The sequence below is a fragment of the Cherax quadricarinatus genome, chromosome 50, assembly GCF_038502225.1.
Source record: "Cherax quadricarinatus isolate ZL_2023a chromosome 50, ASM3850222v1, whole genome shotgun sequence".
In the NCBI taxonomy this organism is placed as follows: Eukaryota; Metazoa; Arthropoda; class Malacostraca; order Decapoda; family Parastacidae; genus Cherax; species Cherax quadricarinatus.
The window spans coordinates 21,735,528-21,844,053 of record NC_091341.1 but is presented as its reverse complement, the minus strand read 5'-3'; the positions used below and the strand labels follow the sequence as shown (position 1 = coordinate 21,844,053).

At 42.5% G+C, this 108,526-nt stretch overlaps 4 protein-coding genes and 1 long non-coding RNA gene across 6 annotated transcripts; 3 read left to right on the top strand and 2 right to left on the bottom strand.

The window, feature by feature from the left end:
• Window positions 1-659: 659 nt before the first annotated feature.
• On the top strand, window positions 660-9,158 carry LOC128695427 (DNA repair protein XRCC4). Its single transcript, XM_070095501.1, has 5 exons — window positions 660-1,233; window positions 1,941-2,168; window positions 2,869-2,980; window positions 5,511-5,657; window positions 7,518-9,158. Exons 1-5 carry the CDS (start codon window positions 1,108-1,110, stop codon window positions 8,003-8,005), a joined length of 1,101 nt encoding a protein of 366 aa, XP_069951602.1. The 5' UTR covers window positions 660-1,107; the 3' UTR covers window positions 8,006-9,158.
• A 147-nt stretch (window positions 9,159-9,305) lies between these two features.
• LOC128702047 (uncharacterized) lies at window positions 9,306-55,820 on the bottom strand. 2 transcript variants are annotated; one of them, XR_011393352.1, is made up of 3 exons: window positions 55,656-55,820; window positions 54,924-55,142; window positions 9,306-9,870 (listed from the first exon to the last, which is right to left on the bottom strand). It is a non-coding gene; the product is annotated as an uncharacterized lncRNA (long non-coding RNA). The 2 variants fall into 2 exon arrangements; XR_011393351.1 differs by lacking the exon at window positions 9,306-9,870 and adding an exon at window positions 34,376-34,461.
• LOC138854138 (mucin-3A-like) lies at window positions 38,142-42,670 on the top strand. The gene is made up of 3 exons (XM_070095368.1): window positions 38,142-38,285; window positions 41,101-41,163; window positions 41,343-42,670. Exons 1-3 carry the CDS (start codon window positions 38,142-38,144, stop codon window positions 41,961-41,963), a joined length of 828 nt encoding a protein of 275 aa, XP_069951469.1. The 3' UTR covers window positions 41,964-42,670.
• A 4,026-nt stretch (window positions 55,821-59,846) lies between the features above and the next one.
• Window positions 59,847-62,683, top strand: LOC128701999 (uncharacterized). The gene is made up of 3 exons (XM_053796011.2): window positions 59,847-60,026; window positions 60,221-60,318; window positions 62,374-62,683. Exons 1-3 carry the CDS (start codon window positions 59,984-59,986, stop codon window positions 62,533-62,535), a joined length of 303 nt encoding a protein of 100 aa, XP_053651986.1. The 5' UTR covers window positions 59,847-59,983; the 3' UTR covers window positions 62,536-62,683.
• A 1,001-nt stretch (window positions 62,684-63,684) lies between these two features.
• SPARC (secreted protein, acidic, cysteine-rich) lies at window positions 63,685-100,970 on the bottom strand. The gene is made up of 9 exons (XM_070095500.1): window positions 100,832-100,970; window positions 85,349-85,416; window positions 83,337-83,432; window positions 80,355-80,586; window positions 79,661-79,776; window positions 75,417-75,563; window positions 73,279-73,481; window positions 70,232-70,379; window positions 63,685-64,175 (listed from the first exon to the last, which is right to left on the bottom strand). Exons 2-9 carry the CDS (start codon window positions 85,412-85,414, stop codon window positions 64,125-64,127), a joined length of 1,059 nt encoding a protein of 352 aa, XP_069951601.1. The 5' UTR covers window positions 85,415-85,416; window positions 100,832-100,970; the 3' UTR covers window positions 63,685-64,124.
• Between the last annotated feature and the right edge of the window lie 7,556 nt (window positions 100,971-108,526).

The window sequence follows — 108,526 nt, the reverse complement described above, 5'->3', positions numbered from 1 at the left end:
TTATTCCCATTGAGCTCTTGATCTAAGGAGTTAAAGTTGCCCTCCCATTATATGCATCAAACCTAACTGCCTCCCATTTCCCAGGTACTGGATGCCCCATTGGGAATTTCTGTCTTATGAATCTAGTAATAGAGACCATCCTCTTAATCACAGTGCTTATTTCACTGTTGTAAAGAGAATCAAAAGGGTGACTGAAGAGGTGCTTTAAAACAATGAAAATCTGATATAGTTAATTTTACAGTGTCCAGAATATCTTGCTGCTAATTTTGTCAAGGTTGGGAACCGAAGCAATCATAGTACTAGGGGCAGACAGCACAACTTTGTAGTACCCAGTCAGTAGCCAGGCTTCAAACACCTTTTATTGTACAGCAATAAAGAAATGGAGCAGACTGCCTGCACATGTCAAAGCCAGTCATAGCATGAACCAGTTCAAGAAGAGAGCCAAAAGGTTCCTAATGAATGTAGTGACAGAAAGGAAGAATGGTTTTTTATTTTTTTTAGCTAACACTTATGTAAATATAAATAACTTTTTACCTTATTCCTAGTATTATCCTTTATAGTATGATAATCTATGTAACTGTATTTGTGTTAACCTGAATAAAGTTACTTAATCAGGAAACAAGGCTCAGTGCAACGTAAGCTGTCACTGACCCTTATAACCCACAACAAGGGGAAAAAAAAAACGGACTTCAGCGACAGCATTAATATGCCGACGTGTTTCCTCGGGGAGTAAAGCGCCTGACTGCTGGTGTTTAAACCTGTGGTCCACATGACATAAATTGAGAATTTAATTTTGCAGTTTGTCTCTTTCCGGGAGACACTATATTTCCTTTCTATTCTCACACATATTTGGCCAACATATTTTTCCCTAACCAGGAGGCAAGGCGCAATAAAAGTAAGCTTTGATGGCCCTTAACAATCCCAACAACAAACTAGTAAAAAGCAAAAACATGATTTTTTGGAAACCTCTCAGTAAACTGCAACTATTTTGAAGAAGCAGTGCCCTCCACGTACTTCAAGGCGAAAAGATCCGAAAATCTCATTATCATACAAGTTTCCCAAGGCAGTTCTGCATATATTACTTACAAGATCCAATAAGTTACCACTATGGGTCTCAGGAAGCTGGTCTCTGATGACACTTGTTCTTACATCTATACACAAATACTCAAATCAGCAAATGAAAACCAGTTGAAATTTGTTATAGTGGAGAAGGCAAATTCCTTCATGTTAAAGGTAAACTACTTTAAGTCGTCAGGTTGTTCATAATTAATATTTGTAACTGTTTGTATGCTGATATACATTATTTAGTGTTGGCATTACTATTTGTATGTGTTTAATTGCAAGACCAACAATTATCTACTGTAGATTTAGCAGATGTGTGCCTGTATAAAATCAAATAAATGCTCGTAACTCAGTAGGTGGTGTTCGTGGCTCAGTAAGTAGTAGTATATTAATGCCATTTAATACCATTGAGAGACTGACTACCTCATCTTCTACTGTGTTATGTTTATAATTCTACAGTCTTCATTTATGTCAATATATTGTCTACAAAATCAAGATACCCAGATGTTACACATGTGTTAGTAAGGGGTGTTTGTAACTCATTAGGGAATTCTCACGTTGATAGCATCCTTAGCTCACATTCTGAGGGATTGAGGTTTACTCTCTGGCACGGGTCAAACATTGGGCATGTGTCCTTATGCCTGCTGTCCCTGTTCACCTAGCAGTAAACAGTTACCTGCACGTTAGTCACTGCTGTGGGTCGCATCCTGATTTACTAGCCCTCTGGGTTAATAACCTGAACAAAATTTTGTTCAGTACTAAATGAGCCAGAAATATAAAATAATAATAATAATAAAAATGAAAGTACGTACTGTAATAACAATAATGATAACTGTAAATTTTTCATCAAACTGTTGTTATACAATTATTTATTTCAGCTCACTCCTAGTGACAACTCAGTGATTGAATGGAGTCAGAATCTTAAAAAAACTCCTCAAGAGTACTTGTCCTTCTTAAGCAAGGCTGTCTCATACAACATACGTGCTGATGAACAAAAAGATGTCAAAGAAGACATATTTGCAGTTCAAGAAGAAAACTTGGTGTGGAAGCAATATTTTCCAAAAAAGAATGTTTATTTTAGAACAGGAAAATTTAAACTTGAGAAGGTAAGCTTATTTCAGTTTTATATCCCAGACTCACATATAATGTATTAAAAACATTATGAGTGGGAAACAGAAGCCTGTTCAATGTTTTGCACACTTGTAAGATTACTTGTCTTTTCATTGTTTACTGAAGATGCTAGACGACAAGTAAATCATACAAATTTCTATGTACAATCAATATAAAATGATGAAAGTTTTTCTTTTTCGGGCCACCCTGTCTTGGTGGGAAATGGTCGGTGTGTTAATAAAAAAAGGTGTTAATAATAAAAAAATCAATATAAACTTAACTATATTTTCCTACATATTTCTTAATAGTTCTTAATAATGTACGCGAACTTTCAGTTTATAAGTCCCAGTCGAAGAATGAATCATGGGGACAGTTATCCCAGGAACCATTGTTTGATATAATGGACTTACAGTAGCACTATTCTGTTCACATTTAAATCTTTAATGACAAATATTGTTCTTCACTAAAAGTATCAGTTAGCAATAATAATAAAACATTATCATTTCTGTTTTAGCTTAAAACCAGAATACTTATCTCTTAATGAATGGCACTTTGTAATTATGAGTATTGCAAAGATTTTTCTTTTCTGTAAACAGTAAATGAATACTTTATTATTTTTAGTATCATATGCCTCTTCTATTTCCCCATGATGATGGTGATGATAATGATAATAACATGCCTCTTCATCTTGTGCAGGTGTCCTACGAGGCTGCAGTCAGTGAAACACTGGAGGGAGCTATTCATGACCTGCAATCAAAGTCAAAGAAAATTCACAATCTTAATGATGAACTGGTCGAGAAATCCAAAAGTGTGTAAAGTAGTTTGTTAGCTTTGTTTGCAATAAAATGGCTATAATTTTTTCTGTGAAAATAGCCAGATGAGTTTGCAGTACAGCCTCTCTTCACTTAACGATGTACTCATTTACCAACGACTCGGACTTACGATGGGGTCTCTGACCAGTATGCATACCTAAATATGTAATGTATATTAGAGCTGATTTCCTCTATTCTGTTTATTACAATATACAGTACACTACTGTATTTTTTTTTTTAACAAGTCAGCCGTCTCCCACCGAGGCAGGGTGACCCAAAAAGAAAGAAAATCCCCAAAAAGAAAATACTTTCATCATCATTCAACACTTTCACCTCATTCACACATAATCACTGTTTTTGCAGAGGTGCTCAGAACACAACAGTTTAGAAGCATATACCTATAAAGGTACACAACATATCCCTCCAAACTGCTAATATCCTGAACCCCTCCTTTAGAATGCAGGCATTGTACTTCCCATTCCCAGGACTCAAGTCCGGCTATATAAAAATAACCGGTTTCCCTGAATCCCTTCACTAAATATTACCCTGCTCACACTTCAACAGATCGTCAGGTCCCGAATACCATTCGTCTCCATTCACTCCTATCGAACACACTCATGCACGCCTGCTCGAAGTCCAAGCCCCTCGCCCACAAAACCTCCCTTACCCCTTCCTTCCAACCTTTTCAAAGACAACTCCTACCCCGCCTTCCTTCTCCTACAGATTTAAATGCTCTCCATGTCATTCTACTCTGATCCATTCTCTCTAAATGACCAAACCACCTCAACAACCCCTCTTCAGCCCTCTGTGCTGTATAGTCCTTGTGGCTTAGTGCTTCTTTTTGATTATAATAATAATTCAGCCCTCTGACTAATACTTTTATTAACTCCACACCTTCTCCTAATTTCCACACTCTGAATTTTCTGCATAATATTTACACCACATATTGCCCTTGGACAGGACATCTCCACTGCCTCCAACCGCCTCCTCGCTGCTGCATTCACAACCCAAGCTTCACACCCATATAAGAGTGTTGGTACTACTATACTTTCATACATTCCCTTCTTTGCCTCCATAGATAACGTTTTTTGATTCCACATATACCTCAACGCACCACTCACCTTTTTTCCCTCATCAATTCTATGATTAACCTCATCCTTCATAAATCCATCCGCTGACACGTCAACTCCCAAGTATCTGAAAACATTCACTTCTTCCATACTCCTCCCCAATTTGATATCCAGTTTTTCTTTATCTAAATCATTTGATACCCTCATCAGTTTACTCTTTTCTATGTTCACTTTCAACTTTCTACCTTTACACACACTCCCAAACTCATCCACTAACCTTTGCAATTTTTCTTTAGAATCTCCCATAACCACAGTATCATCAGCAAAAAGTAATTGTGTCAATTCCCATTTTGTATTTGATTCCCCATAATTTAATCCCACCCCTCTCCCGAACACCCTAGCATTTACTTCTTTTACAACCCCATCTATAAATATATTAAACAACCATGGTGACATTACACATCCCTGTCTAAGACCTACTTTTACCGGGAAGTAGTCTCCCTCTCTTCTACACAACCTAACCTGAGCCTCACTATCCTCACTGTATAAACATTTAAAAATATACAAAAATTTTTATAAATGGTGCAAAGGTGACACTAAAAAATATCAAAGATGGTTGACACAAACCCATTACCATTATAGTATGATCCTTGCTTAGCGACAAATTCGTTTACCGACGTGGTCTTAGGAACGGAACTCTCTTGTTAAGTGAGGAGAGTCTGTATTCAGTATTGCATCTGTGTGGACTATTTAAAGATTCATGTTCTCACAGCAGTCAGTAAGCTTTGAAATTAAAATTAGTAACTAGGCTCACAATGCCTGTAGATAAACTTAAGCTCTTTTCCCATGAGTTACTACTGTAGTTCCAGCTCAACTCTGAAAGGAGATACAGTTTGTGCTGTGTTGAGAGGAATATGGTATGGTATATGATTATTATTTTGGTAACTCTGAGGGAGCAGGATTTATTAGTTGTAATTGTTGTCATAATCAGTACATAATTTCATAGAAAATCAAAGGCAGGTAGAGAGGCCAAGCTTATGTTAAAACAAGGTTTCACTTAGTTATGAGGTAGCCTTTTAAAGGCTGTTATAAGCACAGATGAGCAGTATGACCATACCACAGCCAGGAAGGGTAAATAATAGTTGTGATATAATTCTAGCTGGATTACACAGTCCCTGATTCTGAGATGCATCTTTTGGTATTCAAAATGCAGTTCTTGGGGTCTTTTTTCAGGAAATATTCCCAGGCATGCCTCTTAAAGCAAAATATAAAATTTATAACCATTTATCAATCATTTTAAATCTTTAAAAATATTTTCATGCACTATCATGTACGTACAGTACATTCTAAGACTCTTCTGATATGTCACAATATTTATATTATGCAACATTTGCTTTTGAAGTTACCTTCAGAAAATCAAGTTTTATAAGCTTCACACTTCATTTTTTCTCCTTAGAACTAGACGAAGCCATGGATTTAGCAGCAAGAAGTGTAATTGCAAAAGAGGAATTTGAGAAAGAGATTTATGGCAAGTGTGCAGCTATTATAAATGCCAAGAAACTCAGAATACAGCATTTAAAATCAAATCACCCAAGCAGCACAGGTTAGTCCTATTACAACACATTTTGAGAAAACACTTTGATAGAAAACTAAAAAGCAGATAAAAGAGATCTCTATATTTCTGTCTAGTTGCTGAATCAACCAGGCTCTGATGGGTATGTGGGCCAGCAGGCCACCAGCCTGGTTGACCAGACAAGCCTGGTCCAGGGCTAGGACTGAAGAGGTAGAAAAACTCTCAAAACCATCAAGTGTATATTAACCCTTAAACTGTCCAAACGTAGATCTGCGTAGTGCTCCGAGTGTAGATCTACATTTTTTTTTTACATGTGAAAGCATTTAAAATAAAACGTAGATCTACATTCGGAGCACTTCGCACGTGAACGTAGGTCTATGTTTGGACAGTTTAAGGGTTAAAGGTATAAAGTCAACAGATATGCTAATAAGGGTATCTAACTGAGGCCATAATATACAGATCTCACTTACCTGTATATTATTTTATCTTCAAGGTGACCAGCTTGGTAACAGAGAAGTTAACAGTGATCCTATGGACATCTGACCCAGCCCATTATAGAACATAAACTGCACTTTAGAGTTTTCTCCTTAAGGTCTTCAACTACCTCATTCATGATGTTGTGTACTGGCAGTAGAATTACTGTAAGCATTAAATGGAATCTTAAACACATGATATCCACCATTTCACATTGACATCTGTTTCTCATCAGATTTTACCTACTGCAGTTGGTGTTGCAGAGAGTAAAGGAGTACAGATGCATAGGAGTAGGGAAAACCAGACATACTAGGTAAAAAGTGATGACAGTCTATATACATCTAAGTAGTAGGTTGGTAGACAGCAAACGCCCAGGGAGGTACTACCATCCTGCCAAGGGAGTGTGAAACGGAAGCCTGTAATTGTTTTATATGGTGTCTTTTTTCTGTCTCATAAACATGCAAGATTTCAGGTACATCTTGCTACTTCTACTTACACTTAAGTCACACTACACATGCATGTACAAGCGTATATATACACACACCCCTCTGCGTTTTCTTTTTTATTTCCTCTTATCTCTATGGGGAAGTGGAACAGAATTCTTCCTCCATAAGCCATGCATGTCATAAGAGGCGACAAATGCCAGGAGCAAGGGGCTAATAACCCCCTTTTCCTGTATACATTACTATATTCATAAAGAGAAACTTTTGTTTTTCTTTTTGGGCCACCCTGCTTCAGTGGGACACAGCTGGTGCATTGAAAGAAAGAGTCTATATACTGATGTATTACTACTGACAGATTGTTATTCCTATTTGTACTTCATGGAATATCTCAGAGAAATTAGCTTTTCATCCTTTAAAAAGTCTTAATGTTAGGAACATTTTTTCTCTGTAGTTTTTTAACATGCTGGCCATCTCTCACCGAGGCAGGGTGACTCAAAAAAAAAGAAACATTTGCACCATTCACACTTTCACTGTCTTGCTTGAAAGTACAGTTTCATACACATTTTGATTTTTCTAATTACACCCATAAAATTACATGTAAGACTTGTTGCATCTTGCAACAAGTCTTACATGTAATTATTCTACAAGACATTTGCCTGTTACCTGTGTGTAATTTACCTACGCAAACATTCAGTCCTTTGTGTCTATATCATACTCATTCTCATAGCTTATAGATCAGACTTCATCTGACTTGTCATTATCTTGCACTATAAATATAAGCTTTTTGCCTGGGTATGAGTGATGATCCTCCCAAAACCACTAACAGATATAACTTGAAGAAAACACCAGTAATTTCATAATATGCTGGAATGTATTTTTCATGACAAAATGTATTATGCCACATTTGGAAATATGTATATTGCATTTTAATTGTGGAATGCTGACTATTTCTTGATTTTTCTTATCAATCCAGTAGGCAGACCAGAAGGCCTCGTTAGAGCAACTGAGTATACAGTATCAACTTCTCAACCCTCCAAGAAAGCCAAATATGGGAACAGTGATAGTGATTGTTATGACACAGACACTGATGTTGATGATCCTGATAAAGAAGACATGGATACAGATGAAGAAAACAAAGTCAGCTGCTCAACATCCAAACAGAAACAACAGCCCAAAGGGACTGTGCATGTGACAGGCAAGGGTAAGGAACCAGTGACTGCTGTGAGCTCCCAAGATGATTTCTTTAATGACAGCTTAGAGGCTGAACTTTATCCTTTAGTTACAAGCATTAAAAAGCAAAATATACCCAAAGGGACCAATAAAAATGGTACACATTCCCTAAAAACTTCTCAAGCTAATAAAGGCAAATCATCAGAAGCAGTGAGTTCAAGTGGAAATTTACAGAAGTCTCTTGCAGACCCAGGAAGCTCACAAAAGTCTATAATTGATGAGCTCTTTTAAATATGTCTTTTTATGAACGTTGGGACGTAGCGGTGAAATTGCATTTTTATTCTTTTTACCTTTTATGAACAACATTATTGTTACAATTAGTTACTCACATATTTTATGTAATACTATTTGTGCTTAATGACAAGAGGACTAAGAAAAATATATTAGCTATTTAGAAAAATTGATTACATTGATCATGGTGCCTTTTAAACATGTGCCTTTTAATTGCTTTAATTGTATGCTAGTCAGTCCTTGTACAAAAATCTTAAGCTGTATTTTATGGTTTCACACTGAAAGGGAAGTACTGTATTGGGTTTTTAGATAAATAAAAACTAAGCATGAAAGAAATAATGCACTGCACTTATTTTCGATTACAAACACAAAATGTAATTATTTTGACAGCATTTGAAATAGAGTGTAATGTAGCAGATCACCTGTTATCAGGTGATGGGCTGTCCTGTGTCCAACATTATCTGGCAGTCTTGTGGGAGCTGGCATCTAAACAGATAATGCTGGAAAAAGGAATGTGCAATAAAAAGGGACCATAAAAACTGAGGTGCTCATTTGGAGTTGTTGAAAAATCCGGCACACTCTTTCCCTGAGGATGCTGGGTAATTATTGATGATTTTTTTCTTTTAACAAACCAGCCATATCCCACCGAGGAAAGGTGACTTAAAAAGAAAAACGAAAGTTTCTCTTTTTAAATTTAGTAATGTATACAGGAGAAGGGGTTACTAGCCCCTTGCTTCTGGCAATTATTGATGATCTACTGTATGTGTCATGGATAATTTAAAAGCTTTGATTCTCCCTGTTTTTATGTACACTATATTTTTTTAATGTTTATTGTAGGAGTAATAATGCAATATGAGAGGTGGTAACTAGGATAAACTCTTAGAAAGCACTGACATTAACTTTCTATGCATGAAAGCCAATAATACACAAATTGTTTGTTTTCCCTCACCTGTCTGTTTGTCTGTGCGTCTGTCCTTCCCACCTCAATTCAGCATCGTCAACCATTATTTATTTTTCTTTTCATGTTTTTCTCAGCTCAAGTGTAACTATAGATATATATATTTATGTGCTCATACATGCTAGCGGCTTTCTTTATGCTTAACAGTATTTTCCACATGTAGACTACACGTTGTACACTATGCAAAGAAATAAATACGAACAGTGGACCCCCGGTTAACGATATTTTTTCATTCCAGAAGTATGTTCAGGTGCCAGTACTGACCGAATTTGTTCCCATAAGGAATATTGTGAAGTAGATTAGTCCATTTCAGACCCCGAAACATTCACGTACAAACGCACTTACATAAATACACTTACATAATTGGTCGCATTGGGAGGTGATCGTTAAGCGGGGGTCCACTGTATTTGAACTGGAAGCACTTTGATGCTGGTTAAGGGCTCTTGATTCAAGGAAAGTCCCTTGAAGTGGGAAGGGCCTTGATGCTGATCAAGGGTTGTTGATTCAAGGAATAAAAGCTACCCTCCATTTTATTGGATTTAACCTAATTAGTTTTCATTTCCAAGGTGTTGTATGGCCCCTACAGATTTAGCACTTCCCTATGACTACAATAATAATGATATTAATAAGTTGTAGGAGTGATGGACATATTTATTTTCTAATTTTATGATATTTTATGTATATTGTGATATTAGATTTTGCACACAAACATACACTTGCTGTCGCATTTTGTGATTAAATGTAATACTACTGCAAATTTTAATGTAGATGATATATTGTACTAAGTCTTCAATAAATTAGAATAAAAAAGACAGAACTATGTTACTTGCCTTAATGTAAATTACATCAGAGGGAAGTTTTTTTTTTTTTTTACCACATCGGCTGTTTCCCACCTAAGCAGGGTGACCTGAAAAAGAAGAAACACTTTCATCATCACTCATTCCATCAGTCTTGCCAGAGGCATGCTGATACTAAAGTTCAAAAAGTGCAACATATTTCCATCCATCCTTCAGGGTGCAGGCACTGTACCTCCCACCTCCAGGACTCAAGTCTGGAAGTATCAAATATCATTGGCCATAAGTATCTGAACCATAAATCAGTTTTATACATAGCCCTTTTCTTAAGTTGTCTACTTGAAACCTTGTGGCCCCATCATCACTAAAGTCCACCAATATTTCTACTTCGAGTGGAATTAACTGAATCCGTGAATACCTCCCATTTATAAAAAAAAATTACTACCGTTTCAAAAACATAAAAGCACTTTACTTATTTTCTTCTTCTTTCTGTCAACACACGGCCGTATCCCACCGAGGTGGGGTGGCCCAAAAGGAAAAATGAAAGTTTCTCCTTTTACATTTAGTAATATATATAGGAGAAGAGGTTACTAGCCCCTTGCTCCCGGCATTTTAGTCGCCTCTTACAACACGCATGGCTTACGGAGGAAGAATTCTGTTCCACTTCCCCATGGAGATAAGAGGAAATAAATAAGAATAAGAACTAGAAAGAAAATAGAAAACCCAGTGTGTGTATATATGTGCTTGTACATGTATGTGTAGTGTGACCTAAGTGTAATAATAATGTAATATTATTAGTAACATGTGGCAGGCTCACATGCAGTATGTGGCAGGCTCACATGTGGTATGTGGCAGGCTCACTTGCAGTATGTTGTGAGTGCAACTGAAACAGAACCCTAATGGAGACATGGTCTAGTGAGCTACCACAAATATGGATTTCTCTTACCACATTGGCTCTCTCTCACCGAGGAAGGGTGACCCAAAAATAAAACCCATTCACTATCATTCATCGGATCACTCTCTTGCCAGTAGTGAGCTGACATCACAATTCCAATGAACCTCTGAACTGCTGGTCATGGGCCAGGCCTCAGAGGTGTTGACCCCCGGAACAACCTCCAGGTATCTTTACATTTCCTTCAGAGTTCAGGTACTGCTCTTCTCAAATCCAGGAATTGAGTATGGGTAACTGGTTTCCCTGGCTTCACTTTCTAATGGCACATCAAGCCAAAAAAACATTTGTCCCCACTCATTCTGGTTTAACATGCTCATTAAGCTTACTGGATGTTTACTGCTTATGCTCCTAGCCTCAAAGCCTCCATTACCTCCTCCTTCCAACCATTATTGGATTGGCCCCTTCCCCTCCTTTCTCCCACCCTTGATTTATACACTCTCTTCATCACTACTCTACTCCATCCTCTTTAAATAGCCAAACTACATCAATCCCTCCTGTATATAATTAACATGATGATAATACTAATAATAATAATTCTCCATGGGGGACTGGAGAAGAATCCTTCCTCCATAAGCCATGCCTATCATAAGAGGAGACTAAAATGTGCCTTTTAATTGGAGGGAGGGGGTAAAGGAGGTTTTGTGTGCAAGGGGCTTGGACATCCAGCACATTTGTGTGATCATGTTTGATAGGAGTGGAGGCAAGTGGTTTTTGAAACGATGTGCTGTTGGAATGTGAGCAAGGTCACATTTAGTGAAGGAATTCAAGGAAACCAGTCAGGTACTGGGCTGCAGGTGCACTGACCCCCGGAACACCGTCCAGATAGACTCCAGGTAGCTGGACTCGAGTTCTGAAGGTGGGAAGTACAGAGTCTGCACTCTAAAGGAGGGGTGCGGATATTTGCTGTTTGGAGGGACATCCGAACTATTGTATCTGTGTGCCTCTGGCAAGATAGTGATAGTTTGAATGATGATGAAAGTGTTTCTTTTTCAAGTCACCCTACCTCGGTGGGAGACGGCCAGTATGTTTAAGAAAAATTATTATTACTGATAATAATATGGAAGTCTATACATACAGGTACTGAAATATTTGGGAGTGGACAATTAACAGATGAGTATATGAAAGACAATGTGAACCACAGAATAGACTAGGGGGGAAAAAAAAAAAGGTGGATATTGCATTGAGGCATCTGTGGAAACAAAGAATTTCATCCATGGAGGTATATATATGGGAGTGAAGCATGTCAATCACTCAAAAGTCATCTGTATACAGAACTATATAGTAAGTCCTCACTTAACATCAATTTGTTATAACAATAAGAAAAAACTGCTTCCTAGCCAGAGCCACTGTCTGTGTGGAATTTGCATGTTCATTTTTAAACTGCCTGGTAGTGGAAGGTGCTCCTTACAATTTTAGTTTTGCAAACATGTATTCTTTGATTTAACCCTGTTGTAATTAGTGCTAAAGATGCATTGTGCACCCCTGATGTATACATTAATTAGCCTTTAAGAATAAGAAGTTTATTTTGACATGATACATGGTTGTAAAGAGGAATATAATAGTTGGGTTTACATGCCAAAAGCCCCTTTGTATGCAGAGCATTTTGGGCAAACCTTAAAATGAACTTAAGATTAATGAGGTAATAACAGTTCATATGGTCATTATATTATTATTATTATTATAATCAAAAAGAAGCGCTAAACCAGATCATTAGATGAGTTACTATGAGTACAAGAGAACAGAATATTCTATTAGGTAATGCTATATGGCTTTAATAAGTCTAGTGGAGAATAATTACACTGTTGAATTAGTTTATAAAGATTACAATTTAAAGCAATTTACAATATGATGTATTACAATTTAGTACTATTTGCAACTGAAATTTAGGCATCATAATTCTGAAGTAAGTGGTTGAGCAATCTTCAGCACAATATGTAGTAATGTAATTGAAACAATTTAGAGTTGAGAAGTCTTAAATTTTTATTTTTTTTTTTTTTTTTTTTGAGTAGCTTTTGAGCAACTAGTAGGTTTGAGGTACAGTTTGTCTGGTTAATTTGGGGTGATTTCTATGTAGGACCTTAAACTGATTTGCAAACAGGGGTCCTTTAGGGAGTTCTGGCATTGAATTCCAGATCTTCAGGCCCTTTACATGCATAGCATTTTTGCATATGGAGAGATGGATACGAGGGATATCGAAGAGTGATTTGTATCCCGTATTATGGCTGTATGTTCTGTTATAGTTATCAAGTAGTAGTCTGAGAGGAGGGTTTATATTTGAGTGTAGTGTTTTGTGTGTGTATTTGTTGTTTTAGGTTCACCGGTCTTGTCCTGGCCCAGGTCCTTTCCAGATGGTGACCCAGTGGTGTGCATGTAGTAGGCACAATAACAAGTGTGGATGTTTTGTATATTAAGCAAGTTAAGACTCTTGAAAAAGTGGTGGTGGTGTGTTGTCTAATGCAGGAGTTAGTAATCAATTGCACTGCAGATTTTTGCTGGGTTATTAAAGATTTAAGGTGATTTGCTGTGGTTGAGCCCCATGTACGAATACCATAGGTGAGGTAAGGGTAAATGAGAGTGGTACAGAGCAAGAAGAGCTGATTGGGGTACACGGTACTGTATCTTTGAAAGGATGCCTACTGTTTTGGAGACTTCCTTGGAAATTTTGTGTGTGTGTGTGTCTGAAATTTGATTATTATTATTATAATCAAAAAGAAGCGCTAAGCCACAAGGGCTATACAGCGTCTGAAATTTGAGACTACAGTCAAGGTGGATTATTATTATATTATTATTATAATCAAAAAGAAGCGCTAAGCCACAAGGGCTATACAGCGCTGCAGGGTAGGGAAGGAAGCAAGGGAATTGGATGGCAGGAGGGAGGGGGGATGATCAGCAGGTTACAGAAAACAGCGGGGCAGGGGATAGTACGGGGGTAGAGGGTAGCAAGAGATACAAGTAGAAAGGGCTGAAAGTATCAGAATTTGTGAAGTAAGTCAGTCGTTGTCAAAAAGTCAATAAGAGAGTCCGGATGAAAGGTGGGTCCATCAGCGAGAAGGGAAGGTAAAGAGAGAGCAGCGGGGCGAAGACGACGACAGAGGTAAATTCTGCGTGCTCGTTGATAAAGTGGGCAGTCCAACAGAATGTGGCTGACTGATAATGGAGCTTGGCAATTCTCACAGAGAGGAGCAAGACGCCTCTCCATGAGATATCCATGAGTAAGACGAGTATGGCCAATGCGAAGACGGGAGAGAGTAGTCTCCCAACCTCGACACTGGTGATAAGAAGACGGCCAGTAACCTATACTCGGTTTAATAGACTGAAGTTTGTTGCCGAGCATAGTAGACCAACGTTGTTGCCAACGGGTGTGAAGGTGGGAAGATATTACAGCAAAATAGTCCGTACATGGAATACCTCTGTAAGAAACTGGTAGGTCATGTACTGCTGACCGCGCAGCAGTGTCTGCCTGTTCATTGCCCTGTACGTCAACATGACCAGGGACCCAACAAAAAACAATATCTTTATGCTTAGTAAAGATGCGGCGTAGCCAAAGTTGGATACGGAGGACTAAGGGGTGAGGTGTATCAAATTTTTGTATAGCCTGTAAAGCACTAAGGGAGTCTGAGACAACCACAAATGATGACACAGGCATAGATGCAATACGGATAAGTGCTGTAAGGATGGCATATAATTCAGCAGTAAAAATACTAGCTGAAGATAGTAAATGCCCTTGTACGACGCTGTCCGGAAACACTGCTGCGAATCCTACGCCGTCAGAAGACTTAGAGCCATCTGTGTACACAGCAATGGCATGAGAATGAGAGTGAAAGTGGTCAAGAAAAAGAGAGCGGGAAGCGACCGTAGACAGTTGGGCTTTCGAGCAAGGGAGGGAGAAAGAACAGACTCGAACAACTGGAACTTCCCAGGGGGGTAGGGAAAAGTGAGATGCTACATGTACATAGAAAGGTGGTAGTTGAAGAGAAGACAAGAGCGAATGAAGGCGAAGAGAGAAGGGACGGAGTAAGCAGGGGCGGCGAACAAATAAAGAATGTCTACTAATATCAGTGACCATTCTATAAATGGAAGGATTGCGGAGATCATGAGAGCGTACATAGTAGCGCAGGCAATGGGCATCACGGCGATCGGATAAGGATGGAACGTTCGCTTCTGCATAGAGGCTTTCGACAGGGGAAGAGCGAAAAGCACCAAGGCATAAACGTAATCCTTGGTGATGAATGGGGTTAAGGCTAGAGAGAGTAGCAGGAGATGCCGCTGAATAGATCTGGTCACCATAATCAAGTTTCGATAAAATAAGGGTGGAATGTAGGTGAAGGAGGGTTCGACGATCAGCTCCCCACGAAAGATGAGCAAGGGTTTTAAGAAGGTTCAGCCGGCTGTGACAAGTTGCCTTCAGAGAGGTAATGTGAGGTTTCCAGGATAACCTACGATCAAAGAGGAGGCCCAGAAACTTGACTGTATCACGTTCAGGGATACGTGAGCCATAGAGGTACAAAGGATGATCAGAGATGACAGAGCGTCTAGTGAAAGTGATTTGGTGGGTTTTAGTGCTGGAAAATTTAAACCCATGTGTGGTGGCCCAATTGGAAACACGGTCGACTGCATGCTGGAGAGAAACTGTAAGGAGGTGACAGTCAGCGCCTGCACAGGCAATAGCAAAGTCATCAACATAGAGTGATGACCAAATATTTGATGGAAGACTAGAGGCCAAATCATTAATAGCAAGGAGAAAAAGTGTTGTGCTCAGAACACATCCCTGGGGGACACCTTCAGCTTGGACAAAGTCCGGGGAGAGCACATTATTAACCCGAACACGGAAATGCCTGTCAGTTAAAAAGTTCTTAAGGAAGGATGGTAGATTGCCTCGAAGGCCTAAGGAGTGGGCTTGGGCTAAAATATTATACCTCCAAGTTGTGTCATATGCCTTCTCAAGGTCAAAAAATATGGCAATAACTGAGTGGTTATTCGCAAAGGCATTACGAACATACGTATCCAAGCGCAGTAAGGGGTCTATGGTAGAACGTCCCTTACGAAAGCCATATTGACGAGTGGAGAGACTGTTGTGTGTCTCTAAATACCACACTAAACGTCTATTTACTAGACGTTCCATTACTTTGCAAACTGCACTGGTAAGAGCAATGGGACGATAGTGGGAGGTTTCATGTCCCGTAGTGCCTGGTTTGCGGAAAGGGAGAACAATGGCGGATTTCCACAGCTGTGGAAGAACTCCTTGTGACCAAATAAGATTGTAAAGGTGTAATAGGACTGCAAGGGCTGACTGATGTAAATGTTGTAGCATACGAATATGAATGTCGTCGGGCCCAGCTGCCGATGATCGACAAGCTGAGAGTGTTGCCTCCAGTTCTTGAAGTGTAAAAGGCACATTATACTGTTCTTCTCTGAGAGAAGAAAAGTCCAAGGGTGCTAACTCTCTGGCAGACTTTGAGGAAAGAAATGAGGGGCATAGATGGAGTCCCTGAGAAATACGGACCAGATGATTGCCAATTTCATTGGCAACATCTAGTGGGTTTGCTATATCAACACCGGCAACCCGCAGAACAGGAGCCGGGTCAGGAGAATATTTACCACTCAGTTTTCGTACTTTTTTCCAGACTGCACTCATAGAGGAAGCAGAGGTGATGGTGGAGACATAATCTCGCCAGCAAGTGCGTTTAGCGTCACGGATGACACGGCGAGCGATCGCACGCTTCTGTTTAAAATCAAGGAGTCGCTCTGTGGTTCTATTGTACCGGTACCTGCCCCATGCAGCGCGTTTCAAACGTACTGCACGAGCACAAGCAGGAGACCACCAAGGCACGCATTTCTGAGAATGCCTGCTCGAAGTTTGGGGTATAGAATGAGAAGCTGCGGTGAAAACGGAGGACGAGAAGAGGTATAAAAGCTCATCGATGGAGGACGAAGAAGGAACCTCTTTAAAAACAGTCAGGTGTGAGTAAAGGTTCCAATTTGCCCGATTAAATTGCCAGCGTGGGGTGCGAAGAGGTGGCGAATATGAAGGGGAAGTAAGAATGATTGGGAAATGATCACTGTCATGTAAGTCCGGGAGAACAGACCAAGTAAAGTCTAATGCGGCGGAGGAAGAGCAAACTGAGAGATCGATGCAAGAGAGAGTATGAGTCCGAGGATCAAAATGGGTGTGAGTACCTGTATTTAAAACATGGAGGGGGTGGGTGGCAAGAAAAGCCTCTAACTGAATTCCACGGGAATCACAGTGAGACCCTCCCCAGAGGAAATGGTGGGCATTAAAATCACCAAGTAACAGAATCGGTGGCGGTAATGACGAAACAAGGAAGGCAAAATCCGGAATAGATAATGCCCGAGAAGGAGAGAGATATAAAGAACAGAGCGTATACCACCTATGTAAGTGGATACGGGCTGCTGTGTAATGCAGCGAAGTATGAACAAATAGCTGATGGTACGGAATATCAGTGCGGAGAAGAAGGGCACTTTCATTAAAGGTCCCATCAGGAAAAGGATCTGAAGAATACAATAAATTATAGCCTGAGATGTGAGAAATAACAGCAGAGTGTAATTTTGGTTCCTGTAAGCAAACACCAACAGGGGCAAACTGGGAGAGTAACATCTGAAGCTCACCCCGATTACCCCTGAGGCCGCGTATATTCCACTGTAAAAAGGCCATGATTGGCAATGATAAAGATACTTGAAATCCGCAGGTAAGGGTTCCTACGGACTAGAAGGGTTAGAAAAGTCCACATGCGGAGGCAGTGGAAAATGTTCAAGCAGCGAAGGAACGGTGCGCTGTGAAGAAAGGAGTTGCGCAGATGGAGCAGAGGAGAGAGGAAGAGCGGAAGGTGGATCAGTGTCCATTGATGGTTTGGTCTCTGCAATATATTCAGAGATTGCTTCAAGTGTTTCGGAATTCAGAGATGTCGTATGGGAGACAATATTGGGAATGGTAGGGGGAGGATGAGTAAAGATTGGAACTGTATTGGACTGTACCAAGGTAGGGGGGGGCGAAAGGGTGGAGGGAACTGGAGAAGCGTGGCAGGGGACAGAAGAGACAGGAACCTGGGAGGTGGCAGAAGAGGAAGAAACTTGGGAGGGAACAGGGGAGGAAGGTACATTACGAGGAGGAGGGTGAACCTCTGCACTTGTAACTGAGCCAGTGAGAGGGGAAGAACTAGGGACAGAGACAGGGAGGGTAAAGTGAGGAGGTGGAAGATGGGTAGGAGGTGTTACCGGACCTTTTTTTGACTTTTGAGAAGTAGAGGGACGATTGGGAAGAGGTGTCGTACGAGGTCTCGTCGATACTGAGGCTTGTAAGAGAGAACTCGAAGAAGCGAGATTAGACTGAGGCGTTGAAGTAGGGACGTCTGAGCCGAGGACAGCAAAAGGATTAGATACAGGAGTGATTATGGGAGAGGTAACCACAGAGGTGGGTGTAGAAGATGGGATACCAGAAGTGGGGGGACGTTTTGAAACACGGGAATAAGAAACACGTGGGAGTCTCCCTTGGAGGCGGAGATGAGAAACTGCCATGGCATAAGGGAGACCTTCTGTCTCTTTGAGGTAACGGATTTCCCGCTCGTTTAAATAGACCTGACAACGGCGAGAGTACGAAGGGTGAGCCTCATGACAGTTAAGGCAAGAGGGAGATCGATTGCAAGACGTATTAGAATGGTCATCGGCACCACAGACTGGGCATTCGGCGATAGATCTGCAATATTTCGCTGGATGGCCAAATCGCCAGCAATTTCTACACTGTTGTGGTGTAGGGATCACCTTTCGAACTTGTAACCGATGTCCTGCTATATAAACGGAGGATGGGAGTTCTCGGCTGTCAAAAGTTAAACGAGCCACATTGCTAGGGTATCGTCTCCGCCCACGGGCAGGAAGAACGTAAGTGTCTACCTTGAGGATTGGGAGATCTTGGAGTTCCAGCTGTTCTAGAATGTCGGTGCCACATGTCTGGAAATTTTGTTGAACTATGGTATGGGGCAGAATAACGGTACCACTACAAGAATTGAGGGAATGATGTTTTTCAAGGGTGACAGGAACAGTATCTATATGGGTAAGACGAGAGAGCTCACGAGCCTGGGTAGCATTCTGTACGGTAATGATGCGCGTACCGCTCTTAAGAGCATGAAAAGAAATATCTTTACCAACATGGCGTAGGAGTGCCTTGCCAATACTATGGTCAGAAAGATAGGCAGTAGAGGAAGTTGGTCGTAAAGTGAAGAATTTAGTCCACTGTTCAGTCTGAAACTGAGCGTGGAAAGGTAGTGAAGGACGTGTCGATCGTTTCTGAGAAGAACGAGAAGGTGAAGGTGGAGAAGTATCATCAGCAGGTAATTGTCGTTGACGTTTAGGCGTGGGACCAGAGTTGGTCCGACGTGGAACGGGTCGGCGATTTGAAAATTGCCGCACCGTAGAGGGAGAGGCCGGAAGCATAGTCAGAGGAGAGCGAAGGTCTGATAAATCGAAGGAGTCAGTCGAGGCCTCAGTACCTGAAGCGGGTGAGGAAACAGCACCGGCAATAGGTACAGAGGCATGAGGAATGTCTGAAGAGTGGTCCAAAGACGAGGCGGGGTCAGAACGGGGTGCGGTATCAAGAAGGGGCCCGGGGGTACCAGGTTCATGGACTAGGGCTGCCATGGTTAGGTTACTTCTTTCTTTTTGTTTTTAAGAAAAAAAAAGAAAGAAGAAAAGAAAATAAAAATAAAAAAAAGAAAAAAAAAGGGGGGACCGGGGAGGGATAGTTCCTAGGAGGGATGAAAGGGCCAGAAATCTCCCTCCGCGCCCAAGAGGACTCGACACCGCTAGTAGCGCAGATGCAGCATGGAACCCGTGCCATACCCTACCCTTCATGCCAGTAAACCAGCAATCTGGGATAGCAACCTCACATCTGCCGAGCTACCTCGGTGGACAAAAGAGAGGGCGGCCGGATATCCGCCACAAAGCATACCTCCTTCAGCCACCACCCCCGGAATCCGAAAGGTGGCTTCCAGAGCTACACCCGTCGCCCAAAAGACACCCAAAGCTACTCCGGGATACCGGAGAGGGATCGGGACATCCCTAGGCAATCCAGATTCCACGGCAAACTACGCCACCGCCAAGAAACCTCAACGGAATGGGATGGACCCCGGTGTCCTTTCTCCTACCTAGGAACTAGCGCGCCTGTGGGAGAAATCCCAAAGGACAAAAAGAGGAAGGGCAAAAGGGAGGAGTGGGGAGGAGGAGGAGGAAAGGAAAAAGGGGAGGATGGGGAGGATGGGATAGGGGAGGGGAGATTGGGGGGTAATTAGGTTCGGTCTGAGGAAGAAGACCGATAGGTCTAATTCCTCAGACCAAGAGCCTCTTCACCACGCCAAGGAGCCCCCCTTGAAGAGGATTATTATTATAATCAAGGGGAAAGCGCTAAACCCGGAGGATTATACAGCGCCTGGGGGGGGGATGTGGAAGGCATTCAGGCTTAATTCGGGGAACTGGAGCACAGATCCAATTCCCTAAATCAAGAACCCCTCACCAACATCAAGGAACCTTCCTTGAGGGGCAGTCAAGGTGGAAACCTAGAAATTTGCCATCTGTCTGTTTAGAAATGGTTGAACCATTTATCAATATGTTTAGTTGGTAAAATTAGCTTCATTATGTCTTTTACTTAAAGTTGCAGTTTCCAAGAACCTGTCAATGACATTAAGTGAGAATTTACTATACTCCACTTTATAAAGTTGTTTTCCTTGTTTGTTCTAGGATCACTCCAGTTTACCTCCCATTCCCAAGCACTGCATGACCTCTATGGGTTTAGCACTTCCCTGTGAATATAATGACAGTTTTCATAATTCACAACAATTTCTTTCACCCGTGTTGTCTAATACTGAATAGCATACTGGTTTAGCACTTTCCATGAACAAAATAACAATGGCTCATACTACCTAAAGGTAGCTCCTATACCCTGGTAATTTAGTAATTTTAATAAGGAGGGAGAAAAATCTCAGTGCTTGGAGAATAGTAGGCATTCATATTCTATTTAAGGAGAAGCCAGAGTCCAGGTCCTTGGATCAAGAGCCCCTCACTGGCATCAAGGCACCACTGACGGATTTCTATGGTAAGAGATAATGACCTTTATTGATGCAGTGGCCACAGAGGTAGTTGTATCATTGATAATCAATACGGAAAAGTCAATGAGGATGACACATGCAAGTTTGGTTCCTTTAGTGATGAAAAGTTTTTTGCCTGTAAGTTTATTTAGGCACAGATACACATAAGTACAATTATCATATATAGTAACATGTAAATTACTCAGGATAACCCAAAAACTGTCAGACAGCAGCTTATTTCTATTGGGGGACCTTATATCTTGTTCCCCAGGATGCAACCTACACCAGTCAACTAACACCCAGGTACCTAATTACTGGTACATGAATAGGGAGAGTAGGTGTAAGGAAAGATTCAACATTTCCACCCATGTCTGGGATCAGACCCTAGACACTCATTATAATAAAAAAAAAAGTGCTGAACCTGCAAGGGTCCTGCACACTCAGTGTAAGGCGAGAGCGTTGTCAACCGAGCCACGGTACACGAAATGTAGAAACAACGCACGTAATGGAGATGTAGATATGATTCAGTTAGTCTTCTTCCCCAAAATACTATGTATCCCATTATCCTATGGGCCTTCAGGCTACTGCACGTTTTATACAGTAATTTTCAAATAAATCTTTGTACATTTATATTCTTCTTGGGTAAGGGACATAAACAGCTTACCCAGTATCTAGTCCTGCCTTCCCATGGATGTTTAGAGAAGAGATTTTATTAAAAGCTGGGCCATGAGAAAAAAGAAATAATAATAATTTGATTTCAGCATGATACATGTTTGTACAAAGGAGTATAAGTGTACATGTCGAAAGCCCCTTTATATGCAGAGCATTTTGGGCAAACTTAAATTAACTTAAGATTAATAAGGCAATAACAGTGCAGTATTATTATTATTATAATCAAAAAGAAGCGCTAAGCCACAAGGGCTATACAGCGCTGCAGGGTAGGGAAGGAAGCAAGGGAATTGGATGGCAGGAGGGAGGGGGGATGATCAGCAGGTTACAGAAAACAGCGGGGCAGGGGATAGTACGGGGGTAGAGGGTAGCAAGAGATACAAGTAGAAAGGGCTGAAAGTATCAGAATTTGTGAAGTAAGTCAGTCGTTGTCAAAAAGTCAATAAGAGAGTCCGGATGAAAGGTGGGTCCATCAGCGAGAAGGGAAGGTAAAGAAAGAGCAGCGGGGCGAAGACGACGACAGAGGTAAATTCTGCGTGCTCGTTGATAAAGTGGGCAGTCCAACAGAATGTGGCTGACTGATAATGGAGCTTGGCAATTCTCACAGAGAGGAGCAAGACGCCTCTCCATGAGATATCCATGAGTAAGACGAGTATGGCCAATGCGAAGACGGGAGAGAGTAGTCTCCCAACCTCGACACTGGTGATAAGAAGACGGCCAGTAACCTATACTCGGTTTAATAGACTGAAGTTTGTTGCCGAGCATAGTAGACCAACGTTGTTGCCAACGGGTGTGAAGGTGGGAAGATATTACAGCAAAATAGTCCGTACATGGAATACCTCTATAAGAAACTGGTAGGTCATGTACTGCTGACCGCGCAGCAGTGTCTGCCTGTTCATTGCCCTGTACGTCAACATGACCAGGGACCCAACAAAAAACAATATCTTTATGCTTAGTAAAGATGCGGCGTAGCCAAAGTTGGATACGGAGGACTAAGGGGTGAGGTGTATCAAATTTTTGTATAGCCTGTAAAGCACTAAGGGAGTCTGAGACAACCACAAATGATGACACAGGCATAGATGCAATACGGATAAGTGCTGTAAGGATGGCATATAATTCACCAGTAAAAATACTAGCTGAAGATAGTAAATGCCCTTGTACGATGCTGTCCGGAAACACTGCTGCGAATCCTACGCCGTCAGAAGACTTAGAGCCATCTGTGTACACAGCAATGGCATGAGAATGAGAGTGAAAGTGGTCAAGAAAAAGAGAGCGGGAAGCGACCGTAGACAGTTGGGCTTTCGAGCAAGGGAGGGAGAAAGAACAGACTCGAACAACTGGAACTTCCCAGGGGGGTAGGGAAAAGTGAGATGCTACATGTACATAGAAAGGTGGTAGTTGAAGAGAAGACAAGAGCGAATGAAGGCGAAGAGAGAAGGGACGGAGTAAGCAGGGGCGGCGAACAAATAAAGAATGTCTACTAATATCAGTGACCATTCTATAAATGGAAGGATTGCGGAGATCATGAGAGCGTACATAGTAGCGCAGGCAATGGGCATCACGGCGATCGGATAAGGATGGAACGTTCGCTTCTGCATAGAGGCTTTCGACAGGGGAAGAGCGAAAAGCACCAAGGCATAAACGTAATCCTTGGTGATGAATGGGGTTAAGGCTAGAGAGAGTAGCAGGAGATGCCGCTGAATAGATCTGGTCACCATAATCAAGTTTCGATAAAATAAGGGTGGAATGTAGGTGAAGGAGGGTTCGACGATCAGCTCCCCACGAAAGATGAGCAAGGGTTTTAAGAAGGTTCAGCCGGCTGTGACAAGTTGCCTTCAGAGAGGTAATGTGAGGTTTCCAGGATAACCTACGATCAAAGAGGAGGCCCAGAAACTTGACTGTATCACGTTCAGGGATACGTGAGCCATAGAGGTACAAAGGATGATCAGAGATGACAGAGCGTCTAGTGAAAGTGATTTGGTGGGTTTTAGTGCTGGAAAATTTAAACCCATGTGTGGTGGCCCAATTGGAAACACGGTCGACTGCATGCTGGAGAGAAACTGTAAGGAGGTGACAGTCAGCGCCTGCACAGGCAATAGCGAAGTCATCAACATAGAGTGATGACCAAATATTTGATGGAAGACTAGAGGCCAAATCATTAATAACAAGGAGAAAAAGTGTTGTGCTCAGAACACATCCCTGGGGGACACCTTCAGCTTGGACAAAGTCCGGGGAGAGCACATTATTAACCCGAACACGGAAATGCCTGTCAGTTAAAAAGTTCTTAAGGAAGGATGGTAGATTGCCTCGAAGGCCTAAGGAGTGGGCTTGGGCTAAAATATTATACCTCCAAGTTGTGTCATATGCCTTCTCAAGGTCAAAAAATATGGCAATAACTGAGTGGTTATTCGCAAAGGCATTACGAACATACGTATCCAAGCGCAGTAAGGGGTCTATGGTAGAACGTCCCTTACGAAAGCCATATTGACGAGTGGAGAGACTGTTGTGTGTCTCTAAATACCACACTAAACGTCTATTTACTAGACGTTCCATTACTTTGCAAACTGCACTGGTAAGAGCAATGGGACGATAGTGGGAGGTTTCATGTCCCGTAGTGCCTGGTTTGCGGAAAGGGAGAACAATGGCGGATTTCCACAGCTGTGGAAGAACTCCTTGTGACCAAATAAGATTGTAAAGGCGTAATAGGACTGCAAGGGCTGACTGATGTAAATGTTGTAGCATACGAATATGAATGTCGTCGGGCCCAGCTGCCGATGATCGACAAGCTGAGAGTGTTGCCTCCAGTTCTTGAAGTGTAAAAGGCACATTATACTGTTCTTCTCTGAGAGAAGAAAAGTCCAAGGGTGCTAACTCTCTGGCAGACTTTGAGGAAAGAAATGAGGGGCATAGATGGAGTCCCTGAGAAATACGGACCAGATGATTGCCAATTTCATTGGCAACATCTAGTGGGTTTGCTATATCAACACCGGCAACCCGCAGAACAGGAGCCGGGTCAGGAGAATATTTACCACTCAGTTTTCGTACTTTTTTCCAGACTGCACTCATAGAGGAAGCAGAGGTGATGGTGGAGACATAATCTCGCCAGCAAGTGCGTTTAGCGTCACGGATGACACGGCGAGAGATCGCACGCTTCTGTTTAAAATCAAGGAGTCGCTCTGTGGTTCTATTGTACCGGTACCTGCCCCATGCAGCGCGTTTCAAACGTACTGCACGAGCACAAGCAGGAGACCACCAAGGCACGCATTTCTGAGAATGCCTGCCCGAAGTTTGGGGTATAGAATGAGAAGCTGCGGTGAAAACGGAGGACGAGAAGAGGTGTAAAAGCTCATCGATGGAGGACGAAGAAGGAACCTCTTTAAAAACAGTCAGGTGTGAGTAAAGGTTCCAATTTGCCCGATTAAATTGCCAGCGTGGGGTGCGAAGAGGTGGCGAATATGAAGGGGAAGTAAGAATGATTGGGAAATGATCACTGTCATGTAAGTCCGGGAGAACAGACCAAGTAAAGTCTAATGCGGTGGAGGAAGAGCAAACTGAGAGATCGATGCAAGAGAGAGTATGAGTCCGAGGATCAAAATGGGTGTGAGTACCTGTATTTAAAACATGGAGGGGGTGGGTGGCAAGAAAAGCCTCTAACTGAATTCCACGGGAATCACAGTGAGACCCTCCCCAGAGGAAATGGTGGGCATTAAAATCACCAAGTAACAGAATCGGTGGCGGTAATGACGAAACAAGGAAGGCAAAATCCGGAATAGATAATGCCCGAGAAGGAGAGAGATATAAAGAACAGAGCGTATACCACCTATGTAAGTGGATACGGGCTGCTGTGTAATGCAGCGAAGTATGAACAAATAGCTGATGGTACGGAATATCAGTGCGGAGAAGAAGGGCACTTTCATTAAAGGTCCCATCAGGAAAAGGATCTGAAGAATACAATAAATTATAGCCTGAGATGTGAGAAATAACAGCAGAGTGTAATTTTGGTTCCTGTAAGCAAACACCAACAGGGGCAAACTGGGAGAGTAACATCTGAAGCTCACCCCGATTACCCCTGAGGCCGCGTATATTCCACTGTAAAAAGGCCATGATTGGCAATGATAAAGATACTTGAAATCCGCAGGTAAGGGTTCCTACGGACTAGAAGGGTTAGAAAAGTCCACATGCGGAGGCAGTGGAAAATGTTCAAGCAGCGAAGGAACGGTGCGCTGTGAAGAAAGGAGTTGCGCAGATGGAGCAGAGGAGAGAGAAAGAGCGGAAGGTGGATCAGTGTCCATTGATGGTTTGGTCTCTGCAATATATTCAGAGATTGCTTCAAGTGTTTCGGAATTCAGAGATGTCGTATGGGAGACAATATTGGGAATGGTAGGGGGAGGATGAGTAAAGATTGGAACTGTATTGGACTGTACCAAGGTAGGGGGGGGCGAAAGGGTGGAGGGAACTGGAGAAGCGTGGCAGGGGACAGAAGAGACAGGAACCTGGGAGGTGGCAGAAGAGGAAGAAACTTGGGAGGGAACAGGGGAGGAAGGTACATTACGAGGAGGAGGGTGAACCTCTGCACTTGTAACTGAGCCAGTGAGAGGGGAAGAACTAGGGACAGAGACAGGGAGGGTAAAATGAGGAGGTGGAAGATGGGTAGGAGGTGTTACCGGACCTTTTTTTGACTTTTGAGAAGTAGAGGGACGATTGGGAAGAGGTGTCTGTTGTGATAGAAACACAGGCCTTATCTCTAGGCTTTATTGAACATAGAATCTTCATAGTACTTCTGCAACAACAAAATATAATGACTAGTACATCTAATAATGGCTTCTACAGGGATGGTGATGTCTTGCATATGTCAAGAGAAAAGTTATAACTACAGGCCACATATTTAAACTCACCATGTAATCTGCATCGCAGATAAATGGATAAAGTATAAGAGAATCACACACCATGTGTTGGTGCCCATGACCACACCAAACTGTTGTTGTTGTTGTTAAGGGCCCCTAGAGGTGGTGCAGTATTATCCTGCTGCTGCTCCTCACAGGACCAGTATCACTACAATCTCCCCCTTCTAAAATATCAGAGACAGTAATCTCCCAAACTGTTAGGTGGGCGACGTACACGTCCCGACCTTCGTAGCCCTTGAGCCTCTTCACCAGGTTCGATATTTTCCAGCGGGGTTTGATTAACTGCTGGAGCAGAATCCTCTATTTCCATAGGGGTAGTCTCAAGGGGCTTTCCAGGAGAAAACGAAGCATCTTTCACATCTATTGGTGTATCTTGAGATTCCACACTAATAGGGATTTCAACTGGGGCTAAATGTCTTGTAGATACTGTAGTCTCTTCACCATTTTGGTAGCGAATGTGGGCGTAATGTGGATTAGCTTGCAGGAGCTCTACCTCTTCCACTAAAGGATCCGTCTTGTTCATCCTACGGTGACTCTTCAGGAGAACAGGTCCAGGATGACATAACCAAGTGGGCACGGAGGCTCCCGTAGAGGAACGACGTGAATAGTTGAGGAGTCTTTCATGAGGGGTTGCATTAGTAGCTGTGCACAGCAGTGATCTAATAGAGTGAAGAGCATCCGGTAGGACAGTTTGCCAGTGTTGAACAGGTAGATTGCGCGACTTTAATGTCATTGTAACTGCCTTCCATATAGTACCATTGAACCGCTCCACTTGACCATTGCCTTGAGGGTTGTAGCTTGTTGTTCTGCTGCAGGCAATACCTTTGCTAGCCAAAAACTCCTGAAGTTCGTTACTCATGAACGAGGATCCCCTGTCTGAATGGATATAAGCTGGCATACCAAAAATAGAGAACAACTGTGAAAGACAACTAATAACAGTTGAAGCAGCCATATTTGCACAGGGGAATACAAAGGGAAACCTTGAATATTCATCTACTATGTTAAGGAAATACCTATTCTGATTTGTGCTTGGTAGAGGTCCTTTGAAATCTATATTCAATCTTTCGAAAGGCTGGGTGGATTTTATGAGATGAGTCTTCTCTGGCTGATGAAAGTTTGGCTTGCACTCTGCACATACTCTGCATGCTCTGATCACTTGTCGCACATCTTCCACTGAGTAGGGCATGTTCTTTGATTTGACAAAATGGTACAGGCGTGTAACTCCTGGGTGACACAAAGCCTTGTGGAGAGATGAGAGTGATTGCAAATCATGACATGCTGCTCCACAGTGGGACCTAGAGAATGCATCAGGTGAGATGTTCTCTTGACCCGGTCGGTACAGGATATCAAAGTCATAACACGATAGTTCCATCCTCCAGCGTAATATCTTGTCATTCTTTATCCTACTTTTGTGCCTCTTGTCGAACATATACATCACGGACCGTTGGTCAGTCCTTATGGTGAAATGTCTACCAGTTAAATAATGCCTCCAGTGGCGAACTGCTTCTATGATGGCCTGGGCTTCCTTTTCTACAGCAGCATAACATTTCTCTGATCCTTGAAAAGTTCTCGAAAAGAAGGCTACTGGTCGTCCTGCCTGAGATAAGACTGCAGCAATGGCAATGTCAGATGCATCCGTTTCCACTTCGAATGGTAGGGACTCATCAATGGCTTGAACTACTGAGTTTTCAATGTCCTGTTTGAGAGTATGGAAAGCGGCTTCTGCTTCCTTTGTCACAGGAAATGTGGTAGCACTCAATGGGCGGACTTTACTTGAATAGTTGTAGATCCATTGTGAGTAATAAGCAAAGAGACCAAGAGTTCTTCGGAGTGACTTTTTGTCTTGAGGCATTGGAAGTTCCCGTAGAGGTCGTAGTCGTTCAGGGTCTGGGAATATTGAACCTCCTTCCACTACATAACCAAGGATGCTAAGCCTTTTAGTTGAAAAAGTGCACTTTTCCTCATTGTAACTGATATTTTTCTTCTTGGCGGCTTCCAAAAACTTATCAAGGTTTGCATCATGTTCCTCCTGGGTCTTGCCACAAATGGTAACATTATCTAAATACGCGTAAGTTCCCATGAGTTGCTCTTCCTGAATGAGTGAATCCATAATTCGTTGGAAGCAGGCTACCCCATTGGTGACTCCAAAAGGGACTCTGGTAAACTGATACAGGCCATCACTAGCCTGAAACGCTGTGTATGGTTTATCTTCATTCCTTATAGGGACTTGATGATAGGCACTCTGCAGATCAATTGTGCTAAACACGTAGTACTGAGCAATTTTGTTCACTGTATCGTCAATTCGAGGTAGAGGGTACCCATCAAGAAGTGTAAATTTGTTGATTGTCTCAGAGTAATCGATAGCCAGTCTCCGTTTCCTATAACCATCCTTAACAACAACAACCTGTGCACGCCAAGGAGAATCACTCGGTTCTATAATACCCTCCTTCAGCAGCCTCTGAGTTTCTTTCTCAATGAACATCCGATCCTCATAAGAATAGCGGCGTGACTTAGCTGATATAGGATGGCAATCCGCGGTAAGATTTGCAAACAGCTTTGGTGGGTCTACCCTTAAAGTGCTAAGTCCACAGACAACAAGAGGAGGCAGTTCACCTCCATATGTTAAGGTGACACTACCATGCAGCTTCTGAAAGTCCTGACCAAGGATAACATCAGAGCACAGTTGTGGCAGAATAGCTAAATGTACATCTTGATAATCCTTTCCATTAACTCTGAGATTTACCTTACAAAACCCTAAGGTCTGAATAGAGAGAGATGTTGATGCCATGGAAACGGTACCTGATGAGTGATGTAGAGTCAAGGAGAGCCGTTTAACTAAGTCAAGGTTGATGAAACTCTCTGAGCTGCCACTATCAATAAGACCATCTACTTCTGTTCCTTTGATGAATACTTTCACAACTGCCTTTGACAGTGAATTTGGAGTAGCCGCAGAAGTCACTGTTGCTAGAGTCGCATGATCACTGGAATGTGTGGAGGCACTAGCTCTTGTTGATGCATTAGCACGACATACTTTCGCAAAGTGACCTTTCTTGTGGCATTTATGGCACATTGCTTCACGAGCAGGACACTTTGGACGTGGATGTCTTGAAAAACCACAAAAGAAACACACCGTACCTGCTGCTGCTGTCACTGAGGCAGGTTCCACAGTAACTTCATTGCAAGAGTCTTGGTCAGGAATTGCAGCACTTACCACTCGAGAAGGCTGAGCGGTACTGTATACTTCAGAATTCTTCTGGGCTGAATCTAGAGCTCTTGCCTGGTCAAAGGCAGCAGCTAAGTCGAGAGTTTTATTCTCCAATAAACGCTGCCTTATTATTGGTGATTGCAGGCCACTGATAAAAGCATCCCTGATGGACTCTTCACAATACTGAGCAGCTGTCACTGCTTGGAAGTGACAGTCCTTACCTAAGATTTTCAGTGCTTGAAAGTATTCCTCTAAGGACTCATCAATCTGCTGGCGGCGAGTTGCAAGGCGATAGCGTGCAAAGATTTCATTTGTAGGTTTAATATACTGAGACTTGAGGGTTTTGATAGCATCTTCGTAGGTATTACACTCAGAAATAGCCTCATATATCTTAGGTGACACAAAATTGATGAGCAGACTTAGTTTATCTAGATCTTCTTTAGGAAGGGCTCCCAAGAAGTTTTCGAAAGTCTTAAACCAGTGCTTCCATTCCTGAGCAGCCGTTGATAAGCTGGGGTCACAGTCTAGCCTCTCAGGTTTCAGTAAACGCTCCATGTTGTGATGTAGTCTAGCGCAGGATCACCACCAGGTAGCCCAGGATTCTATGTTCAATAAATTGTTGTGATAGAAACACAGGCCTTATCTCTAGGCTTTATTGAACATAGAATCTTCATAGTACTTCTGCAACAACAAAATATAATGACTAGTACATCTAATAATGGCTTCTACAGGGATGGTGATGTCTTGCATATGTCAAGAGAAAAGTTATAACTACAGGCCACATATTTAAACTCACCATGTAATCTGCATCGCAGATAAATGGATAAAGTATAAGAGAATCACACACCATGTGTTGGTGCCCATGACCACACCAAACTGTTGTTGTTGTTGTTAAGGGCCCCTAGAGGTGGTGCAGTATTATCCTGCTGCTGCTCCTCACAGGACCAGTATCACTACACGTACGAGGTCTCGTCGATACTGAGGCTTGTAAGAGAGAACTCGAAGAAGCGAGATTAGACTGAGGCGTTGAAGTAGGGACGTCTGAGCCGAGGACAGCAAAAGGATTAGATACAGGAGTGATTATGGGAGAGGTAACCACAGAGGTGGGTGTAGAAGATGGGATACCAGAAGTGGGGGGACGTTTTGAAACACGGGAATAAGAAACACGTGGGAGTCTCCCTTGGAGGCGGAGATGAGAAACTGCCATGGCATAAGGGAGACCTTCTGTCTCTTTGAGGTAACGGATTTCCCGCTCGTTTAAATAGACCTGACAACGGCGAGAGTACGAAGGGTGAGCCTCATGACAGTTAAGGCAAGAGGGAGATCGATTGCAAGACGTATTAGAATGGTCATCGGCACCACAGACTGGGCATTCGGCGATAGATCTGCAATATTTCGCTGGATGGCCAAATCGCCAGCAATTTCTACACTGTTGTGGTGTAGGGATCACCTTTCGAACTTGTAACCGATGTCCTGCTATATAAACGGAGGATGGGAGTTCTCGGCTGTCAAAAGTTAAACGAGCCACATTGCTAGGGTATCGTCTCCGCCCACGGGCAGGAAGAACGTAAGTGTCTACCTTGAGGATTGGGAGATCTTGGAGTTCCAGCTGTTCTAGAATGTCGGTGCCACATGTCTGGAAATTTTGTTGAACTATGGTATGGGGCAGAATAACGGTACCACTACAAGAATTGAGGGAATGATGTTTTTCAAGGGTGACAGGAACAGTATCTATATGGGTAAGACGAGAGAGCTCACGAGCCTGGGTAGCATTCTGTACGGTAATGATGCGCGTACCGCTCTTAAGAGCATGAAAAGAAATATCTTTACCAACATGGCGTAGGAGTGCCTTGCCAATACTATGGTCAGAAAGATAGGCAGTAGAGGAAGTTGGTCGTAAAGTGAAGAATTTAGTCCACTGTTCAGTCTGAAACTGAGCGTGGAAAGGTAGTGAAGGACGTGTCGATCGTTTCTGAGAAGAACGAGAAGGTGAAGGTGGAGAAGTATCATCAGCAGGTAATTGTCGTTGACGTTTAGGCGTGGGACCAGAGTTGGTCCGACGTGGAACGGGTCGGCGATTTGAAAATTGCCGCACCGTAGAGGGAGAGGCCGGAAGCATAGTCAGAGGAGAGCGAAGGTCTGATAAATCGAAGGAGTCAGTCGAGGCCTCAGTACCTGAAGCGGGTGAGGAAACAGCACCGGCAATAGGTACAGAGGCATGAGGAATGTCTGAAGAGTGGTCCAAAGACGAGGCGGGGTCAGAACGGGGTGCGGTATCAAGAAGGGGCCCGGGGGTACCAGGTTCATGGACTAGGGCTGCCATGGTTAGGTTACTTCTTTCTTTTTGTTTTTAAGAAAAAAAAAGAAAGAAGAAAAGAAAATAAAAATAAAAAAAAGAAAAAAAAAGGGGGGACCGGGGAGGGATAGTTCCTAGGAGGGATGAAAGGGCCAGAAATCTCCCTCCGCGCCCAAGAGGACTCGACACCGCTAGTAGCGCAGATGCAGCATGGAACCCGTGCCATACCCTACCCTTCATGCCAGTAAACCAGCAATCTGGGATAGCAACCTCACATCTGCCGAGCTACCTCGGTGGACAAAAGAGAGGGCGGCCGGATATCCGCCACAAAGCATACCTCCTTCAGCCACCACCCCCGGAATCCGAAAGGTGGCTTCCAGAGCTACACCCGTCGCCCAAAAGACACCCAAAGCTACTCCGGGATACCGGAGAGGGATCGGGACATCCCTAGGCAATCCAGATTCCACGGCAAACTACGCCACCACCAAGAAACCTCAACGGAATGGGATGGACCCCGGTGTCCTTTCTCCTACCCAGGAACTAGCGCGCCTGTGGGAGAAATCCCAAAGGACAAAAAGAGGAAGGGCAAAAGGGAGGAGTGGGGAGGAGGAGGAGGAAAGGAAAAAGGGGAGGATGGGGAGGATGGGATAGGGGAGGGGAGATTGGGGGGTAATTAGGTTCGGTCTGAGGAAGAAGACCGATAGGTCTAATTCCTCAGACCAAGAGCCTCTTCACCACGCCAAGGAGCCCCCCTTGAAGAGGAACAGTGCAGTAAATTTATACATATGGTCATTAGGCGAGTTTATATTGAAGATAAGAGAATTGAATATTCTATTAGTTTATTCTATATGGCTTTAATTGGTTTGGTAGAGAGGAATTACAGTTTTGATTATTAACAAATGTCCCTTCGTTACTAAGTAGGTTTATTTAGGCACATGTACACATACCTGTAGTTTGCCTGAAGAGGGTTTCGGGGGTCAACGCCCCCGCGGCCCGGCCTGAGACCAGGTCTCACGGTGGATCAGGGTCCGATCAATAAGGCTGTTACTACTGGCTGCATGCAAGCTGACGTACGAACCACAGCCTGGTTGGTCAGGTACTGACTTTAAGTGCCTTCTTAAAGACAGCCAGGGGTCTATTGGTAATCCCCCTTATGCAGGCTGGGAGGCAGTTAAACAGTCTTGGACCCCAGACACTTATTGTGTTGTCTCTCAATGTACCCTAAATTTCATCGGGAGAATGTTGCATCTCCTGCCGAGTCTTTTGCTTTCATATGCAGTGATTTTCGTGTGCAGGTTTGGTACCAATCCCTCCAGGACCTTCCAAGTGTATATTATCATGTATCTCTCTCACCTGCATTTCAGAGAATACAGTTCAAGGACCTTCAACCGTTCCCAATAATTTAGGTGCCTTATCGTGCTTATATATGCCATGAAAGTTCTTTGTACACTCTCCAGGTCTGCAATGTCGCCAGCCTTGAAGGGGGCCGTTAGTGTACAGCAGTATTCCAGCCTAGAGAGCACAAGCGATTTGAATTGTACATACCTGGAGTTTACCTGGAGAGAGCTCCGGGGGTCAACGCCCCCGCGGCCCGGTCTGTGACCAGGCCTCCTGGTGGATCAGAGCCTGATCAACCAGGCTGTTACTGCTGGCTGCACGCAAACCAACGTACGAGCCACAGCCCGGCTGATCAGGAACCAACTTTAGGTGCTTGTCCAGTGCCAGCTTGAAGACTGCCAGGGGTCTGTTGGTAATCCCCCTTATGTATGCTGGGAGGCAGTTGAACAGTCTCAGGCCCCTGACACTTATTGTATGGTCTCTTAACGTGCTAGTGACACCCCTGCTTTTCATTGGGGGGATGTTGCATCGTCTGCCAAGTCTTTTGTTTTCGTAGTGAGTGATTTTCGTGTGCAAGTTCGGTAAGATAAGATAAGATAAGATTTCGTTCGGATTTTTAACCCCGGAGGGTTAGCCACCCAGGATAACCCAAGAAAGTCAGTGCGTCATCGAGGACTGTCTAACTTATTTCCATTGGGGTCCTTAATCTTGTCCCCCAGGATGCAACCCACACCAGTCGACTAACACCCAGGTACCTATTTGCTGCTAGGTGAACAGGACAACAGGTGTAAGGAAACGTGTCGAAATGTTTCCACCCGCCGGGAATCGAACCCGGGCCCTCTGTGTGTGAAGCGGGAGCTTTAGCCACCAGGCCAGGTGTATATAATAATGTATCTCTCCCACCTGCATTCCAGGGAATACAGGTTTAGGAACTTCAAGCGCTCCCAGTAATTGAGGTGTTTTATCTCCGTTATGCGCGCCGTGAAGGTTCTCTGTACATTTTCTAGGTCAGCAATTTCACCTGCCTTGAAAGATGCTGTTAGTGTGCAGCGATATTCCAGCCTAGATAGAACAAGTGACCTGAAGAGTGTCATCATGGGCTTGGCATCCCTAGTTTTGAAGGTTCTCATTATCCATCCTGTCATTTTTCTAGCAGATGCGATTGATACGATGTTATGGTCCTTGAAGGTGAGATCCTCCGACATGATCACTCCCAGGTCTTTGACGAATGCGGTGGAGGAAGACCAGACTGAAAGATCGATGCAAGAGAGAGTATGAGTCCGAGGATCAAAATGGGTATGCGTACCTGTATTTAAAACATGGAGGGGGTGGGTGGCAAGAAAAGCCTCTAACTGAATTCCACGGGAATCACAGTGAGACCCCCCCAGAGGAAATGGTGGGCATTAAAATCACCAAGTAACAGAATCGGTGGCGGTAATGACGAAACAAGAAAGGCAATATCCGGAATAGATAATGCCCGAGAAGGAGAGAGTTATAAAGAACAGAGCGTATACCACCTATGCAAGTGGATACGGGCTGCTGTGTAATGCAGCGAAGTATGAACAAATAGCTGATGGTACGGAATATCAGTGCGTAGAAGAAGGACACTTTCATTAAAGGTCCCATCAGGAAAAGGATCTGAAGAATACAATAAATTATAGCCTGAGATGGGAGAGATAACAGCAGAGTGTAATTTTGGTTCCTGTAAGCAAACACCAACAGGGGCAAACTGGGAGAGTAACATCTGAAGCTCACCCCGATTACCCCTGAGGCCGCGTATATTCCACTGTAAATAGGCCATGATTGGCAATGATAAAGATACTTGAAATCTGCAGGTAAGGGTTCCTACGGACTAGAGGGGTTAGAAAAGTCCACATGTGGAGGCAGTGGAAAACGTTCAAGCAGCGAAGGAACGGTGCGCTGTGAAGAAAGGAGTTGCGCAGATAGAGGAGAGGAGAGAGAAGGAACAGAGGGTGGATCAGTGTCCATTGGTGGTTTGGTCTCTGCAATATATTCAGAGATTGCTTCAAGTGTTTCGGAATTCAGAGACGTCATATGGGAGACAATATTGGAAATGGTAGGGGGAGGATGAGTAAAGATTGGAATTGTATTGGACTGTACCAAGGTAGGGGGGGGCCAAAGGGTGGAGGGAACTGGAGAAGCGTGGAAGGGGATAGAAGAGGCAGAAACCTGGGAGGTGGCAGAAGAGGAAGAAACCTGGGAGGGAACAGGGGAGGAAGGTACAGTACGAGGAGGAGGGTGAACCTCTACACTTGTAACAGAGCCAGTGAGAGGGGGAGAACCAGGGACAGAGACAGGGAGGGTAAAATGAGGAGGTGGAAGATGGGTAGGAGGTGTTAACGGACCTTTTTTTGACTTTTGAGAAGTAGAGGGACGATTGGGAGGAGGTGTCATACGAGATCTCGTCGTTACTGAGGCTTGTGAGAGAGAACACGAAGAAGCGAGATCAGACTGAGGCGTTGAAGTAGGGACGTCTGAGCCGAGGACAGCAAAAGGATTAGATACAGGAGTGACTATGGGAGAGGTAACCACAGAGGTGGGTGTAGAAGATGGGATACCAGAAGTGGGGGGACGTTTTGAAACACGGGAATAAGAAACACGTGGGAGTCTCCCTTGGAGGCGGAGATGAGAAACTGCCATGGCATAAGGGAGACCTTCTGTCTCTTTGAGGTAACGGATTTCCCGCTCGTTTAAATAGACCTGACAACGGCGAGAGTACGAAGGGTGAGCCTCATGACAGTTAAGGCAAGAGGGAGATCGATTGCAAGACGTATTAGAATGGTCATCGGCACCACAGACTGGGCATTCGGCGATAGATCTGCAATATTTCGCTGGATGGCCAAATCGCCAGCAATTTCTACACTGTTGTGGTGTAGGGATCACCTTTCGAACTTGTAACCGATGTCCTGCTATATAAACGGAGGATGGGAGTTCTCGGCTGTCAAAAGTTAAACGAGCCACATTGCTAGGGTATCGTCTCCGCCCACGGGCAGGAAGAACGTAAGTGTCTACCTTGAGGATTGGGAGATCTTGGAGTTCCAGCTGTTCTAGAATGTCGGTGCCACATGTCTGGAAATTTTGTTGAACTATGGTATGGGGCAGAATAACGGTACCACTACAAGAATTGAGGGAATGATGTTTTTCAAGGGTGACAGGAACAGTATCTATATGGGAAAGACGAGAGAGCTCACGAGCCTGGGTAGCATTCTGTACGGTAATGATGCGCGTACCGCTCTTAAGAGCATGAAAAGAAATATCTTTACCAACATGGCGTAGGAGTGCCTTGCCAATACTATGGTCAGAAAGATAGGCAGTAGAGGAAGTTGGTCGTAAAGTGAAGAATTTAGTCCACTGTTCAGTCTGAAACTGAGCGTGGAAAGGTAGTGAAGGACGTGTCGATCGTTTCTGAGAAGAACGAGAAGGTGAAGGTGGAGAAGTATCATCAGCAGGTAATTGTCGTTGACGTTTAGGCGTGGGACCAGAGTTGGTCCGACGTGGAACGGATCGGCGATTTGAAAATTGCCGCACCGTAGAGGGAGAGGCCGGAAGCATAGTCAGAGGAGAGCGAAGGTCTGATAAATCGAAGGAGTCAGTCGAGGCCTCAGTACCTGAAGCGGGTGAGGAAACAGCACCGGCAATAGGTACAGAGGCATGAGGAATGTCTGAAGAGTGGTCCAAAGACGAGGCGGGGTCAGAACGGGGTGCGGTATCAAGAAGGGGCCCGGGGGTACCAGGTTCATGGACTAGGGCTGCCATGGTTAGGTTACTTCTTTCTTTTTGTTTTTAAGAAAAAAAAAGAAAGAAGAAAAGAAAAGAAAAATAAAAAAAAGAAAAAAAAAGGGGGGACCGGGGAGGGATAGTTCCTAGGAGGAATGAAAGGGCCAGAAATCTCCCTCCGCGCCCAAGAGGACTCGACACCGGTAGTAGCGCAGATGCAGCATGGAACCCGTGCCATACCCTACCCTTCATGCCAGTAAACCAGCAATCTGGGATAGCAACCTCACATCTACCGAGCTACCTCGGTGGACAAAAGAGAGGGCGGCCGGATATCCTCCACAAAGCATACCTCCTTCAGCCACCACCCCCGGAATCCGAAAGGTGGCTTCCAGAGATACACCCGTCGCCCAAAAGACACCCAAAGCTACTCCGGGATACCGGAGAGGGATCGGGACATCCCTAGGCAATCCAGATTCCACGGCAAACTACGCCACCGCCAAGAAACCTCAACGGAATGGGATGGACCCCGGTGTCCTTTCCCCTACCTAGGAACTAGCGCGCCTGTGGGAGAAATCACGAAGGCTAAAAAGAGGAAGGGCAAAAGGGAGGGGTGAGGAGGAGGAGGAGGAATGGAAAAAGGGGAGGATGGGGAGGATGGGATAGGGGAGGGGAGAATGGGGGGTAATTAGGTTCGGTCTGAGGAAGAAGACCGACAGGGCTAATTCCTCAGACCAAGAGCCTCTTCACCACGCCAAGGAGCCCCCCTTGAAGAGGGAGAGTGCCATAGCATATGGGAGGCCTTCTGCCTTTGAGACAATGGATTTCACGCTCATTTAAGTAAACTTGGCAACAAGAGTAAGATGCGCGAACCTCACGACAATTAAGGCAAGAGGGAGGTAGACTACAAGACGCACTGGTATTGTCGTCGGCACCACAGACTGGGCATTCAGCCATGGACCTGCAATATTTTGCTGGATGACCAAAATGCCTGCAATTTCTACACTGTTGCAGTGTAGGGATCACCTTCGAACTTGCAAATGGCGTCCCGCTATATATACAGAGGACGGGAGCTCACGGCAGTCAAAAGCTAAGCGAGCTACACTGCAAGGGTATCATTTCTGCCTGCAGGCAGGGAGGACATAAGTGTCTACTCTGAGGATTGGGAGGTCTTGGAGTTCCAGCTGTGCCAAAATGTCACTGACATGTGTGGAACTTCTGTTGGACAATGGTATGGGACAGAATGATGGTACTACTACAAGAATTGAAAGAATGATGTTTTTCAATAGTTACAGGAATAGTATCGATAGATGTAAGGAGAGAAAGATCGTGAGCTTGGTTAGCATTCTGGACAGTGATGATGCATGTACTACTCTCGAGAGCATGAAAGGATATCTTTCTACCAACATGGCATAGGAGCACCTTGCCAATACTAAGGTTGGAAAGATAGTAGAGGAAGTCGGTTGTAGAGTAAAAAAAAAAAAAAAGAAAAAAAAAAAAAACCAGTCCACTGTGTATTTTGAATCAGCGTGTAAAAGGAATGCGTGACATGCCGGTCTTTTCTGAGTAGAATGAGAAGGAAATGAAGTATCATCTTGGGCATTTAGGTGTGGGACCAGAGTTGGTCCAACGTGGGACGAGCAGGCGATCCGAAAATTGCTGCACCAAACAGGAAGAAACCAGAATCATAGTCAAAGAAGACCAGAGTTCTGACGTACCGAGTCAGTCGAAACCCCGGTACCGGGAGGTGTCGAAACAGCACCAGCAGGAAGTACAGGGGCATTAGAAATGTCCAAAGAGTGGTCAAATAACGAGGCAGGATCAGAACAGGGTGCGGCATCAGGAAGGGGCCCGGGGGGAGCAGGTTCATGGATTGGGAACTCCATGGTTAGGTCACTTTCTTTGTTTTTTAGAAAAAAAGGAAAGAAAAAAAATATAAAAAAGGGGGGGGGGGGAACATGGAGGAATAGCTCCTAGGAGGAATGAAAGGGCCGTAAATCTTCCTCAGCACCGCAAGAAGTGTAGATGCGGTATGGTACCCGTGCCATACCATACCCTTCCTGCCAGTAAACCAGCAATCCAGGACACCAGAGAGGGCAGCCGGACACATGTCACAAAGCATACCTCCTTTGGCCAGCACCCCCAGGAATATGAAAGGTAGCCTCCAGAGATACACCAGTCGCTTAAAAGACAAAGCCACCCCCCCCCCCCCAGGAGACCAGAGGGGGATCAGGACATCCCCAGGTGATCCAGATTCCACGGTAAACTACACCACCGCCAAGGACCCCAATGGACTGGGATGGACCACGGTACCCGTCCCCCTACCTAGGAACTAGAAGACCTGTGGGGAGAATCCCAAAAGGCTGAAAACAGGAAGGGGATAGGAGGAGAGGAGGAAAGGGAAAGGGGGGATGAGGAGGATGGGATAGGGAAAGGGGGATGAGGAGGATGGGATAGGGAAAGGGGGATGAGAAGGATGGGATAGGGAAAGGGGGAATGAGGATGGGCAGGATAGGGGGGACTGGGGGTAATTAGGTTCAGTCTGACTAATGAGACCAAAAGATTAATTCCTCAGACCAAGAGCCTCTTCACCGTGCCAAGGAGCCCCCCCCCCCCCACCTTTGAAGAGGAAGAGATACGTAAAAACTCATGAAGCAGTGACCTAGTAGCGACCAGTGAAGAGGCAGGGCCAGGAGCTATGAATCGACCCCTGCAACCACAATTAGGTGAGTACACACATGCACACCCTGGTCATCTCTGATCTCATAGTCTGGTCATTTACCTCTAAACTGATGCTAATCAGAAATAGTTAAGTTATTCAAAGGGAGGGGGTGGGGGCACCCTTTTTTTCTATTTTGTGTGGGGGGGGGGTGATTAATAAAATTAAACTTTTTTATATTATTATATTGTTATAAAAAGTGCATCTGTGGACCCCCTCTGGCAGGGGGGACCCGGGGCAGTTGCCCCCTTATTAATCCGGCCCTGATCATCTGCCAAGTCTTTCGCTTTCATAGGGAGTGATTTTCGTGTGTAAGTTTGGTACTAATTCCTCTTAAGATTTTCCAAGTGCATATAATTACGTATCTCTCCCGCCTGTGTTCTAGGGAGTACAGGTCGGGGAACTTAAGCGTTCCCAGTGATTGAGGTGTTTTATCGCAATTGTGTGCCGTGAAGTTTCTCTGTACATTTCCTAAGTCAGCAATTTCACCTGCCTTGAAAGGTGCTGTTAGTGTGCAGCAATGTTCCAGCCTAGATAGAACAAGCGACCTGAAGAGTGTCATCATGGGCTTGGCATCTCTAGTTTTGAAGGTTACCATAATCCATCCTGTCATTTTTCTGGTAGATGCGATTGATACAATGTTGTGGTCTCTGAATTATTATTATTATAATAAAAAAGAAGCGCTAAGCCACAAGGGCTATACAGCTGTGGTCTCTTGAAGGCGAGATCCTCTGACATTATCACTCCAAGGTCTTTTACGTTAGTTTTTCGTTCTATTGTGGGGTTGGAATTTGTTTTATACTCCGATATAGTTTTAATTTCCTCACGTTTTCCATATCGTAGTAGTTGAAATTTCTCATCATTGAACTTCATATTGTTTTCTGCAGCCCATTTTAAAGATTTGATTGATGTCCGCCTGGAGTCTTGCAGTGTCCTCATTGGAGGACACTGTCATGCAAATTCGGGTGTCATCTACAAAGGAGGACAGTGCTGTGGCTTACCACTACTATCAAAACTAAGCACTAAACCCACAAAAGATGTCAAATACGTATGCCCATCAAAGAGACGGTTTCCAACACGAGTCCAATGACATTATTAATTAGAATTACGAATATGTGGCAAACTAGTGTCTTTGAGCTAGTGTCCAGGGAGTTTCAAATATCAAGGTTCAAGCCACGTTAACACAGTAACAAGACTGTGTTAGTTCCTTAGTAATTACCAAGTGACAACAATCCCCCCTACCCACCCCTCCCCATCACCCTTGCACCAGTAACAACTAACTACTCACCCCTCCACTTGCAGCCAACCCCCAACCCTCCCCACAAACAACCACTGACATCACCCCCCCCCTCCTCCTCCTCCTCCTCCTCCTCCTCCTCCTCCAGGTCATTGGCGCCATTTAGCCATGGAGGTAAAGAATAGTGGCGCCACTAGCCACTCCTCTGCCATCCACCACACCATCAACACCTCCAGCTCTTCCAGTTCCATCACCCTGTGGTAATTTAAACTTGGATTACTCCAATTTCATAGTAATTTTTGACAGACCAGCTTTGAAAATATTTTAGTAATTTTTCTTTGTACAAATGTTGAATGAAACATTCTAAGTACATAGACTGCAAACTATTGCTTACTGCAGTTCATGAAAAATTAGTATGTCCATACTTTTATTTTTGCAGACATTACTTTGGTGTGTTGCTGCTGGTGATATCTCTGAAGACTTGCAGCTGCCCACAACACGGACTTCGCCACACAGCAGCTGCCCACAACACGGACTTCGCCACACAGCAGCTGCCAACCACAGGGACTTCGCCACACAGCAGCTGCCAACCACAGGGACTTCGCCACACAGCAGCTGCCAACCACAGGGACTTCGCCACACAGCAGCTGCCCACAACACGGACTTCGCCACACAGCAGCTGCCCACAACACGGACTTCGCCACACAGCAGCTGCCCACAACACGGACTTCGCCACACAGCAGCTGCCCACAACACGGACTTCGCCACACAGCAGCTGCCCACAACACGGACTTCGCCACACAGCAGCTGCCCACAACACGGACTTCGCCACACAGCAGCTGCCCACAACACGGACTTCGCCACACAGCAGCTGCCCACAACACGGACTTCGCCACACAGCAGCTGCCCACAACACGGACTTCGCCACACAGCAGCTGCCCACAACACGGACTTCGCCACACAGCAGCTGCCCACAACACGGACTTCGCCACACAGCAGCTGCCCACAACACGGACTTCGCCACACAGCAGCTGCCCACAACAATATTTTCAACCTATAAGATTCGATAAACTTTAAGAAAAAAAATATCAAATTTTAATTATTGCTCTTATCATAGTAATGTTCAAGGAACACACGCGTGTTCAAAGAGCACACAGAAAAATGAAAACTTTGAGACAAGCCTCAACTGCTGTATTTGTCAGCAGGACAACATTCACACAATTCGGGAGCTTTAAGCTCTGGGGAAAAAAAAAATAGCTACCCCAACCCTACTAACAATAGTAGTAATGAGGTGAACGGCCTCAATACTGCTATTAGTAGTAGTTTGAAGTATATATTTTTCAATTTCACGACTTGGTACCAACACCTGAAACATTCTCTTTGCTGATGACACGACCTAATCTTGCCTCACTCAACAGTGGTGTTAACAAAGAGCTCAATAAAAATATCAACCTGGACGACAGCTGGTGAACATGTTTGGGAACAAAGGAATTTTCCCTCGTGCAACACCTGCTGAGCCAGTATCTTGACAGCAACCTGAAATTCAGCACCCATATCCAACACTTTGTAGTACGTAGTTGGGATCCCATCTAAGTATCCAAATCAGCCGTACTCACACTATTCACTCATCTATCCTTACCTCACCTACGCTATTTGTGCCTGAGGATCAACAGCAGCAACCCATCTGAAGCCAATAATCACCCAACAAAAAGCCCCAGTAAGAATTATCGTGCAATCAAATGCTAGGCAACCCCCCCCCCCCTCTTCAAAGACCTAAATTTACTCACTGTACAGAACATTCCCACATACTACTGTGCAACCTATGCTTACAGAACCACAAATTCCAATATTAACCCTGAACTAACACTTTCTTGATAGCTGACAGGACCCATAGACAATACCACCAGACAAAAATCTCTGACGTTCCCAGTGTTCGGTTAAATCTATATACAAAAATTCAATGTTCATAAAAGGGCCTAAAATCTGGAACTCCCTGCCTGAAAACTCTTGAAAATGGTGGTCGATTCTGCAGTTCTAAACTACCGTTAAAAAACATCTTAAATCTCCCCAAGACATCCCACCATCAACTAAGAAAACCGTCTGTTCTCTTATTCGTATCATGCACATATCCAAAACAAATTAGATTTACTCTCAGATATCGAGATTCAGGAAGCCTTTTTCTAAGTGATGCAATATTCCAGCTTAATATAGAAAGTTTATACGAGTTTTGATCCATTATAGTAGTCCTGGGATCATCTTGAGTTTCTCAGCATAATGAAAAAATTGTTCATATAAATAGCAGACCTTATCAATGTCAACAGTGCTACCCTTGTCCATGAGTTTTGCAAGTGCACCTCCAGTTGTAAGGCCTCGTGGGAGTCTTCGTAAACCCAGAGCATGACGCTGTTTATGTGTGAATGTATGATAGGTGACACCACCACCACTCACATTCCCTCCTCCGCTAACATTACACGCAACACTACAACTGTCATCACCAGCGCCACTACCAACATTGTGTTCATTACATTTGTCAACAGTATTGTATTCAACATTAATGTCTATGTGACTAACCTCATCACACTCTGCACCACCACTTATATTATGCTCATCACTATTACTAACATTATAGACACCACCACTCTCATCACACTCTTCACCACCACTTAAATTATGCTCATCACTATTACTAACATTATAGACACCACCGCTCTCATCACACTCTTCACCACCACTTAAATTATGCTCATCACTATTACTAACATTATAGACACCATAGCCCTCATCACACTCTTCACCACCACTTATATTACGGTCATCACTATTACTAACATCATGACTGGTATAATTCCTATGAGTGTTCCTCTGTAGAGACCTTTAACAATGATCTTGTGAGCAGTATTCAGAACTACTTAGAGCCGCCACTGCAACCTCTTGGTACTCTAAACCCAACAAACTTCCGTAATAATCATACCTCCTTCAAAAACCATACTTATTACAATGATTCTAAACTTCGTACACTGAAACGTACTGCTCGCAGACTAGGCCTAGCCTATAGAAAACATCGTACCCCTGGAATGCTGAGGCTCTTCCAAACTGCCCTTGCTGCTGCCAGAGAGCGTATGACAGAGCTGCGGCAAACCGACTGGGAAAAATTTGTCAACGGTCTTAATGCTCACACCCCACTTAGCCGGGCATGGAGGGACATAAATAGAATTAAGGGTAAACGAACTGGGCAGATCGCGCACCCTCATCCCTTGCATAGGGCGAATGAGTTAGTCAGTGCTTGGGCTGCTACATCTAGCTATGACAATCTTCCCAGTACCACACAGGCAAAATTAAATGATAAATATGATGCAAGGGAGAGACTTGTTTGCTTTATGCTCAGTAAGGCAGATGATTGCAACATTCCTTTCACTAATTATGAACTTGATGCAGCGCTAACTAAGGGCAACTCCACGTCGCCTGGTGAGGATGGTATTACTTACAACATACTCAGATTGCTGTGTCGAGTACCAGGTAATCCATTACTTGAATTATATAACATGAGCTATGTAACTGGGGAGCTCCCTCAATCTTGGACCAACAGCCTCATCATTCCAATTCCTAAGCCCAATCAACAAAATGCATTTCGCCCAATATCTCTTACTAGCTGCTTGTGTAAAACATTTGAGAGAATGATTCTTAATCGTCTCATGTACAGAATCAAACAATTTTTGTCTCCCCGGTTACATGGTTTCATGCATGGAAGGAGCGTGCATCATTGCATAGCCACCTTTCTCACCCTGCACACTGACAGTTCCTACACTACCTTCCTTGACCTTAAATCCGCTTTCGATGTAGCCAACCGACATGTAATAATTAGTGAACTTGCCAGAATGGATGTTGGAGGATGGCTTCTCCGCTGGATTAAAGGCTACCTGTCCAACAGAAAATCGTCTGTGTTGTTCCAGGGACATAGAAGTGTAACTAAAGACTTTGAATTAGGAACCCCACAGGGAGGTGTGCTCAGTCCCACACTGTTCAATATTCTAATTAATGCATTACTTAATGCTATGCCTAGTCAGCCCCATAATTATGTGATTAGTTTTGCTGATGATATAATGATTCACACCACCGGATTCTCCAACACCCAAAACATTCTTAATCATGTACTAGCCTCGTGTCAGGACCTGGGGTTGATAATCTCTACTGATAAAACAAAGATACTCAATAGGCGTCCTCCTCGACAGAGAGGCACAGTTCGTCAGATCCAATTGCATGATGGGTCTCTTCTAGAATATGTAAGCAGATACAGGTATCTAGGCTTTGAGGTTCCACTACTTGGACCTGTTGTAACAAGACTTTGTCGCCAATACAAAGAACGACTAAGAGCACTTAGAGTTGTGGCAGGGCTTCACCCCAGGTATGGTGCTAATGTTAAAATTGTGAAAATGATGTATCTTGCTTATATTAGATCATTGGTTGATTATGCTGCGCCACTACTTGCTCTTGTGTCTGACTGGAAGCTTGGAGGGCTGGAAAAACTGCAGAACGAAGCAATGAGGATCATCCTAGGATGCCCTCGTACTGCCAAAATTTTAAATATGCAAAAAGAACTTGATATTCCAAGCATCAGAGATCGTGTTACTGAAAGAAATATCCTAATTGGGGTTAATATGCTCAGGCAAGCTCATTCAAACCCCTGCACAGAAGCCCTCCAAACTTTCCTCAGCACTGGTGAACACTCCTCCAGATGGATCGAAAAGACTGGAACCGACCTCCGCATGAATCAGATACATGATCTATGTCAAGTAAGGCAACAGCGGCACTTCTCCGCTCCATGGAATATTACCCCATTCCAAACTACCATTCCTCCATTTCCCCCCAAACTACTTCTTAAATCACAACCAAAACTTCGCCTTGAAGCCAAACATGAGGCCTTAAGCTGTATTGATAACTTAGTCACACAGCACACACTCTCGCAAATTATTTACGTTGATGGTTCTGTTCACCAATCCACTGGTGCAGCTGGTAGTGCTGCTGTTGTCGTACAGAGTGATGGCTCTCTTAAAGAAATTGGAGCACGCATCAATAATTGGGCCTCTACCCTTCAGACAGAACTGTTTGCCATACTCCTTGCACTGAAATGCATCTATGTATCAAAGATTGACAGTTTAATTGTAACTGATTCTCTGTCATCCATAAATGCTCTCAACTCATTAAGCATAAATTGTGGCATGCTTGTGTCAGAAGCCAGACACAGGTATGGTAGGATTGTGGACAGTGGAGTCAGAGTGCACATGCTGTGGATTCCATCTCACATTGGTCTTCAGATGCATGATAGAACTGATAAATTGGCTAAGCTGTATGCTTTCAAAGAGGGAGTAGATTACAATCTTGGCTTGTCAGGTAGTAGTTTGAGAACAATAATACGAAAAGAACTTCAGCTGAATTTTATGGACTTAAGGCTCAGGGAGATTGACACCAGTGAGTCCATCTATCATCATTCTATCATGCAGGAGGAGCCACATGTCTATGGTGCATCCAACAAAATAAGCAGACTCTTGGATGTCACTACCGCCCGGCTCCGGCTGGGTTACAAGTATCTTTGGCAGGTTAAATCACCACCACCAGATGTAGACCAAACGAAATGTAAACTTTGCCAGATGGATTATTGTCACACCCTGCGTCATTATGTACTGGAGTGCGATAAAATTAATGAATTTAGAAACAACTCACTCAGAAGTGTTCAAGAAATGGCTAAGTATTTTATCCACAGTGGTATATTACAGACCATTCTGGAGAAATACCCTGACTTTGCTAGCTGTAAATAAAGCATTACCACATGTGTGCATGTGTGTGTGTGTGTGTGTGTGTGTGTGTGTGTGTGTGTGTGTGTGTGTGTGTGTGTGTGTGTGTGTGTGTGTGAGTATGAGTGTGTGTGTGTATGAGTGTGAGTGTGTGTATGAGTGTGTGTGAGTATGAGTGTGTGTGCGTGTGTGTATGAGTTTGTGTGTGTGTGTGTGTGTGTGTGTGTTTATGTGTGTGTGTGTATGAATTTGTATGTGTGTGTGTGTGTGTGTGTGTGTGTGTGAGAGAGAGAGAGACTCAGCAATCAACATTTGCACCAATAACTCACTACAGTTGTGACCGGGTGTGGAAGTGTGAATTGCTCATTACTCTAAAATTTGTTCATGATTGCAGCCATGTATAAACGTAAGTAACCATTCTTACAGTATTCATTACCTTTGTAACTTGTGAGTTCATTACCTTTGTAACTTGTGAGTTCATTACCTTGTACCTAGTTCAGCCATCAAAACTTTGGAGCCCGGTCCCTGGACCCATTGTGTACCTCTGTAATCTGTAAATACCTTTGTAACTTGTAATGATTGTGACTAGACCTACCTGGAGTTCATTACCTTTGTAAATTGTGAGTTCATTACCTTTGTAAATTGTGAATTCATTGCCTCTGTAACTTGCTCAGCTATCAAAACTTTGAGGCCCAGTCCCTGGACCCATTATGTACCTCTGTAATCTTTTGACTACCGCCCACAGGATGGGTATGGGGTGCATAATAAACATATTAAACTAAAAAATATCGAGATTCCCCCTAAATTACTCACCCAAATGACTGTTAGCCCTAAGTTCGCCTGAGAAACTCCCCCAATGTAGCTCTAATGGAAAGTATCGCGCCAAGACTTATCATTCCTATCATTAAATTTACTAATTGTAATATTGTTATACGTTTTATACCATCTCATTAAAATTATTTTATAGTATTAAGTAACTGAAGTAAATCTTTAAATATACTGCTCCATAACTTGTCAGTATAGAGTAAGAATTAGGATTAGTCCGCCCGAAATGACTAGGCATGCTAGAGGACTTCCTTGTAATTAATACTTTGTAACTGTTATCTTTTGTCTGTCATACCGGCAAACTTTGTATGCCGGTATGGTGCAACATTGTATGTTTTGTTTTAATTGTATTTCACCCTTGGATACAGAGTCCATTGTTGTCATAGTGTATTTAAAAAAAAAAAAGTAATATTTTATATGTAAACCATACATTGTAAGCTTTACAAAGAAATAAACTATTATCTTCACTGCAAACACTTGCGCGCGTGCACAACAGTCTTCTAACAGGCTATTAGAACACTGGAGACAAAAGGTGATCATGCCCTGTTTGTCAGGAAGATTCTGCTGCAATTAAACAAGCTGAAGGGTAACCTCCAAACCTACTCCTAATATCCCTTAAATATAGGCGTCTAACTGGAAAAAAAAAAAATCTTGATAAAAAGTCAACTTGTACTACTCTCCTCTGAATCAAACCTGATTAACTTTCATCGACCAGTCCCCTGAGAGTTTACCCCTCCCCCCCCATTCAAACAATTTATTTTACATACGTGCACATTTACCCGAATAAAATTTCCCATAATATATATTATCCATAGGGGCTATACACAGCTTGGGGAATGTTAGGCAATCAGATTTGATCCAAGGAAAGGGAGGGCACTGGCAACTGCTTGTATCAAGATACCTTCACTAGTACAATGACACCCCTTGAAGGGCATCCAAAGGTAGTTAGGATCATTAAGACATTATTTCCCCTACACTTTCACGTCCCTCATAGCACACTAGGCTAACAACAAACACTATGGTGTATCTGACCAGTTGGAGTCCTGCCGTATACCAGTCTCCTAACACATACTATGCTAGCCTGAATTCATAACCTAACTTACCTGCCAGTTATGGCTGGCATCCTAGGCACAACCTGAGGACCACTACATTCAAGCCTCCACGTTCTCTACCTCTAATTTTCTGGGTTTCTAACCCAGCAGTCAATAATTCTGTTCTCACTAATACCAATCTAAATCACCCCCCTAACTATACTCATCAGCATCAGATGTTAGTGAATCCTTTCTGCCGACTAACACTTCACTTCAGATCAGAAGTTTTCATTATTTTCATCATCAACGTCTGCCGCGTTATACTTCACTTACAAACTATCAAACCAACAGCAATTCTGAACGCTAATACTTTTATATTCATTGAAACCTGAACGCCGCTTAAATTTACCAAAATGATGAAATTGTGTAAACTCAATGAATCAATATTTGACTTGGTACAGTTTGGCCAAAGGCATAAAATACGTAGAACACCCACCACAACCACTACCCAAAGCCCGAAACCCACCAGCATCCCCACAGAAACCACGTGCAATAACAGATTCCACACAGCTTCTGAAGGTCGTTGGTGGGTTCCCAGGCCCACAGTTCTACGTAATCTATGCCTTCGGGGGAGATTACTCTCCCCTGCTATATGCATTCTTAATGCATATAGCAGATTCTCCAGTTCTATTCTTAATCTAACTACCTAAATACATAAAACTCCTTACAATACACTTATGGAAACCAACAATGGACAAACAATTCGAGGTGATCTTTTGGTTTCTCTTGGACGAGTATCAAGTCAGACCAAAGATAAAAAAGTACAAGACAGGTTGCAAAAACAGTGGAGGGGGGGGGGGAGGTGAAATTACAAAGGACGTGAGGCGGCGACCAAGTTTCAAGAAACAGTAGTAGTGGTTTACCTGGAGAGAGTTCCGGGGGTCAACGCCCCCACGGCCCGGTATGTGACCAGGCCTCCTGGTGGATCAGAGCCTGATCAACTAGGCTGTTACTGCTGGCTGCACGCAAACCAACGTACGAGCCACAGCCCGGCTGGTCAGGAACCGACTTTAAGTACTTGTCCAGTGCCAGCTTGAAGACTGCCAGGGGTCTGTTGGTAATCCCCCTTATGTATGCTGGGAGGCAGTTGAACAGTCTCGGGCCCCTGACACTTATTGTATGGTCTCTTAACGTGCTAGTGACACCCCTGCTATTCATTGGGGGGATGTTGCATCGTCTGCCAAGTCTTTTGCTTTCGTAGTGAGTGATTTTCGTGTGCAAGTTCGGTACTAGTCCCTCTAGGATTTTCCAGGTGTATATAATCATGTATCTCTCCCGCCTGCATTCCAGGGAATACAGGTTTAGGAACCTCAAGCGCTCCCAGTAATTGAGGTGTTTTATCTCCGTTATGCGCGCCATGAAGGTTCTCTCTACATTTTCTAGGTCAGCAATTTCACCCGCCTTTAAAGGTGCTGTTAGTGTGCAGCAATATTCCAGCCTAGATAGAACAAGTGGCCTGAAGAGTGTCATCATGGGTTGGCCTCCCTAGTTTTGAAGGTTCTCATTATCCATCCTGTCATTTTTCTAGCAGATGCGATTGATACAATGTTATGGTCCTTGAAGGTGAGATCCTCCGACATGATCACTCCCAGGTCTTTGACGTTGGTGTTTTGCTCTATTTTGTGGCCAGAATTTGTTTTGTACTCTGATGAAGATTTAATTTCCTCGTGTTTACCATATCTGAGTAATTGAAATTTCTCATCGTTGAACTTCATAGTTTTCTGCAGCCCACTGAAAGATTTGGTTGATGTCCGGCTGGAGCCTTGCAGTGTCTGCAATGGAAGACACTGCCATGCATGCAGATTCGGGTGTCATCTGCAAAGGAAGACACGGTGCTGTGGCTGACATCCTTGTCTATGTCAGATATGAGGATGAGGAACAAGATGGGAGCGAGTACTGTGCCTTGTGGAACAGAGCTTTTCACCGTAGCTGCCTCGGACTTTACTCTGTTGACGACTACTCTGTGTTCTGTTAGTGAGGAAATTATAGATCCATCGACCGACTTTTCCTGTTATTCCTTTAGCACGCATTTTGTGCGCTATTACGCCATGGTCACACTTGTCGAAGGCTTTTGCAAAGTCTGTATATATTACATCTGCATTCTTGTTGTCTTCTAGTGCATCTAGGACCTTGTCGTAGTGATCCAATAGTTGAGACAGACAGGAGCGACCTGTTCTAAACCCATTTTGCCCTGGGTTGTGTAACTGATGGGTTTCTAGATGGGTGGTGATCTTGCTTCTTAGGACCCTTTCAAAGATTTTTATGATATGAGATGTTAGTGCTATCGGTCTGTAGTTCTTTGCTGTTGCTTTACTGCCCCCTTTGTGGAGTGGGGCTATGTCTGTTGTTTTTAGTAACTGTGGGACGACCCCCGTGTCCATGCTCCTTCTCCATAGGATGGTAAAGGCTCGTGATAGGGGCTTCTTGCAGTTCTTGATGAACACGGAGTTCCATGAGTCTGGCCCTGGGGCAGAGTGCATGGGCATGTCATTTTTCGCCTGTTCGAAGTCATTTGGCGTCAGGATAACATCGGATAGGCTTGTGTTAACCAAATTCTGTGGCTCTCTCATAAAAAATTCATTTTGATCTTCGACTCTCAGTCTGGTTAGCGGCTTGCTAAAAACTGAGTCATAATGGGACGTGAGTAGCTCACTCATTTCCTTGCTGTCATCTGTGTAGGACCCATCTTGTTTAAGTAGGGGCCCAATACTGGACGTTGTTCTCGACTTTGATTTGGCATAGAAGAAATACTTTGGGTTTCTTTCGATTTCATTTATGGCTTTCAGTTCTTCCCGCAATTCCTGACTCCTATAAGATTCCTTTAGCTTAAGTTCGATGCTTGCTATTTCTGACCAGTGTCTCCCTACGCATTTCAGATATATTGACCTCTTTTAGCCGCTCTGTTATTCTTTTCCGTCGCCTGCAAAGGGAACGCCTGTCTCTTTCTATTTTACATCTATTCCTCCTTTTTCTTAGAGGAATAAGCTTTGTGCATACATCGAGTGCCACCAAGTTAATCTGTTCTAGGCATAAGTTGGGGTCTGTGTTGCTTAGTATATCGTCCCAGCTTATATCGGTTAGGACTTGGTTTACTTGGTCCCACATTATGTTTTTGTTATTGAAGTTGAATTTGGTGAATGCTCCCTCATGACCAATCTCATTATGTCGGTCTGGGGCTCCGCGCATACATGTCTGAACCTCAATTATGTTGTGATCTGAGTATATTGTTTTTGATATGGTGACATTTCTTATCAGATCATCATTGTTAGTGAAGATGAGGTCTAGTGTATTCTCCAGTCTAGTAGGCTCTATTATTTGCTGGTTTAAATTGAATTTTGTGCAGAGATTTAAAAGCTCGTGTGTGAGTTTTCATCAGAGCTGCCTCCTGGTGTTATTTCTGCAACAATATTATTTGCTATATTCCTCCATTTTAGGTGCCTTAAGTTGAAATCCCCCAGGAGCAAGATGTTGGGTGCAGGAGCTGGAAGATTTTCCAGACAGTGGCCAATTTTTAACAGTTGTTCCTGGAATTGCTGGGATGTTGCATCCGGAGGCTTGCAGACTACCACAATGACTAGGTTTTGGTTCTCGATCTTTACTGCTAAAACTTCCACTACATCATTTGAGGCATTAAGCAGTTCTGTGCAAACAAGTGACTCTGCAATGTACAGGCCAACACCCCCCCCCCCCCTTTTGCCTGTTCACACTGTCACATCTGTATAGGTTGTAACCTGGGATCCATATTTCGTTGTCCAAGTGATCCTTTATGTGGGTCTCAGTGAAAGCCGCAGTACTAATAACAACAGTAGTGTAATTATTAGTATCAAGATTTCCGGTAATACCAACGGCGGTAGTGATAATGCTAATGGTGGTCGTATTAGTACTGGCAATAATAGAAGTGCTGGTAGTCAGTCTAGCAGCAAGTCCTGGTAGTAGTGGAGGTAGTAGTAGTAACATTAATAGTAGTGATAGTAACAATAATCGTAGCTGAGTGTCAGTACAAAAAACAGTGGGGAAATTGCAACAAGTTAACCTTCAATAATCAAGTTCAACAGGAGCTTACAATAGACATGAAAATAAACTACAATATTCCTGTTGGCCAATGCTAGGTATGAAATTAAATAATTCTGGCTAAGAGACTGACCATCTACTACCAAGGTTGGAGGATAGAGCTCAAAATTAACTCTCCAATTTAGTCTCCAAGACTGCTATCACCTCTGTAGTCGACAGATAAAGCCTACTCCCCAAGCGAAACATTTCGTGAATAATGATACCTGTCGCAATGTCTCTTACCAACTTGGTATTGTACACCATTTATAATGCGAAAACGATAAAAGAAATCTGGTCCAGGAAAAAAGGTACTAAGGCCAAGTGCAGTCGAAAGTGGTCTCAACACAACCCAGGTTATACCAAAACGTCTAAAGTTTCCTCCTCCCCAAGTGTCAGTTTTGTGAACTTGGTAAACAAAGCAACCTTAGACTTGCCAAAGGCATAAAATACGTAGAACACCCACCGCAACCACTACCCAAAGCCCGAAACCCACCAGCATCCCCACAGAAACCACGTGCAATAACAGATTCCACACAGCTTCTGAAGGTCGTTGGTGGGTTCCCAGGCCCACAGTTCTACGTAATCTATGCCTTCGGGGGAGATTACTCTCCCCTGCTATATGCATTCATAACGCATATAGCAGATTCTCCAGTTCTATACCTTACCTATCCTACTTAACACCACCTAATTCTTTAGGTTATTTTGATAATAGAAACTAAATACTTGTAGACCTACAAAGTGTTATATATACACCACAATTATGCAGCATAGTCCAGGTATAGGCCTGACTAATTTGCAGAGCAGTGTGGATGTAGGGGGAATGAAGGGAGGCAAAGGCAAGATCATGAGGGGTCTAGGCAAGATCAAGAGGGGTCCAGGCAAGATCAAGAGGGGTCCAGGCAAGATCAAGAGGGGTCTAGGCAAGATCAAGAGGGGTCTAGGCAAGATCAAGAGGGGTCTAGGCAAGATCAAGAGGGGTCTAGGCAAGATCAAGAGGGGTCTAGGCAAGATCAAGAGGGGTCTAGGCAAGATCAAGAGGGGTCTAGGCAAGATCAAGAGGGGTCTAGGCAAGATCAAGAGGGGTCTAGGCAAGATCAAGAGGGGTTTAGGCAAGATCAAGAGGGGTCTAGGCAAGATCAATGGGGTCTAGGTAAGATCAATCACCCTACCAAGTCTCTCTAAATATATACTGTATAACCCAATTTCAAAACAAATGCCCTCCCCCCAAGACGCTCTAATACAGGCTCTTGAGTCGTAAGCGCTAAACCCACAAATATTTTTGGGACTTCAAAGCATAAAATTACTTGCCCAGGCCCTCTACAACCCTACTGAAAATAGGAAGATGTTAATTCCACATTTCTGATGAATTGTTATTGATTTTTCTGGCTATAATATATTCTGCCTGAGGAAAATTTATCCCGTCATGTGAAGCTAAAACTTTGGCTGTGTAGTTTTAAAAATAGACAAATGAGTGGTTGAGAGATTTTAACTTGCCTAACATTGGCCAATAGGCCTACTTCATTGCTCCTTTATGTCTTAATAATGGATATGCCTGATTTAATAGGTTTTCCTTATACCCGGCATCAAGACCTCTACCATTACCCTCGCCACACTAAACTATCTCAGTATAATTATTAACCAGGTAGATTAACACAATTACACAAGTCAGGATGACATCTGACATTTTTATTAGGGTATCTATACTCCCCCAGGATGCGACACCTACCAGTAGGTCTGCTGCAGTGTTCCTCTATGTGAACAGTGCCAATGAATATAAGGGAACATGCCCACTTGTGGCAGGGATCGAATCCCGGTTCTTCAGTTGATGCCACTACCAACCGAGCCATGATATGTCACTTACACATTTCATCTCTTCCTACAATCTTGCAGGATGGGTGCAGACTGCATAATTACACTAACTAAAACTTCGTAAAATATAATTAGTCTTCAATTCTAAGCTTTACAACCCATTTCTTCAATTTTTATTTCCACCCCATTCAAGGTAACCTATAAAATACATTCCCTATTATTTCCTGGCCAGAGATTTCATCTCAGGTGGGGAGTTTACCTGGAGTTTACCTGGAGAGAGTTTCGGGGATCAACGCCCCCGCGGCCCGGTCTGTATAAGCTAATATTTCCCACTAAGCTACTTTTGATATCAATTATTTACTATCTTTCCTGTACTCTCCCCACCAGCCTACTACCTAACACAAGTACTATCTGCTTCAATAACCAAACTTTAGTAGACTTATAACCTGGAAATACCTTAGTGGGCCCCGTCCACCTCTGACGACGTTTCCAGCTGCTGTATCTCCACATACCTGGAGTAACCCTCTCCAGGTATACTCCAGGTATAACATTAAATGTTATGGGTCAGACCATTTACTAGTGTGGTTGTCTCCACCCCTCAGACTGGTCAAAGTTGCTGTGTTGATCAGTGTTGCAGCAGACATAGCCAGGCACAGCAATCCTCAGTTACCACACCTGTAACAAAACATTCACATTATAACCATGAACATTATACACATTTATAGGTAAACATCATCATGTAATATAAATTAGTAATATTACTGCCTGACTGATATACCTATCAATGTTTAACATAGTAAAGCTATCTTTTTCTTTAATATTTCTTTCACATAAACCTGATGACTAAATTTATTTACATGGAAGTCTATATCTGGATCACAAGGCGCAAGTTCCTTGGATCAAGAGACCTTCACTAAGTTATTTTTAAATAATGGAAAAAAATAGCGCAGAACTGGATACACCATTATGCGTTGTGTAACGCCTAGCGTGAAAGTTATTGTTTGATCAGAGGAAGGGGAGTAGCTCCAGTTCCTCGCATCAAAACCCCTCCACTAAAGTCAACCCCCCTCCAAGACATTAGACCTCATTAAAATATTAATAATTTAGTGACCAAACTGGTGGTGGGGACCAGGAGCTGCAGCTCAACTCTGCTGTTGTACTGACAAATACGTCACCAGAAATACTTACGTTATTTAGATGTTTTAAAAGAATGAGGAAGCGGTAAAACCGGTGGGGTGGCAGAAGGAGCAACACGTCTCTCCTGTACGACCACTAAAGTTCAACTGATTTTTAGTGACCTTGAGGTTGGTCACTGTCCTGACCTTCACTATAACACCATCACTGATAACCTGACTGACTATGACTTCCACCACTAGATAGCACTACACCACCATTAGATGGCACTATTACACCGTCACTATCAGTACTACACATGGTGGAGCGCTAAACCTGTGGGGGTCATGGACCACCTGGGATAAGATAAGATAAGATAAGATTTCGTTCGGATTTTTAACCCCCGGAGGGTCAGCCACCCAGGATAACCCAAGAAAGTCAGTGCGTCATCGAGGACTGTCTTAACTTATTTCCATTGGGGTCCTTAATCTTGTCCCCCAGGATGCGACCCACACCAGTCGACTAACACCCAGGTACCTATTTGCTGCTAGGTGAACAGGACAACAGGTGTAAGGAAACGTGTTGAAATGTTTCCACCCGCCGGGAATCGAACCCGGGCCCTCCGTGTGTGAAGCGGGAGCTTTAGCCACCAGGCCAGGTGGCATAAATCACATTCTTTGGATGTGACCTATGCCACCACTACCTTCAAGGAACCTCTCTCAAGGTCACCACTCTCACCACCAGTGGCGCTCAACTCCACTACTATTGTACCGCTAGTACTCTACATGAGAGTATACCTGGAGTATACCTGGAAAGGATTTCTGGGGTCAACGCCCCCGCGGCCCGGGTCTGTGACTAGGTCTCATAGTGGATCAGGACCTGATCAACCAGGCTATTACTGTTGGCCGCAAGCAGAGGGACATTATTGTGCCACTAGTACTCTACATGAAGGGAGATTATTTTACCCCTAGTACTCTACATGAAGGGCAGATTATTTTACCAAAGTTGTGCTCTCTCCCCCCTAGTACTATGATTGCTTTGCTTCTCAGCCTTGACAAAATTGGCAGCAAGATATTCTGGACACTGTTTGTGAGCAGTTTTATAAACTTGATTTAACTTCTGTTTTACTGTCTTCAACATTCAACATTCAACATATCCGATTGTTGTAATTCATCCTGGCCTACATGAACTCCTGGATCCAGGTCCAGGATGAATCTTACCATTTTGCTCTGGGTGATTTGTAGTCAATCTTTCAGTTTTTTTTTTTTTTTTTTTTTTTTTGTCAAGGAGTAGTATCATGAAGAGCAAGCGTAGCCCATATGACATTTTATAATAGTTAGACATAGGGTCTTGCGAGGCCCTTCAGTCTTGATACATTTGATGAGTTCAGGGCTCTTGTCTCCCAGGATGCGACCCACACCAGTCGAGTAACACCCAGGTACCTATTTACTGCTAGGTGAACAGGGACAGCAAGTGTAAGGAAATATGTCCAAAATTTTCACTCGTACTGGGGATTGAATCACGAACACTCAGTGTATGAGGCCAGAGCGTTGCCAACCGAGCCACTTTCAATGCACAAGGAGCTGAATGACCCCTTCATCTCACTGGTCTGGAAATTTGATAGTTCCCTCCTGCCATCCTCGCATCACCTGCTTTCTCTCGTTGAGAACTCAACACTCAGCTGCCTATGGTCAAAGTAACTTTTTTGCTTTTGATGTTGGAAATACATGATGTTTAATATTCATGTCGCGTACAGTTCACAAGAGCAGATTTGATGCGTCAGGACTTCATGCGAATGCTAAGCGGTGGTTTGGAAAGAGAACCACAAGGAAATAAGTCCATAAGTCATTTTGTCTGACTTTTTGGAGTTATTCTAGGCAATTTACACTATATACGATAATTGTACTTATGTGCACCTGTACCTAAAGAAAAATTACTTGTGTTCTTGCCTAATTGGGGTTATACAGGTCGATTCACAGCTCCTGGCCCTGTCTCTTAACTGGTCGTTACAGGACTCACTCCTAGCATTGTGAGCCATGTCATACTTTTTGTAATAGCTATTTAACTTCCTGACCATTCTAAGCCTAAGAAAATCTTGACATCTCTATGACTCATACGTGCCATTTAAATTTCATCTGAGAGAGAGAGAGAGAGAGAGAGAGAGAGAGAGAGAGAGAGAGAGAGAGGTTACTCTGCTGCTGATCTGTTGTTAAACCTCTCCACTAAGTGGCACCAGTCACTGGATGAATCCAAAGTCAGCTGTGTGGTAGCACTGGACATTGCTGGCGCTTTCGACCGGGTGTGGCACCAGGGCCTCTTAGCAAAACTTCAAGCACTGGGAATTGCAGGCTCTACGCTATGTCTCCTCAGTGATTACCTTCATGGTAGATCTCTAAGTGTAGTCCTCAATGGAACGGAATCAGCAAGACATCCTATTGGGGCAAGCGTTCCACAAGGAAGTGTGCTGGGTCCACTGTTATGGAATGTCTTCTTCAACGACCTTCTTCATCTCATCCCAGAATCACATGCATATGCAGACGACTGTACACTGACATTCACTTATCCAAGAGAAGAAATGCCAGCTGCTCTAAGCTACATCAATCACCAGCTGAGAGCTATATCAGCTTGGGGAAATAGATGGCAAGTAACATTTGCACCTGAGAAAACGCAAATGATGATCGTCTCTAGGCACCATGATGGTAATGCTGGTGCAGTAGTAAGGATGAATGGGAGGATGTTGGCACCTGGAGAAGAAGTTGATATCCTTGGGGTGAAATTTGACTCCAAACTAACCATGAAGAACCATGTTGTAAATCTTGCAAACAAGGCAGCCAGGAAGCTTACAGCACTTCGCCGTATCTCGCACCTGCTTGACAGTAGGGGTTGCAAGATACTGTACGAGGCACAAGTACGCTCACACCTTGAGTATGCTCCACTTTCTTGGTTTGCCTGTCCCCCCTCTCATCTGCGACTGCTTGACAGAGTAGAGAACAGAGCAAGACGTCTCATCTCTCGCCTGGATCCATCCTGGATGGATCTGTCATTTCAGCAGAGCCTTCAACATAGGAGGGATGTGGGTGGCCTTACTGTTATGTACAAGGCCAATATTGTCAAAATACCACACTTGGATCCACTTCGAGGACAGCGCGAAACAAGCTTTTATGCCACAAGACGGGCAGAAAGCAGCAACTTCACTCTGGCTGTACCCTTCTCCAGAACATCACTCCATCTGAGATCATACATACCCAGGATGACTCGAGTATGGAACACATTCGTTCAGCATAATGATGTCAACGAGATAACGTCAGTTGATCAAATGAAAATGCTGGCCCACAGATGGCTCCAACTTCATCCTGTTCCCTACTTGTATGTCTCATAACAATAAAAATGCTTTCAAATGAGCTGATGTAGGTAACAGCTCTTAGCTTGTCAATAAAGTTAGGAATCCTTAACCTGTAAATAGCTTGTCAATAAAGCTAGGGATCCTTAACCTTGTCAAACCATGTGTAAAAAAAAAAAAAATAAAAAAAAAAAAATAAAAAAAAAAAAAAAAAGAGAGAGAGAGAGAGAGAGAGAGAGAGAGAGAGAGAGAGAGAGAGAGAGAGAGAGAGAGAGAGAGAGAGAGAGAGAGAGAGAGAGAGAGAGAGAGAGAGAGAGAGAGAGAGCAAAATAATATTAGGGAGGGAGGAGGATTTGATGGGCGTGGCTGGAAAGAAATCGGGTATATATACAAGATGCGGCCAGCTATGGTCGTCACTCTAAAGATAAACCTCAGGCAAGTAGCCCTGGTCTGGGTGCTTGACAGTGATATCTTTACACACACACACACACACACACACACACACACACACACACACACGACCCTGTACACCGTGTATGTCAGGCCTATATTGGAGTATGCAGCACCAGTTTGGAACCCATACCTAGCCAAACATGTAAGGAAATTAGAGAAAGCGCAGAGGTTTGCAACAGGACTAGTCTCGGAGTTAAGGGGCATGTCCTACGAGGAGAGGTTAAGGGAAATCGACCTGACGACACTGGAGGACATCAGAGATTAGGGGGGATATGATAACGACATATAAAATACTGAGAGGAATTGACAAGGTGAACAGACAGGATGTTCCAGAGATGGGATACAACAACAAGGGGACACAGTTGGAAGTTGAAGACTCAGATGAATCACAGGGATGTTAGGAAGTATTTCTTCTGTCACAAAGTTGTCAGGAAATGGAATAGTCTGGGAAGTGATGTAGTGGAGGCAGGATCCATACATAACTTTTAAGAAGAGGTATGATAAAGCATAAAGAGTGACCTAGTAGCGACCAGTGAAGAGGCAGGGCCAGGAGCTGTGTCTCGACCCCTGCAACCACAACTAGTCGAGTACACACACACACACACACACAATGGAGCCAGGAGCTATGAATCGACCCCTGCAACCACAAATAGGTGAGTACACACACACACATGTACGTGTCTGTACTGTAGGTACATATATATACAAACTAAATATACAAACAGAAACTAATCAACATGGTTGACTGATATCCGTAGTTTTGGATATCATTTAACACATTTGACTGATATCCATAATCACAACCACTGATAGATTGTAGTGACCAATGTCTGCCTTCCTCCTGCAGGAATGAACTCCGTGTGTCCTGGCATGATGTTCCTGATGCTATCAAGTGTACTCATCTTGACAGCCATGGCAGCCGCTCGCCCACTCTGCTTCGATGAGGTGATCATATTTCCAGTTTTTATATCCAGCACTTTTATATATCTCACAAGGGTAGGATGAGCCCCCAAAAAAAACTCGCTGACCATCCTTCATTTTGTCTTGCAAGAGGTGTGTAGATACCATTTCAAATGACTCTCCAAAACTGCAGTATCACTCATCCCTTCTTCAGAGTGCAGGCATTGTACTGTCCACCTCCAGGATTCAAATTCAGTCAACTGATTTCCCCTGAATTCCTTCATAAACGTTGTCTTGCTCACATTCCAGCAGCATGATAAGCAATAAAAACTAATCGCCATTCCCGTCCAACAGGCTCACATTCCTGCTGGATGCTTAAGCCCCTTGCACTCAATCTCCTTTACCAACTCTCTTGGGTGAGCCCCCCCCCCCACAAAAAAAAAACACTTTCATCATTCATTCCATCATTGTCTTGCCAGAGGTGAGCCGATACCACAGTTCAGATGCCCCTCCAGATTGAAAATATCCCCACTCCTCCTTCAGAGTACTCAAGTCTGGCTAACTGCATTCCCTGAATCCCTTCAAAAATGCTACCTTGGTCATACTGCAACATCTCATCAGGTCCCAAAAATCACTTGCCTCCATCACTCCTAATATGCTTACACACATCTGCTGAATGTCCGAGTGCCTTGCACACAAAACCTTTACCCCTTCCCTCCAACTTTACTTAGGGTGACTCCTATCCATCCTTCCTTTCACTCCCAAATATTGAGATCCCAAGAAGTTGCAGGTCTGACAGGATTGTAGATGAATGGTTCAGGGAACCGACACATTGATAAATTAGACACATGTGCAACTCTTGGATATCTTTATTGAGGAAAAGAAGTTGCAACTTCTTGGGATCTTAATACTTGGGAATTCTTCGCTTGCCTAACCCTTGGGCATGACCTACATCCTTTCACTACAGATTTATATACCCTCCAAGTCATTCTTATTTTGCTCCATCATCTCTACATGTCCAAATCACATCAACAACCCCCATCCTTAGCCCTCCAAGCTACAAATTCTTTGCATAATATTTACACCACACATTGTCCTCAGACATGACATCTCCATTCCCTCCGGCTTCCTCCTTGCTGCAACATTCACATCCCAAGCTTCACACCCATATAAGAGTGTTAGTATCACTATACCCTCATACATTCCCCTTTTTGCCTCCATGGATAACATTCTTTGTCTCCACAGATGCCTCAATAGACCATCCACCTTTTTCTTCCCTTCATCAATTCTATGGGTCACCTCATATGTTATGAACCCGTCTGCCGACAAGTCCACTCCCAAATATCTCAAGATATTCATTTTCATTACCTAATTTTTTGTTACCCTCATCACCCTGCTCTTTCCTTTGTTCACCTTTAATTTCCTTCTTTTACATACCCTCCCAAATTTGTCCACCAACCTTAACAACTTCTTTTCAGAATCTCCCAAAAGAACAGTGTCATCAGCAAATAGCAACTGTGACAGCTCCCATTTTGTATTAAATTCCACATTTTAATCCCACACCTCTCGCCAACACCCTAGCATTCATTTTTATTACATCCCCATCTATAAATATGTTTAACAACCATGGTGGAATGGTGAAGGCTAGAATTTAAGACTTGGCGCTTCTCAAACACAGACGTTACTTCTAAAATACAGAGGTCAAAGAGCTACAACAAGTGTATACATATATGCTGTACATGACTCATAAATCCTAGACTTGCTCAAAATTTATATTTCCCCGAGTTTTTAAATTATTATTATTATTATTATTATTATAATCAAGGGGGAAGCGCTAAACCCGGAGGATTATACAGCACCTGGGGGGGGATGTGGAAGGCATTCAGGCTTAATTCGGGGAACTGGAGCACAGATCCAATTCCCTAAATCAAGAGCCCCTCACCAACATCAAGGAACCTTCCTTGAGGGGCCGAGTTTTTAAAAACATTAGAGATTCCACAGCAAGGCAGCTGATATTAATACAAACATAATTAATAATATTGCTGAAACATTGTCATTATCTGTATTGTGCTTCCTATTAACTTTAAGCTTATATTGCAGGAGACTGAGGAGTTGGAGGGTTCACTTCCACTATTGCTGCTGTCTCTACCACCACACCACCAAGCCACAAAAGGCATGGCACAGAAGCGCAATTCAGAGCTTCTTAACACTCTTCTCGGGTCACAGGGTCTCAGCCACATGCGCAGTGCAGGCAGACGCTAATGTCATGGTGATAATGTGCTCTTATGCACTATCATTGAACATCACCGTTAGGTGTAGATAACCAGCTTTTGAAACATGGAATAGATTTTTTCAAATATTTGCATACAAATTTCTTATAGACATCTTTAGCTTGAGCATTATTGAGGGTGTGATGTGATCAGACATGAAGGGTGACACCAGCACATCTCTTAATCATATAATAAAACTTGAATCCTACTTTAATTTTGTTTAATGTTCTATATATCCATTACTTTCTCATGGGGAAATGGATTAGAATCCTTCCTCAGTAAGCCATGTGTGTTGTAAGATGCAACTAAAATGCCAGGAGAAAGAGGCTAGTAACCCCTTCTCCTGTATACATTACTAAAAAGAGAAACTTTTGTTTATATTTTTGGGCCACCCTGCTTCACTGGGATATGGCCAATTTGTTGAAAGAAAAAAAAAAAATTTTGTTTTTCTTTTAAGGTCACCCTGCCTCAGTGGGAGATGGTCGTTGCATTGAAAAAATATCCATTACTCGTTGAAAATGCCATTTTAAGATCTAGATACTGTATACTTAAAGACCTAAATGACAATAAGTATAATTGAATGTAGTATAATATTGTAAAAGTTTAAAATTATGTACGAGAATCTAATTGTTTGGAAAAAGCATAAGTTGTCCAACGTTTTAGCTTCCGACAAAGGTTTCGTTCAGGAGCCAAAAAGCCTCGAGCTCTATTTCTATCCATTATAGTTTACTTGCATACATGAGTGGCTGACTGATTCACTGTGTACTCGCCTATACATGTATATGGTTACAGGAGTCAAATCACAGTTCCTGTGTGTGTGTGCATGCTTGTGCGCGCTTGTGCATGCATGTGCGAGTATGTAGAACTACAGTATTTATTTTACATTTTTATTTCTGTACTAAATTATAATGACTGTCATTTAAATTAATTTTATCTATTTTTTTTAATAACACATTGGCCATTTCCCACCAAGGTAGGATGGGTTGAAAAATCAAATTTTCATCATTTAATTTATAATACACTATTCCATAACAATGTATGACTGAAATGCACATATAATTACAGCCTACAAAAATAATAATAGAATTAAATTAATCTATATATTTATATACATTACTTTGTGAGGTAAAGAATATTTACCTTGTAGAAATTTTCTATTTATTTTCAATTTTAAATCCACATTACATCACAAACATAAATACAAAATTTGATAAAAAATTAGGTAAAAATGTAAAGTAACACAGCAAGGAATAAGGAAGCATTATCCTGGCAGTGTACAATGTTAAAGTACGCAATATGGCAGTGTTTGTCAACTTATAAAATAAGTCTAGCCTCAGGCTGGGCTGCGGGGGAAGAAAAGCCTTCGAAACTAGTTATGGGTAAAATGTACAAATAGAGTACAAGAAGTTACATTTACACTATTCACAATCAGCCTTATCTTCTCATCTGATATTCTAATTCTCATGACATTCCTAACTTTCACATACAATTAAAACTGCAAATATATAAAATTTTCCCTAGAAGGGCTCAGAAAATTCCATTCTGATTTAAGCACCAATGGCATTTCTCAGTTCCAGTACTTTATTCACTGCGGATGTCCTCACACAAGTTCTCAAGTTTGTCTAGGTCCTCCTGCAGTTAAAAAGAAAAGCATATAATAGTCATAAGAATTTTCATATGTAATTCTTAGCATAAACTACGTAAGTGTTAATGGAAAATAATTAACAATTATGCTAAGTAAAATCCTTAACATACATAGTCTCTACTAATTTGAAAATTTACATGATGTGATTATATTCACTGCTAACCATACCCTTTCTAACATTCCAATCAGTGACTACTGTACATTAAATAACTACAGTACAGTACAACAATAACAGATGTTATATATTTACCTTCTTTTCATTCATATCATAAATAATTATAATCAATTCTCTTCGTCATCAGTGGGACCATCAACACAAATTTAAACACCTCAACATCAAGAGTTCCTTTTTTTGCTATTTTGGTAAATGATACAGTAAAATAGGTTATATATACTATATAATGGATTTTGCTAAATTAGTGCCAATTTTTTTTTTTTTTTTTTCAACAAGTCAGTCGTCTCCCACCGAGGCAGGGTGACCCAAAAAAGAAAGAAAATCCCCAAAAAGAAAATACTTTCATCATCATTCAACACTTTCACCACACTCACACATTATCACTGTTTTTGCAGAGGTGCTCAGAATACAACAGTTTAGAAGCATATACGTATAAAGATACACAACATATCCCTCCAAACTGCCAATATCCCAAACCCCTCCTTTAAAGTGCAGGCATTGTACTTCCCATTTCCAGGACTCAAGTCCGACTATATGAAAATAACTGGTTTCCCTAAATTTTTTTTTTTTTTTTTTTTTTTTATCACACTGGCCGATTCCCACCAAGGCAGGGTGGCCCGAAAAAGAAAAACTTTCACCATCATTCACTCCATCACTGTCTTGCCAGAAGGGTGCTTTACACTACAGTTTTTAAACTGCAACATTAACACCCCTCCTTCAGAGTGCAGGCACTGTACTTCCCATCTCCAGGACTCAAGTCCGGCCTGCCGGTTTCCCTGAATCCCTTCATAAATGTTACTTTGCTCACACTCCAACAGCACGTCAAGTATTAAAAACCATTTGTCTCCATTCACTCCTATCAAACACGCTCACGCATGCCTGCTGGAAGTCCAAGCCCCTCGCACACAAAACCTCCTTTACCCCCTCCCTCCAACCCTTCCTAGGCCGACCCCTACCCCGCCTTCCTTCCACTACAGACTGATACACTCTTGAAGTCATTCTGTTTCGCTCCATTCTCTCTACATGTCCGAACCACCTCAACAACCCTTCCTCAGCCCTCTGGACAACAGTTTTGGTAATCCTGCACCTCCTCCTAACTTCCAAACTACGAATTCTCTGCATTATATTCACACAACACATTGCCCTCAGACATGACATCTCCACTGCCTCCAGCCTTCTCCTCGCTGCAACATTCATCACCCACGCTTCACACCCATATAAGAGCGTTGGTAAAACTATACTCTCATACATTCCCCTCTTTGCCTCCAAGGACAAAGTTCTTTGTCTCCACAGACTCCTAAGTGCACCACTCACTCTTTTTCCCTCATCAATTCTATGATTCACCTCATCTTTCATAGACCCATCCGCTGACACGTCCACTCCCAAATATCTGAATACGTTCACCTCCTCCATACTCTCTCCCTCCAATCTGATATTCAATCTTTCATCACCTAATCTTTTTGTTATCCTCATAACCTTACTCTTTCCTGTATTCACCTTTAATTTTCTTCTTTTGCACACCCTACCAAATTCATCCACCAATCTCTGCAACTTCTCTTCAGAATCTCCCAAGAGCACAGTGTCATCAGCAAAGAGCAGCTGTGACAACTCCCACTTTGTGTGTGATTCTTTATCTTTTAACTCCACGCCTCTTGCCAAGACCCTCGCATTTACTTCTCTTACAACCCCATCTATAAATATATTAAACAACCACGGTGACATCACACATCCTTGTCTAAGGCCTACTTTTACTGGGAAAAAATTTCCCTCTTTCCTACATACTCTAACTTGAGCCTCACTATCCTCGTAAAAACTCTTCACTGCTTTCAGTAACCTACCTCCTACACCATACACTTGCAACATCTGCCACATTGCCCCCCTATCCACCCTGTCATACGCCTTTTCCAAATCCATAAATGCCACAAAGACCTCTTTAGCCTTATCTAAATACTGTTCACTTATATGTTTCACTGTAAACACCTGGTCCACACACCCCCTACCTTTCCTAAAGCCTCCTTGTTCATCTGCTATCCTATTCTCCGTCTTACTCTTAATTCTTTCAATTATAACTCTACCATACACTTTACCAGGTACACTCAACAGACTTATCCCCCTATAATTTTTGCACTCTCTTTTATCCCCTTTGCCTTTATAAAAAGGAACTATGCATGCTCTCTGCCAATCCCTAGGTACCTTACCCTCTTCCATACATTTATTAAATAATTGCACCAACCACTCCAAAACTATATCCCCACCTGCTTTTAACATTTCTATCTTTATCCCATCAATCCCGGCTGCCTTACCCCCTTTCATTTTACCTACTGCCTCACGAACTTCCCCCACACTCACAACTGGCTCTTCCTCACTCCTACAAGATGTTATTTCTCCTTGCCCTATACACGAAATCACAGCTTCCCTATCTTCATCAACATTTAACAATTCCTCAAAATATTCCCTCCATCTTCCCACTACCTCTAACTCTCCATTTAATAACTCTCCTCTCCTATTTTTAACTGACAAATCCATTTGTTCTCTAGGCTTTCTTAACTTGTTAATCTCACTCCAAAACTTTTTCTTATTTTCAACAAAATTTGTTGATAACATCTCACCCACTCTCTCATTTGCTCTCTTTTTACATTGCTTCACCACTCTCTTAACTTCTCTCTTTTTCTCCATATACTCTTCCCTCCTTGCATCACTTCTACTTTGTAAAAACTTCTCATATGCTAACTTTTTCTCCCTTACTACTCTCTTTACATCATCATTCCACCAATCGCTCCTCTTCCCTCCTGCACCCACTTTCCTGTAACCACAAACTTCTGCTGAACACTCTAACACTACATTTTTAAACCTACCCCATACCTCTTCGACCCCATTGCCTATGCTCTCATTAGCCCATCTATCCTCCAATAGCTGTTTATATCTTACCCTAACTGCCTCCTCTTTTAGTTTATAAACCTTCACCTCTCTCTTCCCTGATGCTTCTATTCTCCTTGTATCCCATCTACCTTTTACTCTCAGTGTAGCTACAACTAGAAAGTGATCTGATATATCTGTGGCCCCTCTATAAACATGTACATCCTGAAGTCTACTCAACAGTCTTTTATCTACCAATACATAATCCAACAAACTACTGTCATTTTGCCCTACATCATATCGTGTATACTTATTTATCCTCTTTTTCTTAAAATATGTATTACCTATAACTAAACCCCTTTCTATACAAAGTTCAATCAAAGGGCTCCCATTATCATTTACACCTGGCACCCCAAACTTACCTACCACACCCTCTCTAAAAGTTTCTCCTACTTTAGCATTCAAGTCCCCTACCACAATTACTCTCTCACTTGGTTCAAAGGCTCCTATACATTCACTTAACATCTCCCAAAATCTCTCTCTCTCCTCTGCATTCCTCTCTTCTCCAGGTGCATACACGCTTATTATGACCCACTTCTCGCATCCAACCTTTACTTTAATCCACATAATTCTTGAATTTACACATTCATATTCTCTTTTCTCCTTCCATAACTGATCATTTAACATTACTGCTACCCCTTCCTTTGCTCTAACTCTCTCAGATACTCCAGATTTAATCCCATTTATTTCCCCCCACTGAAACTCTCCTACCCCCTTCAGCTTTGTTTCGCTTAGGGCCAGGACATCCAACTTCTTTTCATTCATAACATCAGCAATCATCTGTTTCTTGTCATCCGCACTACATCCACGCACATTTAAGCAACCCAGTTTTATAAAGTTTTTCTTCTTCTCTTTTTTAGTAATTGTATACAGGAGAAGGGGTTACTAGCCCATTGCTCCCGGCATTTTAGTCGCCTCATACGACACGCATGGCTTACAGAGGAAAGATTCTTTTCCACTTCCCCATGGACAATAGAAGAAATAAAAAAGAACAAGAGCTATTTAGAAAAAGGAGAAAAACCTAGATGTATGTATATATATATATGCATGTGCGTGTCTGTGAAGTGTGACCAAAGTGTAAGTAGGAGTAGCAAGATATCCCTGTTATCTTAGCGTGTTTATGAGACAGAAAAAGAAACCAGCAATCCTACCATCATGCAAAACAGTTACAGGTTTTTGTTTCACAGTCATCTGGCAGGACGGTAGTACTTCCCTGGGTGGTTGCTGTCTACCAACCTACTACCTATAGTTTCCCTAAATCCCTTCACTAAATATTATCCTGCTCACACTCCAACAGATCGTCAGGTCCCAAGTATCATTCGTCTCCATTCACTCCTATCTAACACGCTCATGCACGCTTGCTGGAAGTCCAAGCCCCTCGCCCACAAAACCTCCTTTACCCCCTCTTTCCAACCCTTTCGAGGACGACCCCTACCCCTCTTTCCTTCTCCTATAGATTTATATGCTTTCCATGTCATTCTACTTTGATCCATTCTCTATAAATGACCAAACCACCTCAACAACCCCTCTTCTGCCCTCTGACTAATGCTTTTATTAACTCCACACCTTTTCCTAATTTCCACTCTCCGAATTTTCTGCATAATATTTACACCACACATTGCCCGTATCTCAGTAGTAGTAACCAGTTACCAGTAACCAGTGTACCAGTAGATGACTCACTACCAACCGTCTCTGCCCGAGTCACTGTCTGTATTCATATTGCCGCTGACCACAGCAGTATTTCAAAGACCCCCTCACATATGGGTACTGTGGGCGGGCAGTTATACGAGAGTGAGCAAGGAGGCAGGTCATGGCTGTTTGGCTCTTCCATACTTACCGTTATAATTATACGTACTTCCAGCCTATGTGAGTATTACTTTACCCTATCCACGTGTTCGAACCCCCACATGATAAATGGTGGCACCGGTGTGAGCATGGATTTAAGCTTTTTAAGGGTATTTCAAGACGTTAGAAGACTGTTTGTGAGTAGCCGGGGGTCATAAGGTGAACCGTCTCACCCACCAGCTACTTGCTCCCCTCACAACCACCACCCTGCAAGCCTGTTGCAGCTGTTTTTCAAACTTCCTGGCTTAGTTCGTGTGCTAATTGCTTCAATCTCCGAGGGGTTGACCGGCCAGTTATACGAGAGTGAGCAAGGAGGCAGGTCACGGCTGTTTGGCTCTTCCATACTTACCGTTATAATTATACGTACTTCCAGCCTACGTGAGTATTACTTTATCCTATCCACGTGTTCGAACCCCCACATGATACTTAGAGAGGACATCTCCACTGCCTCCAACCGTCTCCTCGCTGCTGCATTTACCACCCAAGCTTCACATCCATATAAGAGTGTTGGTACTACTATACTTTCATACATTCCCTTCTTTGCCTCCATAGATAACGTTTTTTGACTCCACATATACCTCAACGCACCACTCACCTTTTTTCCCTCATCAATTCTATGATTAACCTCATCCTTCATAAATCCATCCGCCGACACGTCAACTCCCAAGTATCTGAAAACATTCACTTCTTCCATACTCCTCCTCCCCAATTTGATATCCAATTTTTCTTTATCTAAATCATTTGATACCCTCATCACCTTGCTCTTTTCTATGTTCACTTTCAACTTTCTACCTTTACACACATTCTCAAACTCATCCACTAACCTTTGCAATTTTTCTTTAGAATCTCCCATAAGCACAGTATCATCAGCAAAAAGTAACTGTGCCAAATATCAATTAAATAACAAACAAAATAGCCATTAATTCTATTTTTTTAACACATCGCCATTTCCCACTGAGGCACGATGACCTGAAAAAAGAGAACACACTTTCTTCATCTCTCACTCCATCAATGTCTGGCCAGAGTCATGCCGATACTCCAGTTCAATAACTGCAACGTATCTCCAAAATAACTTAATAGGACACAAAGCATGATTTTTTATCTTACCTGCGAAAGCTTGGTACAGTTACCCCATTCCTTGAGTGTGATGAGATGGTCATCATTTGGATCACAGGAGTCTAGGAATGTACTGATGCAGTGCTCCAGAGTAATAAGTGGGGCGCGGATGGGGAACAGCTCGTGACGTGACACAGCGCTAAATGTAAAAATAAATACACTGTGTATGAATCAACAAGCATTAAAGCTACAGTATATAATATAAAACTTATCATATATTTTTTCTAATGACTAATCCGGTAATTTCCAATATACATTTCCTTATTTTTTAGCAATTACTGATAAGAGCTCAAAATACCAGCATGGTGGGAAAGACTGGTGGGGGTGGTTGGTTGAGTGTGGGGAAGGGACAAACTTTGGTCTGAAATGTTTCTAGGCTGTATCATAATTAGTATTTTAAATTCCAAGTGATTTTTCTCAACTACATGTTCATATAGCATAACAACACTGATGAAATAAAGCCAGATAACCAAATAAAATTTCTGACCCACAAAGGCCACAACTGGCGTCAACTTCATCCTGTTCTCTACATGTATATTTAGTAACAATAAAAATTAAATAAAGGTGATACCAGGAAAGGCTTTCAAATGAACTGAGGTAGGTAGACAACAACTCTTAGCTTGTAAATAAAGGTTGAAATTCAACCAAACACTAAGAACTTTTGTAAAAAGAGAGAGAGAGAGAGAGAGAGAGAGAGAGAGAGAGAGAGAGAGAGAGAGAGAGAGAGACAGAGAGAGAGAGAGACAGAGAGAGAGACAGAGAGAGAGACAGAGAGAGAGACAGAGAGAGAGACAGAGAGAGAGACAGAGAGAGAGACAGAGAGAGAGACAGAGAGAGAGACAGAGAGAGAGACAGAGAGAGACAGAGAGAGACAGAGAGAGACAGAGAGAGAGGTGGAGGTGCATTTCCTACTTAAATCGCTTGACCAAGAAAAGGCTGTGGGCCCAGACAAGTTGAGCCCAAGATTGTTGAGAAGATGTGCAGACCAGCTAGCAGCACCTCTAACTCGCATCTTTCAGCACTGCCTAGTACAGTATAAATGGCCCTCTCTATGGAAAGAGGCAAATGTAGTCCCTGTTCACAAAAAGAAGAGCAGAGCAGAAATCAGCAACTACAGACCAGTGTCACTCCTGTCAATCACTGGTAAGATCCTTGAGACAATAATCTCAAGACAAATGACAGAGTTTTTTGACTACCACTCACTACTTTGTGATCGTCAATATGGCTTCAGGAAAGGTTACTCTGCTGCTGATCTGTTGTTAAACCTCTCCACTAAGTGGCACCAGTCACTGGATGAATCCAAAGTCAGCTGTGTGGTAGCACTGGACATTGCTGGCGCTTTCGACCGGGTGTGGCACCAGGGCCTCTTAGCAAAACTTCAAGCACTGGGAATTGCAGGCTCTATGCTATGTCTCCTCAGTGATTACCTTCATGGTAGATCTCTAAGTGTAGTTCTCAATGGAATGGAATCAGCAAGACATCCTATTGGGGCAAGTGTTCCACAAGGAAGCGTGCTGGGTCCATTGTTATGGAATGTCTACTTCAACGACCTTCTTCATCTCATCCCAGAATCACATGCATATGCAGATGACTGTACACTGACATTCACTTATCCAAGAGAAGAAATGCCAGCTGCTCTAAGCTACATCAATCACCAGCTGAGAGCTATATCAGCTTGGGGAAATAGATGGCAAGTAACATTTGCACCTGAGAAAACGCAAATGATGATCGTCTCTAGGAACCATGATGGTAATGCTGGTGCAGTAGTAAGGATGAATGGGAGGATGTTGGCACCTGGAGAAGAAGTTGATATCCTTGGGGTGAAATTTGACTCCAAACTAACCATGAAGAACCACGTTGTAAATCTTGCAAACAAGGCAGCCAGGAAGCTTACAGCACTTCGCCGTATCTCCCATCTGCTTGACAGTAGGGGTTGCAAGATCCTGTACGAGGCACAAGTACGCTCACACCTTGAGTATGCTCCACTTTCTTGGTTTGCCTGCCCCCCCTCTCATCTGCGACTGCTTGACAGAGTAGAGAACAGAGCAAGACGTCTCATCTCTCGCCTGGACCCATCCTGGATAGATCTGTCATTTCAGCAGAGCCTTCAACATAGGAGGGATGTGGGTGGCCTTACTGTTATGTACAAGGCCAATATTGTCAAAATACCACACTTGGATCCACTTCGAGGACAGCGTGAAACAAGCTTTTATGCCACAAGACGGGCAGAAAGCAGCAACTTCACTCTGGCTGTACCCTTCTCCAGAACATCACTCCATCTGAGATCATACATACCCAGGATGACTCGAGTATGGAACACATTCGTACAGCATAATGATGTCAACGAGATAAAGTCAGTTGATCAAATGAAAATGCTGGCCCACAGATGGCTCCAACTTCATCCTGTTCCGTACTTGTATGTCTCATAACAATAAAAATGCTTTCAAATGAGCTGATGTAGGTAACAGCTCTTAGCTTGCCAATAAAGTTAGGAATCCTTAACCTGTAATATAGCTGTCAATAAAGGTAGGGATCCTTAACCTTGTCAAACCCTGTGTAAAAAAAAAAAAAAAAAAAAAAAAAAAAAAAAAAAAAAAAAAAAAAAAAAAGAGAGGAGAGAAGAGAGAGAGAGAGAGAGAGAGAGAGAGAGAGAGAGATATATATATATATATATATATATATATATATATATATATATATATATATATATATATATATATATATATATATATATATATATATATATATATATATATATAACATATAGTAGGCTATACTATCATATTTTCAGATATCTTTTGCTCTAATTTTCTACATTACTTTTCAAGCAATTGTATGCTAAATGGGAAAAATATACTCAAGAGATTAAGTCATGAATAGATAATTTTGTAAACAACTTTCCAGCCCTAATGGAGAAAAATGATAGATCTGGACAAGTGTACTATCTCCACTCAATGAAAAATGAGAAAAATGGTTTAATTGCATCATCAGTGAGCCAACTTAACATAAATAAGAAATAGTGAAAATTTATTTCTCACCTATCTTTTGGATGAGAATCCAGCTCGCACCATTTCCACACTACTGCGTATGTCCACTGCTTAGTGGCATCCTCCTCGGCTTCCCTCTCCAGGCGGATGTAATGCTCACTCAGAGTCTGACGGTCAGCCATGTCACGCATGATGTTAAACAACCATTCACTCATGCGACGAGGGAAATCTTCCAGCTCTGATTCCTCGCACTTCTGTTAAGTAAATAATGTGACTTACTGCATGAGATGTGCTAAGGATCTTGTACAATATCTGAACATACAGTCACATAATCATACCAATAATGGTTCTGGGAATACATATGCATACACATCACAAAAGTGTAACTACTACTGACATGAATGTTACAGAATTTTTACAAGAAATGTTCTGCTTAAACTGTGATACAAATTGTGATATGCAACATAACCATGACCAAGAGGAAAAAATAAAAAATATGATAAATGAAACTATATTATACACTTCTATTCTCTCTACATAACTGTATGTTGTTTAGTTACCTACTTAAGTAAATTTACTTGGGAAACAGAAAAATAGTTTTTTTACTGGCACAAAAGTTTAGCAAAATCAAAATGCTCAAATATCTGGCTTTCTTCTGATAAACTCACTGTAAATATGAGATGCTTAAGTACTTTTTATAATCCAAATACAGTGGACCCCCGCATAACGATTACCTCCGAATGCGACCAATTATGTAAGTGTATTTATGTAAGTGCGTTTGTATGTGTATGTTTGGGGGTCTGAAATGGACTAATCTACTTCACAATATTCCTTATGGGAATAAATTCGGTCAGTACTGGCACCTCAACATACTTATGGAGTGAAAAAATATCGTTAACCGGGGGTCCACTGTATATCCCTGCAACATTTTCTATCATGCACCATTACAACTAAACCTACTTACAATCCAGTATTTATATTAAAAATTGTCTGAGAATTCTCAGCAAAAGTACTTGTTGGCTAAAGCAGGCAACCCTCTCATCCCCTCTAAATAAAGCTGATAATACAGCTTTATAAATGGAAGGACCAGTAAGCCAGCCACCAGCCAATAGGCTCATTCATATGATACAAAGCTCCAATGGCAGGTCATCATATGGCTATGACCTACATCAAGAGGCTTTTGCCCTGTTTCCTGACGAAGTTTACCTAAACTAACCTAAATAAGCATACACACACCTAAAGGTGTGTATATCTCAGTGTAGTATATACACAGTCAAAGTATTGTTGACTGGTCAACAGGTTATATGTAACTTAAATAACCCTCATGTAGTAGACACATTTCTAAGCCAATTAACCAACCAACATATCAACCTGAGGATGTCGTGTTCTATATACACAAAGAAGTATCTCTCTGTGTATATAATCCCTATTTTAGGGATAAAAGTACCCTTGCTTGGTAGTTACATGCAATATGTTTCACGCAGACAAAAAATTTTAAACCTGATAAAATCGACCATATTTTTAAATGGAGTGGAAATCCTGTAGGCCAGTGGTCTCTTAGCCATGGATACGTATACAGTAATTGTGATGTAAATCTGCCAACACCAAGACAAATATAGCTATTGAACACAACATATAAAAGAAATGTTTTTAGTGTTAATTTACAGCGTAATTGCAAATGTTTTTATCAATTGTTTTTAATAAATTCAATTAGGAAGCTTCCCCTCAAGTGGAGGTGGTGAGGGGTTCTCGAGTCAAGGAATTAGGCTTGACCTTCCTTTCTCTGGATGAAACCTGACTGCCTCCCATTCCTCTAGAGGCTGTATGATCGTTATGAGGTTATGTCTACTTGGAGGGTGTTCAGGGGGTCAACGCCCCAATGGCCAGGTCCTGCAGTTTCACATCGACTAAACAACTTTACGAGTAATGTAATGGATTAAACAATTTTTGTTTTAGTTTAATTATTACTGGATTGCTGAATACAATTAAAAGTTTCTAAAAACTATAACATAATGTCTAACAATGTTATAAAATACCTTAAATATAAAATAACAATAAAAATACAATTTTTATTAGTGTCATTTTATCTTATTGTTTACCTCTTTATCTCTGCTGTATATTTCATCTTATACTAATTACCATTACAATTAATATTTTATCTCATAAAATAAGAAACGTTCAGCACTTACAGGAAGCTCTTGACACTCTCCATAATAGTCAATATGAACATGGCTATACTCTGGCTTGAGGCAGCTTTCATCCTCCTCCTTGCAAAGACAACGCTGGCGGTACAGTTCACAGTCAGACATCCAAGTCTCATTGTGGTTACTGCACACCTGCAAGTATATAACATAAAAGAATTTTTTTTTTCTTTTTTTCAACAAACCGGCCGTATTCCACCAAGTGAGGGGTGGCTCAAAAAGAAAAACGAAAGTTTCTCTTTTTAAATTTAGTACAGTGGTCCCTCGCTTTTCGTAGTTCTCGGCAATCGTAAATTTCGCCAATCATAGGGGTATTTTCATATAAACATGGACTCGCTTTTCATAGGTTGACTCGCGAAAAGTAGTTCGTCCGGGACGCTTACGCACGGTGTGAGCCAAGGCGGCCTCCCTACCCAGCCAGTCTGGCATTGTTTACCAGTGAGTGAAGGTCCCCTCAAGTGCTCCAACGAAATATTTCATAATATTCCACTCATTTTAGTGCTTGCAAGTACTAAATAAGCTACCATGGCTCCAAAGAAAGCTCCTAGTGCCAAGCCTGTAGTAAAGAAGGTGAGAAATATGTACAGTGACAAAGTCTTGGGCCATTTTAGGGAAGTGTTAAAGAGACGCTAGAAACAGAGCTCTCTCCACAGTTACTTTGTGGCATTAAGAAACAGAGAAGAGAAGCAACCCCATAGAAGCAATTGGTACCTGAGGTGTTGCTGGAAGGGGATTTCCCTTCCAAACTGTAAACAATCCAATCTCTCTCCTCCTCCAGTCTCCCATACACTAAGAAGAATCTCCAATAAAGGTAAGTGTTATGCTGTTAATGTTTCAGTCATCATTTCCCATTGTAATGTTTATGTACTACATGTATATTTTATGTAAAACAATTTTCTGTTTTAATACTTCTGGGTGTCAGGAACGGATTAATTGTATTTACATTATTTCTTGGGGAAAATTGATTCGCAAATCGTAAATTTCGTTTATAGTAGCTCCTCCAGGAACGGATTAATTACGAAAAACGAGGGACCACTGTAATTTATACAGAAGGGGATACTAGCCCCTTGTTCCTGGCATTTCAGTCGCCTCTTACAACATGCATAGCTTACGGAGAAAGAATTCTGTTCCACTTCCCCATGGAGATAAGAGGAAATAAACAAGAACAAGAACTAGTAACAAAATAGAAGAAAACCCAGAGGGGTATGTACATATATGCTTATACATGTATGTGTAGTGTGACCTAAGTGTAAGCAGAAGTAGCAAGACGTACCTGAAACCTTGCATGTTCATGAGACAGAAAAATGGACACCAGCAATCCTACCATCATGTAAAACAATTACAGGCTTTCGTTTTACACTCACTTGGCAGGACGGTAGTACCTCCCTGGGTGGTTGCTGTCTACCAGCCTACTACCTAGAATAAAAGAATTGTTAAACCTAAATACAACAACCAAGACCTTATTTTTTTTATAAACACACTGGCTGTTTCCCACCAAGATAGGGTGACCCCAGAAAAGAAGAAACACTTTAATCATCATTCACTCTATCCCAGAGTGATGATATTATGTAGGTGCACCAGAGGTGCACCTACATAATATGAAAAAAAAAAACCTTACAAATAATAATAAAATTATGTTATGGCACATTTTTACGTAACATAAAAGTATGATATGATAAGTCATTTATTATAACTAGGTGTTCTTCTGAGAACAGATGGAAGTATTGTATATTTTTTTTTAACAAGTCGGCCGTCTCCCACCGAGGCAGGGTGACCCAAAAACAAAGAAAATCCCCAAAAAGAAAATACTTTCATCATCATTCAACACTTTCACCTCACTCACACATAATCACTGTTTTTGCAGAGGTGCCCAGAATACAACAGTTTAGAAGTATATACGTATAAAAATACACAATATATCCCTCCAAACTGCCAATATCCCAAACTCCTCCTTTAGAATACAGGCATTGTACTTCCCATATCCAAGACTCAAGTCCGGATATGGGAAGTACAATGACGACCCCTACCCCGCCTTCCTTCCCCTACAGATTTATACGCTCTCCATGTCATTCTACTTTGATCCATTCTCTCTAAATGACCAAACCACCTCAACAACCCCTCTTCAGCCCTCTGACTAATACTTTTATAACTCCACACCTTCTCCTAATTTCCACACTCCGAATTTTCTGCATAATATTTACACCACACACTGCCCTTAGACAGGACATCTTCACTGTCTCCAACAGCCTCCTCGCTGCAGCATTTACCACCCAAGCTTCACATCCATATAAGAGTATTGGTACTACTATACAGTACTTTCATACATTCCCTTCTTTGCCTCCATAGATAACGTTTTTTGACTCCACATATACCTCAACGCACCACTCACCTTTTTTCCCTCATCAATTCTATGATTAACCTCATCCTTCATAAATCCATCCGCCGACACGTCAACTCCCAAGTATCTGAAAACATTCACTTCTTCCATACTCCTCCTCCCCAATTTGATATCCAATTTTTCTTTATCTAAGTCATTTGATACCCTCATCACCTTACTCTTTTCTATGTTCACTTTCAACTTTCTACCTTTACACACATTCTCAAACTCATCCACTAACCTTTGCAATTTTTCTTTAGAATCTCCCATAAGCACAGTATCATCAGCAAAAAGTAACTGTGTCAATTCCCATTTTGAATTTGATTCCCCATAATTTAATCCCACCCCTCTCCCGAACACCCTAGCATTTACTTCTTTTACAACCCCATCTATAAATATATTAAACAACCATGGTGACATTACACATCCCTGTCTAAGACCTACTTTTACCGGGAAGTATTCTCCCTCTCTTCAACACACCCTAACCTGAGCCTCACTATCCTCATAAAAGCTCTTTACAGCATTTAGTAACTTACCACCTATTCCATAAACTTGCAACATCTGCCACATTGCTCTTCTATCCACTATCATATGCCTTTTCTAAATACATAAATGCAATAAAAACTTCCCTACCTTTATCTAAATACTGTTCACATATATGCTTCAATGTAAACACTTGATCTACACATCCCCTACCCACTCTGAAGCCTCCTTGCTCATCCGCAATTCTACATTCTGTCTTACCTCTAATTCTTTCAATTATAACCCTACCGTATACTTTTCCTGGTATACTCAGTAAACTTATTCCTCTATAATTTTTACAATCTCTTTTGTCCCCTTTCCCTTTATATAAAGGGACTATACATGCTCTCCGCCAATCCCTAGGTACCTTCCCCTCTTTCATACATTTATTAAACAAAAGTACCAACCACTCCAACACTATATCCCCCCCCTGCTTTTAACATTTCTGTCATGATCCCATCAGTTCCAGCTGCTTTACCCCCTTTCATTCTACGTAATGCCTCACGTACCTCCACCACACTTACATTCTGCTCTTCTTCACTCCTAAAAGATGAGTGTGTGTATAAATAAACGTGTACATGTATGTGTAGTGTGACCTAAGTGTAAGTAGAAGTAGCAAGACATGCCTGTAATCTTGCATATTTATGAGACAGACAAAAGACACCAGCAATCCTACCATCATGTAAAACAATTACAGGCTTTCGTTTTACACTCACTTGTATTAAAAAATCTGTGTAGATGGTCCATTGTTCAATGGTGGTAGTGTTTTCAGCTAATAAATGAAAACCCCAAGATTCATCATAGGAAGAAGAGAGACAATGGGCATTTTCCTTACATCTGTTGCCCTTGTTCATTTAGCATTAAATAGTGCTCATGTGTTAGAGGACTGTTGCGGGTGGCATCCTTGGTCAAAGATTGGAACAAAGGAAGGAGGGTATATAATTAACTACACTGGTACCCCGAGTTTCGTACAGCTCCCAACTTGAACAATTATGTAAGTGTATTATTGTAAGTGATTTTGTAAGTGTATTTTTGGGGGTCTGAAACGGACTAATTTAATTTATACTATTCCTTATAGGAACAAATTCGTTCAGTAACAGCACTCGAACAGCCTTCTGGATCAAATTATGGCCGAAACTCAGGGTACCACTGTACATTTATTTTGTACAAAAAGTTGCCATCCTATGTATTGTGCAGAGTGGTAAATGAATAGATAGACACTTTTTTCATCATTTTTTCCAGCAATGTTTTAATCAGTAAGATATACACCAAAAAAAGATTTTTTTTAATTGATCAGTAATAAATAAATTGCAAAACCTAACTCAATACTCACTCTCCTACGTGGATCAGGCTCATCAGTGCATGCATTAACACATCTGCATTCTGCTTCACCATCATCAGTTAAAACACACATACGGCCGGCACCACAGTGCATGTCCGTACAAGGATCTGTTCAAACAAAACATTAATGTCATGTAAAATATTAATTATTCATTTTAAATTCAAAGGTTTGCCTAATTAACAGAACTGTCCTGTTAATTTTAAATAAAAACAAAAGTACCATATTCATTATTGTTTTAAAAACTACATTAACTATGCTTAAGTGCTAAACAGTAACAACAGAAAAAATCAATAAATGTCTACCTTCCATCCAAGTTAATGGCAGATGCCATGATGGTCTAAGCAACTACTGAAGCCATGACACAGCAGTCAGTCATCTCCCAATATCACCCAGTATTAGAAACATTTATGGTATGTAAAACTTTAGTCATACAGAAAGCTTAAATGTCTTACTATTAATATTACTATATTATTATTATTATTATTATTATTATTATTATTATTACTGTATTATAATTATTCCTCTTATTATTAGTGGTAGAAGTAGTATACTTGTGGGGAAGTGCTAACACCATACTTTGACATTGGTGAAATGTTTTGAAATGTATCTCACAGGGACAAGAGATGAAAAATATGAATGTAAAAAAGTAAATATGCTGGAACAGGTCTTCACAAAAATAAATTACCTCTAATGATTACATCTGGATCTTCATCTGTTTCCTCTTCATCATATTCTTCATCTACAGGCTCTTCTTCTTCTTCAGCCTCCTCTTCAGCCTCCTCTTCAGGCTCTCCCTCTTCAGGCTCTCTTTCTTCATCACCTATCTCATTCTCTTCATTAGGAACTTCAACCTCCTCCTCTTCCTCCTCTTCCCCCTCCTCGTCCTCCTCAGCAACTTCAGCAATTTCTGACTTCAGCTGACAAAAATGGGTAGTGTATTAATATCTAAGTCTTCAAAGACTATGCATAATTTTGGCAAAAATACACGTACTACATATATTAAAATTACCGTCTATACTAGCTAATTTTCATAATTTTAACAAAGACACTGACCTAGTATCAATACGTCATGTAGCATGCATGACTATGAGCTGAAATGAACAGCAGAAAGTCAAGTATCCTCAAAGCAAGACTTGATATGATCTCCAAGAGCAACCCGACTTTCAAAAATTATCTTACCTGTAAGTAATTTGTGGTGAGAGAGTGCAAAAGGAGAGCAGATGATAGAGTGGGAGAGGCACTGTCAAGAAATTTTAATGAAAATAAGAAAAAATTTTGGAGTGAGTTAAACAAGTTAAGAAAGCCTAGGGAAAGTATGGATTTGTCAGTTAAAAACAGAGTAGGGGAGTTAGTAGATGGGGAGATGGAGGTATTAGGTAGATGGCGAGAATATTTTGAGGAACTTTTAAATGTTAAGGAAGAAACAGAGGCAGTAATTTCATGCACTGGTCAGGGAGGTATACCATCTTTTAGGAGTGAAGAAGAGCAGAATGTAAGTGTGGGGGAGGTACGTGAGGCATTACGTAAAATGAAAGGGGGTAAAGCAGATGGAACTGATGGGATCATGACAGAAATGTTAAAAGCAGGGGGGGGATATAGTGTTGGAGTGGTTGGTACTTTTGTTTAATAAATGTATGAAAGAGGGGAAGGTACCTAGGGATTGGCAGAGAGCATGTATAGTCCCTTTATATAAAGGGAAAGGGGACAAAAGAGACTGTAAAAATTATAGAGGAATAAGTTTACTGAGTATACCAGGAAAAGTGTACGGTAGGGTTATAATTGAAAGAATTAGAGGTAAAGCAGAATGTAGGATTGCGGATGAGCAAGGAGGTTTCAGAGTGGGTAGGGGATGTGTAGATCAAGTGTTTACATTGAAGCATATATGTGAACAGTATTTAGATAAAGGTAGGGAAGTTTTTATTGCATTTATGGATTTAGAAAAGGCATGTGATAGAGTGGATAGAGGAGCAATGTGGCAGATGTTGCAAGTATATGGAATAGGTGGTAAGTTATTAAATGCTGTAAAGAGTTTTTATGAGGATAGTGAGGCTCAGGTTAGGGTTACGTGCAGAAGAGAGGGAGACTACTTCCCGGTAAAAGTAGGTCTTAGACAGGGATATGTAATGCCACCATGGTTGTTTAATATATTTATAGATGAGGTTGTAAAGGAAGTAAATGCTAGGGTGTTCGGGAGAGGGGTGGGATTAAATTTTGGGGAATCAAATTCAAAATGGGAATTGACACAGTTACTTTTTGCTGATGATACTGTGCTTATGGGTGATTCTAAAGAAAAATTGCAAAGGTTAGTGGATGAGTTTGGGAATGTGTGTAAAGGTAGAAAGTTGAAAGTGAACATAGAAAAGAGTAAGGTGATGAGGGTGTCGAATGATTTAGATAAAGAAAAATTGGATATCAAATTGGGGAGGAGGAGTATGGAAGAAGTGAATCTTTTCAGATACTTGGGAGTTGACGTGTCGGCGGATGGATTTATGAAGGATGAGGTTAATCATAGAATTGATGAGGGAAAAAAGGTGAGTGGTGCGTTGAGGTATATGTGGAGTCAAAAAACGTTATCTATGGAGGCAAAGAAGGGAATGTATGAAAGTATAGTAGTACCAACACTCTTATATGGGTGTGAAGCTTGGGTGGTAAATGCAGCAGCGAGGAGACGGTTGGAGGCAGTGGAGATGTCCTGTTTAAGGGCAATGTGTGATGTAAATATTATGCAGAAAATTCAGAGTGTGGAAATTAGGAAAAGGTGTGGAGTTAATAAAAGTATTAGTCAGAGGGCAGAAGAGGGGTTGTTGAGGTGGTTTGGTCATTTAGAGAGAATGGATCAAAGTAGAATGACATGGAAATCATATAAATCTATAGGGGAAGGAAGGCGGGGTAGGGGTCGTCCTCGAAAGGGTTGGAGAGAGGGGGTAAAGGAGGTTTTGTGGGCAAGGGGCTTGGACTTCCAGCAAGCGTGCATGAGCGTGTTAGATAGGAGTGAATGGAGACGAGTGGTACTTGGGACCTGACGATCTGTTGGAGTGTGAGCAGGGTAATATTTAGTGAAGGGATTCAGGGAAACCGGTTATTTTCATATAGTCGGACTTGAGTCCTGGAAATGGGAAGTACAATGCCTGCACTTTAAAGGAGGGGTTTGGGATATTGGCAGTTTGGAGGGATATGTTGTGTATCTTTATATGTGTATGCTTCTAAACTGTTGTATTCTGAGCACCTCTGCAAAAACAGTGATAATGTGTGAGTGTGGTGAAAGTGTTGAATGATGATGAAAGTATTTTCTTTTTGGGGATTTTCTTTCTTTTTTTTTTTTTTGGGTCACCCTGCCTCGGTGGGAGACGGCCGACTTGTTCAAAAAAAAAAAAAAAATTCTATTACATTTAGTGAATTACTTCGACAGAAAACATTCCTTCAAACAAATTAAAGTTTGGAACTGACATAATAAGATTCAATAAGTTTGAAGAGGCATGTGCATAAACACACATGGGATACTGGCACAAGTAATTAAAGTAGAGCTCTGTTCGGTCATAGTTGGGGCTCCCTTGAGAACCCCTGTAGCATAGTGAATAGTAGGCTGGTAATCTCAGGACGGTCAGACTACTGGATCAAATCTGATCATTTTTAACCGGTCTATATGTTTATAGACTGATGTGCTTACCTCAGCTTCTAGTTGAAGCAGTTGTTGAAGCTTTTCCTCAATCTGATTTATATGTTTTTTTTGTGGGTCGGAGTGAGCCTTCTTGTGCTGTTTCTCCTGAGGGGATAAAAAACATTTTACAAACTTCTAATGTTATCATAACTATTCATCCACTATTATACATATGTATGAATGTGCACATATTTGCAAGGACAAACACATGAAACACAGCAATGTAAGTGTGTGTCACTTAAGTGTATTGTATATTGCAGTTTTGTGATGGAATGCACTGTATATGTATATACAGTGCACTCTATCACAAATTAATGAACTTTATTAAACAATTTCCTAGTATAAAAAAAAAAAAGAGATGAACCAGCCAGACTATATCTAATATTCACCATGGAAGCATCAGACATCAACAAGCTACAGTACAAAGCTACTCCAACAGTCAGCAATCTCAACCCATTATGACACTCAAGTACTGTACCTGGTAGAAACAGTAAGCCTCAACATGCAGAGTTCCCCAAGGATCACTTCTCACAATTGTACCATTCATGATTTACATAAGCAACCTGCCTAGAGAAACAAATTCCTGTATGAAGATGTTTGCATATGAAGCAAAACTCATGAAATAACAGAAATAGAGCATAATTACCAATGACTTTTAAAGCTACCCTGTAACATATCCATGATTATTTTTGAGGGCTCATTTAACCTTGCTGCCTGACCTGAAGTCAATTTCCTCTTGAAAAGCTTCTACCAGTGTTCTGGCAATATTTCTGATATCTGCTGGTAGCACGTTAAAAGCTTTGATCCATGGATGTTAACACAATGAATCCCTACTCTTCACTGGGTTCTCTTTAAGGAAGGCACCTTGATGCTGTTGAAGGGCTCTTGATCCAAAGAATTCAAATTAACCTTGCTTTCCATTGATCAAATTTGATTGCCTTTCAATCCCCAGGTGCTGTATGACATCTACAGGTTTAGCGCTCACCCCGTGAACATAATAACATGTAATCTTCACTGGGTTAATCTACACTTCATTCCACATCACCCACTCTAGTAAGTTGTTATGGTTGTGTGTAGATTGAGAATCTGAACCTCAAGTATTTTCCATAAGCAGTATTACCAGGTGAACACTGAGTTCGGTTAAGGTGTTTACCTGGAGTTTACCTGGAGAGAGTTCCGGGGGTCAACGCCCCCGCGGCCCGGTCTGTGACCAGGCCTCCTGGTGGATCAGAGCCTGATCAACCAGGCTGTTGCTGCTGGCTGCACGCAAACCAACGTACGAGCCACAGCCCGGCTGATCAGGAACTGACTTTAGGTGCTTGTCCAGTGCCAGCTTGAAGACTGCCAGGGGTCTGTTGGTAATCCCCCTTATGTGTGCTGGGAGGCAGCTGAACAGTCTCGGGCCCCTGACACTTATTGTATGGTCTCTTAACGTGCTAGTGACACCCCTGTTTTTCATTGGGGGGATGGTGCATCGTCTGCCAAGTCTTTTGCTTTCGTAGTGAGTGATTTTCGTGTGCAAGTTCGGTACTAGTCCCTCTAGGATTTTCCAGGTGTATATAATCATGTATCTCTCCCTCCTGTGTTCCAGGGAATACAGGTTTAGGAACCTCAAGCGCTCCCAATAATTGAGGCGTTTTATCTCCGTTATGCACGCCGTGAAAGTTCTCTGTACATTTTCTAGGTCAGCAATTTCACCTGCCTTGAAAGGTGCTGTTAGTGTGCAGCAATATTCCAGCCTAGATAGAACAAGTGACCTGAAGAGTGTCATCATGGGCTTGGTCTAAAAATTTCATTACATATATAATACATCTGCCTTGCAGGTTAGTTCCCTTTTGCCCACAGAAGGTAGTTCCAGTGTAGTACCCACTCAATGAATTAAGGATTTCAGTAGACTTTTCTGGTCCTAATGTAAAAACTATCTTGTGCACTGGAAACCATTGGGAAAGTATTTCTTTGACAAAGGCTAAAATAACAGATCATATTGAGGCCACAGGGGAACTATGGAAATTAATAAGTACCTTAGTGGTAGCAGCAGCAATGGTAAGTGTCGCCACCAGAAGCAGAAGAGGTAACCACGCCTTCATATCTGTAAGAAAATGTAGAATTAGGCTATGTCACAGACCTTAAACAGGGATTAAGTTAACAGCCAAATCATTTCCTTGTACAATAGATTTGTTATATGAAAAATAAAAATACAGTATTTTTTCATAAAGGCAGATTACTGCAAAGTAAGAAACAATTAACTTAAAAGAGTTAAAAGAGTTTTTTCAAGCCAATACCACTGTGTGTCCATTTACCCTACGGCATTATATAAATCTGTATTGGTTTCTGTATGATCCAAGAGAGATATTCCCATAAGCCCAGCTCCCAGTACTCACCCCACACAAAGAGTCTTAAGTACCTGTATCCCAAAACCCTCAAGAGCCAGAAGAGTTACAGCCCAACTTGCTCAGGTTATAGAGCTGTAAATGAATATCCCAAGAGGCCCAAGAGTTTTATCGTAACATTTTTAAGATGCCTAGTACTTGTAGCTGCAAGAGGCCCAAGAGCTGTAAATGAAGAACCTTAAGAGGAACAGGAACTGTAGACCAGAGCGGGCATGATGACAAGGAATTCCTCAAGGATCAATGCTTGAATCCTTGTTGTTACTGATCCATATATTGTACATAATGACCTGTCAATAGAAATTGAATCCTATGTAGTATTATGATGTTGCTCCAACCCTACCCATTCACCTGAAAAGGAACGGGTAATACAAGAGCTTATTATTACTTCATTATGACGGAATAAGCTAGCTTGACAGAAGCATCTGGGCCCTGGCCATGGGTATTCCAACAAATCCCATAGCATTATATAAGACCCTCCCAGTAACCTTGCATAAGTGGTACTTTACCAGTATCATGCATTCCCCATATTTTTGTTATTAATGAAATAAAAGTATGTCCTCATATTTTTGTTTTTCATTTTATCCAGTACAATTTCCTTGTTACATAGCGCTGATTAAGTTTAGTATGAATGGTACAAAGTGCCTTCCCCTCAAGGGAGGTTCCTTCATGCTGGTGAGGGGCTCTTCATCTTGGGAATTGGATCTGTGCTCCAGTTCCTTGAATTGAGCCTGAATACCTTCCATCCCCCTCCCCCACATGTGCTGTATAATCCTACGGGTTTAGCGCTCCCCATGATTATAATAATAATAACAAAGTGCCTTGTCAGGAACTGTTTTAACCATATCACTGTTGCAAATGATGTGAAATGAGTACGAGGCTCCCATAAAAAAAAACTTAAATAGGCTGCAAGAGTGGTCAGGAAAGTAGCTACTTAGAGAGTAATGAGAACAGCAGAAGAAATGAAAAGAATAGATGCACAGAATATAGCCTGGGAGGCGTTACACTAAAGATGTTCAGACTTCACACAAGGCCCATCACAAGAAACACAATCACTACACAACTTGAGCAGTGCACCCAAAGGTTGCCAGTAGATGTTTCCAGGGGTCACCGCCCCCGTGACCCGACCCCAGACCAGGCCTTCTGCTTCCTGGCCTGATCCAGAAGTGCTAAACCCTATGGAGTCATACAGCATCTGGGGGAAATGGGAGGCATTCAGGTTTGATTCAAGAGGGAGGTCAGGCAAAATTCCTTGGATCAAGCGCCCCTCTCCCTTACTGACATCAAAGAACCTCTCTTGAGATACTAATTATTATAATCATGAGGAGCGCTAAACCCGTAGGATTATACAGCGCATGTGGGGATGGAAGGTATTCAGGTTCAATTCAGGGAACCGGAGCACAGATCCAATTCCTTAGATCGAGAGCCCTTCACCAGCGTCCACCCTTGAGGGGTGGGATGCCAAACCCATTAAGTCATATAGCAGGTGCTATATAGCCCTTGTGGCTTAGCGCTTCTTTTTTATTATAACAACATATAGCAGGTGGGTAACGAGAAGCAAGCAGGTTTGATCTAAGCAAGAGAGCAGTTCTAGTTCCTCATATCAGAAGTCCTTCACCAGTGTCAAAGCATCCACACAAAAGGCAGCAGCATATGCATAAAAAATAGCTAACATAAGAAATGCTTTCAGGAGCTTATAGATAAGACTGCAAAGTGGATAGGAACTGGGTGTTTGAGATGAGTGAACCAGCTGGAATAGATGGCAGCTAAAGATGCAAATGAGTCATAGGGATGTTAGAATGACCTTTTTAAATCTCGGGATGGCAAGTGGAATGTCCTAGGACCTAGAAGAACAAGCAGTAGTCAGAAATAAATATGGCTTCGTCACGGAGGACGTAATTCAGTATAATTAGTCGATAGAAGTTGAAAAATGGGACCAAGAGTCGTGCTTCAACCCCAGTAAATACAATTAGAGAAATAAACAGGAGGCAAGGCATGTTAAGGTTAAAAGGCACCGCTGAGAAGGCGGGAGTGCCAACGTGGCACTTATTGCGTTACTCCCCAACACACAAACATACACACACATACACAGGAGCCAGGAGCTATGACTCGACCCCTACAACCACACACACTATCTCATTTACGATAACAATATTTATAATATAAATAAACTCAATTCTCAGGATATCTCTCCAAGAGAGAACCCGCAGTAATGGATTTAAATTAGATAAGTTTAGATTTAGAAAGCACATAGGAAAGTATTGGTTTGGAAATAGGGTAGTTGATGAGTGGAACAGTCTACCTAGTTGGGTTATTGAGGCAAGGACTTTGGGTAGTTTCAAATTTAGGTTGGATAAGTACATGAGTGGGAGGGGTTGGATTTGAGTGGGACTTGCACATCGGAGCTTGTTTCTTGGGTGGCATTGAAAATTGGGATGGGCAAATGTTTTGTTAGTGGGATGAATTGTAAAGGACCTGCCTAGTATGGGCCAACAGGCCTTCTGCAGTGTTCCTCCTTTCTTATGTTCTTATGTTCTTATGACTTAATTAATACATAGCATTAGAAATCTTCCTTATGAAGAAAGATTGAAGACTCTTAAGTTACATTCACTTGTTAGACGAAGAATGAGGGGAGACCTGATCGAAGTGTATAAGTGGAAGATAGGTATTAATAAAGGGGATATTAACAAGGTCTTGAGGATATCTCTCCAAGAGAGAACCCGCAGTAATGGATTTAAATTAGATAAGTTTAGATTTAGAAAGGACATAGGAAAGTATTGGTTTGGAAATAAGGTAGTAGATGAGTGGAACAGTCTACCTAGTTGGGTTATTGAGGCTAGGACTTTGGGTAGTTTCAAATTTAGGTTGGATAAATACATGAGTGGGATGGGTTGGATTTGAGTGGGACTTTCACATCAGAGCTTATTTCTTGGGTAGCATTGAAAATTGGGTAGGTCAAATGTTTGTTAGTGGGATGAATTGTAAAGGACCTGCCTAGTATGGGCCAACAGGCCTGCTGCAGTGTTCCTCCTTTCTTATGTTCTTATGTTCTTATGTAAATGCATAAACTCCCAAAGTTCAGTGGCAATCTGGAACTTAATTTCTCATGCAAAGAAATATTTTTAACGTTCAGAAATTTCAGAAATATTAACTGAGATAACAGTACTGACTAGTGACAACACGATAACACTAAACTGATACTTATTTTACTGTAGTAATTTATTTGCGTAATTAACAACGTCAGTTTCTTAACATTTCATGTAAATTAACAAACAATGTCTTCTTTAAGTTAGGTTAGGGTGGGTTTATTAGTGTTATATTGTGATAGGCTGGGGTAGGCTAAATTAAGTTGGGTTAGGTTACCTGGAGTATACCTGGAGAGGGTTTCGGGGACCAAACTTGAAAATATATCATAAATAAGCAAATAAGACCAAGGTTGCAAGGTGTGGCAGTGGTATACCAGAGCAGCACCAGGAATTATTATTATTATAATCAAAAAGAAGCGCTAAGCCACAAGGACTATACAGCGCTGCAAGCAGCACCAGGAGACGTTTAAATGTGTGATGAATGGTTTGAAAAACCGACAAGTTGAAGATTGAGACACTTATGCATATGCTGCATAAGTGTCTCAATCTTCAACTTGTCGGTTTTTCAAACCATTCATCACAACTGTCAGACACTGCAGCATCATGGGATCTTTTTACAAAGAATTCTTCAACACTTGTTCAACCTTTGGACGAAGACCTACTTCAACTAGTGGATGGTACCACTATGACCCCGCCTCCGCCTGCTTCACCTCTCCTCACTTCAGTATATAAGCCACGTCTACGGCCCTATGCTGTACATTCTACAAGATTGATGGACTGAACACATCGACTCCAGGCTGAGGGACTGATTACCTCATACTCCTCTCCTTGCGCCTTCCTCTTTGTATTGGACTGATGAAGCCACTGTGTGGCGAAACGTTTCCTGAATAAAGATTCCCATATGCTGCATAAGTGTCTCAATCTTCAACGTTTAAATGTGCACGAGTATCATTCATGGTGCGACAATGCAATATATAAGGTTAATTAACCTTATTTGCGAGGTTGACCAGTACAACCATTACCACCAGGATTATCACCATCACATACCTGTGACCGATATCAAGAGTCCTACCCTCAGAAACCGGCCAAAGGCCATCCTTCCTTGTTGACTGCCTGCGTAATTAACCAAGCTGTTAGTGGCACTACCATCATCCCAGTGTCTGTGTTGCTGTGCAGACGTGCTGACTCAGGGAGTGAGGCATCAGCCTTTGCCGGTGTTTAGGCCTGAAGTTCCACATGACCTAAAGATTTCTTTGATGAATTCAGTCTTTCTACTCCCGGAGCCCGGCCATATGACAGGCTCGTCTTATGTTTGCCTGGTCAATCAGGCTGTTGCTGTTGGTGGCCCGGTGATCCACATATTCATCACAGCCTGGTTATTCCGGCACCTGGTGAAGATACTTGTCCAGTTTCCTCTTAAAGACTACTACACTTGCTCCAGCAGTTTCTGATATCTTCTGATAAGATGTTAAAGCCTGGGGCCAAGGATGTTGATACATTGTTCCCTTATCGTACCCACTGCACCCCTGCTCTTCACCGGGATTATTTTGCACTTCCTTATCTCTCTCACTCCAGTATGATGTAGATCCTAAAGCATCAGTAATAAATTTCTTCGTTTTCCTTCCGCTTTCCCCTGGATATTTGTCCTCATCAATCCTCTGATCTACATTAGTCGAGGCGTCATTCACCAATTCCAAGGTTTTAATAAAAAGCCTGTTATTTTTGACTCAGATGGCCGTTAGTAGGTTTCTGGCTTTGCCGGGGTTGAGGCAGGTGAGTCCGCCTGACCTAATTGACAGCTTCTTCCCGTTTATCACTCCGGAGGAAACTCTGTTACATTTATAATTCCCGCTTATATTTGGGCAACATATTTTTCCCCGAACGCCCGGGAGCCAGGGCTCAATAAGGCGTAAACTTTGGTGATTTTTAACAACACCCAACAAGAACAGCAACCATCAACCCCCACCACCCTAAAAGCAACCACCCCCCCATCACCACCACAACCACCCCATCACTACAACCACCCCATCACAACCACCCCTATCACCACCACAACCCCCCATCACTACCACAACCACAACCACCCCCATCACCACCACAACCACCCCATCACCACAACCACCCCTATCACCACCACAACCACCCCCATCACAACCACCCCTATCACCACCACAACCACCCCTATCATCACTACACCCACCCCTATCACCACCACAACCACCCCATCACCACAACCACCCCTATCACCACCACAACCCCCCATCACTACCACAACCACCTCATCACAACCACCTCATCACAACCACAACCACCCCCATCACCATCCCATAACCTCCCCTATCACCACCACAACCACCCCCATCACCACCACAACCCCCCCATCACTACCACAACCACCCCCATCACCACCACAACTACCGCCCACCATCGCCCACGGACACTCAGCAGCAGCAGATATGAGATTCACAGCTGCGTTGCTCTGAACGCTGGTAATCTGATGCCAGAAGAAATGTTCCATTGCAACACAAGAGTGAAAAACAAGATGGACTCACAAAAGGATGTGACATTCTCAGTGTGGGAAGATAGCACACGGGAACCTGACCAAACCCCTGAACGAGTGTGTGAAAGCCAGTTGTAGCGCTGTACGACCCTTGTAGGTTTAGCGCTTAGTTTTGATTAAAATAATAATGAATAATGAGGTAATCAGTCCCTCAGCCAAAGCTGAGGGACTGATATACTGTCTTTCAATTGTGTCCTTGAATTTATATTGATAAAGCCACTGGATGGCAAAACGTCTACAACAGATACCCAGATGTTGCACATGTATCCAGTTCTTTATCATTGATACGTATTGACTTATAATGTAAACAGCTGTTGTGAGGTTTTTCCAAACCTACCCATCCACTGGTGAGGGGAAGAAGACGGGGTTATACAAGAGGTTCTTGTTTGTTATGTGGGACGAGTTAGCTAAACTCATGATATTTACACCAAGAGGAATACGTCTCTGTGTACATATGCTGACAGTTTAGTCCCTGTCTTAGGAATTAAAGCATTCTTGTATGGTGGTAAACAGGTTACATGCAACCATAATGACCCTCAAGTAGCCAATAGACTAACTGCAATAAACCACTTAACCAACCAGCTGGATAGATAGAAGGGGCCGAGCACTGGCCTTGGCTGGACCAACAAATAGTTTTATAACCCCAAAGCATTGTATGTATTATTCCCCTCCCAGTAGCTTTTTACAAGTGGCACATTACCAGTCATTGAGTATTCCCACATTTCATTTTTAGTGTAAAAATTACATTCGCTTTTATACTTGGGTATCATTTTCCTCAGTATATTTATTCCTGATAGCTGTATGACCCTAGCGATTAGTTATGATTGTAATAATAATTTCCCTGGTATATAAAGTATGAGTGGTGTAAAGTGCTCTGTCTGACGGTGAGAAGGGCTCTCGCATCGCTCTCCCCTCACACACTGAGTGTCCCTGGTTCAATCCCCGGCCGGGTGGAAACAATGGGTGTTTCCTTACACCTGCTGTCTCCATTCACCTAGCAGTAAGTAGGTACCTGGGTGTTAGTCACCTCACACAATTGCTGTCTCTGTTCACCTAGCAGTATTTGGGTACCTGGGCATTAGTCACCTTACACCTGCTGAACCTGTTCACCTTGCAGTAAGTACATAGGTGTTAGTTGACTGGCGTGGGTCACATCCTGGGGGCCAAGAATGAAGGGCCACAATGGAAATAAGACAGTCCCTCGATGACGCACTGGACTTTCTTGGGTTATCCTGCTGGGTGGATAACCCTCTGTGGTTAAAAATCTTATCCTAATGATTTAGGAATATCTTACTTAAAATTAAACACCAAAATAATGCCAACTAATGTGACTACATTTTAGCATATTTTGGCACCTTTGTTTTATATTTTGTGCGACTACTCAGATTAAACGCTGCTGCTATCCATTTTCTGTTCCATGTTTTGTGGCTGCCACTACGGAAATAAAATAATAAGACATTGTAAATTATTTCTAAACTACCGTAAGTTCTCAAGTAAATAAGTGGGAAGAATTGAGTATCGTACCCCGACCCAGACTTATGCAACACTGCCTCATATACACGTAGCTGACCCAGACTTGTACAACACTGCCTCATATACACGTAGCTGACCCAGACTTGTACAACACTGCCTCATATACACGTGGCTGACCCAGACTTGTACAACACTGCCTCATATACACGTAGCTGACCCAGACTTGTACAACACTGCCTCATATATACACGTAGCTGACCCAGACTTGTACAACACTGCCTCATATACACGTAGCTGACCCAGACTTGTACAACACTGCCTCATATACACGTAGCTGACCCAGACTTGTACAACACTGCCTCATATACACGTGGCTGACCCAGAATTGTACAACACTGCCTCATATACACGTGGCTGACCCAGACTTGTACAACACTGCCTCATATACACGTGGCTGACCCAGACTTGTACAACACTGCCTCATATACATGTAGGTAAGAAAACTGTGTCCGTAAAATTCTTGCACGATTTTTTTTTGTTAGGTAAAAGGACATTTGGGCAACTATTGCGACAATTTTATTGTCGCAACGTTTCGCTCTCCAGGAGCTGTCAAGACGCAACTTGACAAAGCTCATGGAGAGCGAAACCTTACCACGATAAAAATGTCTCAACAGTTGTACATGGGTCTTTTACCTAATATATTGTCAGTAATTCTTCCAACGTTAATACGATTTTTTTTACCCTTTCTTTTTGCTTTTATGATATTCATGTGTGCTGGCCTAATTGTAATCACCTAACTGCGGTTGCAGCAGTCGAGTCTCAGCTCCTGGCCCCGGCTCTCCGCTGGTTCCTACTGGATTCACTATTCCCTGACTGCGCGAGCTGTCATGCCTATTCTTAATGGAATGAGTCACTGACTTTTCTGGATTATCCCAGGTTCTCTACATATATTCTGCTATGTATGATAATCTGTGTAACTGTATTTGTATATACTTGAATAAAATTTCTTATTCTACCTTTTCCATTTCGCTGTTTAGATCATTCCACTGCCTGACCACTCGAAGGCTAAAGAAGTGTTTCCTAACATCCCTGTGACTGTGTTTTTAGCTTCCAGTTGTGCAGTCGTGTACACGAGACCCGCCTCTTCAGGGAGGTTTGCATTCTTTGTCTCCTGAGTGTGTACGTGTGTGACGGGTCGCCATCTGGAGAAGACCAGGGCCGCGACAGCACCGGCGAACCTACAAGAGTCTGTACTCTGTTTCCGGACGTCGGTGCTCTTCCCCGATTTTCGTAACTTTGCATTTGCTGGAGTTAGATTCTGATAACCATTTATCAGACCAATACTGCAGCTTGTCCAAATCCATTTGTAGTCTTTCCTGAACCACTCCTGCTTGTACTCTCATTAGTTCTGACACGAGTTCATCTGTTATGTCATTTACTTACAAATGAAAGAGTACTGGTCCAAGAACATCTCCATACAAAGCAGGTGAAGCTGCAGATCTAGAGAGTGTACAGAGATCCTTTACTGCACGTATAAGTTCTGTCAAGCACCTTAACTACTGGGAACGCTTGGAAGCACTTGACTTGTACTCGTTGGAACGCAGGAGGGAGAGATATATCATAATCTACACTTGGAAAATCTTGGAAGGAATGGTCCCAAATCTGCACACAGAAATCACTCCCTACGAAAGTAAAAGACTGGGCAGGCGATGCAAAATGCCCCCAATAAAAAGTAGGGGCGCCATTGGTACATTAAGAGAAAACACCATAAGTGTCCGGGGCCCAAGACTGTTCAACAGCCTCCATCAAGCATTAGGGGAATTGCCAATAAACCCCTGGCTGCCTTCAAGAGAGAGCTGGACAGATACCTAAAGTCAGTGCCGGATCAGCCGGGCTGTGGCTCGTACGTTGGACTGCGTGCGGCCAGCAGTAACAGCCTGGTTGATCAGGCCCTGATCCACCGGGAGGCCTGGTCATGGACCGGGCCGCGGGGGCGTTGATCCCCGGAATAACCTCCAGGTAACCTCCAGGTATCCAGATAAGTACTGACCCTCGTGGAACCCCATTCGTCACACTCGCCCATTCCGACACCTCTCGGACAGTAACAATAACTGTGTGTGTGTGTGTGTGTGTGTGTGTGTGTGTGTGTGTGTGTGTGTGTGTGTGTGTGTGTGTGTATGTGTGTGTGTGTGTATTCATCTACATGAGGTTACAGGGCTCGAGTCACAGCTCCTGGCCCCTGGTGTGTGTGTGTGCTCACCTGTACTAACGATGTTTCTCTCACGCTTTATCATATCTGTAACGACAAAGCACAGTGTGTGGATGAGTTTCACCCACAAAGGGATTTGCCAAGTCAGATTTGATAAAGCATCTGCGTGAGCGAAACGTTGTCATTAATAAATGTACACACACACACACACACACACACACACACACACACACACACACACACACACACACACACACACACACACACACAGATGAATCACAGGGATGTTAGGAAGTATTTCTTCAGCCACAGAGTAGTCAGTAAGTGGAATAGTTTGGGAAGCGATGTAGTGGAGGCAGGATCCATACATAGCTTTAAGCAGAGGTATGATAAAGCTCACGGCTCAGGGAGAGTGACCTAGTAGCGATCAGTGAAGAGGCGGGGCCAGGAGCTCGGACTCGACCCCCGCAACCTCAACTAGGTGAGTACACACACACACACACACACACACACACACACACACACACACACACACACACACACACACACACACACACACACACACACACACATCAATATTTACATATCATTCAGTTTCCACTTTCGTTTGTTTTGACAGAAGATATTATTACTACAAGATACATATAAATGTAGTGTACTCTGCTGCAGAGTAGCGTACTCTGCTGCAGAGTAGCGTACTCTGCTGCAGTCCAGGGAGTACTTACAGTGAGAGCTATGTGTGGACATAACCCAGTGCAACCTTATTCATGATCCACACTTCCCCCGCACCCCTCCCTCCACCTCCCACATGATGTTGTAGGTGGAGGAAGGGGTGTGTGGGAGGGAATAAACCGCGCAGGATGTTAGTCGAGTGAGTTGGAAGTCTGCACGCCCACACCCGCCCACACCCCTGCCCATCACCAGGACCACACACTTGTTCTCTTGCTCACCCTTACTGCCTCTCTCTCTCTCTCTCTCTCTCTCTCTCTCTCTCTATCTCTCTCTCTCTCTCTCAGAAAATTTCAGAATCTGCCTTTCAAGGGGCACCTTGATGTTGGTCAAGAAGTTGTGTATCCCTTACGGATTTAGCGCTTATTCATAAAAAATAAATCATCTTTGATATTAAGCTTGAAAACAAGTATGAGCTTTAAGAGGAGTTTCCGGAGGCAAACTCAGTACACAGTTTCAAGAGTAGGTATGCGGACCAAGAGACCAGGGGCCAGTAATGGCGTCCAACTGGACGAGCTGAGACTCGACCCCTACAGGCACAACTCTGAAGACTATGGAACAAACCTCTTCTCCAGGCTGAGGGACTGATTACATCATCACATCTCTACTGCTTCTGCAAACTTCTCTGTACTCGACTAAGGAAGCCTACTGCGCAGGCGAAACGTTGTACTTATCACCACAATTCTGAAGGTTGACCTTATTAAAAGGGGTTGTGGTTCAGTGTAATATTTGGTTTACACTGGCTTGAAGATTTGTCCTCGATGCAGGTCACTCTCGCAGATTCTTGTACCATCAGGGAATTTTCATACACTATACGAGAACAAAAAGGCACAATAACGTGACTGGAACAATACACGAATAATCCGCACATTGATAAATTAGATATATGTACAACACTTGGGTATATGTATTGTGGAAACGTTTCGCCACACAGTGGCTTCATCAGTCCAATACAAAGACTTTATTCGGATTATTAACCCGAGAGGGTTAGTAACACAGACTAACCCAAGATAGTCATGACGTGTATTCGTAATTATTGTTTTCAAGGCAGTCTGGTCCCAAATCTGCACACAGAAATCACTCCCTATGAAACCAAAAGACTCTCCAGACGGTGCAACATTCTCTCAGTGACACAAAGAAAACACAGCGAGTGTCCGGAGCTCAAGACTGTTCAACAGCCTCCCATGACACGTAAGGAGATTACCGGTAGACCCCTGGCTGTCTTCAAGGAACTGGACAGATACCTGAAGTCAGTGCCCGATCAGCCGGGCTGTAGTTTGTACGTTAGTTTGCATGAGGCCAGCAATAACAGCCTGGTTGATCAGACCTTGATCCACCGGGAGGCCTGGTCGAAGACTTGGCCGCGGGGGCATTGACCCCCAGAACACCCTCCAGGTAGACATAACATTCGTGTCGGTAGACTGGCAAGTGTTTCTCGTAAAAATAGTTCCTTACTCTGATAGTAACTTTGCGGGAATAAAAGTTAGTAATTTCTTTTGCTGTATCACATCACACAGGATGAGTCACTTACATAAAGTAATGCAATGCGTCAGTGTGAGCCGCGAGGCGTTTTGAAGGTGGGGACCACATCATCACACATTCCACTACGGGTACTGTAGAGGGAGTGGAAAGGGAGGATGGATAGGGAGGATGGAGATGGGAATGGAGGAGGTAGTGGATAAAGACTAGGAGAAAACAGAGGCAAGGCAACACACACTCTCATACAAAGACTGACTTGTGCGTGTGTTAGTTTGTACTCACCATTGTGATTTCAGGGGTCGATTCATAGTTCCTGGCCCGATGTATGTGTTTGTGTTTGTGTGTGTGTGTGTGTGTGTGTGTGTGTGTGTGTGTGTGTGTGTGTGCGCCATATCTGATCTCCAAGCCAAAATACTTTTTATCTGTTGATGGTCTGAGAATCATCGCCCCTGCATCCCAGTCTCAGATCAGACCTAAATTGTAAAGCGAATACTTCAGAACTTAAAAACTATTTGAAAAACACGGAAGTGTAAACTGAATGAAATCGCAGATCTAGAGTGTACAGAGATCCTTTACTGCACGTATAAGTTCTGTCAAGCACCTGAACTACTGGGAACACTTGGAAGCACTTGACTTGTACTCGTTGGAACGCAGGAGGGAGAGATATGTCACAATCTACACTTGGAAAATCCTGGAAGGAATGGTCCCAAATCTGCACACAGAAATCACTCCCTGCGAAAGTAAAAGACTGGGCAGGCGATGCAAAATGCCCCCAATTAAAAGTAGGGGCGCCATTGGTATACTAAGGGAAAACACCATAAGTGTCCGGGGCCCAAGACTGTTCAACAGCCTCCCATCAAGCATTAGGGGAGTTGCCAATAAACCCCTGGCTGCCTTCAAGAGAGCTGGACAGATACCTAAAGTCAGTGCCGGATCAGCCGGGCTGTGGCTCGTACGTTGGACTGCATGCGACCAGCAGTAACAGCCTTGGTGATCAGGCCCTGATCCATCGGGAGGCCTGGTCATGGACCGGGCCGCGGGGGCGTTGATCCCCGGAATAACCTCCAGGTAACCATCTTGCACGTTCATGAGACAGGATGGTGAGAACAACAACCCTGCCAGAATGCAAACTATTTAACAAGCTTCAGGAGGGTAGGGGGAAGGACAGCTGTTTCAGCTGTAGGGAAGGAATAGGTAGATGCAGCAGGGTGTCACTAGTAAGGTATCAGCAGGTTGTGAACAGTGTCAGTAGGGTGTCATAGTAAGATGCCAGCAGGAAGGTGTTAGTAAGACGGTGTTAGTAGTAAAGTGTCAGCAGGAGGGTGTCAGTAGTAGTGTCAGCAGGAGGGTGTCAGTAGTAAATTGTCAGAAGGAGGGTGTCAGCAGGGTAAACAAACTAACATTGTGTGAGGTTACACAACATTAGGGGCGCCACTTGGTGTTGCCAGTTCGCTTTATTCCTCAATTCATCAAATTCCTCTCTTGTAATTTTAAGCAACTTCTCTCCCATACTTCGTGAGTGACAACACTACGTACAAATACGAGTCATCCTTTCTGGATGGACTTAACTAGCCTATATACCAATATTTAATTAAAAATAATCATTGGATATGTAGGAAACATTTGTAATTTAAGCTCCAAGCTCTACATTATGAATTATAAAGCAATGAACGTACAGTAAACATTGTTTAATTCATCCAGGAGCGATGCGTAGACGTCCAGTGCAGTGTCGTAGTTGCTGGTGTGAGGAATGCCTCTTTGTATACACATTATGTTTATGTAATGTTGCAAACACTTGTCTGCGCCATTAATTTTTTTTAGACTCGCTGACTCGAAGTTTTTTTTTATTTTCGTGGAAGACGATTGAAAGACAGTGAAGTCATGTCCTCATTAAGAAGTTGGGAGGTCACTGGCCTTTTTTAGACCATATGTTAAGCAACCTTATGTTCTAACACAATTTCCACTCCAGGGGCATGGCCTGATAATTCAGAACTTACAGTAAATGGTTAGTAGATACGAAATTGTGGTTGAACTTGAGTAAAATGGAAGCCAAACTATTTGGTTCAAGAAGTAAACTGAAAATTGTAATTTCACTGTTCTATGTAACTGGGAACCCAACTCAACAGTAACTTCAGTAAAATATCTAGGAGTATCCTATGATCCATGCTAGTGAACGAAGTATTAAATAAGAAAGTGCAATATTGAAGATCCTCATGTAAGATCCTACGCCTAGCTTATACACTAGCATGTAGGCTACAGAAGAAAACAGATTAGAGAAGAAAACAGGCTACAGAAAAAAAAGACAAACAACTTTAGCCTGTTTACATGAAAACAGGCTAAAGTTGTTTGTCTTGGACTTGTGTCCAGGACAAACAACTTTATTTCTTCGTGTAGTATACAAAATGTAGTTTACATGTATAAAATAGTTAAGCACAACGAAAGTCACTAGTATGCATGTGCATACAGGCCAGAGCTCCTCTAAGTTTATTTCGGCAGAGGTACACCTAAGTACAATTATCATACACAGCGTAAATTACTTAGGATAGCCTCCAAAAAAGTCAAGTGACTTATTTCCATTGGGGTCCTGTCTTGAATAAACCAGTGGATGCTTAACCAGATAATGTTTCATCATTTGACGAAGGCCCGCGTCAGGGGACGCTTGTGCTGACTAGGCCCGTGTGAGGATGTCACGGACGGCTGGCTACTAGGAGAGTCCTGTCTCCTGGTGAAGAGAACACCGCTACAGGGCTGAGGCCCCGTGTTGGGGATGACCCCACTGAAAGTGTCACTACCATTGTACACCCAAATGATACCACCGATGTATTGTAGTCATCACCATCATCTTTATCTGCCTTCCCTTCTTCCATCACTGTCCCTGCTCCTCCATCACTGTCCCTGCTCCCTCCACACTGTCCCTGCTTCCTCCATCACTGTCCCTGCTCCTCCATCACTATCCCTGCTCCCTCCATCACTGTCCCTGCTTCCTCCATCACTGTCCCTGCTTCCTCCATCACTGTCCCTGCTCCCTCCATCACCGTCCTTGCTTCCTCTATCATTATCCTAGCTCTCTCCCTCCGCCACTCTTCCCTCCCTCTCCACCCACCCTAACTTCTCACCAACACAAAACAAAGCCTGGTCTGTGTCCACTCCCATGAGACACTCCACCACCGAGACACATTATCCCATGTCTCACCAGAATACTGACAACACATTACAGGAGTCTCAACACATAATACGCCTTCCTACATGCTCATTATAATGACAAACTCACCAGGTAGGCATCACCGATGAGATTTAAATTCACTAGGTAAGGGATCAACCCATAAGGGGTCTTACAGCGCCTGGGAAAATGGGACGTAATCAGGTTTGATCCAAAGTATTAGAGGATAGCTCCAAGTCCTTGAATCACGAGCCTCTCACCAGTATAAATACTTCCCCTTGGAAGTGTGGGCGAGGTTGTGTAAACACCCAGATAGTTTATATGAATCAAACACAGCTGTCATGGCCTCCCAGCGCAGTTACTGCGGATATTTGATGAAGTTTATAGCTGAAGTGTTAAAGAGTGCTAACACAGTACTCACTGGTGTTAAGATGGTGGCGAGGGTGAGAAAGAAGTGCGGGCACCACCTACGTCTTCCAATAGCAAGATGATGACTGAGGACTCGGGCACCTCTGCCCCTCCCTAACTCCCAGCCAGAACCAGCAATGCCAGGAACCTCCTCCTAGCCAAATTTTCCATTATTTATCCGCCTCCTGGTATACCTACAGCCACTGCTAGGAAAAATACCTTACTTGCACTTGATGAAGCTGGACAATGACTAGACTAGAAGCGCACTATTAGTCGCCAAGCAAAATAAATAATGTAGGCTCCGACATGTGTGAATGCAGCTGGGTGGGCAAGACAGTGGTACAGTCTTCACATAGGAATAATTTTAACAGCCAAGGATTGGGGTCAGGAGGGGAGGGGAAGGCAAAGGAACTTTCTCTCTTATAGACCCTTCAAGGGGAGTGGAGTGCCTTGATTTTTTGATCCAAGGAATTGGGGCTGGCTGAATAGACTGGGCTGCCAGGGTAGAAAAATCTGGAAATCGTCATGGGTATTCTACTCTTCCTCAGATCGAACCTATTACCTCTAATTTCCCAATTATTATACAACCCTTGCTGGTTTAGCGCTTCAATATGAATTCAGTTGTAATAATGTCTAAAATCAAACCAAATCTTCAATTACAAAAATAATTTTAAACCTATGTACGGGACAGTTCTGTGAAAAAAAATGGAGAAATGTCTCATATATCAGGAATACAATAACCTGGGACTAAGAGTTCATACGATACACTGCAGAACTTTCGTACTGTCAAAATTAAATACTCCTCATTGTTAGATAGACTGATAACCTTATTACCCTATATTCATGGTGTAGGGAGTAGTCAAAAGATTACAGAGGGGTACATAATAGGTGCAGACACTGGACCCCAAACACTAGACTGCTAAACAAGTTATCATTGATACTGAACTATTTACATGTTTATATCTGGTTATATTAATGAAAAACTCTAATTTCTATAACATTTTATGTTATAAAAAAGCATTATCACCAAAAATGGTTCTGTCGTACACAGTCTCTTATTAATCTTCCTACGTTATTTAGAGAGTAACATATGTAATATGTACTGTATAAGCGAGTAACATGTAATATGTACTGTATAAGCGAGTAACATATGTAATATGTACTGTATAAGCGAGTAACATATGTAATATGTACTGTATAAGCGGCTATATTATAATAGTTCTTTGGTCTTTTATGTATGATGAGCATCTGTATGCATGATACATAATACATAATTAAGATGGTGTCAGGAGGACTATGTAACCAGATATAAATATCACGGCTCTGAGGCTCCACTGTTTGGATTAGTTGTAGCCTGACTTTGTTGTCAATGTAGACGCTGAGAACACTAAGAGTGCAGGGACTGAGTGTACTGAGAGTGTAGACGCTGAGAACACTAAGAGTGCAGGGACTGAGTGTACTGAGAGTGTAGACGCTGAGAACACTAAGAGTGCAGGGACTGAGTGTACTGAGAGTGTAGACGCTGAGAACACTAAGAGTGCAGGGACTGAGTGTACTGAGAGTGTAGACGCTGAGAACACTAAGAGTGCAGGGGCTGAGTGTACTGAGAGTGTAGACGCTGAGAACACTAAGAGTGCAGGGACTGAGTGTACTGAGAGTGTAGACGCTGAGAACGTGGAGCGTGGAGAGGATGACTGTAGAGTGCAGACCCTGAAAGCACTAAGAGTTCAGAGTTAAATACAATCACAAAATCTGAGAACACTAAGAGTGCAAGGGCTGAGTGCGCCGAGAGTGTAGACGCTCAGAACACAGAGTGCAGAGAATGAGAGTTGTGAAAGGGTGCATATAAAGAATAGGGACAAATGATAAATTGACGAATTATGTATCCTTCATACATCAGCTCGCTCCCTCCTTCACCGTCATCCCTCTGTCCCCCAATCCATCCCTACATCTCCCTCTTTTCATCACACTCGTCCCTCTCTCCCCCTCTCCCATCACTATACTCCCTCCACCATCCTTATCTCCAGCGGATGCCTCCCTACCTCCATCATCACCATTTTCCTTCACACCGTCACACTCATGGTACCATTAATTTCACTATGCCGCACCTCCTGCCTGTTCTGTTGCCTGACGCGGTATTTGGAGAGCTTGACAAAGTACAAAATGAAGAAATGAGAATCACTCTTGTGATAATTTCCTTACGTGCGTAAGGAAATTATTATTCAACGTATCGGTAATCGTGTCAGTGATACTTATGCAGTCAATGTCTTGAAATTCTCGTTCCAACGTATAACTAATTACCCTAACTTGCCCTCTAAGCCTGGTCATGGACCGGGCAGCGGGGGCATTGTCCCCCGGAATACCCTTCAGGTATACCTTCCAGGTAAGCATTTTTTTCATAGCAGTTAATCAGGGTTTTCATTTTATGGGAATTAGATACACAGATGGTCAATGACCTGATCCATGAACAGTCTCTCCTCCAACTTAAGTAACGTGCGTGGAGATATCAACGCTCCCAAAATATTGTTTCACACAGCCAGACATAAACCGCCCGTTTTCTTTATTTTATTCTTATATTTCGTTGTTATCGGTTAATTATGTTAAATTTAGCTTACGCTACGCTAGCGTAACCGAACCTAGCCGACAATAACACATTAATTTTTCGTAGTATGTAAGATGGGACAGAAATCACACAAGATGTTTTTGTCAAATTCCATCACACAGGTGACTTGCAGAATCGTGGTTTTGTGGCATGTCGAATACTGAATGAATGTTCCAAAGACCCCAGTGGAAATAAGTCACTTTGACTTTTTTTGGGGTTATCTTAGGTAATCTACACACATGCTGCTATGTATGATAATTTATGTAACTGTATTTATGTGTACCTGCACCTGAATAAACTTACTTTCGGAGAGCTCTCTAACCGTAGCGCCAAGAACTCCCACCAATGCATTCGTCGCTGATTTTTTTTATATTTTATTTAAAAGAACAGTATACATACGATTCACTTACAATTATAAAAATTATATCACCTTATAAAAATACGGTATATAAAAGGAAAACACAAACAATAACTAACTTAAGGAGAGTACTGATACACATACTCTGTAGAAACTTAACAATACATAACATGAAATAACGCCAAGAAAAAAAACGAAAAAAAACCAAAATGAACAATTCTCTACTAAGGTAAAACTTGATGTCCATTACCATTACTTGATCATCCAAGATACAAAAGCAAAGGTAACATAGTATATTTAATTCCATAACATCCTTCAAACTAAACTTTCCCCTTCCCCAGCCAACCCCTCTTCTTATCTTAGTAATACAATATAATAAAAAAGACTGCGAAGAGTGCACAATAAAATTTTGCGTTAGCCCTAAAAACACATATACAATACTACCCAAAAAAAGTATTAAAACTTACATCACTAATGACATACCAAAATTCTTAAAACATAATACAAAGCTAAAGGCTACAATGTCCTCGTGGTTTACTGTACCGCCACATAAATTACACAGCGTCGTATGATACAACAATTACAAAAACCAGGACCACATCACACAAAGGAACATTAATAACCATACAAGGACAACCAGCTATTCTGTTAAATAAAAAAAGAACGTACAATAATACAATTAATTAGTAAGAACATTATATATATATATGTATCTCGTAACCTTGTAACAGTTTGGTTTCTGATAACGAGATTCACCGAAACAAAATTATCGTGGTTATAAAAGATTTCCCTATCACATGTAAACATAACCAAAGTGGATCCAATTGGATCTAAATATAACTTCTCTGTCTTTAAGCATTAAATAAAGATATCTCGTGAAACCCTAAACAGGACATGTTACACTCTCCATATAAAAAAAACCAACAAACAGCATATGACACTGGTAAAAACATAATCCCACACAGGAGCTAAACTCCTGAAACCGTACATAACACCCATAGTAAGTAAGTAAGTAAGTAAGTAAATTTATTCAGGTATACACAATACAGTTACATAGAATTATCATACATAGCAGCATATGTGTAGAGAACCTAGGATAACCCAAAAAAGTCAGACAGAGTGACTTATTTCCATTGGGGTCCAGGCAGAGACTTACTACCTCAAGTACTAAGAGCCATCATGGCCCCTGACACTTCAGAAAGCCCCCTCTGTCAGCCCCTGACCCTATATTAATCCCAAACCTCACACTCCAATCTAAACCCAAGCCTATACCTGAAGTCCAAAGTCAAAACCCCAGCCTCTTATAAGCCAAAGTCTTCCGTCCTCCCCCCACTATACCCCCTCATGCACAACAACTGCACAACATGGAGGGTGTTTGGGGGGTCAACGCCCCCGCAGCCCATTTCTTGACCAGACGTACAGTGAGGTCTCAAAATAAAGTAATATAATGTGTCATCGTGATCTGGGAGACTTCGGTAGCGAGACGAGGATACCGTTAAGCATTTTACTATTGATACGGAAGCTATTGCAGCTCTAAAGATGTCGTTGCAACAAAGTTGGATTGTCGTTTACATTAACACAATGACGCTAGCATTTTGGATGGCATTTCACATACAGAATGGATGAGAAATAAGTTACCCTGACTTCTATCGGTTATCCTGGGTTCTCTACACATATGCTGCTATGTATCATAATCTATGTAACTGTATTTGTGTATACCTGAATAAATTTACTTATTTACTATGAACAGCATATCAAAATCCATTATCGCAAGATGGGGTTGCGAGACACGAGTTCAATTAGCAATGCAGATCACTTATTATTATTATTATTATTATTATTATTATTATTATTATTATTATTATTATTATTATTATTATTATTATTATTATTATTATCATTATTATTATTATTATTATTATTATTATTATTGCACTCATTGGAGGGCCGAGCCTGAGGGAATTATACAGCACCTGGGGAATGAGAGGCACTCAGGTTCGATTCAAGGAAGGAAAGCACAGGTGCAATTCCTTTGATCAAGAGCCCCTTCAGCAACTTAAGGAAACGTCCCTTGAGGAGAGACAAATAAAAATATTAAATTACTTTGGTTACCCATTTAATATATATCAATTTTCTGTCATTGTCACAGAAAACGAATTTTTAGACAGTGACTGAGGCAATTGTGTTAATACGATTTCGTGAGTCACAGGTTGAGACGAGAGCTTTCTTCAACTAAATTAACCCCGGTGGTTTAATAACCCAGAATAACCCAAGAAAGTTAAGCAGCATGGCTTATTTCCATCGGAGTCAGTAGGTTTTCCCGAAATGTTCTGGCATGCTAGTGGCTTTCTTTATGTTTAACAGTATTTTATAACATGTAAATCACACAATGTACAATATGCAGAGAAATAAAAAAAAAATGAAAGATACAATCCACACTGGTCGGCTATCTCTCAGGTTCCTATCTATTGCTAGCTTAAGAATGGCAGAAATTAGATGCGGGGAGACACCCTTACATCTTGCCTCCCCTTAAAATATCACCTTAAGATTTTCACCCTTTAACTTAAGGAACTCAGTAATGCAAACTATCGACATGATTTTTTTTAATTTGCAGGTAAACTAACCTAACAATTTAACTAAATACTACTAAAATGTACTTTCTACAAAGTAACTTAATTTACCTAGCCTATCGAGTAAAGGACCCTAATGGAAATAAGTCACTCTGTCTGACTTTTTTGGGTTATCCTAGGTTCTCTACACATATGCTGCTATGTACGATAATTCTATGTAACTGTATTTGTGTATACCTGAATAAACTTACCGGTGGCCCGGTGGCCTGGTGGCTAAAGCTCCCGCTTCACACACGGAGGGCCCGGGTTCGATTCCCGGCGGGTGGAAACATTTCGACACGTTTCCTTACGCCTGTTGTCCTGTTCACCTAGCAGCAAATAGGTACCTGGGTGTTAGTCGACTGGTGTGGGTCGCATCCTGGGGGACAAGATTAAGGACCCCAATGGAAATAAGTTAGACAGTCCTCGATGACGCACTGACTTTCTTGGGTTATCCTGGGTGGCTAACCCTCCAGGGTTAAAAATCCGAACGAAATCTTATCTTATCTTACTTACTTACTTAATCTAATCCAGGCTGGGATTATTATTATTATAATCAAAAAGAAGCACTAAGCCACAAGGACTATACAGCGCTGCAGGGCAGGAAGGAAGCGAGGGCATCAGGTGGCAAAAGGGAGATGGATGAGTAATAGGTTACGGATGACAGCGGGGTAGTGGATGGTGAAAGGGTAAAGGGCAGCAAGAGACTGAACTAGATAGGGTTGAGGGGAGTGCGAAAAGTATCATCAGAGTTTGTGGAGTAAATCAGTCGTTGTCAAGAAGTCAATGAGAGAGTCAGGATTAAAGGAGGGTCCATCAGCAAGAAGGGAAGGTAAAGAGAGAGTAGTAGAACGAAGACGACGTTGGAGGTAAATTCTGCGTGCTCGTTGATAGAGAGGGCAGTCTAACAGAATGTGGCTAATCGATACTGGAACTTGACACTGCTCACAGAGAGGAACAGGGTGCCTCTCCATGAGATACCCATGAGTAAGACGAGTGTGGCCAATGCGAAGGCGGGAGAGAGTGGTCTCCCAACCTCGGCACTGATGACAAGAAGACGGCCAGTAACCTATGCTCGGTTTAATAGAATGAAGTTTGTTACCGAGCAGAGTTGACCAACGTTGCTGCCAACGGGTGCGAAGGTGGGTAGCTATTGCAGCAAAATAGTCCAGAAATGGAACACCTCGATAGGAAATTGGTAGGTCATGTACTGCTGACCGCGCAGCAGTGTCTGCCTGTTCATTGCCCTGTACGTCGACATGACCAGGGACCCAACAAAAAACAATATCTTTATGTTTGGTAGAGATACGGCATAGCCAAAGTTGGATACGGAGAACTAGGGGATGAGATGTATCAAATTTTCATATAGCCTGTAGATCACTAAGGGAGTCTGAGACTACTACAAATGATGACACAGGCATAGATGCGATACGAATAAGTGCTGCAAGAATGGCATACAGTTCAGCAGTAAAAATGCTAGCTGAAGATAGTAAATGCCCCCGCACGACGCTGTCTGGAAACACTGCTGTGAATCCGACACCGTCTGAAGACTTAGAGCCATCTGTGTACACAGCGGTGGCATGAGAATGGGAGTGGAAGTGATCAAGAAAAAGAGAGCAGGAAGCCACCGTAGGCAGTTGAGCTTTCGAGCAAGGGAGTGAGAAAGAACAGACACGAACAGCTGGAACTTCCCAGGGGGGTAGGGAAAAGTGAGATGCTACATGAACATATAAAGGTGGTAACTGAAGGGAAGACAAGAGTGAATGTAGGCGAAGAGAAAAGGGATGGAGCAAACAGGGGCGGCGAACGAATAAAGAATGTCTACTAATATCGGTGACCATTCTATAAATGGAAAGATTGTGTAGATCGTGAGAGCGTACATAGTAGCGAAGGCAATGGGCATCACGGCGATCAGACAAGGATGGAACATTCTCTTCTGTATAGAGGCTCTCAACAGGGGAAGAGCGAAAAGCACCAAGGCACAAACGTAATCCTTGGTGATGGATAGAGTTAAGGCTAGAGAGAGTAGCAGGAGAGGCCGCGGAATAAATCTGGTCACCATAATCGAGTTTCGATAAAACGAGGGCTGAATGTAGGCGAAGCAGAGTTCGACGATCAGCTCCCCAGGAAAGATGAGCA

Bases quoted from the DNA above. Each gene is read 5' to 3' on its own strand.
- LOC128695427 (XM_070095501.1), top strand. From the start codon at position 1,108: ATGGGTCTCAGGAAGCTGGTCTCTGATGACACTTGTTCTTACATCTAT. The intron at 2,169-2,868 runs GTAAGCTTATTT...CATCTTGTGCAG, and splicing joins GAAAATTTAAACTTGAGAAG to GTGTCCTACGAGGCTGCAGT. The intron at 2,981-5,510 runs GTGTGTAAAGTA...TTTTCTCCTTAG, and splicing joins ACTGGTCGAGAAATCCAAAA to AACTAGACGAAGCCATGGAT.
- LOC138854138 (XM_070095368.1), top strand. From the start codon at position 38,142: ATGTCACTGACATGTGTGGAACTTCTGTTGGACAATGGTATGGGACAG. The intron at 38,286-41,100 runs GTTAGCATTCTG...TGGCGCCACTAG, and splicing joins AGAGAAAGATCGTGAGCTTG to CCACTCCTCTGCCATCCACC. The intron at 41,164-41,342 runs GTAATTTAAACT...TTATTTTTGCAG, and splicing joins TCCAGTTCCATCACCCTGTG to ACATTACTTTGGTGTGTTGC.
- LOC128701999 (XM_053796011.2), top strand. From the start codon at position 59,984: ATGGAGCCAGGAGCTATGAATCGACCCCTGCAACCACAAATAG. The intron at 60,027-60,220 runs GTGAGTACACAC...TTCCTCCTGCAG, and splicing joins ACCCCTGCAACCACAAATAG to GAATGAACTCCGTGTGTCCT. The intron at 60,319-62,373 runs GTGATCATATTT...CTTATATTGCAG, and splicing joins GCCCACTCTGCTTCGATGAG to GAGACTGAGGAGTTGGAGGG.
- SPARC (XM_070095500.1), bottom strand. From the start codon at position 85,414: ATGAAGGCGTGGTTACCTCTTCTGCTTCTGGTGGCGACACTTACCATT. The intron at 75,564-79,660 runs GTGAGTATTGAG...ATATACTTGCAG, and splicing joins AGCCTGATCCACGTAGGAGA to GTGTGCAGTAACCACAATGA. The intron at 70,380-73,278 runs GTGAGAAATAAA...TTTTACATTTAG, and splicing joins GATTCTCATCCAAAAGATAG to CGCTGTGTCACGTCACGAGC.